The 140,508-nt window shown below is 53.1% G+C and overlaps 5 protein-coding genes, 1 non-coding gene and 3 pseudogenes across 6 annotated transcripts; 4 read left to right on the plus strand and 5 right to left on the minus strand.

Moving 5' to 3' along the window:
• The first annotated feature begins 4,978 nt into the window (after window positions 1-4,978).
• On the plus strand, window positions 4,979-8,364 carry LOC140645581 (olfactory receptor 14A16-like). The gene is made up of 2 exons (XM_072849044.1): window positions 4,979-5,895; window positions 8,289-8,364. Exons 1-2 carry the CDS (start codon window positions 4,979-4,981, stop codon window positions 8,362-8,364), a joined length of 993 nt encoding a protein of 330 aa, XP_072705145.1.
• A 23,794-nt stretch (window positions 8,365-32,158) lies between these two features.
• On the minus strand, window positions 32,159-33,079 carry LOC140645606 (olfactory receptor 14A16-like). The gene has a single exon (XM_072849061.1). The coding sequence runs from the start codon at window positions 33,077-33,079 to the stop codon at window positions 32,159-32,161; it is 921 nt and encodes a 306-aa protein (XP_072705162.1).
• Window positions 33,080-47,071: 13,992 nt separating this feature from the next.
• Window positions 47,072-49,583, plus strand: LOC140645582 (olfactory receptor 5AP2-like; annotated as a pseudogene).
• A 7,093-nt stretch (window positions 49,584-56,676) lies between these two features.
• Window positions 56,677-56,748, plus strand: TRNAA-CGC (transfer RNA alanine (anticodon CGC)). The gene has a single exon. It is a non-coding gene; the product is annotated as a tRNA-Ala (tRNA).
• A 3,024-nt stretch (window positions 56,749-59,772) lies between these two features.
• On the minus strand, window positions 59,773-80,673 carry LOC140645583 (scavenger receptor cysteine-rich type 1 protein M130-like; annotated as a pseudogene).
• A 94-nt stretch (window positions 80,674-80,767) lies between these two features.
• On the minus strand, window positions 80,768-81,703 carry LOC140645584 (olfactory receptor 14C36-like; annotated as a pseudogene).
• A 19,611-nt stretch (window positions 81,704-101,314) lies between these two features.
• Window positions 101,315-102,235, minus strand: LOC140645607 (olfactory receptor 14A16-like). The gene has a single exon (XM_072849062.1). The coding sequence runs from the start codon at window positions 102,233-102,235 to the stop codon at window positions 101,315-101,317; it is 921 nt and encodes a 306-aa protein (XP_072705163.1).
• Window positions 102,236-115,656: 13,421 nt separating this feature from the next.
• Window positions 115,657-121,604, plus strand: LOC140645585 (olfactory receptor 14A16-like). Its single transcript, XM_072849046.1, has 2 exons — window positions 115,657-116,552; window positions 121,556-121,604. The coding sequence occupies exons 1-2, from the start codon at window positions 115,657-115,659 to the stop codon at window positions 121,602-121,604; spliced, it is 945 nt and encodes a 314-aa protein (XP_072705147.1).
• A 14,112-nt stretch (window positions 121,605-135,716) lies between these two features.
• Window positions 135,717-136,685, minus strand: LOC140645609 (olfactory receptor 14A16-like). Its single transcript, XM_072849065.1, has one exon. The coding sequence runs from the start codon at window positions 136,683-136,685 to the stop codon at window positions 135,765-135,767; it is 921 nt and encodes a 306-aa protein (XP_072705166.1). The 3' UTR covers window positions 135,717-135,764.
• Window positions 136,686-140,508: the final 3,823 nt, after the last annotated feature.

Here is a 140,508-nt window from a genome sequence, read left to right on the forward strand (position 1 = left end):
ACATCCCCAGTTCCCTCAGCCACTCCTCATCAGACCCGTGCTCCAGACCCTTCACCAGTTTCACGGCCCATCTGTGGACACGCTCCAGCACCTCAATGTGTTTCTTGTAGTGAGGGGCCCAAAAGTGAACACAGTATTCGAGGTGCGGCCTCACCAGTGCCGAGCTCAGGGGAACAATCACTTCCCTCGTCCTGCTGGCCACGTTATTTTTGATACAAGCCAGGATGCCATTGGCCTTCTTGGCCATCTGGGCACACTGCTGGCTCATATTCAGCCAGCTGTCGACCAACACCCCTAGGTCCTTTTCTGCTGGGCAGCTTTCCAACCACTCTTCCCCATGCCTGGAGTGTTGCAGGGGGTGGCGTGAGCCAAGTGCAGGACCCAGCATTAGCCTTGTTGAAACTCATACAGCTGGCCTTGGCCCATCAATCCAGCCTGTCCAGATCCCTCTGTAGAACCTTCCTACCCTCAAGCAGATCAACACTCCTGCCCAACTTGGTGTTGTCTGCAAACTTACTGAGGGTGCACTCGATCCCCTCATCCAGATCATTGATAAAGATATTAAACAGAACTGGCCCCAGTCCTGAGCCCTGGGGGACACCACTGGTGACTGGCCACCAACTGGATTGAACTCCATTCACCACCACTCTTTGGGCCTGGCCATCCAGGCAGTTTTCTATGCAGCGAAGCTTATGCCCATCCAAGCCATGAACAGGCAGTTTCTCCAGGAGAATGCTGTGGGAAATGGTGTCCAAAGCGTCACTAAATTCCAGCTAGACAACATGCACAGCCTTTTCCCTCATCCACTAAGCGGGTCACCTTGTCATAGAAGATCAGGTTAGTCAAGCCGGACCTGCCTTTCATAAACCCATGCTGACTGGGCCTGATCACCTGGTTGTCCTCTACGTGCTGTGTGAATGCACTCAAGGTGATCTGCTGCATAACCCTCCCTGGCACCGAGGTCAGACTGACAGGCCTGTAGTTCCCTGAATCCTCCTCCTGTCCCTTCCTGTAGATGGGTGTCATATTTGCTAAGCTCCAGTCAACCGGGACCTTCCCGGTTAGCGAGGATTGCTGAGAAAGAAGTGAAAGTGGCTTGGTGAGCACTTCCACCAGCTCCATCTGTACCCTAGGGAGGATCCCATCTGGCCCCATAGACTTGTGTGTGCCTAAGTGGTGTAGCAGGTCACTAACCATTTCCCCTTGGATTATGGGGGCTTCATTCTGCTCCCTGTCCCTGTCTTCCAGCTCAGGGGGCTGGGTACCTGGAGAACAACTGGTCTTGCTATTGAAGACGGAGGCAACAGAAACCTCTTGAAGTTGTGAAACGAGTAGTGGCCAGTCCTGCAGGGAGGGGAGAATAACCCCATCCATCAGGACAGGCTGGGTCCTCACCAGCTGAGCAGGAACCCTGAGGAGAAGGGTCTGGACACTACAAGGGACGACATCTGAGCCAGTGGTGCATGCTCACCATGAACAAGGCCAGCTGCATACAGGGCTGCATTAGGAGGAGCATTGGCCACACAGACAACTTGAGTTCTCACCCCTCTTGTCTCAGCACTGGTGTGGCCACACACACAGAGGTGTGTCTCAGTGTGGGGCTCCCCATTTTGCAGAAGTAGGGAGGAATTGGAGAGTGTGCAGAGGAGGTCTGCCAAGGTGGTGTTTGGTGCACATGACCTGTGTGGGATGGTTGAAGGACATGGGCTTCTTTGGCCCAGAGCTGGGGAGGCTCTGGACAATATGGGAGTAGCCTGAGAGTGCTTGAAGGTTGCTTTCAGAGATGGCAGAGCTGTTCTTTGTAGTGGGAAACAGCATGAGAAAGAAATAATGCCACAAAGTGCAGCTTGGGACATCCAGAGTGGACATGAGGAGAAAGAAATGTCACTCCAAGGGCAGTGCTGTTGTGCAACAGGTCACCCTGGGTCAGCCCCAGGCTTTGTGTTTTAAGGAAGAGCCAGGGAGGCTGGAGAGATTCCAGTAAAGGCAGGAAGATGCTGAGGTGAGAGCAAGGTGCAGTAGCAGGGTGGGTGCCTACAGCCTGCAGGGAAAGAGGCAGAGGGGATGCAACACCATAGGACAGCCTGTGGGGGAGATGACAGCGGGATGTAGAAAGGCTGAAAGCCCCCAACAGAGAGGAGCTCTTTCTGCCGTTGGCAATGGCTGTTGTCTCTGCCACTGATGCCTCTGAGGAGACACCTTATCCTTTTAGCATTAGGGCCTCATTGCCTCCTTGTCCACATCCAGGAGCCTGGGAGGTGTCGCAGCAGAGTCCTGCCCTTGGCATCACACATCCCCACATCACACGGCCCCAGGAAGAGCCCTGAGCACCGTGTGAGGGACAAGATCTCCCTTCCCAGGGGCTGGGGGTCAGTTGGTTAATGGGGTCAGGGCTTGGTCCTTTGCCTTAATGGGACACATTAAGGTTTACTCAGCATCAGAGCCACCTTTACATTTCCTTTGCCTGTCATCTCTGCCTCCAGCTTTCTGCTCTAACCAGTCCCCAGGGAGGCTTTGTCAGTAATGTCCCTCAGTGGGACCCATTAAGGCTCAAAGAAACTTTGCAGTTTGCATTCGACTTCTTCAGAGGTTTCCTCATCTTCTTCTCAGTGTCTGAGCTTCATGGACTTGGCCCCAAACCCACCAGAGAGGTCATTACAACACCTTGGGCTGGTCCTCTGCTGTTGAGCTGTTCCAGGCTCCTGGGATGCAGGGAGTGCATGGCAAGCAGGAAGAGCTGCAGAGAGACAGCTCTGCCCAGGAGCAGCTCCTCTGCAAAGCACCGCAGGGCTGAGGGCACTGCCTGCAGGCACTGAGTGGAGACAAGCAGGGCAGAGAGAGGTTAAAGGCGGTCTGGGCTGGGTGGATGGCTGAGAGCTCACTGGAGGAGCAATCTTCACAGCCTCTCCACCGTAAGTCTCTCGCTGCACGGCAATGGACATGATCTTCCTGGAGGGGTGTGATAAATCTGTCACAGCCTACAGAGATCTCTCTCCAACGTAGAGGAGTAGGACCTGCTCCCGAGCAGGGCTTCCCTGCTGCACTGTCAGAGGGACAGGTAATGACAGTTGCCTTCTCCCGGGGATGGCTGCAGGGGTGTGAAGCCGGGTGTGCAGGCAGGGCTGCCCAGGGCTGACCTTCAGAGCAGGGTCCCTGCGCCCAGGGGGCTGTGTGCCAGGGCAGGGACTCTGACACTTGCCAGGGCCAGCACTCAGCCTGCCCGGGTGGCTCCGCACAGCGCTGCAGGGAGAAGGTGTGGGTGGAAGGAGCGGCCCCCGTCAGGGCACGGTCCCTCTGCTGTGGAGAGGCTGCTGCGTGGGTCAGGGCTGCTCACAGCTCCACATCACTTCAGGACATTGCCAGAGGCAGATTTTCAAGAAGCACCTCAAGGCAGGTGCTATGTGGAAGGAAAGGTGCTTTCTGAAGCCTGTGCTTTCTGTTTCCTGCTGAGTTTGTGGGGGAACATAGCAATGGAGCTGTGAGGTTTGCACAAGAGACTGAGACCTCTACAGCATTAGACTGAGAGGTCAGTAGGTCTGTGAGGAAGCTGATTCAGTCCCCTCACCAGTTCCTTTGCCTAATGAAAGCCCCATCACTTGTGTGGAATCCTCGTGGTTCATCTGACCTGCTCCTTCTCTGAGATGCTCCTGGGCAGTGTCCTGCTGCCAGGAGGGCTCTGCAGGGCAGACCTGAGCACAGAGCGGGTGGGATTTGGTCTGTGGGCACTGATAGGTAGCAGACATGGGGACAGAGAAGCAGCTCCTGGCAGGGACAGATCCAGGCAGCAGAGACACAGAGCGGGAGTGAGAGCAAAGTGCTGACAGCAAAGGCTGGGAGGGGGGAATTGGGCATCTCCCTGTCAGCCCTTCACTGAACATGTTTTTCCCCTACCAAGTCTGTCAGTCTCCTCTCCCACCCAGCAGAGCCTCTGCCCTCAAGGCGCTGGGGTCCAGGGCAGGAGCTGCCTCCTCTGCAGCCTGAGCTCCAGCAGAGGAGACTCTCCTGAGTGCCCATCTCTCCCTCCCTGGCCTTGCCTCACTTGGCAGAAGCCCTGGGGTATTTCTCCTGCTTTCTCCACCTGCCCCTGCTGCTGCTGTTTTCAGGCTCTCTAGGGATGGGCTTTGCAGCAGCAGCTCAGCAACTGCCCCTGCAGGTCTTGCCATGCAGCTGTGTCCATGGGAGCAAGGTGCCCAAGGCCTCTTCTAGCCTGGGGGGGTCTGGGCAATGCAGTCCATAGGGTGGGGATAAAGCTGGCTCTCTGTTCAGGACACCCCATCTTCAGGGCATCCAGAAGCTCACAGCCCTTCCCTGGGGAGGGGACTGTGGAGATCGTCTGCATTTTGCAAGTGGCTTATCCAGTTTCCTTTCCAGTATCCAGTTTCCTTTCAGGGCAAGAGCTGAGTGTGAGCATCCTGTGGCTCAGAGAGGTTTGAGCCAAGGGCAGCTGAGAGCAAGACTGAGGGACAGACCGTCTCTCCTCCCTATGCACTAAGGGTCCAGCCCTTTGCCTGCCAGGGCTCTCAGGGTAGCACTTGTAGTGTAGCAGAAAGGCCAAGGATGCCTGCCTTCCACAAACCCCCTCAGGTGGGACAAGGAACAGGAACAAAAGAAACCAAACCAAACCCCCACAGCTCTCCTCTGCAGTCAGGTGAGTTGGGAGGGACAATTGTGAAATGGCATTGATTTCTTGCGTGGATTTAAACAGAGATCACTCCTGGTTTCTCTCTGCCTGTTGGTGCACAGCAGGACTGACTCCTCTGGTGCCCACAGCAGAATCCCCTGCTCCCCATTGGGCCCTCAGCCAGCAGAAAAGAGAGTTGCAGCCAGGCAGCTGCATGAAGGTCTTTCTGGAAGGAGAGAGAGAGGCTGGCGGGGGGTGTTTCTGTGAGAAATGGAGCAGGATTTGCTGAGAGTTGTGTGTCCTAACTCTTCACTGCCTTTTCCTCCTTGGACAGGCCCCCATACCCAGAGGAAGCAAATGTCCAACAGCAGCTCCATAACCAAGTTTCTCCTCCTGGCATTCGCAGACACACGGGAGCTGCAGCTCCTGCACTTCTGGCTCTTCCTGGGCATCTACCTGGCTGCCCTCCTGGGCAACGGTCTCATCATCACCACCGTAGCCTGTGACCACCACCTCCACACCCCCATGTACTTCTTCCTTCTCAACCTCTCTGTCCTCGACCTGGGCTCCATCTCCACCACTGTCCCCAAAGCCATGGCCAATTCCCTGTGGGACACCAGGGCCATCTCCTACCAAGGCTGTGTGGCCCAGGTCTTTTTCTTTTTCTTTTTTATATCAGCTGAGTATTTTCTTCTCACTGTCATGGCCTACGACCGCTACATTGCCATCTGCAAACCCTTGCACTATGAGACCCTCGTGGGCAGCAGAGCTTGTGTCCACATGGCAGCAGCTGCCTGGGGCAGTGGTTTCCTCTATGCTGTGCTGCACACTGCCAATACATTTTCACTACCACTCTGCAAGGGCAATGCCGTGGAGCAGTTCTTCTGTGAAGTCCCCCAGATCCTCAAGCTCTCCTGCTCTGACACCTACCTCAGGGAAGCTGGGCTTCTTGTGGCTAGTTTCTGTTTTGCATTTGGGTGTTTTGTGTTCATTGTCGTGTCCTATGCTCAGATCTTGAGGGCCGTGCTGAAGATCCCCTCTGAGCAGGGACGGCACAAAGCCTTTTCTACGTGCCTCCCTCACCTGGCCATAGTCTCTCTGTTTATCAGCACTGGCATGGTTGCCTACCTGAAGCCCCCCTCCATCTCCTCCCCATCCCTGGACCTGGTGGTGTCAGTTCTGTACTCGGTGGTGCCTGCAGCAGTCAACCCCGTCATCTACAGCATGAGGAACAAGGAGCTCAAGGATGCCCTATGGAAACTGACCCAATGGACATAGCGTCACTGACAACAGCCTGCCTCCCAGCTCTTCACATTTCCCAGAGCTTCTCTAAGGCCAGCAGTCTGCTTTTTTCCCTGAAAGAATTCTACTTACATATAATTTTCTAGGTTGTTACTTCTAGTCTTGCAGCTTTACCTGTTGGGTCTGACCCTAGCACCACATTGTGTCAGCTGTGACCTGTCTAAGAGCAGCTCTTCAATAAAAGGGGATCTCCTGGGTGCAGTGCCTGAAGGTTGGGCTCTTCCTCCCAAGTGGCTGCCACTAAAATATCGAAGGAATTGGTCTTTTAAAAAGTCTTTTCTCCTTATGTTCTCCCTGTTTTGTGGGTTTAGCTCACAGTACCATTGGGTTCCACTGGACCAGAAGTTCTGGTTTAAAAGGCTCTCTTGTTGGTGTAAGATGGTGCATGAGCTCCCCATTCCCTCCTCAGGCTGCTTCACATATGTCAGGACTCATGGCATATAGCCGTCTTTATGGAAATAAATTTGGAGTGGTCAGGAGAGGACGAGGATTCATGACATGCCCTGGGGTGGGAGTGAATGGAGGCACACAAAGTGAAACACCCTCAAACACCCCAAAAGCAAAGCACGAAATCAAGGTATGCACAAAGAAGGACTCTGCAGTGCCATGGGAGTCAGTGTGGACCCAGTGGGCATGGCAAAGGGAGACTGGAGAGATGCGGCAGGTGCCTGAGGAGCCCCAGGGCCAGGACTCTTGTGCTGTCCTAGGGAGAGGGGCTGGTGGGGCAAGAGAAGGGTGCAAATGCAGTTGGGGTTAGGGACAACCTACAATATGAATGCAGCAGAGCTAGAGATTGACTGGCCTCTGTTTCCTCTTGCCCTTTTGGACAGCAGCAGCCCTGGGGCTGATGGGGAGGCTGACCCCCCTGTCTGACCTCCAGGAGCTGCTGTGCCCTTCAGAGCAGCCGGAGCTGTGGCTGAGTGCCCAGAGTGCTGCAGCCCCCTGTGGTGGGCACTGCCATGGGGCCAGGGGAGGTGTGGAGAGCTGGAGCTGGGGCTGGGCTGGAAAAGTCCTGGAAGAGGAAACACCAGTGTAGAGCTAAGCTGTGTGAGTGTGCAGGAGAAGGGCACACAGCAGGGTGCTCACAAGGCAGAGCCAGGTGACAAAATGAAGGAAGCAAGGCACCAAAGGTGCAGAAGAGAGGGGCTCGGTCTGTGCCATGCTCCCTGCACACCCCGGGGAAGCTGCCCATAGGAAAATTGTCCCAGACCGGTCCCACACACCAGCCGTTTCCATCTCTGGCCATACACCCCAGCCCTGAGAAGGGACCTTTGCTGTACGGTCACCTCCGTCCTCCTCCGAGGCTCAGTGATCCCCAACTCCACAGCCATGATTAATAAAGAGGAAACCAGTTTCCTACTGACACTCTTTACACACCAAGTCCCAGAGCTCTTGCCACAGCTGCTCTCTCAGCCAAGCCCATTCTCAGACAGCTCCAGCTAGAGCAGGTGCTCATGGCCTTGTCTTGACAAATACTGAAACTATCCAGTGATTCAGATCCCACCAGCTGGCCTGGGTCCTTGCCCCAGTGTTTGACTCTGAGGGATTTCTCAAAACCCCAGCTCTCTCTGCCTCTCCTTGTCCATAACGTGCTCCAGGCCCCAACCATCCTTCTGGCCTTTGCAGGACTTGCTCCAGTCTGTCAGGGTCTGTATCGTGCTGGGAAGCCCCATACTGGGTGCAGCAGTCCTGGGGTGGTCCTGTGGTGGGTTAACGTTGACCAGCAGCCAGACAGCCACCCAGCCGCTCACTCACTCCCCCAGCTCAACAGGACAAGGGGAGAAAATAAATCAGAAAAGCTCATTGGTCAAGGTGTGTGTGGGTTAAGAGGCCAGAAATGTTGGCACTGTGGTAGGTGTTCGGTTTGGTTTGACCCCAGCCAGCAGCTAAGCACCCACAAAGTCGTTTGCTCACTCTCCCCTACCCCCACCACCCCCAGTAGGTCGGGTGAGGGAATTGGAAGTGCAAAAGCAAGAAAACTCATGGGTCAAGACAAAGACATTTTAATAGGTGAAGCAAAAGCTGTGTCTACAAGCAAAGCAAAATGAGGAATTCATGCACTACGTCCCATCGGCAGGCAGATGTTTAGCCATTTCCAGGAAAGCAGGCCTTGGGAAGACAAATGCCTTGATCACAACTATCTCCCCTTTTTCCTTCTTCCGTTGAGTTTGGGTTTTTTGTTTTTTTTTTTTGGTGAGCCTTCCATCATTTACAATGGAATATCCCTTTGGACATTATAGGCTAGCTATCGCAGCTGTGCCCCTGCCAACTTCTTGTGTACCCCCAGCCTACTTGCTGCAGGGGCAGAGTGGGAAAAAGAGAAAGCCTTCATGCTCTGCAAGGACTGTGCAGCAATAGCCAAAACACTGTTGCGTTATCAGTGCTGTGTTCGTAACAAATCTAAAGCACATCACCCTGTGGGCTGCTATGAAGAACATTAACTCCATCCCAGCCATTTACAGGTCATACAGTCAGGGTGAGAAATGAACAATGTCTCAATTAAATGATCTGAGGAAATCAGTGGATCACAGGACCTGGCTCTTCTGGGGGACTCCATTTCCTCGGTATTCAGTGGTCAAGGGAGACAGCAGGATGCAAACCTTCCAGGAGGTTTCTTGTGCTGTTTGTGGAAACGTTCTTAGCAGAGCTGCCAAAGAGTCCCTTCAGTCTTCTGCTCACCTGGACCTGGCACTCCCAAAAGAGGAAGAGCTGGTCAGGCATGTGAATACCAGTGTCAGCCTTGGCTGTAGTGACCGTGAAATGCTGGTCTCCCAAGTCTCCAGGGAGGTGGGGAAGGAGGGTAGCAGAGCACAGAGCCTGGAGTTCAGGGCATGAGAAGTTGGCCTCTGGAGCGCACTGCAGGTGGGATCCCATGGGGGCAGTGTCAGGGCCCTGAGAGCATCCCTAGGCCTTCATGGACCCGACCAGCCTAACGTGGGGCCTGGACCCACAACTCTGTCCATGGGCCCAGGGGACCATTGAAGCCCAAGCCTGAGCTTCAGCCCCAGCTTGAGCTATGCTGTAGGTGTACTGGTTTCCAGACCAGCCATAGGCACAGCCTTGCCTGTCCATGAACCCTGTTGATTGGGGCTTGCAGTCTCACTTCCCAGCTTGGTTCTTTATGGGGTGTACAATGAAATGACACTGTGGCCCTCCAAGTGATTCACAGAGAATCTGTGAATCACCCCAGGTGATTCACAGAGGCCTAGGGTCTTCTGCTTCCTTTCTTCCCATCACTTGGTCATGTTTAGGGAGGAGAAGAAGGAAAAGCAGGTGAGCTTTCTGGGTGCCAGTGGATTAATGTGGGGAGCAGATCCTTCACAAGTGAAAAGATCAAAAGACTATATTACTTCAAAACTCTTATTTTGAGCTCCTTTCTCAGAGGCTGAAATCTTCAGCAGGAACCTGGAAGCCCTGAGATCCCTCCATCTCCCTCTCTTTCAGTAATTAATTTGATAGTACCCAAGCCAGAGGCTGTTTTCAATTCTATTTACAGCCTAAAGCACCCCTGCTCTGGAGATGTGCCAGGAAACTTGCAGAAGAATCATACTCTTCTGCACAAGAAGGTGGATGTTCCCAGGAATCTCAGGAGGCATGGCATAGTGACAGCTGTGTTCAGGGAGCTGGTCAAATGCCTCATCCCCATTTCTGTAAAGCTGGCTTAGATGCCTGGTTCATGTGTAAACTCCCTCTGCAAATGCTGACATTTACTACGCTACCTGTTCTGAGCCCAGAGCTGGCCTTGCTTGGAGCTGGGTGGGACTCGAGACTTCCTGAGCTCCCTTTTACCCTGAATTGTCCTGTAATGTAGGAACCCTCACCTCCAGCTTAGTCTCTTCTTGGAGGGCACATTGCAAGGCACAGGCTCATGCAAGGGTTGGTGGGGAAGAGACTGCTGGGGCTTTCTAGTCCAGCCTCCAGGCTGGCTGCAACTTTGTGGAGCTGAAACCTGAAGCGCTCCAAAGGTGGAGATCACAGCAATGCTTCTCCTAGGCCCTTATATTTTTCCTAAGGCTCAGCCTAGAGCTCCCAAGAGGCAGTTTGTGGCTGTTGCCTCTGTCATCTCATTGGCCACTGCAGAAGCGAGCTTGGCTCCATCATCTCTCCAGGTAGCTGTAGGCTCTCATTAGGTTGTCCTGTGCCTCCACTTAAGCAGGCTCTAACGAGGCCCACTTCCCTCAGACTCTCCTCACACCTCATAGTTTATGTCCCTAGGTCCATCTTGCTAGACCTCCTCAGGACCCGCACCTCTTTATTCTCCTTTGGAATTGTGAGACCCACTGGCTCCTATGGCATCCGCTACGGTGCCCAGGCCCTTCTCCGCAGGGAACTCCTTAGCCGGTCAGGTCCCTACCAGTGCTGCTGCATGAGTTGCTGTGCAGCTTGTGGGTTGAGATAAAAACAGTTTAACAGGCAAAAGAAAAAGATAGAACCAAACATAAACCAAAACCAACAGGCAACGCATGGGCAATCACTCACCACCTCTCACAGGCAGACTGATGCCCAGCCAGCCTCCCTTTAACAGACACCTTGAATGACAAAAACCACCTCCTTCTTCCTCTGCCCTGGCTCTTCTTGCTGAGCATGACATCATCTGGTATGGAACATCCCTTTGGTCAGTTGGGGTCAGCTTTCTGGGCTGTGCCCCCTGCAAACTCCTTGCCCGCTCCCAGCCTACTCACTGGGAGGGAGCAGAGTGTGAAACAGAGAAGACCTTGACACTCTGCAACCACTGCTCAGCAACAGCCAAAACACTGGTGTGTTATCAACGCTGTTTGAGGCACAAATGCAAACACATAGCACCATAGGGGCTGCTACGAAGGAAGTTAACACCATCCCAGCCAGACCCAGTACACTTGAACTGGGGGCCCAGAAGTGGACACAGGAGTGTCCAGGTGGTGTAATGAGTGATGAGCAGGGGCAGACGATGTCTTCCCTCACACTTTTGGTGAGGCTTCTCTTTATACACTCCAGGACACTGCTGGCTGCCTTTGTTACCAGGTCACACTGGGTTGTGTAGATCACTGCTGGATCCTGTTTTGCCCTCTGTTCCCCAGCTCCACCAGGGCCTTTTATGCAGAGCTGGTCCCTGGCCAGGCAGTCCCCAGCCCCTGCCACTGCAAGCCGTTAGTCTATACCAGGTGCAGGATCTGGCCTTTGTTCTTCTTCTAGTTCATGAAGTTCCTGGCAGGACAGTCCTCCTGCCTGTCTCGTTTCTCCTGAATGACATTCTTAAGGCACAGGAATGGTCCTTTCAGTGTAGTGTCATTGACAAATGTGGTGAGCGTTTCCTCCTCTGGGTCATGGACACACATGTTAAACTGCACAGGGCCCAGGAGTGTCCCTTGTGCTGCCCCACAATGCCCCAGGATGTGCCAGTGGTCTTCAGGTAGGCTATGACCCCTTCACCACTGCTCTCTCAGCCTCATCGTCCAACTGGTGTTTTACCCAGCCGTTTGTTGACCCGTCCAGGCTATAATGCCCTAACTTGGGTACAAGAATATTGGGGAGACCATGCCACAAATCTTGCTTAAGCTGAGGTGAACAACATCCACTGTTCTCCACTCACGCACAAAGGCAGTTACTTCGTGATGAAGGCAAGCAAGTTGACGAGGCATGATTGACCCTTTGGAAGTCCATGCCGACTGCTTGTGAAACATGCTTCTCTTTCAGGGTCCCAGACATGTCACCCAAGAGGACTCCAGCTGATGGCACACTCCTCACCAAACTGAGCTTGTACAGCCTGTGGTTCCCTGGGGTGCACTTTTGGCCTCTTTCAAAGGCGGGTGCAACATAGGCTTGTCCTCACTCACAAGAGACATCTACCAATCCCTTGGCCTTTCCAAAGGCACATTCCACAGAAATATCAATCTTCCCCTATAACTTCATTACCGCTATTCTGCCTGTTATACGGTGTATTCCATTTCTCTCATCTTTCATAGACTTTCACCTGCCCTGACACAAAGACCATTTCTAAAGTCATCTTTTCAGATGCAGACTGCCTCGACAAAGGCCCTTGCCATGATTCCCCAGCTTTCTCCTTGCCTTACTCTTTGTTCATTCAGATACCTCTCAGCTATGCTGCTGCTTTGAGGTTCAGGGACTAAAAACTTTCCTTTCTTTCAGTAGTCTAATTGTCCGCTTTAAGAACCAACTCTTTAATTATGTTTATATCTCCCTTTTTGTATCTATCCATCTACAACATTTCTCATAAGATTATGCCTTGTAGAAAGTCAACCTCATGAGAGGCAGCTTGTACTTAGCATATGGTTGAGGAGTGTGTTTTATTGTTCATGAAACTTCATCATGCTTTACTTTTCTTTGCTTGCAAAGAGGAAAATTCCTTCTGTGCCTGTGTGCATCCGGATCTCTAAGGAGATCAGGTGGGAGATGGTGCCATGGAGCTGTAACATTCAGCTCCCGGAGGTCAGTGAAGTCTGAGGTAAGGCAAAGTGAAGCAAGTCCCAGGTGGCCAATGACAGAAATGGTGAGGCTGGGGAGGTGAGGAGCAAGGTTGTCCATGCAGTGTCAGACCTCAAGGGGCTGCTTTTCCTGCCTGTCCAGACTTCCTGAGGAGACACTCTGCATCAATATCAATTGGAGAATGCTGCTATCACCTCTTCTTTAATCTGAATTTAATAAAATACCACATTAAAAAAAATATTTTTTATTTGGCACACTTTGAAATCTTCCTCTTAAACTACCCTATGAAATGTTTCCAATTAGCTGTACAAGTCTTGGAGACGTCAAGAAAATTACAGGAAGACAACTAGCTCATTAAAGCTTTCTGTATTTTAATGAGCCCCATGGTATATTTGTCCCTGGGTCTGTGAAGCTCAGATACTGAGAGGAGACTGAACAAACCTCTCAAGAAGTCAAAGCCAGAAGAAAAACCTTGAAGCATTGATTGGCCCCACTGAGGGCCATTACTGACAAAGCCTCCCCAAGGACTCGTTAGAGCAGATAACTGGAGGCTGTGATTGCAGGTAGGCAAAGGCAACCTGCAGGGGGCTGTAATGCTGAGAAAAGCCTTGGTTTGTTTTATGAAGCAGCAAGGCCAAGCCCTGACCCCGAGGCCCTGGGAAGGCAGATCGTGTCCCTCACGAGTGGCTCAGGGCTCTTCCTGGGGGCAGGGGGATGTGAGGATGAGCAATGCCAAGTGTCAAAAAACTGTGCAACACTTCCTGGCCTCCCCAAGAAGAGGCGAGGAAGAAACAAAATCCAGAGCCTCCAAAGACAGTTTCTCCTGGTAGGCCTCGGTAGCAGAGGCAACTGCCATAGCTAAGAGGGCAAAGACCTTGTCCCTGTTGGGCTTAGGGGGAGGGTTTGGTGTTCTGCTGAGCGTGTCTAGTTAGTGTGAGGGTATGATCTCGCTTGGTGGGCTAGGATTGTGTGTAGGGCTGGTGAGAGGGCTAGGGTCAAGGCTAGCAGTTTAATGTTTGGGCTAAAGGCTAGGAATTTGAGTGAGGAATAGGGTAAGAGTAGGAGTTTATGGTTTGGGGCTTTGGTTTAGAGGTCCGGTTTGAGGTTAGGGATTAGAGTAGTGGATTCGTGTCAGGGTGAAGGGTGCCATTTAGGGGTAGGGTTAGGGCTTAAGGTTACTGGTTAGAAACAGGGTAGATGCCCAACGTGAGTGTTTTCACAGTCAGTGTCACATTAGCATCAAAATTACCCGAACACATCTTTCCTCTTCAAAATCTTTCCTCTCTGTTGGCCAAACCTCTCCTCCCTCCCCCAAATCTTGTCCCAGCTACCCCTGACCTCCCCAAATCTCTCATCTTGTTGGGGACAGCATTGTAATGGCTTTCAAGACCTCAGAGTACCTGTCTCCCCACTGCTGGCTGGTCAGAAGTGACCTCACAGCCAGCATCCAAGGGGACACAATGTGCTGCTGTGCTGGAGAGGTTCTTGCTCAGCCTGCCCAGCAGTGCTGGAGGCAGGTGATGCCCTCCGCCACCCCTAAGGTACTCTGCCTGCCTACCAGCTCATGCTCCAGCAGTGCTCCCATATATCTCAGGACACATGGGTGCTTCAGCTACCCCAGGGCAGTGGCCACCTCTGTGTGGATCACTGAATCAAGCCCTGAATGTAGATTTTCAGAAAAACTTGTAAAAACTTCAGCATAAAACAGCTCAATATAATAGCTGAAAAACTCTTTGTTTCCAGCATTGCTAGTTTTTTAATGACTTTTTTTTTCATAGTTTTTTATTAACAGCACCAAGGGTCTGTATTAGCAAGCTGATTATGCCCTCTTGCTCTATGGAAATAGCTTTATGCAGACACTTACCACAGGAAATTTTGTTATCAATGTTTAAAATGGAGAAACATTGCTCAGTAGAACGACTGTACTTATATTGGCACATTTGATGTCTCTACTTCTGCCTCTCTGTCTTTTCTCCTTCCTCTGCCTATTCTGTCTTCAGTGAACTCTCCAAGGGAAGGACTCATTGCATGACAGAGTGACTCAGGTTGGAAGAGACTTGAACATTGTCTTGTCCAACTCTCCCGTTCAAGGCAGGGTGAAGTAGATGAGGTAGGTAAAAGTCTCCCCCCCACATTGCCATCATCCACAAAGAAGCTGAAGGTGAGCTCCATCCCGTCATACAGGGAGATAATAAAGATCTTCAACAGTGTCAGCCCAAGTGCTGGTCACTCAGGGATGTCGCTAGTGACTGGTTGCCAGGAAGACTATATACCACCAATGACATCTGGACCTGATCGTCCAGCTAAACTCCTCTAGCCTCTTCTTGTTGCCTCCTGTTGCCTCCTGTTGCCTCCTGTTGCTTCTTCACCTCCTCCTCCTGTTTCCTCATCCTCCTGTTGCCTCCTGTTGTCTCCATCTCTGGTGTCCTGTTTCCTCCTTTTGCCGCCTCCTCCTCTTTCCTCCTTCTCTTCCTCCTCCTCCTTTTGCCTCGTGTTGCCTCCTGTTGCCTTCTCCTCCCCTTCTTCTTGTTGCCTCCTGTTGTCTCTTCCTCCTCCTCCTTTTAATGCCTCCTGGTTTCTTCTGTTTCCTTCTTCTCCTGTTGCCTGCTTTTGCCTCCTGTTGCCTCCAGTTGTCTCCTCCTGATTCCTCCTGTTGCCTCTCCCTCAAGTTGCTTCCTGTTTCCTCTTGTTGGCTCTCCCTTCACCTCTCATTGCCTCCTCTTGCCTCTTTCTCCTCCTCCTGTTGCCTCCTGTTGCCTCCTCCTGATCTCCCTCCTCTTGGTTCCTCTTTCCTCCTCTTGCCTCCTTTTCCTCATCCTGCTGTTGCCTCCATTTCCCTCGTCCTCCTCTTTCGTCCTGTTTATGCCTCCTCTTGTTGCCTCTTACTGTCTTCTGTTTCCTCCTACTCTATTTGCATCCTCTTCTCTCCTTCTCCTCTTCCTCCTCCTCTTGCCTCCCGTTGACTAGTTTCCTCCTCTTGCCTCCTCATCCACATCCTCCTTTTGGTTTCTCTTGCCACTTGTTGATTCCTCGTTCTCTTGTGTCCTGTCCTTCTGTTGCCTCCTCCTCCTGTTGCTTCCTGTTATCGTCTCCTCCTGTTTCCTTCTGTTGCCTCCTCCTCATCATTGTCCTGTTGCCCTTTGTTGCCTCCTCCTCCTCCTGCTGTTCCCTCTTGTTGCCTGCTGCTGTCTCTTGTTCCTCCTCTTCCTTTTGCATCCTGTTGCCTCCTCCACCTCTTGACTCCTCCTCCTCCTTCTCCTCTTTTTTCCTCTTGCCTCCTCTTGCCTCCTCTTTTTCCTCCTCCTCTTGCCCTCTCTTGCCCCCTCCTCCTCCTGTCGCCTCCTGTTTCCTCCTGTTGCCTCCTGCTCCTTTTCCCTCCTCCTCCTCTCTTTGCCTCCTCCTCCTATTCCCTCGTGTGGACTCCTGTTTCCTCTTCCTCTTCCTCTTGCCTCTGGTTCCCTCTTGCTGACTTTTCCTCCTACTCATGTTGGCTCCTGTTTCTTCTGTTACCTCCTGTGACTTCCTCCTCATTTTGGCTCCTGTTTCTTCCTCTTGCATCCTATTCCTTGTTCTCCTCCTCTTGCCTCCTGTTACTCCTTGTGTCCTCCTTTTCCTCCTCTTTCTTCGTCTCCTGTTTCCTTCTGTTACATCCTCCTCCTATTGTTGCATCCTGATCTCCTGTGTCCTCCTCCTCCTGTTCTCTCCTGTTGCCCTTTCTTGACTCCTGTGGCCTCCTGTTTCCTACTCTTATTGCTGCCTCTGGTTGCCCCCGCCTCCACTTGCCTCCTGTTGCCTCCTGTTGCTTCATCCGCCTCCTGTTGTCTCCTGTTGCGTCCTGTTGCCACCTCTTCCTCTTCCTCCTCTTCATGTTCACTCCTCCTGCCTCCTGTTGCCTTCTCACCCTCCTCTTTCTTCTTCTTCCTCCTCCTCTTCCTCCTCCTGCTCTTCCATCTCTTACCCCATTCTCCTCCCCTTGTTGCCTCCTCCTCCTGTGCTTTCTCTTCCTCCTCCTCTTCCTGTTGCCTCCTTTTGCCTCCTGTTGCCTTCTCCTCTTCCTCCCCCTTCTCCTCCTGTTGCCTCCTCCTCCTCCTGTTCTATCTCGGATTGCTTCCATTCCTCCTCTTCCTCTTCCTCTTCTTGTTTCCTCTTCCTCCTCTTCCTCCTCTTCTTGTCTCTTGTTGCTTCCTCTTGCTTCCTGTTCCATCCTCTTCCTTTGGCCTGTTCTCATCATCCTCCTGAACCTCCTGTTGCCTTCTCCTCCTCCTCCTCCTCTTTCTCCTCTTCCTTTTGCCTCCTGTTTCCTCTTGTTGCCTCCCCCCTTTCCTGTTGCCACCTCTTGCCTCCTGTTTGGATGGTCCTCCTGTTACCTCGTGTTGCTTCCTGTTGCCTCCACTTGACTCTTGTTGCCTCTCCCTCTTGTTGCCTCCTCTTCCTTCTCCTCCTTTTCCTCCTGTTAACTCCTGTTGCCTCCTGTTCCTCATGTTGCCTTTATGTCCTCCTCCTCCTCCTGTTGCCACCTCTTGTCTTTTTTTCCCTCCTCCTGCTCTTCTTCCTCCTTCTCCTGTTGCCTCCTCTTTCTGTTGCCTTCTCCTCTTTCTCTTCCTTCTCCTCCTGCTACATCCTCCTCATTTTCTTCCTCTTCCTATTTCCTTCTCCTCCTCTTCTTATTGTTTCTTACTCCTGTCCTCTTCCTTTTGCCTTCTCTTCCTGTTGCTTACTTCACCTTCTTCTCCTTCTGTTTTCCTCTTCCTTCTCCTGTTCACGTTACTGATGTTGTTCCTCCTCCTCCTTTTCCTCTTGCTTAGAGACTTCCTCCTCCTCTTCTGGTTGTTTATGGTTTTCCTGTTGTTGTTCCTCCTCCTCTTATTTTTCTTTCTTTCTTTCTTTTTTTTTTTCCTCTCCATTCTTCTCTTTTTTTCTCCTCCTCCTTCATATTCTTCCTGGTCCTGTTCCTTCTCCTTCCTCCTCTTCCTTCTCTTTATACTTCTGCTGTCGCTGTTCTTGTTTGTCCACCTCCTTCTCCTCCTTTTACTCCTCCTTTTAATCCTTCTCAACTTTATCTTCGTTGCTCTTTTTCTTCTCCTCCTGTTCTTCTTTTTAATCCTGCCACGATTTCTCCTTTTCTTCCTTCTGATCACCCTCCTCTTCCACCATCTGTTTTTCCTCCTTCTCCTCCTCTTCCTCTTGTTTGTGGTTTTCTTCTTCCTCCTTTTCCTCTTCCTGTTTCTCTTTCTCCTCCTGCTTCTCACTCTCAGCCTCCTCTTTCTCTTGTTCTTCATGTTGCTACTCATCCTCTTCTCTTTCTCCTCCACTACTTTTTTCTCATTCTCTAACTTCTCCTGTATTTTTTATCTTTTATTATTTTTTATCGTCCTGTTGGTTTTCCTCCAATTGTTCCTCCACCTCCTCCTCCTCCTGTTCTTGTTCCTCAGAATCACAGAATGGATGAGGTTGGAATGGACCTCTGGAGTTCATCTGTTCCAAGCTCCATGCTCAAGCAGGGCCACCTAGAGCTGGTTTTCCAGGACCATGTCCAGACAGCATTTGAATCTCTCTAAGGGATGGAGACCCCTCAACTTCCCTGGCCAACCTGTGCCAGTGCTTAGTCACCCTCACAGTGAAAAAGTGTTTCCTGATGTTCAAAGGGTACCTCCTGTGTTTCAGTTTGTGCCCATTGTCTCTTTTCCTGTCACTGGGCACCACTGAAAGGAGGCTGCATCGTCTTTGCACCCTCCTTTCAGGTATTTATAGACATTATTAAGATCCCCTCTGAGCCTTCTCTTCTCCAGGCTAAACCGTCTCAGCTCTCTCAGCCTTTTCTCATAGGTGAGATGCTCCAGTCCCTTCATCAACTTTGTGGCCCTTTGCTGGACTCTCTACATTATGCCCATGCCTCTCTTGTACTGCAGAACCCAGAACTGGACACAGCACTCCAGGTGTGGACAGGACACAGCACTCCCTTGACCTGCTGGCAGTAATTTGCCTGATGCAGCCCAGGATACCATTTGCCTTTTTTGCAGCAAGGACATGGTGCTGGTTGATAGTCAACCTGCTGCCCACCAGGACCCCCAGGGCCTATTCTAGTGAGCTGCTTTCCAGCTGGGTGGCCCCCAGCATATTTGGGTGCAAGGGGTTTTCCCTCCCTGGGGCAGGGCATATCACTTGTCCTTGTCAAACTTCATGAGGTCCCTGCCAGCCCATTTCTCCAGCCTGTCAAGGTCCCTCTGGATGGCAGCATGACCATCTGCCATATTAGCCACTCTGCCCAGCTTGGTGTCATCTGCAAACTTGCTGAGGTACACGCTTCCTCATCATCCAGATCATTAGTGAAAATGTTAAACAGGACTGGACCCTCCTTTGAGAGTCCCTGGGGCACACCTCTAGGTACTGGCCTCCAGCTTGACTTTGCAATGCTGCTCACCAACCTCTGGGCCCAGCTACTCAGCCAGTTTTAGGTCCGGCCCGCTGTCTGCACATCCAGCCAGTACATCAACAGCTTCTCTATGAGGATCTTATGGGAGACTGTGTCAAAGATCTTACGGAAGTCCAGGTGGACAATAGCCCCTGCTCTCCCCTCAACTACCAGGCCAGTCATTTTGGCGCAGAAGTTTATCAAGTTGGTCAAGCATGACTTCCCCTTGGTGAACGCGTGCTGACTCCTCCTGATGATTTGTTGTCGTTCGTGTGCCTGGAAATGTTTTCTCCATCTTTCTCCAGTGATAGCTGCTCCATCGCTGTCCCAGGGATTGAGCTGAGGCTGACCGTCCTGTAGTTCCCTGGGTCCTCCTTCTTGCCTGTCTTGAAGATAGGAGTACCATGTGCTTTAGTGCATGCTTCGGGCACTTCTTCCACTACAATGGATCCAAGATTATCAAGAGTAGCCTCACAATGACATCAGACAGTTTCCTCAGCACTTGTGGGTGCATGCCATCAGGGCCCATGGACTTACCTATGTCCAGTTTGCTGAAGTATTCCCTGACCTGATCCTTTTCCACCAAAGGCAGGTCTTCCTTGCTCCAGAATTCCCCCTGGTCTCTGGGACCTGGCATTCCTGAAGGCCACTCTTGCTAGGAAAGACTGAGGCAAAGGCGGCCTTCAGTGTCTCAGCCTTTTCCATGTCCTGTGTAACCAGGCCCCCCGTCTCGTTGAGCAATGGGCCCACATTTTCCCTAGCCTGCCTTTTGTCTCCCGGGTACTTACAGAAGCCCTTTGTGCTGTCTTTGACATCCCTGGCCAGATTTCATTCCATTTGGGCTTTAGCTTTCCTAAGGTCATCCCATGATGCTCGGACAATGTTTCTGTATTTCTCCCAGGTTACCTGTCTTTGTTTCCACGGTCTGTAAGCTTCCTCTTTGTATTAGAGTTTGGCCAGGAGCTCCTTGTTCATCCACACAGGCCTCCTGGCATTTTTGTTTCACTTCGTATTCATTGGGATGGAGCTCTCTTGTGCTTGGAGGAGGTGATCTTTGAATATTAACCAGCTTTCATGGCCCCAGCCCCTTCCCTCTGGGGCCTTATCCCACAGGACACTTCCAAGCAGATCTTTGAAGAGGCCAAAGTCTACTCCCCTGAAGTCCAGGGCTGTGAGCTTGCTTTTCACCCTCCTCTCTGCCTTTGGGAACCTGAACTCCGCCATCTCATGGCCACTGCAGCCAAGGCTTTCTTTTCACCTTCACATCCCCAACGAGCCCTTCCTTGTGGGTGAAGAGGAGATCCAGCAGAGCACCTCTCCTCATTGACTCCTCTCTGTCTTGGGTGGAGGTGGGTCAGACCTTGCTTTACTACATGCCGAGAGAGTGGCTGAACAAAAGAACCTGACTCTGTCTGAGATGCCATCTGCGGTGCCAGTCACCCGCCCTCTCTGGACAGGGATGCCTCTCCTGTAGGTCCTGTGCTGTCCTGACCAGCCACATGCAGTTGTGCTGTGCAGCCCTGGCATCTTATGTAGCACTACAGGCCTGTGTTCGGCCATTGAGTAGCTGCCTTGGATTTAGTCAGGCACTGTAGGGATGTCCATGAGACAACTGCAATTACAGTCGATGGCAATCTAGTATATGCAGCTGATGGAGAAATAAAATTTTTAAAAAGGACTGAGATATCCCGATGGCACATGAGTCCATTTGACCAGCTGACTACCTTGATAGGCTGTCCTGACCATCATGAGTAGGGAAAAGCTTAGTTTTCCTAAATGCAGGCATCTGGTGCTGGCCAAAGGAATCCCCCACCAGCCTCCAAGGTGATGCCCCCACATGCTGTTCCTTCTCTATGAACCGCTCCGTTAGAGTTTGCCATTACCTGCACTTATCTTGGACCACCTCTGACACTTCCAGTGTCACCAGGTGTACGCATCTGAGAAGCTCACTCCTGGCCTCCATCTCCATTGATTTGCATGGGAGCCGAGACAAGTAGCTCACATGCAGATGCCTATTTTCTAAAATCATAGAAATGCACACATGAACTGAGGAAGAGGAATCCCATCTGCTGAAGGTTTGTGGCAGGCATGGGAGAGAGCTGAGGCCCTTTCTAGCCCCAGGACTACAGACCCCGGATGAGATGCCTCGACTGGCTTAGCTGAAACCTTTCCCTCACCAGGGTGAAGGAGATTCCTCTCCGCCACTGTCTGCATATGCTGCTAATGATGGGACATGGAAAGGTGAGTCTCATGCCCGGCTCTTTTCCTGATAGGAGAAAGGACCCTGCTGGAAAGAACCGTCTCTCCCAGCTGGGAGAGGGAATGAGAACATCAGTGATTCCTTCAGCTTGTTCCACAGTAGGTGCCCCTGGAGCCCCAGCCACAAATCAAGGGAGCCCAGAGGGGACAGAGAAAGTGGTGCCTTGGGCCGGTCCTCTGCTGCTGAGCTGGGCCAGGCTCCTGGCACAGAGGGAGCTCATGGCAAGTGGGCAGAGCTGCAGAGAGACAGCTCTGCCCAGGAGCAGCAGCTCTACAAAGCACAGCAGGGCTGAGGGCACTGCCTGCAGACACCGAGGGGAGAGGAGCAGGGCAGAGAGAGCTTAAAGGCAGACTGGGCTGTGAGGAAAGTTGAGAGCTCGCTGGGGGAGAAATCTTCACAGCCCTCTACGTGGTAAGTACCTGCATGAAAGGCAATGTATCTGCAGTTTGTGGAAGGATCTCTAAAAGCTGGCACAGCCCACAGTCAGGAGGACTTCCACAGTTTCTCTAGTGTAGAGGAGGACATGCTGCACAGCAGGGCTTCCCTGCTGCGCCATCAGAGGGACAGGGCATGACAGCTGCCTTCTCCCAGGGACAGCTGCAGGGCTGTGAATGTGTGTGTGCAGCCAAGGGTGCCCAGGGCTGTCCTTCAGAGCAGGGTTCCTGCAACCCTGGGGGCTGTGCACTGGGGCAGGGACTCTGCTGCCTCCTAGGGCCAGCACTCAGCCTTCCTGGGAGCTCCCAACGGTGTTGCAGGGAGAAGCTGTGGGTGGAAGGAGCAGCCCCTGTCAGAGCACGGTCCCTCTGCTGTCGAGACGGTGCTGCGTAGGTCAGGGCTGCTCACAGCTCCACATCACCCTCAGGACTCTTCAAGACAGACATCAAGGCAGGGGTTACCTGAACAGAAAGGTGTCTGCCCTTTGAGTTTTCTCCTCTTGGTTGGCTGAGTGGGCAGTGGCACATTGCGCAGGGGAGTTTTCAACTGGAAGGTAAAAGCAGGCATTACTGTAAAGTTAAGGAACTTTCCTGAATCTGTGTTTTCAGTTTCCAACTCTGGAGGCTACAGATAGCACCAGCATCACCTTTCAAGTTTCATCAGGGTTTTTCACCTGCTTTTTTAGTCCTTGCACTTCTGGAGAAGCTGCAGGGAAGAGATGGGAGCACAGGGGCTGGAGTGGGTTCTGTGAGCACTGACAGGGAGGAGACATGCGGACAAAGAGCTCCCAGCAGGGACTGCTCCAGGCAACAGAGACATGGGCAGGGAGGGAGGGAACTGCTAACAGGAACCCTGTTGCAGGGGAGCTATGGGCACCTCCTGGCCACCCCCTGCAGCACAGATGCCTTCCCTGAACAACCCTCCTCACCTCTCTTCTATCACTCAGCACAGCTCTTGGCCCTCACTGCTGTGGGGTCTAGGGTGGGAGTCTCCTCCATGCCCACTTGACCAGCAGAAGAGGTGACAGGCATCTCTCCTGCCACATGCCCATTTCCCACTGACGGTCAATTGGGCTGAGGGATACTGTCCTGCATTATCACGATCTGGGAGGTATTGTGCAGAGTTGCGGAAAGGGAAGATCTTTCCTGAGTGCCAGTCTGTCTCTCTCCTTGCCTCTCCTGGCTGCTCTTGGCATTGCTGTCAGGCTCTCTGGAAATGGGAGTTTCAGCTGCAGAGTCACTGATCTTGTGGGTCCTCCCATGCAGGTGTGTCCATGGGAACACGTGTCCCAGCTTTCCTCTAACCTGTGGGGCTGTGGGCAATGCAGCCAGTGGAGCTAGGGAATGAGCTGACTCTCCCTTAATCAGATGCCATGGTCAGGACATTTCTCTATCTCCTTGGGCTGTCCTTCCAAGCTGTGAGCTGCCCTCTAGAATGCAAATCTTTCTCATAGCATCTCTGGGTTAATTGAAAGACTCATGGGGAAGCGCAGAGATTCTACAATGGAGGAAATGCTGTTGGGTCGGTGAAATGAGCAGGAAAGTGTATCCTAGGCTCAAGTGGGGTGCTGATATCTTGAGAAAGGGTAAGACATTTGGCTGTCTGCAGTGGATCATTCTGCTCTCAGCAGTGCCTGCTTTTTTTCAGGGTAACATGGGAGTGTGATCCTCCTCCATCTCAGAAAGGTGCAATCCCAGAGAACCTGAGAACAAAACACAGAGACAGACCAAGTCCCCTCACTCTGCACTAAGGCACAGACAATGCTCTTGCCTCGCAGGGCTCACTCTGTTCTCCCTGAGTACGGCAGAAATGCTGAGGGTTTCTGACTTCCAAGAACATTCCACAGGTGAGATGGAGGAATGCTTTAAAAATAACCTCTCCAACTGCCTTTGGTCATACCCATTCCTTAGCACTGGGAGTGCAGACACTGACAAGCCCTTCTGTGTTAGGAGTAGTTTAACCTGAAAAATTTCAAACACCAGGATTGGCCCCTTGCCCCCGCTCTTCCCATGAACCCACTGCTGCAGAGCAGGGCTGACTCCTCGGCAGCCAGTGGGCAAAGGCCCTGCTCCCCACGGCACACTCAGCTGGCACCAACCAGAGCTCAAGCCAGAGAGCTGCAGGTCTCCTAGAAAATGGAAAGGGTGGGTGTGTAGCTGGGAGGGGTCCAAGAAAAATGGCTGTGATTTTGCTCTGAGAAGTCTACTCTAACTTGTCACTGTCTTTTCCTCCTTGGACAGTGCCCCGTGCCCAGAGAAAGCTAATGTCCAATGCCAGCTCCATCACAGAGTTCCTCCTCCTGGCATTGGCAGACACACGGGAGCTGCAGCTCTTGCACTTCTGGCTCTTCCTGGGCATCTACCTGGCTGCCCTCCTGGGCAACGTCCTCATCATCACTGTCGTACCCTGTGACCACCACCTCCACACCCCCATGTACTTCTTCCTCCTCAACCTCTCCCTCCTTGACCTGGGCTCCATCTCCACCACTGTCCCCAAAGCCATGGCCAATTCCCTGTGGGACACCAGGGCCATCTCCTACACAGGATGTGCTGCACAGGTCTTTTTCTTTCTGTTCTTGATGGTAGGGGAGTATTATGTTCTCACTCTCATGGCCTATGACCGCTACATTGCCATCTGCAAACCCCTGCACTACAGGACCCTCCTGGGCAGCAGAGCTTGTGTCCACATGGCAGCAGCTGCCTGGGGCAGTGGGTTTCTCTATGCTGTGCTGCACACGGCCAATACATTTTCAATACCTCTCTGTCAAGGCAATGAGATGAACCAGGCCTTCTGTGAAATCCCCCAGATCCTTAAAATCTACTGCTCGCACTCCTACCTCAGGAAAGCTGGACTTCTTCTGTTTGGATTTCATTAGCTTCAGGCTGTTTTGCTTTCATTGCGCTGTCTTATGTGCAGATCTTCAGGTCCGTGCTGAGGATCCCGTCTAAGCATGGACAGCACAAAGCGTTTTCCATGTGCCTTCCTATATGGCCATGGTATCCCTGTTTTTGATCACTGCCATGTTTGCCTACCTGAAGCCCCCCTGCATCTTGTCATCAGCTCTGGATTTATTGGTGGCAGTTCTGTACTCGGTGCTACCTCCTGCAGTGAACCCCCTCATCTACAGCATGAGGAACAAGGAGCTCAAAGAAGCTCTGAAGAAATTGATTCAATTATTTTTCTGTCAGCATAAATAAGCTACACCTGTCTCTTCACAAGTGATTTCCAATGTACCTCGGGAACCTCCTGTGCTTTGGGTATTTTATCTGTGATAACCAAGTTTATCCAGGAATGTCTGCATCCACAGCACTTCTCCAGGGCATGAACCCAGCCTGTCTGACCCAGAGGACTCTGTACATGTGTCTGGTACTACGGTACAGCTGGCCTCCCGTGTCACTTCTCTGCAATAAAAGGGTATTTCCTCAGTGCCGGTGTCTGGAGGTTGGACTCTTCTTGCAGAACTGAAGTGAGGGACAGGCTGAAGAAACTTCCACTTACAAAGCTGTGCTGCTGAGCTCAAGGTCTCCATGGGCTGAGGGGAGGAGGGCATAGGGCCATGTGTTAGGGAATGGGCCTGGGCTGAGCCTTCATGCCCAGTGCCCCAGGAGGTGCTGAATGATCAGCAGGGGTCTGCCTGGGATTGTCTCCTTGTGGGTTTCAGGCACCACCGCCCACTTGCCCTGCAGAGCAGCACAGAATCACAGAATCGTATAGGTGGTATAGAATCACAGAATCGTATAGGCCCTGAGCACAGCCAGCTCAGGGCCCTGCATGGAGCACAGGGATGGGAAGTATTGGCTGGCTAGGCCAGCAGGGACACGCTGCCTTGGGGAAACGTGCCCTGGGGATGGGGAAATCCCTAGAGAAGAACAAAGAAGCAACTCTGTGCTTATGGTGGGGTGAAATTACAAAGAGAAACTTATTTCTGCATGCAGCAGCTCGGGGCAGGCTGTTCTGTCGCAGGGGCAGCAGGAGTAGCCTGAGGAGCCTCTGGGCCAGCAGTCTTGTGCTGGGGAGAGTTTTCCTCCTCACCTTGCTTTTTGTTCCTTCAGATACTTCCCAACTACCAGGTTGTTGCTTTGAGCTTCAGGAAACTAGAAACTTGCCCCATCTTTCAGAAGCCAGATTAACTCCTTAATCAGCTCCTTAACTGTGATTATAGCTATCCCTTCCTATCTCTCTGTCTAAAACAGTTGTTGTTCAGATATCGTTGTCAGCCATCTCCGCCACAGGATGTCCTACACTGTCCCACGCCTGTGCCTGTTCCCTGCAGGCTGTAGACACACTATCCTCACTTCCCCACCTTGCTCTCACCCTCACATATTCCCACCTGTACTGATGTCTTTGAAACTCAAAGCCATTGGCTCATCACAGACACACACCCCTTACTGCCCTCGGTGACCAGTGGCACCACAGCACTACCCTTCAAGTGATATTTCACTTTCCATCATGCCCAGGATTAGACCCTTTTTCCTTTCTCATGCTGTTTCCTCTACAAAGAAAAACTTCATCCTCTCTGAAAGCATCCTTCGAGCAGCTGCAGGCTACTATGACATTGCCCTGAGTCTCTATGTCACAAGGCAAAAGAATGCCAAGCCCCTCAGTCTCTCCACACAAGTCATGTGTTCAGCCCCTTAACTCTACAGCTTCCCCCCACTCCTGCAGAACATGGAGCCCCACCCCAGCACAGATTCTTTCAGATGTGGCCACACCCCTGCTGAGTGAAGGGAGGAGGTAACTCCCCTTGCCTGGGTGGCCACACTCCTCCTAATTCAGCCCCACATGCAGCTGGCCTTAATTGTGGTCAGCATGCTGCACTGGCCTCTGTAGCATCCCTTGAAGTGACTATGGCCTTCTCCTCAGGGTCACTCCTCAGCCGGTCAGCTCCAAGCTTACCCTGATACATGGGGTTATTCTGTCCTGGATGCAGGAATGACCACTTCTCTTGTAAAACGTGGTGAGGTTTTAGTGAGGACAAGACTATGTTGCACCCATCTTTGAAAGAGGCCAAAAGTGCACCGCAGGGAACCACAGGCTGTACAAGCTCACTTTGGTGAGGAGTGTGCCATCAGCTGGAGTCCTCTTGGGTGACATGTCTGGGACCCTGAACGAGAAGAATGTGTCCACAAGCAGTCAGCATGGACTTCCAAAGGGGAAATCATGCCTCGTCAACTTGCTTGCCTTCATGATGAAGTAACTGCCTAACTGCCAAGTTAGGCCATTAGAGCCTGGACGGGTCAACAAACGGCTGGGTAAAACACCAGTTGGGTGATGAGGCTGAGGGAGCAGTGGTGAAGGGGTCATAGCCTACCTGAAGGCCACTGGCACATCCTGGGGCATTGTGGGTCAGCACAAGGGACTCTCCTGGGCCCTGTGCAGTTTAACATGTGTGTCCATGACCCAGAGGAGGAAACTCTCACCACATTTGTCAATGACACTACACTGGAAGGACCATTCCTGTGCCTTAGGAATGTCATTCAGGAGAAACGAGACAGGCAGGAGGACTGTCCTGTCAGGAACTTCATGAACTAGAGGAAGAACAAAGGCCAGATCCTGCACCTGGGATAGACTAACGGCTTGCAGTGGCAGGGGCTGGGGACTGCCTGGCCAGGGACCAGCTCTGCGTAAGAGGCCCTGGTGGAGCTGGGAAACAGAGGGCACAACACAACCCAGCAGTGATCTACACAGCCCAGTGTGACCTGGTAACAAAGGCAGCCAGCAGTGTCCTGGAGTGTATAAAGAGAAGCCTCACCAAAAGTGTGAGGGAAGAGATCGTCTGCCCCTGCTCATCACTCATTACACCACCTGGACACTCCTGTGTCCACTTCTGGGCCCCCAGTTCAAGTGTACTGGGTCTGGCTGGGATGGTGTTAACTTCCTTCGTAGCAGCCCGTATGATGCTATGTGTTTGCATTTGTGCCTCAAACAGCGTTGATAACACACCAGTGTTTTGGCTGTTGCTGAGCAGTGGTTGCAGAGTGTCAAGGTCTTCTCAGTTTCACACTCTGCTCCCTCCCAGTGAGTAGGCTGGGAGTGGGCAAGGAGTTGGCAGGGGGACACAGCCCAGAAAGCTGACCCCAACTGGCCAAAGGGATGTTCCATACCATATGATGTCATGCTCAGCAAGAAGAGCCAGGGCAGGGGAAGAAGGAGGTGGTTTTTGTCATTCAAGGTGTCTGTTAAAGGGAGGCTGGCTGGGCATCAGTCTGCTTGTGAGAGGTGGTGAGTGATTGCCCATGCGTTGCCTGTTGGTTTTGGTTTATGTTTGGTTCTATCTTTTTCTTTTGCCTGTTAAACTGTTTTTATCTCAACCCACAAGGTGCACAGCAACTCATGCAGCAGCACTGGTAGGGACCTGACCGGCTAAGGAGTTCCCTGTGGAGAAGGGCCTGGGCACCGTAGCGGATGCCATAGGAGCCAGTGGGTCTCACAATTCCAAAGGAGAATAAAGAGGTGCGGGTCCTGAGGAGGTCAAGCAAGATGGAGGTAGGGACATAGAGCATGAGGTGTGAGGAGAGTCTGAGGGAAGTGGGCCTCGCTAGAGCCTGCTGAAGTGGAGGCACAGGGCAACCTAATGGGACCCTACAGCTACCTGGAGAGATGATGGAGCCAAGCTCGCTTCTGCAGTGGCCAATGAGATGACAGAGGCAACAGCCACAAACTGCCTCTTGGGAGCTCTAGGCTGAGCCTTAGGAAAAATATAAGGGCCTAGGAGGAGCATTGCTGTGATCTCCACCTTTGGAGCGCTTCAGGTTTCAGCTCCACAAAGTCGCAGCCAGCCTGGAGGCTGGACTAGAGAGCCCCAGCAGTCTCTTCCCCACCAACCCTTGCATGAGCCTGTGCCTTGCAACGTGCCCTCCAAGAAGAAACTAAGCTGGAGTTGAGGGTCCCTACATCACAGGACAATTCAGAGTAAAAGGGAGCTCAGGAAGTCTTGAGTCCACCGCACAGCTCCAAGCAGGGCCAGCTCTGGGCTCAGAACAGGTAGCGCAGTAAATGTCAGCATTTGCAGAGGGAGTTTACACATGAACCAGGCATCTAAGGCACCGCTACAGAAATGGAGATGAGGCATTTGACCAGCTCCCTGAACACAGCTGTCACTATGCCATGCCTCCTGAGATTCCTGGGAACATCCACCTTCTTGTGCAGAAGACTACGATTCTTCTGCAAGTTTCCTGGCACATCTCCAGAGCAGGGGTGCTTTAGGCTGTAAATCAAATTGAAAAAAGCCTCTGACTTGGGTACTATCAAATTAATTTCTGAAAGAGAGGGAGATGGAGGGATCTCAGGGCTTCCAGGTTCCTGCTGAAGATTTCAGCCTCCAAGAAAGGAGCTCCAAGAAAGGAGTTTTGAACTAATATAGCCTTTTGATCATTTCACTTGTGATGGCTCTGCTTCCCACTTTCCACAAATGTCACCCAGAAATCTCACCTGCTTTTCCTTCCTCTCCTCCCCAGACATGACCAAGTGATGGGAGGAAAGGAAAAAGAAAGGCCCTAGTCCTCTGTGAATCACCTGGGGTGTGGCACTTGGAGGGCCACAGTGTCATTTCATTGTACACCCCATAAAGAACCAAGCTGGGAAGTGAGACTGCAAGCCCCAATCAACAGGGTTCATGGACAGGCAAGGCTGTGTCTATGGCTGGTCTGGAAACCAGTACACCTACAGCATAGCTCAAGCTGGGGCTGAAGCTCAGGCTTGGGCTTCAATGGTCCCCTGGGCCCATGGACAGAGTTGTGGGTCCAGGCCCCATGTTAGGCTGGTCGGGTCCATGAAGGCCTAGGGATGCTCTCAGGGCCCTGACACTGCCCCCATGGGATCCCACCTACCAGTGCCCTCCATAGGCCATCTTCTCATGCCCTGAACTCCAGGCTCTGTGCTCTGCTACCCTCCTTCCCCACCTCCCTGGAGATCTGGGAGACCAGCATTTCATGGTCACCACAGCCAAGGCTGACACTGGTATTCACATGCCTGACCAGCTCTTCCTCTTTTGGGAGTGCCAGGTCCAGGTGAGCAGAAGACTGAAGGGACTCTTTGGCAGCTCTGCTAAGAACGTTTCCACAAACAGCACAAGAAACCTCCTGGAAGGTTTGCATCCTGCTGTCTCCCTTGACCACTGAATACCGAGGAAACGGAGTCCCCCAGAAGAGCCAGGTCCTGTGATCCACTGATTTCCTCAGATCATTTAATTGAGACATTGTTCATTCCTCACCCTGATGTATGACCTGTAAATGGCTGGGATGGAGTTAATGTTCTTCATAGCAGCCCACAGGGTGATGTGCTTTGGATTTGTTACTAACACAGCACTGAGAACGCAACAGTGTTTTGGCTATTGCTGAAGAGTCCTTGCAGAGCATGAAGGCTTTCTCTTTTTGCCACTCTGCCCCTGCAGCAAGTAGGCTGGGGGGACACAAGAAGTTGGCAGGGGCAGAGCTGGGACAGCTGGCCCAGAATGACCAAAGGGATATTCCATTGCAAATGATGGCAGGCTCAGCAAAAAACAAAAAAACCCAAACTCAACAGAAGAAGGAAAAAGGGAGGATATTTGTGATCAAGGCATTTGTCTTCCCAAGGCCTGCTTTCCTGGAAATGGCTAAACATCTGCCTGCCGATGGGACGTAGTGCATGAATTCCTCATTTTGCTTTGCTTGTAGACACAGCTTTTGCTTCACCTATTAAACTGTCTTTGTCTTGATCCATGACTTTTCTTGCTTTTGCACTTCCAATTCCCTCCCCCGTCCTGCTGGGGGTGGTGGGGGTAGGGGAGAGTGAGCAAACGACTTTGTGGGTGCTTAGCTGCAGGCTGGGGTCAAACCAAACTGAGCACCTACCACAGTGCCAACTTTTCTGGCCTCTTTACCCACACACACCTTGACCAATGAGCTTTTCTGATTTATTTTCTCCCCTTGTCCTGTTGAGCTGGGGGAGTGAGTGAGCGGCTGGGTGGCTGTCTGGCTGCTGGTCAACTTTAACCCACCACAGGACCACCCCAGGACTGCTGCACCCAGTATGGGGCTTCCCAACACAATACAGACCCTGACAGACTGGAGCAAGTCCTGCAGAGGCCAGAAGGATGGTTGGGGCCTGGAGCACGTTATGGACAAGGAGAGGCAGAGAGAGCTGGGGTTTTGAGAAATCCCTCAGAGTCAAACACTGGGGCAAGGACCCAGGCCAGCTGGTGGGATCTGAATCACTGGACAGTTTCAGTATTTGTCAAGACAAGGCCATGAGCACCTGCTCTAGCTGGAGCTGTCTGAGAATGGGCTTGGCTGAGAGAGCAGCTGTGGCAAGAGCTCTGGGACTTGGTGTGTAAAGAGTGTCAGTAGGAAACTGGTTTCCTCTTTATTAATCATGGCTGTGGAGTTGGGGATCACTGAGCCTCAGAGGAGGACGGAGGTGACCGTACAGCAAAGGTCCCTTCTCAGGGCTGGGGTGTATGGCCAGAGATGGAAACGGCTGGTGTGTGGGACCGGTCTGGGACAATTCTCCTAGGGCAGCTTCCCCGGGGTGTCCAGGTAGCACAGCACAGACCGAGCCCCGCTCTTCTGCACCTTTGGCGCCTTGCTTCCTTCATTTTGACACCTGGCTCTGCCTTGTGAGCACCCTGCTGTGTGCCCTTCTCCTGCACACTCACACAGCTTAGCTCTACACTGGTGTTTCCTCTTCCAGGACGTTTCCACCCCAACCCCAGATCCAGCTCTCCACACCTCCCCTGGCCCCATGGCAGTGCCCACCACAGGGGGCTGCAGCACTCTGGGCACTCAGCCACAGCTCCGGCTGCTCTGAAGGGCACAGCAGCTCCTGGAGGTCAGACGGGGGGGTCAGCCTCCCCACCAGCCCCAGGGCTGCTGCTGGCCAAAAGGGCAAGCGGAAACAGAGGCCAGACAATCTCTAGCTCTGCTGCATTCATATTGTAGGTTGTCCCTACCTCCGACTGCATTTGCACCCTTCTCTTCCCCCACCAGCCCGTATCCCTAGGACAGCACAAGAGTCCTGGCCCTGGGGCTCCTCAGGCACCTCCCGCATCTCTCCAGTCTCCCTTTGCCATGCCCACTGGGTCCACACTGACTCCCATGGCACTGCAGAGTCCTTCCTTGTGCATACCTTGATTTAGTGCTTTGCTTTTGGGGTGTTTGAGGGTGTTTCACTTGGTGTGCCTCCATTCGTTCCCACCCCAGGGCATGTCATGAATCCTCGTCCCCTCCTGACTGCTCCAAATTTATTTCCATAAAGACGGCTATATGCCATGAGTCCTGACATATGTGAAGCAGCCTGAGGAGGGAATGGGGAGCTCATGCACCGTCTTACATGAACAAGAGAGCCTTTAAAACCAGAACTTCTGGTCCAGTGGAACCCAATGGTACTGTGCACTAAACCCCCAAAACAGGGAGAACATAAGGAGAAAAGACTTTTTAAAAGACCACTTCCTTGGACATTTTAGTGGCAGCCACTTGGGAGGAAGAGCCTAACCTTCAGGCACTGCAACCAGGAGATCCCCTTTTATTGAAGAGCTGCTCTTAGACAGGTCACAGCTGACACAATGTGGTGCTACGGTCAGACCCAACAGGTAAAGCTGCAAGACTAGAAGTAACAACCTAGAAAATTATATGTAAGTAGAATTCTTTCAGGGAAAAAAGCAGACTGCTGGCCTTAGAGAAGCTCTGGGAAATGTGAAGTGCTGGGAGGCAGGCTGTTGTCAGTGACGCTATGTCCATTGGGTCAGTTTCCATAGAGCATCCTTGAGCTCCTTGTTCCTCATGCTGTAGATGAGGGGGTTGACTGCTGCAGGCACCACCGAGTACAGAACTGACACCACCAGGTCCAGGGATGGGGAGGAGATGGAGGGGGGCTTCAGGTAGGCAACCATGCCAGTGCTGATAAACAGAGAGACTATGGCCAGGTGAGGGAGGCACGTAGAAAAGGCTTTGTGCCGTCCCTGCTCAGAGGGGATTTTCAGCACGGCCCTCAAGATCTGCACATAGGACACCACAATGAACACAACACATCCAAATACAAAATTGACACTAACCACAATAAGCCCAGATTCCCTGACATAGGAGTCTGAGCAGGAGAGCTTGAGGATCTGGGGGATTTCACAGAAGAACTGGTCCACGGCATTGCCCTTGCAGAGTGGTAGTGAAAATGTATTGGCAGTGTGCAGGACAGCATAGAGGAAACCACTGCCCCAGGCAGCTGCTGCCATGTGGACACAAGCTCTGCTGCCCACGAGGGTCTCATAGTGCAAGGGTTTGCAGATGGCAATGTAGCGGTTGTAGGCCATGACAGTGAGAAGAAAATACTCAGCTGATATAAAAAAGAAAAAGAAAAAGACCTGGGCCACACAGCCTTGGTAGGAGATGGCCCTGGTGTCCCACAGGGAATTGGCCATGGCTTTGGGGACAGTGGTGGAGATGGAGCCCAGGTCGAGGACAGAGAGGTTAAGAAGGAAGAAGTACATGGGGGTGTGGAGGTGGTGGTCACAGGCTACAATGGTGATGATGAGACCGTTGCCCAGGAGGGCAGCCAGGTAGATGCCCAGGAAGAGCCAGAAGTGCAAGAGCTGCAGCTCCCGTGTGTCTGCAAATGCCAGGAGGAGAAACTTGGTTATGGAGCTGCTGTTGGACATTTGCTTCCTCTGGGTATGGGGGCCTGTCCAAGGAGGAAAAGGCAGTGAAGGGTTAGGACACACAACTCTCAGCAAATCCTGCTCCATTTCTCACAGAAACACCCCCCGCCAGCCTCTCTCTCTCCTTCCAGAAAGACCTTCATGCAGCTGCCTGGCTGCAACTCTCTTTTCTGCTGGCTGAGGGCCCAATGGGGAGCAGGGGATTCTGCTGTGGGCACCGGAGGAGTCAGTCCTGCGGTGCACCAACAGGCAGAGAGAAACCAGGAGTGATCTCTGTTTAAATCCACGCAAGAAATCAATGCCATTTCACAATTGTCCCTCCCAACTCACCCGACTGCAGAGGAGAGCGGTGGGGGCTTGGTTTGGTTTCTTTTGTTCCTGTTCCTTGTCCCACCTGAGGGGGTTTGTGGAAGGCAGACATCCTTGGCCTTTCTGCTACACTACAAGTGCTACCCTGAGAGCCCTGGCAGGCAAAGGGCTGGACCCTTAGTGCATAGGGAGGAGAGATGGTCTGTCCCTCAGTCTTGCTCTCAGCTGCCCTTGGCTCACACCTCTCTGAGCCACAGGATGCTCACACTCAGCTCTTGCCCTGAAAGGAAACTGGATACTGGAAAGGAAACTGGATAAGCCACTTGCAAAATGCAGACGATCTCCACAGTCCCCTCCCAAGGGAAGGGCTGTGAGCTTCTGGATGCCCTGAAGATGGGGTGTCCTGAACAGAGAGCCAGCTTTATCCCCACCCTATGGACTGCATTGCCCAGACCCCCCCAGGCTAGAAGAGGCCTTGGGCACCTTGCTCCCATGGACACAGCTGCATGGCAAGACGTGCAGGGGCAGTTGCTGAGCTGCTGCTGCAAAGCCCATCCCTAGAGAGCCTGAAAACAGCAGCAGCAGGGGCAGGTGGAGAAAGCAGGAGAAATACCCCAGGGCTTCTGCCAAGTGAGGCAAGGCCAGGGAGGGAGAGATGGGCACTCAGGAGAGTCTCCTCTGCTGGAGCTCAGGCTGCAGAGGAGGCAGCTCCTGCCCTGGACCCCAGCACCTTGAGGGCAGAGGCTCTGCTGGGTGGGAGAGGAGACTGACAGACTTGGTAGGGGAAAAACATGTTCAGTGAAGGGCTGTCAGGGAGATGCCCAATTCCCCCCTCCCAGCCTTTGCTGTCAGCACTTTGCTCTCACTCCCGCTCTGTGGCTCTGCTGCCTGGATCTGTCCCTGCCAGGAGCTGCTTCTCTGTCCCCATGTCTGCTACCTATCAGTGCCCACAGACCAAATCCCTCCCGCTCTGTGCTCAGGTCTGCCCTGCAGAGCCCTCCTGGCAGCAGGACACTGCTAGGAGCATCTCAGAGAAGGAGCAGGTCAGATGAACCACGAGGATTCCACACAAGTGATGGGGCTTTAATTAGGCAAAGGAACTGGTGAGGGGACTGAATCAGCTTCCTCACAGACCTACTGACCTCTCAGTCTAATGCTGTAGAGGTCTCAGTCTCTTGTGCAAACCTCACAGCTCCATTGCTATGTTCCCCCACAAACTCAGCAGGAAACAGAAAGCACAGGCTTCAGAAAGCACCTTTCCTTCCACGTAGCACCTGCCTTGAGGTGCTTCTTGAAAATCTGCCTCTGGCAATGTCCTGAAGTGATGTGGAGCTGTGAGCAGCCCTGACCCACGCAGCAGCCTCTCCACAGCAGAGGGACCGTGCCCTGACGGGGGCCGCTCCTTCCACCCACAGCTTCTCCCTGCAGCGCTGTGCGGAGCCACCCGGGCAGGCTGAGTGCTGGCCCTGGCAAGTGTCAGAGTCCCTGCCCTGGCACACAGCCCCCTGGGCGCAGGGACCCTGCTCTGCAGGACAGCCCTGGGCAGCCCTGCCTGCACACCTGGCTTCACGTCCCTGCAGCCATCCCCGGGAGAAGGCAACTGTCATTACCTGTCCCTCTGACAGTGCAGCAGGGAAGCCCTGCTCGGGAGCAGGTCCTACTCCTCTACGTTGGAGAGAGATCTCTGTAGGCTGTGACAGATTTATCACGCCCCTCCAGGAAGCTCATGTCCATTGCCGTGCAGTGAGAGACTTACACTGGAGAGGCTGTGAAGATTGCTCCTCCAGTGAGCTCTCAGCCATCCACCCAGCCCAGACCGCCTTTAACCTCTCTCTGCCCTGCTTGTCTCCACTCAGTGCCTGCAGGCAGTGCCCTCAGCCCTGCGGTGCTTTGCAGAGGAGCTGCTCCTGGGCAGAGCTGTCTCTCCTTAGCTCTTCCTGCTTGCCATGCACTCCCTGCATCCCAGGAGCCTGGAACAGCTCAAAAGCAGAGGACCAGCCCAAGGTGTTGTAATGACCTCTCTGGTGGCTTTGGGGCCAAGTCCATGAAGCTCAGACACTGAGAAGAAGTTGAGGAAACCTCTGAAGAAGTCGGATGCAAACTGCAAAGTTTCTTTGAGCCTTAATAGGTCCCACTGAGGGACATTACTGACAAAGCCTCCCTGGGGACTGGCTAGAGCAGAAAACTGGAGGCAGAGATGACAGGCAAAGGAAATGTAAAGGTGGCTCTGATGCTGAGTAAACCTTAATGTGTCCCATTAAGCCAAAGGGCCGAGCCCTGACCCCATTAACCAACTGACCCCCAGCCCCTGGGAAGGGAGATCTTGTCCCTCACATGGTGCTCAGGGCTCTTGCTGGGGCCGTGTGATGTGGGGATGTGTGATGCCAAGGGCAGGACTCTGCTGCGACACCTCCCAGGCTCCTGGGTGTGGACAAGGAGGCAATGAGGCCCTAATGCTAAAAGGATAAGGTGTCTCCTCAGAGGCATCAGTGGCAGAGACAACAGCCATTGCCAACGGCAGAAAGAGCTCCTCTCTGTTGGGGGCTTTCAGCCTTTCTACATCCCGCTGTCATCTCCCCCACAGGCTGTCCTATGGTGTTGCATCTCCTCTGCCTCTTTCCCTGCAGGCTGTAGGCACCCACCCTGCTACTGCACCTTGCTCTCACCTCAGCATCTTCCTGCCTTTACTGGAATCTCTCCAGCCTCCCTGGCTCTTCCTTAAAACACAAAGCCTGGGGCTGACCCAGGGTGACCTGTTGCACAACAGCACTGCCCTTGGAGTGACATTTCTTTCTCCTCATGTCCACTCTGGATGTCCCAAGCTGCACTTTGTGGCATTATTTCTTTCTCATGCTGTTTCCCACTACAAAGAAGAGCTCTGCCATCTCTGAAAGCAACCTTCTGGCACTCTCAGGCTACTCCCATATTGTCCAGAGTCTCCACTATGCTGGGCCAAGGAAGCCCATGTCCCTCAGCCATTCCACACAGTCATGTGCACCAAACACACCAGTTGTTCTCCAGGTACCCAGCCCCCTGAGCTGGAAGACAGGGACAGGGAGCAGAATGAAGCCCCACAATCCAAGGGGAAATGTTTAGTGTCCTGCTACACCACTTAGGCACACACAGGTCTATGGGGCCAGATGGGATCCACCCAAGGGTACTGAGGGAGTTGTTGGAAGTGCTCACCAAGCTACTTTCAATCTTTTATCAGCAATCCTGGCTAAACCATGAAGGTCCCAGTTGACTGGTGGTTACCAAATGTGATGCCAATTTAAAGAAAGGGTGAGAATGGGGATCTGGGGAACTACATGCCTGTCAGTCTGACCTCGGTGCCAGGGAAGGTTATGGAGCAGATCATCTTGAGTGCCATCACGTGGCACATACAGGACAACCAGGTGATCAGGCCCAGTCAGCATGGGTTTATGAAAGGCAGGTCCTGCTTGACCAACCTGATCTCCTTCTATAACAAGATGGATGAGGGATGAGGGAAAGGCTGTGCATGTTGTCTACCTGGACTTTAGTGACGCCTTGGACACCATTTCCCACAGCACTGTCCTGGAGAAACTGCCTGTTCATGGCTTGGACGGGCGTATGCTTCGCTGCATAGAAAACTGGCTGGATGGCCAGGCCCAAAGAGTGGTGGTGAATGGAGTTCAATCCAGTTGGTGGCCGGTCACCAGTGGTGTCCCCCAGGGCTCAGTACTGGGGCCAGTTCTGTTTAATATCTTTATCAATGATCTGGATGAGGGGATTGAGTGCACCCTCGATTGAGTGCACCCTCAGTAAGTTTGCAGACGAAACCAAGTTAGGCAGGAGTGTTGATCTGCTTGAGGGTAGGAAGATTCTACAGAGGGATCTGGACAGGCTGGATTGATGGGCCAAGGCCAGCTGTATGAGTTTCAACAAGGCTAATGCTGGGTCCTGCACTTGGCTCACGCCACCCCCTGCAACACTCAAGGCATGGGGAAGAGTGGTTGGAAAGCTGCCCAGCAGAAAAGGACCTGGAGGTGTTGGTCGACAGCTGGCTGAATATGAGCCAGCAGTGTGCCCAGGTGGCCAAGAAGGCCAAGAGCATCCTGCTTTTATTAGAAATAGTGACATCAGCAGCACTAGGGAATTGATTTTCTCCCTGAGCTCGGCACTGGTGAGGCCGCACCTTGAATACTGTTTTCACTTTTGGGCCCCTCACTACAAGAAAGACATTGAGGTGCTGGAGCGTGTCCAGAGAAGGGCAACGAAGCTGGTGAACGGTCTAGAGCAGAAGTCTGATGAGGAGCGGCTGAGGGAACTGGGGATGTTTAGCCTGGAGAAAAGGAGGCTGAGGGGAAACCTTCTCGCTCTCTACAACTACCTGAGAGGAGGTTGTAGCGAGGTGGGGGTCGGTCTCTTCTCCCAGGTAACAAGTGATAGGATGAGAGGAAATGGCCTCAAGTTGCGCCAAGAGAGGTTTAGTTTGGATATTAGGAACAATTTCTTCACTGAAAGGGTTTTCAAGCATTGGAACAGGCTGCCCACGAAAGTGGTTGAGTCACCACCCCTGGAGGTATTGAAAAGCCGTGTAGATGTGGTGCTTAGGGACATGGTTTAGTTGTGATTTGGTAGTGTTAAGTTAACAGTTGGACTCAATGATCTTCAAGGTCTTTTCCCACCTAAATGATTCTATGATTCTATGACTAATTTTTAAGCATCTGTTCTACAGACTCACAGAGCTACTGCAATGGTCTCCTTCCAATTTCCCTTTAAACCTTCTCTTGACTTTGATGCCCACAGCAACCTCATCTCTCTATTACTTGTAATACTGAAATTAAGACACTCAGATAAGTTCCTGATGGTTGTAGTCATGTAAAAATCCTTTGGAAAAGTCTAAAGGAAAAGAGAATCCTTAACAAAGTTGTTGGGCAACAAAATGGAAAAACAGAGGGAAGGGAAGAAAGGGGCTGTCTGAGTGTAACCAGGTTGCTAGTCCGTACGCTTCTCTGATGGAGCCCTGCACTTGCTCACTGCCTTGTGCTCTCATCAGAGCCTATTTCCAACTACCTTCTGTGTAGGTGCACTCTCTGTTCTTAGTGGGCATGTGTGATTGGTAGTGAACTTCAAGCTGGAATCACCAGTGAGTAGGATAGGAGGTCTGTGTTCCAGCAACTGGAGCAGGGCTGCAGACATCCTGGACTCCAATGCCTGGGTGCATGCAATGGGGAGCCCATGAGGATGTGGGTCCAGGTGCTGGATAGAATGAGTGCCTAAGGCAGAGCTGGGTCTTCTCCTAGAGAGACTGATGGGCTGGAGAAGGCTTACTAGCTTCCTCCTTCCCACTGGCAGCACAAGACTCACGAGGTCCTGCTGACCATAGGCCTCAACGCTGCACGAGCTGAGGAACTCGTGGAGGAACAGCATGGAGCAACTTGGCAAAAAGGGCTCTAACTCCTTGCCGGGCCTGGCTCTCCAGACTGTACCTGCGTAAATTGATCAGGATACACTTCTTCAGCTGCCACCAGCATTGGGTAGGCACCAGTGAGGAGCCTCAGCTCCCTTCAGTCAGGGGAGCAGTCTCTGGAAGCAAGTCATGTTGTAGAGGAAAAAGGTGGCCAAGGTGTCTGGGAGTCACTATCAGAACCCAGGTGTGAAAGGAAAAATGCTCTTGTTTTTGACAGAAAGAACAGTTCATGTGGAGTCAAAGTGTGGGTCAGATCTTAACTAGAGCCAAAAGTGAGTGTGAATATCATCCAGGTTAGAAAATCCCTTCAGGTGCACTGGCTCAAAACAGATCACTCACAGAATCGCACAATCACACCAGTAGGGTTTGGGAGGGATCTCTGGAGACTGTCTTGTCCCACCCGTCTGCTAAATCCCCCTTCAGTTAATGTGCCCAAAGGATGGTGGGATCTACTGAGTGATGGCTGCTCATGGGTCCCTCATTCCCCTAGTCTGGCCTCATGCAGAAGGGGAGCCACCCACAGTTGGGGCACATCTGGAGCAGGACTCCAGGTGCACTCATAGATGGACCTGCAGAGACCCCCACCAGGAACAGCTGCAACCTTACAGTTATAAAAGGACTCTGCTTGTGAATAAACCATCACTCTCAGTGATGTATACGGTTTCACTCTTCCGATACAGGTGGATGTATGTAGTATGGACAATTACTCACGCTCTCCATGTTCTTCACGTCCCCCGATGAGAGCCCTTTACAAACAACGTGCTGTGGTCAAAATGGGTCTCGAGATGTGGGAAGAGTGGCTAAACATCTCTGTGTGACAGCTCATCACAAAGTGATACGTTGGCTGGAAGTGCAAAGACATGAGTACATTGTTCCAGGGAGACTTGTGAGGAAATGGAGAGAGCAGTGGGTTCAATCCTGCTCTACACCTGCTGCGTGCACTGGGAAATGAAGAAATGGGTTGAAATGAGAAGGGATTTGGGGCCCAGCTTAGACAAGTGCAGGGTCATCCAGTCCACTGAGAACTCGGGCGATCAGGAAGAGGCTGATGGGCAGAGGCTTGTGCTCTGCCAAACAGTGCCAGAGGACGGGGCTGGGCTGCCCACACTGAGTGCAAAGGAGGTCCTACTTTCATGAGCTCTGTGGAGAAAGGTGGACTAAGAGCCTGCCTGTACTCAGGGAGAGGGAATGTCTTCTTCAATGTCATCAAGGAGGAGACTCCCCGTGCCTTGAAGAATGAGACTCCTCTCTCTTACCTTTAGAGGAACAATTCCATCATGAAAACAGAGGCACCTTGCCTTATTTTAGATGCAGCTCAGATAGGCAGAGAGGCCTTCACAATGTTGACAGTTTTAACGCGGAAGCCTCAGGACATCTGCTTCCTGTTGGAGCGGAAGGAGACAGGCCTTGGACAACAATGTCTAACCTCTGCAAATCTCCCAGAGGGCTGCAATGCAGAAGCTTGATGTCAATTTGTCCCTCAGGGCTCCCCTTGCAAGTGCAAGTGCATCTCTGTTGAGCCTCTTGGTCTTTAGGAAATGGCTGAAAATAGGTGGAACACAATAAAGAGAACAATAATGGCTTTATTTCTCTACCAAGTGGCACTTACATCTCCATTAACTTCCTGCTGAGAACAAACACATGCCTGAAATTAAGTCCAGTTTAACTGTCTCAAAGTACCCCTCTTCTAATTTGCTACAAAATCTAGAATACTGGTCAGAAAAGTAGTTTTGAGTAACAATGCCCTTGTCTCTGGATCACCTGTGGTGAAATAAATGTCCAGGCCTTGACACAATGCTCTCAGACCCAATACTGCAGCTAATCTAGCAATTCAGTGGAATTAGCTTATTCAAACATAGGCTTTTGTATCTTTAGTGTCTGAAAAGATGAGCTCATTGCCTGGCCTCCTTTGATAGTGGGGAGGAATCAGCACTCCAGAGGGTGATATCATCCCCTCCTATAGTGGTCTTCAGGAGAACTGTACTTAGCATAGACTTGGCAGCTTAACTTGGCAGCTTAATTTTTCAATCTCTAGTTCCAGGTGCACTGAGCCACATGCTGGGCAACATGTGGTAATTTGCACAAGCGAAGGACTCTTGCTCAGCAGGGACCATCCTTTGAAGACATGAGGATTACAGCTGTACCTTAAGGTCTCTCCAAAACTAAACAGAAACACCTCCTCTTCTCTAATTCTTGTCAAATTGTTGCCATTTAGTAATTTTCCTGGCTTACTTTTCACTCGTGGCTTGCAAGACAAAGACGCTCTTTTGGAAAGAGAATCAAAACCAGGATTTGCTCATTCATGTAAATGAGAAGATGGGATTGTCATTCCATGTGAGACATTTGGTTTTGCCTTTGATCTGAGAGAGTTTTCTTGTGTTGTTTAAATAACTTCCCTCTCAAGCCATGGACACAGGGAAATACATAGGTTGTTACATCAAGCTGGCACACATGTTACTAAGCCAGAAAAATAAGATGGATGAGTGTAGTCTTAAATGCCAAAGTTAGTGGGATGAATCCTATCCCATCCAAGCTGGCAGAGTGCCACCAATGCTTCTTCACTGAAGAGATTTTGGAATCACAGGTGGACATTTAGCTTAGCTGTCTTAGGCATGTTATTGTGATACATCCTACCCAAAGTCATATGTGCACTAATGGCTCTCACATTTTTAGGTAGATAGCTTCGGTTTGATGGACTCTCCACTCGTGCCGCTATGCAGCAAATATGGGAGGTCCTTGCGTTGCTCTAAGGGCATGTTCTCCAGACTGTTCACCTTCTTCACCTCATTCACACAAGGGAAATGTCCGGCTGCAGCTGTGGGCATAGCTCATTCAGGAATGCGCTCCTTAAAGTTAAGGCGCAGATCACTCCACGAGATGCTCCTTATAAGGCCTAGGAACAAGATCGTGCCAGCTGCTGCTTCCTCTACTCTATGCAGAAGCCAAACTGTATTTCATGCCATACATGCATACAGAACCTCCTTACTGTCAGCCTACAAAACAAAACAAAGCACACATTACAGCCCTCACTTGTTTCATGTCCTCTGAGTGGAAGAATCACAGAAATATAGGACTATGTCTCTGGGCTGCAGAGAATGATAGAATCATAGAATCATTCCGCTTGGAAAGACCTTTAAGATCATCAAGTCCAACTGATGATCTATTCTGATCCAGTTCAAACCAATTCTTTCTTTTGTACAGCCGGGAGGCTAGTGCATGTTCTGTGGGTTGCCAGTGAACCAAAGACAAAACCCCTTTCAGTCAGCCCAGACAAATTTTACCTTGAAAGGACATCCTTCTTTGGATTTATGAGACTGACTCATTGCAAATGGCTTCTGTGGAGACATTTACAACTATCTGAGATGAACCCCTCCCAGATCACCTTTTCTGAGACACTCCTCTTGCTTCCCTCTGCTACCCATGGGAAGAGAAAAATTTCCCTTTTGTGATTCATCACGTCCTAAGGTGGGTGACTAAATGCTCACCACTTAACGGATCTCTCTCCACTGACCACAGAAAAGGGCCTCACATCACATGCTGAATTTAGAGACCAGATGTGAGCTTACATCTTAATATAGAGTGAGTTCAGACCTGAGATTTTTAACTTAATTCAGACTATTGCTTTCAGATTCATCTGATAAGTGACCTGCTTTCTAATCTTTTTCCATTGGCCAAGAGGACCATGTGTTCATCTGGAGGAAGAAAGATGATCCCTGGAGAGAAACATATGATTGGAGAGTGATTGCAGCTGTCCACATGAAGTGGGATGAGTTATACTTCCTGAATAGCTTTGGGGGTATTGTGGGGGTATTTTCTTCCTGCTGAATCAGAAGTGAGGCTAGATGATGAGGCCAGGAGCAGGTGTTGTAATAAAGATGTCTGTAACTGGACAGAAGAGAACTCCTCTGTCAGGCAGCAGCAAGAGCGGCGCTGCTCCCTACAGGAAGGGGAGCTGGAAGCTGAGGGAGACACCATGGCTGTCAGCACAGGTGCCTCTCCAGCCAGGCCCCAGCCCCACAGTATCTGAGCAAGGCAAGCAGGACAGGCCTGGGGATGGTGGCCTGCAGTGAAGCCAGGAAGTCAATCCATTGATTAGGATGAGGTTCAGGTCCAGCGATGGCCAAGCAGGCCCATAGTGATAAGGCAGTGCCAAGATCAAGCCAGGAAGTCGGTCTGCAGTGGAGGTCCAGATCAAAGGGCTCTGTGGCCAGACAAGAGCATGGGCATGGGCATGGGCATGGGCATGGGCATGGGCATGGGCATGGGAGAGTCAGAGGCTGATCTGGAGACCAGCACTCCTACAGCACAGGGTAGGGTAGGGACTTAAGGCCTAGAGCTCCTAGGCCATGACTGTGGATGAAGGCATCAGCTGAGGCTGATCAGGGTCACTGAGGTTAATTAATTCCCTCAGGCCTCTGACAACCCCCAAACTTCAAGAGCTGTTGAACTGAGTTCATGAAGCCAAGCAGAGAAGTAGGCCTGGGGGGAGATAAAAGAGAAGGATTTCCTGATGTTTGTTTTGCTGAAGACTTGGAAGAAGACAAGCCACTTTTGACCCCCTGAGTAGCCAGTGTCAGCTCAGTCTGCAGGCCTGGAGAAAGAGTCTCTCTGAGCATTCTGGTCCTCAGAAGTCCTTGTCTCCAACCTGGGACATTATGGCCTGGATGGTATACAAGACTGGATGAAAACCTGGCTGGATTAGTGGTCCCAAAGGGTAATGGGGAATAGTCCACACTCTACCCGAAGGCCAGCTACAAACAGAACTCTCTGGGAGTCTGCTCTGAGACCTCTCCTGGTTACTAGCTTTACCTATGACCTGAGAAGGATTCAGGATGGACCTCGTCAAGTTTTTGGATGACACAAAACTGGAGGGATGCAGTCACTGTGTTCAACAGGCAGACTGCCATTTCCAGGGAGCTAGACAGCAATGCCAATCCCTTTGGCACTGGAGGACTAGACCAAAAGAAATCTCCCCATCCATCCTGACAGAAGGAAACATGGCACAGACTAACGCTCTAGAATGGTGACAGATAGAGCAGATGGACTGACTGGGTAGCAACTCTGCTGACAAAGATCTGCAGACCTTGGTGAACAGTAGGTCAGCCTGGATTCAGCAGTGAGTCCTGACAGCACGGAAGGCTAACAGCACTTGGTGTTGTATCAACAGGAGAGTAGGCAATAGACAGGCTCATTAGACCAGCACTCATCCGATCACATCTGGAATACTGCACCCAGCACCCCACCACCCTGTACAAGACAGACACATAGAAGCTTTCATGAACTCAGCAGAGACCACTAGATGGTCAGGGGCATAGTGCACCTGAGCTGTGAGGACAAGCTGAGGCAAGTGGCTCTTGTTTAGCTTGATGAAGAGGCAGCTTGAAGAGAATGTACCAGCAGCCTTCCAGAACCTAAGAGGAGGTTACTGAAAAGGCAGAGCTGCTGGGCTCTTTACAGAGGTGCATGGCAGAAAGACAAAAGACATGGTCATAACCTGAAAGAGGGGAGATGCTGACCTGGAACAGGAAGAACATTGACCGTGAGGACAGACAGACCTTGGACCAGGTTGCCCAGGCAGGCTATGGAATGTCCATGCTTTGAGGTTTTCAAGAACCCACTGGACACAGCACTCACCACCAAGTCTGACTTCACTGGATACCATGCTCTAGGCAGTTGCTTACCCCAGATGACGTCCCAGGGTCCCTCTCTCCCTTTGCATTCAGTGGAGAGACCCGGAAGTCTACGTGTCATGAGGTGCAAGTCAACAGAGCTGAGAGGTATCATGGCCTCTTGCTCCCCTTGCCCTAAAGCCAGAGCAAAGGAGAACCCTGTGCAGCATTCCTTTAAGAGGGTGGAATCCTAACTGGCAGTCTAGATCAGTAGCTGAGCTCCCTTTAGCCCCCAGCAAGTTAGGCACCTTTGCCCCTGGGAGAGGTTTGGCTTTCCTCTCTCCTCAACGGGCAGAGCCTGGCACCCCTGAGGGTGATTCATCCTGTCCCACATTGCCAGTCTCTTCAGCTTGGAGGAAATGCCTCCTTTCTCCCCACTGGCCATTCCTGGAGTCTGGAAGGAGCAGCTGTGGCACATATCTCATTGGAGTTCTGCTCCATGAGTGTGAAGAGCTCATGGCTCATTCCCCTGGCTCATTTCCTCTCTTCCATAGAGCACAGAGGTCCAGGGAGGGTAGCTCAGGGCTTCCATCCCCACAGGGCTTCAGTTGCACAATGCTCACTTTCTGCGACACAAAGAGAACTCTGAGCTGCAGCAGGAACCTTCAGGAGACTCTTCTCTAAACCCAGCAGGCACTGCAGAGCTGGTGACATTCAGGTGCTGCTGAAGACTCACAGAAGGAGATGCTGACAGTGTGTGAGGGCAGAGCAATGGCCGAGTCACGGGTCAGGGGCTGCAGCAGACTTGGAAAGGGGAGGATGGAATGGGGAAGAGGCAGAGGATGGCACCCAGCCCTTGCCTTTCATCCTCCATTTCCCTCCAAGGAAAGGTTATCACATCATGCTGGGGATTACAGGTAGGTGCTGGATTTGCTGAGGCAGGTGGGCTTAACGTGCCAGTGGCTCTTTGCACAGTGGCAACTATGAAGCGAGACCATGTGGCTTGGTACAGTCCTGTCCTGCATGTCTTCTCATTCCAGCTCACTCTTTCCTCTAGAGACCCTCCCTGTGTCCTTGACACTGCTGAACAGAGATACCGGCAGCGTGGTTGTCACTACAGTCAGAGCTGTGGGGCATAAGCTAGTGGGCACTCACACACCTCAGTGGACGTGAAGAGGTTGGGGCAGAGTGTATGGGGCCAGTGTGCCAATACATGTCCCTTATTTTCTCAGCTCTCTGAATCTCTCTCTGTCCCTTTCTCCATCTTCTTGTATCGTAGGGATCAATCTCAATCCCCCAGCTATCTCACAGTTGTCTCTCAGCCATCAACGTGGCATGTGATTTGCAGAGAGCAGTGAATCTGAGGCACCCTGCCCATGGAAGCACCTTCAGGAACAAGGCATCCCAGTGTAGGTTGGGTGGATCACTCAGTAAAAGGGCTCCTCCATCCCAGGAACTCTCTGGGCTGCCTAGGTGCCTGCCTTGGCCATCTCCATGTCGCTATAAAAGGTATCCAGTTTGAGACAGGGAATCATCGGGACAGTGTTTTGTCTGAGCCGACCGTTATTAATACCCAAAGAGGAGGCGTGGGCAAAGCGCTCTCTCTTTCAGCCACAGATGTTTCTTGGGCAGGCAAGCAGGCATGTATCAGGCATTTACTGGAAACCTGTGCTTGATCATGATCCTGCCCTGCCTCAGCCCCCACTCCCCCTCGGGACACAACTCTGTCTTCATTGCAGTGCTGAATAGGGAGCCCTGAGAACTCAGATGGGAATACTGAGGTCCAGGTGCTGTGCTGCTGCAGGGAGGCAGCCCAAATGCATTCAGAAACTGAAGGAGAGGAGGAAAAGATGTTCAGCCAGCGGTCATCACCCCTGTCCTTTTCGCCTCCTCCTCATGCAACATCGCCTTTCCTCATCTGGCTTAGACAGCTCAGGTAGCTCTTCTCTGGAATTCACTTTTCCCTGCCCTTCTCTCCCAAGTCTTCACATCTGCTTGTAAGTCTCCTGTCTAACAGATCCTTTGCAGTGCCTTCAACTACCAAGCTAGTAACTCCTGGCCACTCTTGCTCAGTGGAAAGAGATGCACTGTCCAGGGACAGAACGGGCTCATCAGAAAGCAAATGCTTCAGGGAGTTGAGACCACTAATCCTGTTTCGTGTCCATTCTTCCTCAGTGTGAAGAAAGAGTCTATGGCACGATGCGTTCCCCTAAAGGCTTTTTTGCATGATGGGGCTTTTCCTGTCTGGCCCATCTTTCTGCTGCTTGAAACCAGGACTTGGCTAACGCCTATGCTGGGTACTACTGGGAAGAACTTCAAGCGTCATAATGTAATGTGAGCAAATGAACCTTCTCTTTCATTCCACAGAAATAGGCACCTCATTGCGGCAAATAATCGCTCTAATCAGAGGAGGTTCTTCTAAGAAGAGTACTTTGGCCCTCTTGAAGAACCTGTTCCTGCCCTTTCATGAGGAATGGAGCCCCTAAACCAAGTGTGAATTCAGGCAGATGAGGGAAAACCTCCATGTTGTCTCTGGCAGTCACTGCTTCCCAGTTCCTTTTTGCAACAAACACAGAAGCGCATGCCCTGCCTCAGGTTCCTTTCCTGCCAAGAGGGGAAAAGAAAGTCCTACAGTGCTTCATGGAGAAAGAGGAATGGGGCAACCGGACATCACCAGTGGAGTTCCTCCTGCTGGCACTGCGTAATGTCCCCAAGCTTCAGATGTCTCTCTCCTCTCTCTCATCATCTACATGGTGATCATGTTTGTTAACATCCTCATTGTTGTGCTGGTGGTGGCAGATCAGCACCTTCACACTCCCATGTCGGTCTTCCTGGGGAATTTCTCCAGTGAGGAAATGTGCTATACCTCCAGAATCCTGCCCAGGCTGCTGGCCAGCTTCCTAAGCAGGGACAGAGCCCTTTCTGCCCAAGGCTGCATGACACAGTTCTTTTCTTTGGCAGTTTTGCAGGTACCGAGTGTTATCTGCTGGCCACCACGTCCTGTGATCGGTACTTGGCCATATGTCAACCCCTGCTCTATGCAAGCCTCATGAACTGGAAGCTCTGTCTCCAGCTGGTGGCTGGCTCTTGGCTAGCAGGATTACTGATGTCTCCCATAGTCACCGGGCTATTTTTCAAGTTACAGTGCTGTGGTCCCAATGTAATTGATCATTTCTTCTGTGATTTTGCCCCATTGCTAGAGCTTGCCTGCAGTGACACCACTGTGCTGACAGTGGTTCCTTTCATCGTCTGCTTTCTGGATGTAGTCTTCCCATTTGTATTCACATTGGCATCCTGTATCTGCATCATAGCTGCGATCCTGAGGATCCCAGCCACCATGGGGAGGCAGAAGGCCTTCTCCACCTGCTCCTCTCACCTCATTGTGGTGACTCTTGTCTATGGTACCCTCATTGTTGTCTATATGATACCCAGAACAGCCTCACTGAGGCAGGTCAAGAAGACCTCTCCTTTTTCTACACCATCCTCACACTCATGGTCAATCCACTCCTCTACAGCCTGTGGAACAGGGAAGTCAAGGGGCTCTTGGAAATGCACTCAGAAAAACTGTGGCCTGCATCGAGAGCTCATACTAGTTGTGATCCACCAGGAATAAACAGGTTGTGGTTGTGTCAAGTGAGGACAACTCGTAAGTGCATATTTTGTGTGCCAGGCATATCTTTACAAGTGCAGAATCTTGGGAGTGTTTGGGGAATGAGAAGTGGGAGAAGAGCATTTGTGTCTTAAAGAAGTATAGGTCCGGTGTTGAAGAGTGTAAAAACATTCCCGGCCTTTCTTCTTTCTTTCAAGTAGACACAACTGGGATGCTGCAAGTGGGAGCTGTTGAAATGCCACACCTGCCCAGGAGTGGGAGAAAACTTACTCTAGACATGCTGATTTCTCTTCCGTTACCCAGCCAAGCTGAGGGGTGGGATTGTTGCATGTCTGGGATTCCTTAGGGCATCTCCAGATTGGCAGTGCGAAGTGGGCAGCTGACTCAAGCCCTTCCACTGGCCATGTCTAAATGCGAGTAGATGAATCCCATTCCTCGTGTTCTCTGGCCTTTCTAGCAGAGGAGAACTGTGAAAGCTAGTCTGATAGGGTCAGCCCCTCTGAACCAAAAGTAGATCCTTCCTCAGAAGAAAGACACACAAGCTGGGTCTCAGTTTCCCCATTTTTTAAACATAGACATCATTACTTCCCCATTCTTTCCTTCTCATAATCTCACCCCCCCTCCAACAATGTAATTACTTATTTGTTTCCCACTGGCTGACTTAGATATTGCAAACTGAGTCCTCCTATTTTCTTCTTTCTTGCAAAAGAGAGCAAGGCCAGCTCATGGGGCATGACTGAGCACATCCAGCCCAAGCAGCGGGGTTTCCCCATTTCCTCGGCTGAGGCATGTGCACAAGATGGAAATGTTTCCATCATCCTTGATTTGTGCAAGGGCCCTGACATACTCCCACAACACACTTATTCCTCCTCCACCCACACACATCAAGTCCTTCCCACTTCCAGGCTCAAATCATGGTTGCAAGAATTTGCTGCACTTCAGAAAAGGCCTTGAGCTTCGTGAATCTTCCTAGTGCTTATGGGAATCTTCCTGGCTCCCTCCAGATCTGATGGGGAGACTTCCTTCCTGTAAGAAGGGCTTTATGACAAACTTTTATGAAATGTCTGTCTTTCTGTGATTCTGATGTGTGGACAGAGTAGACAGAGAAAAGAAGGATGTACACCAAAACGGACGCTGAGTGAAGTGCCAGTAAGAACCAGGTGAGATACCCCCATGGCTGTGGGTACCTGGCAAGAAGTCTGTACCGAGAAGGGATCCAAGCTCTGCCACTGTGGAGTGGGGAATCAGCAGTGTCCATGCCACCTGGGGATGCAACCAGTGACTTTTCAGAGACCACCCTTCATCTGAACTGCTTTAGAGTTGCCCTTGAGGATGGGGTATGAGGGCTTACATTGCAACTACTGAGTGAACTGGCATTGCCCAGAGTGGCTATCACAGATGCAAACTTCTATGTTGCAGCTATTGAGATTTAGGCAGATTCATGTTGGTGGGTTGTTTGTAGGCTGTTTTGTGTTGCTTTTTCTTCTTCTTTAGATACTGATCATCTTAGGAAAATCACCCAAGCACCTGAAGGATTGTTGAAGGTTTACTGCCAGAAGCTCCAGCCAAGTTGCATCTCAACAAATGAGATGCCAGAGGCCAAGGGGAGGATGGTTTGGGCACTGTCCTGGGATGTGGAAAACGGAAATGTGCTCCCCTCTCCCTGACCCCTTGGCCCCAGTGAGGGCTGTGAGGAACTCTGCCAACTAGAGATCCTCTGAAGTCACAGGGGTGTCAGGTAACTTACATCTAACTGCAGCCAATGTGGTCCTGACAGCTCAGCATTTGAGTTTCCATTTGAGTCCAAGTCATTCCAATTCACTCTTCCTCCAGCTTCACTCTGACACTGGCTGTTGTGTGAAACAAGTGTCCTGGCTCTCCAGGCAGCATGGGCAAAAGCTTCATACCTGAACTGGAACTTTTCCCTTGGCTGGAAAAGTGAATGCAGCAGGCTCGAGCCAAGAGGCCCAAGGAACAAAACTTCCCATAGGGCCAGCTACTGAAAACATCCCACAGGCTGTGGGACTTCACTGACAGAGAATTTGTGAGTCTAGACAATACAGCTTCCCTAGTTTCCCCTCTCTCTTGGCTCACGGCATTTATGTATTGAATCTGCTTTGCCACTTGGAAACTGTGTCTTTGAAAAACTAGCTCAGAATATATTTTAATTTCTTTCTTAGCCCAAAGGAATATGCAGCACTGAAGTGTGTTTCCATATGTGGAGCAGCTTTGCACAATGTCTGCTCAAAGAGGAGAAATATCTCAGCCTGCAATTGGAAAGGGGTGAAGCTGTGGGGGATTAATGTGTTGCTTCAGATGATATTTGGTATGCATACAATACAAAAAGGTTGTGAAGGTGAATGAGCATGAGAGAAAGAGGAAAACTGCCCATCCAATGGAGCTCTGCAGAAGGAGGATGGAGCCGTACATAGCATGAGGTGATACAAGTGGGATCAGCATGAAGAGAAGGCTTTTGTAGGAAAGGCGCTGCAAGGGAGTGCCTTGATTTCACCCAGCTAAAAAACAGAGATTGGGCGGTGTGCTGAAGTGCCGGGCAGAAGTGCTAAAAGGCTACAAGACCTTCGCTGAGAAAAGGTTGGAGGGATTTGGGTTGCAGAGATTTGAGGTAGTCCTTTCAAGGTGTAAGCAGGCTGAGCTTTGGAGACAAGGAAAAAGAAAGAAGCTCTCAAGGAAATTTTGGCATTAGTTGTACCCTCTCTTCTCCTTGTTATCAGGTGAAGATTACAATATTGTCCTTAAGTCATCTATGCTCCATATCTATTTACCCTCCTTTTTTGAGGAGGGGGAGGTGGAATAGAGGAGTAGTTTCTTTTTGAAGCAAAGGTGGCCAAAAGACAGATCCTGGGTTAGTGAGAAGGCACGTGGAGGAGGAGGAGGTGAGGTAGGAGGCAAGAGGAGGCAAGAGCAGAAATCTGGAGGAGGTGTAGGAGGAGGCATCAGGAGACAAGAGGCAAGAGGAGGCAAGAAGAGGAGGAAGCAACAGGATGCAACAGTAGGAGTAAAAGGAAGAGGAGGCAAGAGGAAAAAAAGGGAGCACAGGAGGCAACAGGAGGCAAGAAGAGGAGCAGCAGGAGGGGAAGAGGCAAAAGGAGGCCACAGGAGGAGGAGGAGGCAACAGGAGTCACCTCTTGTTTTCTTGGCCTCCTTTTGCCTCCTGTTGTCTCCTCCTACTCCTCTTGCCTCATATTGTCTCCTCCTTCTGGTACCTCCTGTTGCTTCCTCCTGCTCCTCCTCCTCCTCAACCCCCTGTCGCCTCCTCTTCCTCCTTCTGTTGCCTTCCCTTGCCTCCTCTTGCCTTCTTTTCCGCATCCTCTTCCTGTTGCCTATTGTTGCCCCTTGTTGCATCCTAGGCCTCTTTCTCCTTTTGGCTCCTCATGCCTCCTGTTGCCTCCTCCTCCTTCTCCTACTCTTCCTCTCCTCTTCTTCCTCCTCCTTTTCTTCCTCCTCCACCTCCTCCTCCTCCTCCTCCTCCTTCTCTTCTCCTCCTCTTCCTTTTCCCCTTCCTCCTCTTAGGCTTCCTTCTCTTACTGTTGCCTCCTCTTGCCTCTTTTTGCCTCCTCCTCCTTCTCTTCCTACTCTTGTGGCCTCCTGTTGCCCCACCATCCTCTTGCCTCCTGCTGCCTCCTCCTTCTCCTCCTCTTCTTGCCTTTTCCTCCTCATCATCCTTTTCCTCTTGCCTCCTCTTTCCTCCACTTCTTCCTCCTCCTCTTCCCTGCTTTGCCTCCTTTTATCTCCCTCTCTTTCTCCTGCTGTTGCATCCTGTTGCCTCCAGCAGCCTCCTTTTCCTCCTCTTGCTCTTACCTCCTGTTGCTCATTGTTGACTCCTCCTCTCCTCCTCCTCCTCCTCCTCCTCCTGCTCCTCCTCCTCCTCCTCCACATTCTCCTCCTCATCCTATTGTCTCCTCTTGCCACCTGCTTTGACCTTTCCTAATTCTCTTCCTCTTCTTCCTCCTCCGCCTGTTACCTTCTGTGTCTTCCTCCTCCTCCTTTTGCCTCCTATTGCTTCTTCCTTCTTTTCCTCCTCTTCTTGGTTCCTTCCGTTGCCTGTAGTTGCCTGCTTATTTTCTTGCCTCCTCCTCCTGTATCCTCCTGCTACCACCTGTTGCCTCCTCCTTCCCTTCCTTCTCCTCTTCCTATTGCCTCCTCCCTCCCCTTTTGCCTTCTGTTGCCTCCTCTTCCTCCTCTTGCCTCCTGTTTCCTTTTGTTGCTTCCTCCTCTTCTCCTGCTCCTGGTGCCTCCTCTTGCCTCTTCCTCCTCCCCCTCCCCTTGTCTTCTCCTGTTCTCTCCATCTCCTTCTCCTCCTGCTTTTCCCTCCTCTTTTGTCCTCTTGCCATCTCCTCTTCCTCCTGTTGCCTTCTGTTTCCTTTTCCTCCTGTTGCATCTGGGTACCTTCTCTTTTTCCTCCTCTTGCCTCAAGTGGCCGCCTCTTGCCTCCTTTTGCTTCCACCTCCTCCTCTTAAGTCCTGTTGCGTCTTCCTCCTACTCCTCTTTCCTCCTCTTGCGTCCTTTACATCCTGTTATGTCCATCTCCTTTTCCCTCCTCTTGCTTCCTTTTGACCGCTCTTGCCTCTTATTGCCTCATTCTCCATTTGCGTCCCATTGCCTCCTCTTCCTGTTGACTCCTCCTCCTCCTTTGCTTGTGGCCTCTGTTGCCTCCTCCTCCTCCTGGTGCCCCCTCTTGCCTCCTCTTTTTAATCCTGTTGCTTCTGTTGCATCCTTGTCCTCCTCTTGCCTCCTCCTTCTCCTGCTGCCTCCTGTTGCCTCGTCCTTCTTTTGGAAGAGGCTGAGGTACTGAAGGCCTTCTTCACCTCCTCTTTTACTAGTAAGACCAGCCTTCAGGAATACCAGGTGCCAGAGATGAGGGGGGCAAGTCTGGAACCAGGCAGACATAGCAGCCCTGCTGGAAGAGGATCAGGTCAGGGAATTCTTACGCAAACTGGACATACAGAAGTCCACGGGCCTTGATGGGATGTACCCATGAGCGCTGAGGGAGCTGGCAGATGTCATTGCGACGACACTCCCAAGAATCTTTTACCGAGCATTGAGATGGGGATGTGCCCAAAGACTGGAAGAAATCAAATGTCACTGCTATTTTCAAGGGCAATAACGAGGACCTGGGGAACAAGAGATGAGTCAGCCTCTCCTCGAGCCCTGGGAAGGTGATAGAGCAGCTAATCCTGGGAAATATTTCCAGGTAGATTGTGCTGGTTTTGGCTGGGATGGAGTTAATTTTCTGCATAGCAGCCCGTATGGTGCACTGTTTGGAATTTGTGACCAACGCAGTGTTGATGACACACCAGTGTTGTAGCTATTTGTGGAAGAGTGCTTTCACAGCATCAAGGTCTTCTCTGTTGCTGTCTCTTCCTCCCCAGAAACTAGGCTTGATCTCTCGAAGAGGGAGGACCAGGGGACGTCATTTAGCAAGGCAAAGATTTACATTGTGCATTCGTGTCCATGTCCAGGTTTTGATAGCGAGGAGTCTGCATGTGTGGCCTCTGTGAGAGAAGACCAAAGGCTGCCTCCATGCCAGACAGGGCTGGGTCCAGCCAGCTCCAAAAGGGACCCACCGCTGGCCAAAACTGAGCCCAGCAACAAAGCTGGTGGAACTTGTGTGAAAATGCATTTAAGAAGGGGCACAACTGCTAGAATGGGATAGGAGTTAGGGGGAAAAAAAGTGTGAGAAACAGCCCTGCAAACACCATGGTCGGTGAAGAAGGAGGAGGAGGAGGTGCTCCAGGCACCAGAGCAGATATTCCCCTGCAGTCCATGGAGAATACCACAGCACAGCAGGTATTTTCCTGCAGCCTATGGAGAAGAGCATGGCGGAGAAGGTAAGCCCTGCAGTCCGTGGAGGACCCAATGCTGGACATATCAGATGATAATTCCTGAAAGAACTGTGGCCTGTGGAGAGCCCAGAGTGGAGCAGGTTCATCTTGAAGGACTGTAGCCTGTAGGAGGGACCCCATGGGAAAAGTGTGAGAAGGAAGGAGCAGCAGGCAAGAAGTGTTCTGGACTGACCACAACCCCCATTCCCCATGGCCTAGCGCTGCTCAGAGGGGAGGAGGTAGAAGAGTTGGGAATAAAGGAGTGAAGTTGAGCTGGGGAAAAAAGGGTGGGGAGGAGGCCTTCCATGGGGAAGGAGATAAGGTCTTCCAACAGCCCCATACTTCTTCCACCCTCAGCCTTTGCCGTTACACGTGCCTGGCCGGCCCACCTGCTTTGCCACTGTCACGTTTGGACTGAAATCCCACACGTATTTTGGCACGCCCAGTGTAAGCTGGCCTCCACCCAAATCTGGAGCCCACCTCGCCATGGAGGCAGGGACAGGACGGGTCCCTCTGCCCAGGGCTGAGAATGGCTCTTCCCTGGGAACCTCCCCGAGGAATGCTCCTCATGTGTGTCAGCCTGTGGCCTGGCAGGGGTGGAATTGGGACAATGGCTGAAGCAGCTCAGCTGGCAGAGCATTAGACTGAAGATCTAAAGGTCCCTGGTTCAGCCCTGGGCTTCTAAAGTAGTGTCCTCCCTTAGTCTTTTGCAGAGCCTGTCTGCCTTCTTCCAGCCGACCCTGGCCCTCCTTGCTCCTTCACCTCTTGCCAGAGCACTGCCCCTGCACTGTAGCTGCAGATCTGCAGGTTGGAAGGAGCCTTCCTCTTGAACCACAAGTCCCCAGCCTTCCCCTCAACAGGACTCTCCATTCAGTGCTTCTTTGGGGTGGTCTCCATCTGTCCCTCCTTCCCTGCTCCACAGCAATTGGGACCTTTCCTTTTTGGGGTCTCTGCAAAGACCTTGTCTCTCTCCTCTGTCATTCTTCATGGTGCACAGACTGCTCCCCTCCTCACACACATCCTTCACCTGGACCTCAGCTTCCAGACCAGAGCATACTGACCATGGGGGAGGCCACTGTCCCCCCAGTCCCAGGGAGAGGCACTCCCTGGAGCTGAGGCCTGAATGGCAGCATCCTCCCTCCAGAGGTCTGTCACAGCGAGACCTCTGATGTGCCAAGGTCAGCTGACAAAGCCATGCCCAAATAGACTCACCCACCAGACTGCACTGTCTAGACCAGCTGCAGCCCCTCACAGCCATCAGTCCCTGCACAGAGGAAGAAAGACCTGCTCATGAGCTCCAACAAGCTGCTGGGCTTCCCTCTTGAAACCTCTTGCTGCTACAGAACCCTGCTCGCCCCTCAGGAACACAGTGACAGCTGTGACCCAGGACATCTCCCTCTGTCTCCAGTCTCAGCCTCTCCCCAGTCAGGCCAAGGAATGGCACATACTGGACTACCGTCGCACAGCAACGTGCATCTTCTAAACCTGTGCAGTTCTACTGCCTCATCACTGGCTCCTGTTGAGGTATGCACCTGCAAAGAAGTTTGGCTTTTGTTGTGACTGAGCACAAGTGAGAGGTGGTGAGAGGGAGAGACTGTCTGTCCAAGCACAGTTACTGTCTTGTTAGCTCTGAGCACGAGCTTGAACATGCTTGGCTGCAGGGCTAGTGCCTGCAGGATTATCACTGCTCCAGAAGAGTCCTTCTAGGTCTTTCTTGAGCAAGAATGGGAGAGTGAATGCTGAGAATGGGCTTTGGTGCCACATGTTACGTGGCATGGTTTAGTTAGTGTTAGTTTTATGGTTGGACTCGATGATCTTAAAGGTCTTTTCCAACCTATACAGTTCTGTGATTCTGTGATTCTCCGTGCAAAGCAGAAGAGGTGAGCAGTCCATCCCCTTAACTCCACTCAACCACTCCAGAAGTTCACAGGGACTGTGGTCTGGTGTTGCTTCCCCCAAACCCTCTCTGCCAGGCAGAGGCTCAGCAGGGAAAAATCTATGGCATTGGGCAACACAATTGTCCCAGCTGTGCCACCATGAGGACACCATCCCTGCATGTGGTCAAACCATCAGCCTTTGAGTTAGCAGCTGAACACACTCACCCACCCTGCCACAGAGACCCCAGCCAGGGCTGTCCCAGGGCACTGCTTTGCTGCCAGGACAGTCATCAGTGCTGAAGGAATGGGAAGGTCCCTGAGCCCAACCCACATGCCCAGCCCCATGGAGATGGAAGCCTGCTCTTCAAGTCACTCCAGGGATGCTGGGGAACAGAGGGCTGCAGGGGGAGGCCTGTGCCTGGAGAAGGGGATATAAGATTTCTGCCACCACGTCCCCTCCACAGCATGCCCTGGGATGCCATCGGAGCCTGCGGGCACCTCACCCCAGGCAGGGCATTTCCCTCACCCTGTTGCACTGCTCCTGCTGTGGAGTTGGGGACAGATGTGGCACAGAGGGGTGTTGCCCTGGGTGGCAGAGGAGGCTCCGGGGAAGGGGGTTTCTCCTCTCCATCGACCCATCCCGGAGTAGGCCAGAGCGTGGGAGCAGCACCTGCAGCAAGAGCCTCCTTCTGCCCCATTGCCCTGCAGAGGCGTTGAAGGGGCAGCACTCTGCAGTGCAGCCCTGTGCCAGGATCAGGCCCCAGCACAGAGGCAGTCCCAGCTTCCCCATCTCAGAAAGGTTCAAGTGCTGTTTTCTGCAGAGGGTCCCTGGGCAGGCACGGGGACAACAGGACCGTGCTTGTCATAGACACATCATGGGAGGAGAGTGTCTCTCCTGCTGGCAGGTGCCAAGGGGATGTAGCTCAGTGGCAGAGCGCCTGCTTCGCATGTGGGAGGTCCTGGGTTCAATGCCCAGCATCTCCAGGGGTGCTTTTGCCCTGACTCCCCAGCCTCAGTCAGGTGCGGGCTGGAGCTCAGGCACTGGTCCTCTGCAGGGCTTGGCTGTGAGGTGAGGAGGGCCGTGGGAGGGCTGTGCGCAATGCCTCTGCTGAGCCCCTCTTGGAGGAGAAGCAGGCAGCTGTGCTGGACCTGAGCTCAGGTCCCTGCCCTGCACCACAGACCCACCCCACCCACCGCCCAGGGACAATGCTTGGCACCAGAGTGTGCCTGTGGGGAGACCTCAGGGAGGGGACAGGCGTCACCAGCACCCTAGGAATCATTTCTGTCTGCACTGAGAGATGTGGTGTGAGGGTGCAGGTCCAGCCCAGGTGTCCTTTGGGACCAAGAACACACTGCCCTGGTGGCTTTCGTGGGGTCAGTGTCTGAGATTGTCCTGTCTCCAGGTGGAGATCCCATACCACGTGGGAAGCACGCCTCTGTGCCAGCAGGTAGGGCTGTCTGAGGTGGATGAGCCTGGGCAGGGCTGTGGGACTCCCAGCTGGAGGAATGCCACTTCTTACCCTGACCCTGTCTCCAGGTCCTTTTCCTTCCACCATCAGCACTGGCTTGAGCAGAGCCTCAGCTCAGGGCCTCTGGAAGTGCTGAGGCCAGGCACAGCCCTGCAGAGGTGGGACTGGTGGGGCCAGTGCCCCCCTCTTGTTCCTGGGGTGTTTGGTGCCTCTGTCAATGCTGTGCTGGTGGGATCAGGGAGGCACAGGCCTGTCCACAGCCGTGCACAGGTGGGGAGGGCCGGATGGTGCCTCGGCTGCTCTGCCAGCAAAAACACCCGCAACCAAACTGGAGTGTGGGACATGGCCTTTCACTGCAGGGTGCCCAGCCCCCAGGTGAGCCCAAACTAAGGGCAATGAGCAGCAGCCCTCTCCTGTGGGCTTTCCACAGCCATGCTCTGCCAACCATGGGGCAGCACTGCTGAGAGTTGGGGGCCTCCTTGTGACCCCCCCTGCGGCAGGTCCTCAGGAGCTGCAGGAGCAACCACAGATGTGGGGCATGGTGACAATGCTGCTTTGCTGCAGAGAATGGACGCAGCCTGCAGGGTCAGACTGTTCAGGTCCCCAGATGCCATGAAACGGGCTCTCTCTGCTCAGCTGTGCTGCCCCCTCAAGCACAGCCAGGCCTGTGGCTGATCTCCCCAAGGAGGAGGAGGCAAACCCCTGCCAGGTGCCAGAGCAAGGGAGAAATATTACACCTGTGGGAGGGCAGAGCTGGTGGGGAGGTGGCATGGGACAGGCCCTGGGCTCTTCTCCCTGCTCCCCACTTGGGGCACCTTGAGTCTGCGGGTCAGTGGCCAGACTGCCCATAGGCCCCCACCATCCTGTGTTCAGAAGATAACACTCCCCTCTTCTTCTTTACTTCTCTTTTCTACCTCATTTCTCTGAGATGCAGGGCTGGAGCTTTCTCCCCAGTGGGAGTTTTCCAGGACAGCAGGAAGGCTGCAGGATGTGGAGCAGAGGGATGTGTGAGCTTGGCCATCCTCCCCATCCCCCCAGGGTCACCCATGGGGTGGAGGAGCTCCCAGCAGGGAATGGGGCCCCGCTGAAGTGGGAGAGGAAGTTTGGCAAGAGCTGCCTCCTCCCCTCTTCTCCTCTTGGGCCAGAACCTGCTGTTTGCAGCAGTACTGAGCTGCAGCAAGTCCCCACAGGGAGCCAACACGCCTTCCAGCCTGCAGCAGAGGAGCCTTTCAGGGAAGGTCCAGAGGGATGTAGAGACCCACCAGTGGGAGCAGGGAGGGCAGTTTGGGCTCCAGGTCCTGCCCAAGTGTCAAACCCTTCTTGCTGCCTGGCTCCTGTGTAAGAGGTTTTTCTGCCCATGGCCCCTGGGGCTTGTGAAAAGCCCTGGCCAAGGGAGAGGGACCAGGGCTCAGCTCCCGGTAACACCTCTTTTGTGAGGGACACAAAATCTCCTGTGCCATGGAAATGTACCCACATGAGCATCCTCCTGGATGGGTCCTTCTCCAGGCCATGGCTTTTGGCTGCAGCACACGTCTCATGGGGCTTCTATCTCCATCCCCCTGGCCCTCCAAAAGCACTGAGGGAAAGGTGCCCTCATCCCCCCTGCTCCTATCCCTCCTGTACCTCACACTGCCCTGACACATACCCAAATTGAGAGCCCTGGGGAGACAGCAGGAGGGCAGGGCTGGGGGCTGGGGGGGAGCACGAGGAGGGGGTCCCAGGGCTGCCTTGGGGCCTTACAGCCCCTGCTGAGGAAGAAGGCAGCTCTGTGGCTGTGACAAGAATGCTCAGGGTCTGCGAAGGCCCAAGGCAGTGGGAACAGCCCATGGAGACTGGGGTCCTGGCAGAGCATGAGGACAGGGAATCTCAGCCCGTGTGTCCCAGAAAGTGGCTCTGCACCCTGTGCTGGCGCAGGGGGGGGCAGAGCTGCATCCTAACCATTGTGGGAGGTAATCCGTGGGCCATGATCCCCCCTGGGGATGGCTGGGGTGTTCAGGGGACTCAGCCACCTTAGGGCTCACTTCTGTGCCTTCACAGCCCAGGGCTGACCCTGACATAGCAGCTCTGGCATTGGCCTCTGCACTGGGGGACCAGCGTGGCCCAGGCAGGGCATGGGAGAAAGAGCAGCTGGAAACCCGAGGGTGAGGAAATGGATGTTCCCGCTGGGGTGCACCACGACACCTACCAGAGCGCCATTTTGACTAGAAACTGCCCATGGCCAGCAGCTCGGAAATGTCTCTGTCAGCAGGATTATATCCCAGGGACCATGGGCTCTCACAGCCCCACAGCCTGACCCCGAGCATGCTGTCCCTGAGATGCGCCCCTTGCCTACCACTGTGTCATCGTTCTCTGTGCCCTGTGATCAGCCTCAGGGAGGTGACCCAACACCTGGGCAGGCAAGACCCAGCTCTGGGTCAAAGCCCTCAGAGTCTTTTAATAAGAACCAATATGGACACACAGTGTAAAAGTGGGAATAAAAACAGATGAAACTCCAGGCGGTTTCTGCTGCCGGTGGTAAAGGGAGATGTTTCCCTGGTGCTCACAGCTCTCCCAGCTGCACAGAGCTCTTCTCCCTCCTGGCTGCACCCAGCTGCACAGCAGGGATGGGCTCTCCTGGCCTGGGGCTCAGGGACTGTTGTGCACCAAGCTGCGGTGTCACAGCCTTTGTGTCCTCATGGGGATGTGCCACAGACACCTCTTCAGCATCATCATAGCCCATGCTCCCCAGGGACAGGGACGAGGTGTCTCCTTCAGCTCCAGGGACCCCAGCACTTCTCTCGGAGTGCAGGCTACTCCCTGCAAGCAGCAAGGCAGGACATTGCAGTTCACCCCATGGGGTCTGTACATCACCTTCCTCCCTGCTCCTCACCACATTCAGCTCCTTATCCTACCCACAGTCCCTCCAAGGAAAACTCCCGTGGCAGGTTCCCCCTTCCCAGGAGGTTTGGGTGTCAGGACGGTAGCGACATCGGTGGCACGAGGGATGGCACCCCAGGAACCAGCAGCGCTATCTTTCCCTCTCACCTCCTAGTGCATCCCTGGACCCTGCTCCCTCCTCTGGCACCCTGGGCATTTCCCAAGCTCCCTGCTCAGGAGCAGCATCCTCCTCAAAGTCAGGAACCTCCTTGGCATCATCATAGCCATCTGCTGGGTCGCCTCCAGGCACAACAAGGACATCTGAAAGGAGAGGGGAGCTGGTGACAGTGAGAAGTTATGTCCTGCAGAGCAGAGGATGGGACAATGCACATGGAAACACAGGGCTGAGACACTGGTGTTGGCAGCACCACAGGAGACCCCCATGTCCTCCCCATCTCTGATGGTGACACTCACTGACACCTCTGTCCATCACATGTCTACAGGGAGATCAACCCCTTCCTGCCTCCATTACCTGGTGCTGATCCCAGACCATCCTCCTCCTCGGTGTCCCCATGGTAGGGCTGCAGCTGGGTCAGGGACTCCTCTGCATAGGAGCCTGGAGAGATGCACAGCAGGTGTTATGGAGCGAGCCCCACTGACCTGTCTCATGGCCAGCACTGCTGGGGAAGGGGGACCCACAGAGCTGGGGCTGCATGAGGAGGAGGGCGGGGAATTTACTCGGCTCCCCCAGGACAAACACTGTCTCAAAGGTGCTCCCCGAGCTGTGCTAGGACAGCCCCTTCCCTCACTCCTCAGGTGTCACATGGGGTGCAGGGGCAGGAAGAGAGGGGCTGTGCAGCTGGGACGGGCAAAGCTGGTGGGGAGAAAGCTCCTCTTCTGCACCCAAGGCGTGGATGCTCTCCCCACAGACCACACAACAGCAGTGCTGCAGGGACCACAGTGGGCAGGGCTCCAGTGGTTAAGCTCTGTGTTGAGGCCAGGGGAAAGGGTCCTGCAGATGTGCCTCCAGGGAGGACCCACACCCACCTGAGCGACCAAACCTTGCCTGCTTCTCCCACACTGGGCTGTAACCGATCTCCTCATACACGGCCTCGGGAAAGAGCTCCTGACCTCTCCGGGAGCCTGGGGACAGAGGCAGGGCTGGCCCAGGGAGAGGCAGAGGGGTGATGGGATCCCACTGTGCTCCCCCAGACCTGTTGCTTGGGCCAGTCCAGGACTGCTCTGACAGCACAGCCCCACTGCACTCTCCAGACACGACTGCCACATCCGCAGTGAGGGCAACGTTGCTGCGGAGATTATCTGGGGCAGCGTCACACTCGCATCATCCTTTCGGAGACATTGCTCATGCTCCGCGGGTCCCTGGGTCTTGTTTCCCTTATCTGACCCTGGAGCAGCTCCCATGTTTCCTCTCCACCTGGAGCTGCTCCCTATCTGCCCCATGGGTCTACAGAAGGGCCCCTGCCCTGCCATGGGGTGGGCAGGGCTGGGCAGAGCGACAGGATGGGGACCTGACACCACGGAGATGGACCCTACTGCCCCACACACCTCCTGTCATCTGTGTTATCCCAGAGCCCCTTCCAGCACTACCCAGAGCACTGACAGCCTTGGCCATCCGCAGTCTACCATTTCTCTCCTTGCCCCAGTGCAAGCCCCCCATGCCTCTGAGCTCTCTCTAACCCTTGCTGCTGGTGCCCCACGGCCAGGCAGTCAATGGGGCGGTGGATAAGACAGGTGGCAGCAAACAGTCTCATCCCCTCCAGCTCTGCCTGTGCCCCTCACTGACACCCCACAGCACCCCACAGCCCTTCCAGGAGGCATCTCCCCCTGGGACTGCTGTGGAAGGACCCACCTCTGCGTCCCGACCTGGCCCTTAGCAATTGCCCAGCCAGGAGGGCCAGGAGCAGGCAGAGGAGGGCCCCCAGGATGATGCAGATGATGACAGGCATAGAGAGTCTCCCGCTGCTGGTCAAATGGCCCCGCGTGGGACCTGTATGGGCAAGAACATGGCAGGGGCAGCACCAGGCCTGGGAGAGGAGGGGGCAGCACCAGCCCTGACTCCCATCACACAAGGCAGCAGGGGGTGGAGGGCCCCAGGGGGGACTCATGGGCAAGCTTCCACCCTGGTGAGTACATTCCAACCCTCCCCGACCCCACCACCACCTCCCCAGTGCCTCCTCCTGGGAGTTTCCCACCTCAGCAAGGAGCCCCTTCCATCCAGCTGTGGGTCACAGCCTGGCCCCAGGGATACCCAGCCTCAGGCAGGAGGACAAGTTACCTGCTCGGGTTGGGGATGCTGCTGTCCTGGGAGTAGCTGCAGAGGAGGAAAAGGAGAGCTGGGCTGAGAGGGTGGGTGTGCAGGTATCGGGGAGCCTCCTCCCCAACACACCGCGTGTGTGTCTGTAGATGTCCCTGACACATCCCACCCAAAGTGCTCCTCCAGTAGTGCCAGAAAGGGAGGCCGGGACAGGGCCCAGGGCCTCTGCTCTGGGCGGTAGGCAGCCCATGTAGGACAGGCAGCCCAGGGAATAGCCCTGGGGCTGCAGGGCCCCATGGGCAGTGCCCAGAGGACACCCAGTTCCACCGAGGCTGCTCCCTGCCTGGCACCAGGCTCCTGCACTCTGCAGGAACAGTCTTGCTCTCAGGAGGTCAGGGGCCATGCCAGGACCAAGGCGGTGAAAGGCCTTCCCCAGCTCCCTGCCAATACTCCAGCAAGGCGTCCCAGCCCTGCCACTCACCTGAGCAGCGCACGGCAGCGTCTTCCTTATGCCGGCAAGCACCGCCATCCCCGGGCCGGGCCCAGCAGTCCTGCAGGGATGGCTCCGTCCCGCGGCACTCCACCTGCTCCAGCCAGATGGGGCCTTGCCCCATCCCAAATGCAGCCTCATTCAGGGCAGACACCGCAGGACCACAGCCCAGCTGCCTGCACGCCACCTCGGCAGCCCGCATGTCCCAGGAGTCGTCGCACACCGTCCCCCAGGAGCCACGGTGCCACACCTCCACTCTGCCCGAGCACCCGTCCTCGCCTCCCACGGCACGAATCTTCTCCCTGTCTGGAGAAGGCAAAGACCTCCCATGGCACTGAGACAGCAGGCAGAGCCCTGCCAGACAAGAAGGGTACACAGAGGAGCAGCTCAATACCTGTGCAGCTCGTGGAGTTGGGGCATGGGGCCAATGGCTCCGGGGACATTTCTGGGCGTGCCCCTGAAGAAAGAAACACTGAAGTGAAGGGGCTGCTGTGTGGGATCGTGCAGAAGAGAGTGAGGCTGAGCTCTACTTGTGCCTCCCTGTACCATCTCAGTCATGGCCGCACCTGAAGCCCGGTCATTCAGGGGACATGCGCAGGACTGGGGGGACCCTGATTGCTCCGCCCCTAAAGGTCCCTGGTTCACAGAGCAGCAGTAGCGTGTCTGTGGAGGGGAGTCTCTTCTGAAACCTGTGTGGTCTCTTCTGAGACCTCCCCTGGAGATGCCTCTGCCTCCCCCAGGTGCTGCTGGCAACCTGGGTGACAACTGCTGCTGGACTTGTGTGGCTGTGGTCACGTTTGTGCCACCGGCAGCAGAAGGGTCTGACACAGAAAGGAAAAGGCCCTCTGTGTTTGGATGTGCATAGAGGGGAGCAGGAGCTGGGGTGACACTGTGCCCCAGTGGCTCAGAGTTACCATCGCAGGTGATGTGGATCTCCTCTCGCAGGTCTTCACATGACTGTGGGTCCCAGGGAGTGGAGGGACACTGCCAGAAGGAGCTGGTTTTCTCCCCACACTGCACATTATCCAGCCACGCAGGGCCAGACACCCTGCCATAGGGCAGGCGTGTTTCCAGGGATCCTCCGTCCCCACAGCCCAGCTCCTTGCATGCCAGCGACACAGTGTCAAGAGTCATCAAATTGGAGCAAATGCTTCCCCACGTCCCGTTGTAGAAAACCTGCAGGCGCCCGGAGCAGCCGTCGCTGTTCTGCAGCCTCAGGGCCAGGAACTCTGGGAGGAAAGGCAGGAAGGGGGAAGAGGCTGGTCTGGGGCTGTGGGAGCCAGGACACCTCTGCACTCCCCAGGCCCTCAGCCAGGCAGGGGCAGGGCCAGCACGTGCCCCTTGCACCCAGGGGCACAGAGAAGTCCCTGATGCACAGACACCCCTGCCCTTCCTGCTAACACTTGGGGATGGCTGAGCTCCCCAGGGACCCCCAGTGGGACTGAGGGTGCCCGTGCATGGGTGTCTACAGGCTCATGCCAGGACTCAGTGGCAGCCAGAGACAGCCTTGGCCATGCCTGGCTGTCCCCACGTCCTGGCCTCCCCAGCAGCAGGCTCACACCACAGCTGCCAGCACAGACCTGAGCAGATGACTCCCGCATCCTCTTTGTGCCCGCAGTCGTGCTGCCCCCAGGGCCTGGCAGGGCAGTCCCAGAGAGCAGCTTCGTCCCCAGAGCAGGTCACGCCATCCAGCCAGATCTGCCCGGAGCCTTCCCCAAACTTAGCAGAGCTGGCCGCCTCCACCGCCCCTCCACAGCCCAGCTGGTGGCAAACAACAGCAGCATCAGACAGGTCCCAGCCATCGTCGCAGACGGTCCCCCAGCTGCCCTGGTAGTAGATCTCCACTCTCCCGGCGCAGCGCCCAGACCCGTTCACCAGACGGACCCGCCGGCTCCCTGCAGTGGAGAGAAACCCCAGTGGCTGTCAGGGGCTGGCTGCCCACCCATCATCTGGGGGGCCCATGCAGTGCTGCTCACCCCAGCAAATGACTCCCACATCCTCTGCAACCCCTGCCACCAGTGCACTCTCGGGCAGGGAGGTGTTGCAGAGGGTCAGCTTGGTCTCATGCCCTGCACACCGGACCCCTCGCAGCCCTACGGGGCCCGTCCCTCGCTCAGGCTTTGGGGGGTTGTAGGCTGCCTCTGCCTGTCCGCACTGCAGCTGCCGGCACACCACGCTGGCCTCCTGCACGTCCCACTGGTCATCCAGGACTCTGCCCCATGTCCCGCGCTGCAAGATCTCCACTCGCCCGTCGCACCGGCTCCCTCCGCCCACCAGGCGCAGGGATGCAAAGCTGGCTGAGCCTGGGAAGAGCAGAGATGCCACACCCGTGGGTGGCACTGGGGAGCATGGCACCCTTCAGGGAGGAGGGCAAGGGGCAATTTTCCCACCAAACAGGACAAGTCTGAGCCTTGTGCTGACAAGAAGAGAGGCCGAAGCCTGTGCCTGCTCTGCAGCTCACACCCAGCTCTGCTGCTGCTGGGGGCACCCAGGCAGCTCCTGCCTGGGTGGTGGGATGAGGCTCTGCAGGGCTCTCTGTGGGGATGGCACGCAGGTGTCTGCAGCCAGAGGGATGGAGCAGAGCTCCGCAGCCCTGTCCTGAGCTCATCCCACAGGAGAAAAACACAGGAGCCCAGGCCTGGCAGTGGCGTGGGGGCCCAATCTCCTGCCCTGAGGGCAGATGCCTTTCTCCGTTCAGTCCCCAGCTGTCCCATGGTAGAGCAGCAGCCTGAGCAGGAAAAGCCCTCCAGAAGCCTCCTGGGAAAGCAAGGCTTCCTCCAGGGAGAAATTCAGGCTAACTATCATGGGACGCCTGCTTTGGGTGGCCACGTCACACACAAGGCGCAAAGGGAGTTAATGCTACATTTTTCCGGCACTCACCTGAGCAAATGACAGCAGCATTGTTCCCATGGGAGCACGGTGAGGCCCCCAGGGTGGTCACTGGGCACTGTCCCAGGTGGACTTCAGTCCCATCACAGTGGAATGAGTCTCTCCAGACTGGTCCGATTCCTCTCCCAAAATGCCCTCCTCCAGGAATGGACTCAGCAAACCCGCAGTTGAGTTGACGACAGAGAACGTGGGCATCCGAGAGATCCCAACGGGAGGCACAGAGGGTTCCCCAGGTCCCCAGCACCTGGACCTCCACCCATCCCGCACACGCTGTGCTGCCGTTCACCAGCCTGAACCCTGTGTACTCTAGAGAGAGAGGAGGAGGCTCTTTGGAGGAGGAGGAGGAGGTGGATTGGTGCTCCTGTACCCTCAGAAGCTGGTGGAGAGGTCAGAGGCACAGCATGCCTTTCTTCTCCCTCTGCACTATTTTCATGCTGCAGACAACCCATCCGCCCTCCTGTCCTCACGCCCAGTCCAGCACGGACCTTACTCTCTTTTCCGACACCCGGCTCAGCCCTGGTGTTCAACACCCCACCCTGGGTCCTTACGTGTGCAGGTGACAGCAGCGCTGTTCATGTGGGTGCAGGGCTGGTCCCTGCGGGACCCCCTGGGGCAGGAGATGAGGAGGGATTCATTCCCCACACACTGCAGCTCTCCATCCCAGGTGGGACCAACCCCTTCTCCGAAGTGAGCTGCCCCAGCAACAGGCAGGGCCACCCCACACTGCAGCTCCCTGCAGACCACATCGGCAGCTTTGGGACTAAAGTGGGAATCACAGACAGTTTTCCACTGGTCCCCATCATGGATCTCCACACGTCCTGAGCAGTGGCTCTTCCCTTCTACAAGACGGACAAATCCTGGAAAAAAACAAAGTAAGTGGGATTTCCCAGAGTCCTCTGACAGATACAGGACCACATCCTGCATCACCTCCAATCAAGCCGTGACCAAATAGCCCATTGCACATCCCAGAGGAAACTCTTGGGGGAGTATTGTTCACACAAACACATCCAGGCCCCCCTGCACACCTTCTCTACACCATAACAGCACTCAAGGTTATGTGTCTGTTGCAGCACCAGCACAGCTCGGACAATCTGCTGCTCCATAAGGTGCCCTGTGCTGCCTGGCAGCGTCCCACCAGCACTGCAGTGTGGTGTGCACAGTTTGGGTCCGGGAGAACTGTCCCAGATGATAATGACTGCTGCAGCCTGCTCAGCCCCTGCAGAGCTTGCAAACAGGCAGGACCAGCACCTTGATGCAGCCAGAAATGCACCCTGCTCCCAGGGGTGTTCTGGGGTGTTGGGAGGTTGCTGTAAGGGGGAGATGTCACAGAGCACAGAAATGGTGCAGCTGTTACCATGGCTGGTGCCTGTCCAGCCCTCTCTGATTCCTGCTCGGAGGGGGTGTCCTCAGTCAGGCACACAGTGCTCTGTCCATAGGGGCACAGGTCCCAAGGCAACATCCAGGCAGAGGGACAGGAGACCTGCATGCCCCCCTGGACTCAGTGCTGGCTCAGAGGGTGACAGCAGGCACAGAGGAAAGTCAGAAAGTGCTGCCAAAGCCTCTGTTTCATGGGGCAGTGTGGGGAACCATGGGCAGGCAGGAGAGGCTGGGCAGCAGGTCAGCGCTGCCTGCATGGGGCCATGTCTCCGTGGGGCTGTCACAGCCCCAGGGACGTCCCAGTACCAGCCTGTGCATGCAGTGATGCAGAAGGGAACAGGCAGAGTCAAGCAGCTGCCAAGCTCCCAAGCCTTGCAGGAGCTGGCTGGACCACACAGCCGAGCCCTGGGGACAGGCAGTGAAAGGGCTGTGTGCCACCCTGCTCCTCTCCCAGGGCCCAGCACTCATGCTCTCGGAAAAGCCCTTTTGATTCAGTTGAGGTACTCATGCCTGTGAAGGGCAATGACCCAGGGGACCAGCCATCCCATGCCCTTCCTCCGAGGTGTGCAGTACCAAGGAAGTCCCCCTGGTTTCTCCAGCACAGGGACCCACAGCACTGTTGTCTGGGAGCTGCCAGAATGGCTCTAGAGCAGTGGAGATCAGTGGAAACCCCATAGCACGGATGGAGGATTCATCTGCAGCCCAAGACACTGACTGAAGAGGGGCTGAGACACTGTGGCAGAGTTAGTTCAGCCTGCGCTAAGCTCCCTCTAGGCTTTTCCCAGGCACTGAGAACACCAGCAATGACAGTCCCACCTCAGCAGTGTGACTGGCCACATTGGGCAGTGCTGCGGTGCCCACTTATTGCTCCCTGAGGACACATGCAAGGTCTCTTCCCCCGTCACATGCCCAGAGGTGGGGAATAGGCTGTTCCCTTACCTGAACACATCACCCCAGCATCACCAGAATGAAGGCAGTTATTTTCACCCCATCCTCCGTGTGGGCAGTCAGACAGGGCCGACTCGGTGCCATTACAGCCAACATCATCCAGCCAAATGGGGCCAGATCCTGGCCCAAAGCCTCCGTATTTAGGAGCTCCAACAGCAGACCCACACTCCAGCTGCTTACAAACCACTGCAGCATCCTGCATGTCCCAGTCGTCACCACACACGGTCCCCCACTGGCCCTGTTGTTTCACCTCCACTCTCCCAGCACAGCGCCTGCCGCCGTCCATCAGCCTCACGTCCACAGCCCCTTCAAACACTGACACAGGACCAGTCAGGACAGTGCCGAGCCCCAGCACTGTGGGTCTGGGGGAGCCCCTGCCCTGGTGGAGCCAGGGATGCCAGGGTGGGAGACCACTCCCCTCCAGGCTGTCCCCAGGGCAGTGCAGGGGTCCCTTGTATCCCCACAGGCTATGCAAGGCTGGGGATGCCCAGCTCCAGCCGCACTGGGTCACTTGTGGCCCCACAGACTTTGGCACTTCCTTCCACCCCAATGGCCCCCTGCAACCTGGCCCCATCCCATGCCCACCCAGGGCACCTGCTCCTCCCCAGCCAGCACCCTGAGAAGAGACCTGCCCCCACCATGGCTCCCCAAGCACACACTGCTTCTGCCCAGGTCCTGACCTCTCCTGGACCACAGCCTGCCCTGGGCATCTCCCAGCTCATCCTCCACCCTCACGCCTTTCTCTGTCCCCTGTGGTGCAATACGATGATCCCAGTGAGACCTCCCAATCCATGCCCCCTCCTTGTCCTCGGACATCAGCCCAGCCCTGCCCTTGTCTAGGATGCCCCAGGAAGGTCACCTCTCTGCCAGCCTGTGGGAACAGGTACCCCAGTTCCCTTGTCTCCACAGGCACAACCTGACCCCCGCAGGCTGGAGCTCACCCAGTGTTCACCACCCCACCCTGAGTCCTTACATGTGCAGGTGACAGCAGCGCTGTTCATGTGGGTGCAGGGCTGGTCCCTGCGGGACCCCCTGGGGCAGGAAATGAGGAGGGATTCATTCCCCACACACTGCAGCTCTCCATCCCAGGTGGGACCAACCCCTTCTCCAAAGTGAGCTGCCCCAGTGACAGGCAGGGCCACCCCACACTGCAGCTCCCTGCAGACCACATCGGCAGCTTTGGGACTAAAGTGGGAGTCACAGACAGTTTTCCACTGGTCCCCCTCATGGATCTCCACACGTCCTGAGCAGCGGCTATTCCCTTCTACCAGCTGGACAAAACCTGGAATAAAGAAAGTAAGTGGGAGTTCCCAGAGTCCTCTGACAGATACAGGACCACATCCTGCATCACCTCCAATCAAGTCATGAGCATATAGCCCCTTGCACATCCCAGAGGAAGCTGTTCGTGCAGTCTTGGTGACACAAACACATTCAGGTCCCCCTGCACACCTTCTCTACACCATAACAGCACTCAAGGTTATGTGTCTGTTGCAGCACCAGCACAGCTCGGACAATCTGCTGCTCCATAAGGTGCCCTGTGCTGCCTGGCAGCGTCCCACCAGCACTGCAGTGTGGTGTGCGCAGTTTGGGTCCGGGAGAACTGTCCCAGATGATAATGACTGCTGCAGCCTGCTCAGCCCCTGCAGAGCTTGTGACCAGGCAGGACCAGCACCTTGACGCAGCCAGAAATGCACCCTGCTCCCAGGGGTGTTCTGGGGTGTTGGGAGGTTGCTGTTAGGGGGAGATGTCACAGAGCACAGAAATGGTGCAGCTGTTACCATGGCTGGTGCCTGTCCAGCCCTCTCCGATGCCTGCTCGGAGGGGGTGTCCTCAGCCAGGCACACAGTGCTCTGTCCAGAGGTGCACAGGTCCCAAGGCAACATCCAGGCACAGGGACAGGAGACCTGTATGCCCCCCTGGACTCAGTGCTGGCTCAGAGGGTGACAGCAGGCACAGACGAGAGTCAGAAAGTGCTGCCAAAGCCTCTGTTTCATGGGGCAGTGTGGGGAACCATGGGCAGGCAGGAGAGGCTGGGCAGCAGGTCAGCGCTGCCTGCATGGGGCAGTGTGGGGAACCATGGGCAGGCAGGAGAGGCTGGGCAGCAGGGAAGTGCTGCCTGCATGGGGCTATGTCCCCATGGGGCTGTCACAGCCCCAGGAACGTCCCAGTATCAACCCATGCATGCAGTGATGCAGAAGGGAACAGCCAGAGTCAAGCAGCTGCCAAGCTCCCAAGCCTTGCAGGAGCTGGCTGGACCACCCAAGCCGCGCCCTGGGGACAGGCAGTGACAGGGCTGTGTGCCACCCTGCTCCTCTCCCAGGGCCCAGCACTCATGCTCTCGGAAAAGCCCTTTTGATTCAGTTGAGGTACTCTTGCCTGTGAAGGGCAATGACCCAGGGGACCAGCCATCTCATGCCCTTCCTCCAAGGTGTGCAGTGCCAAGCAAGTCCCTCTGGTTTCTCCAGCACAGGGACCCTCAGCACTGTTGTCTGGGAGCTGGCAGAATGGGTAGAGACCAGTGGAGATCAGTGGACACCCCAGGGCAGGGATGGAGGATTCATCTGCAGCCCAAGACGCTGACTGAAGAGGGGCTGAGAGACTGCAGCAGGGTTAGTTCAGCCTGGGCTAGGCTCCCTCTGGGCTTTTCCCAGGCACTGGGAACACCAGCAATGACAGTCCCACCTCAGCAGTGTGACTGACCACATTGGGCAGTGCTGCGGTGCCCACTTATTGCTCCCTGAGGGCACACCCAAGGTCTCTTCCCCCGTCACATGCCCAGAGGTGGGGAATAGGCTGTCCCTTACCTGAAGACATCACTCCAGCATCACCCACATGAATTCAATTATTTTCCCCTCATCTTCTGTGTGGGCAGTCAGACAGGGTAGATTTGGTGCCATTACAGGCAATACCATCCAGCCAAATGGGGCCAGATACTGGCCTGTTGCATCCTGAAGGCACAGCCAGGTCCCTTGTCCCCTGTCCCAGACCCAAAGGTGGAGAACAGGCTGTCCCCTTACCTGAACACATCACTCCAGCGTCGAACCTGTGATCGCAGTCATGTTCACCCCATCCTCTGTGTGTGCAGTCAGACAGGGCCAACTCGGTGCCATTACAGCCAACATCATCCAGCCAAATGGGGCCAGATCCTTGCCCAAAATGTCCATATTGAGGAGCTCCAACAGCAGACCCACAGTCCAGCTGCTTACAAACCACTGCCGCATCATTCATGCTCCAGTAGTCACCACATGCAGTCCCCCACTGGCCCTGATGTTTCACCTCCACTCTCCCAGCACAGTCGTTGTCGCCATTCACCAGCCTTACCTCTGCAGCCCCTTCAAACACCAACATGGCACCGGTCAGGAGAGCTCCAAGCCACAGCACTGCAGGTCTGGGGGAAGCCCCTGCCCAGGCCATGTCAGAGGTGCCAGGGTGGGAGCCCACTCCCCTCCAGGCTGTCCCCAGTGTGGTGTGGGGATCCGTTCAATCCCCACGGGCTGCGCAAGGCTGGGGGTGAGCAGGTCTGGCCCTGCTGGGTTATTCGCCATCCAACTGCACAAGGCACCTTTTCCCACCCCAACGGCCACCTGCCCCCTGCCCACGCACACCTGCACACTGTGCCCAGCCCTGCACAGGGCACCCGCTCTTCCCCAGCCCAGCACCCCCTGAACAGCCTCCTGTACACAGCCCTGGAGCTTCCCATGCAAACCACCTGCCCTGGCACCATCCAAACCCAGCCCCACCCCCAGGGCTTTCCCTGTTCCCACTGAGACCATTCCAATGATCCCCACACCCACATCCCCTCCTCACCCCTGGTGTCAGCCCAGCCCCTGCACTGGGACAGGCCCCCCAGCAAGGATGTCCCTCGACACAGGTGCCCCCATCCCCTTCTCTCTGCAGGGCACAAACTGCCCTCATGGGCTCAGGGCTGCCCTGGAACAAGGGGGCCGAGAGCAGCACACAAAGCCTCTGGGGTACCCCAGAGGTTGGCAGTGCCCTGGGGATCTCTGCCTGCTGCCATCCCCAGCTAGGCCACCACCGGCTCCAGAGGCACAGTGCTGGGGAACAGGGGTCCCCAAAGGCTACCCCAGGACAGGGTGTCTATGCATCCAGCCAGGCACAGGCTGCCCCAAACACCGGAGCCCTGGAAAAGGACATGCTCTCTCCCACCCAGACAGGCAGGCACAGGCTCCATGGACCTGAGCACCTTCTGACCCTCACCTCAGTAGCACCTGCAAAGAAACCCCATTCCCGGACAGATCCCGATGGCCATGCTGGTACTGCTGGGCCTGGGCTGTGGGACAATGGAACTGGCACTTACCGCTGCACAGCTGTACCCAGAGGAGCAGCCCCAGCATCCGAGGGGACAGGACTCCCTCTGTGCCCATCCTGAGCCTCCTGCCCTGCCAGCACATCCCTGCGCTGCCACACTCCCTGCCACGGCTCCTGGGGACAATGACGACAGGAGGGCAAGATATCTCTGCAGATGCCAGCCTAGCTACAGGATGAGCCAATCAAAGCAGCAGGGCCTTTTTCGACATTATCGGGAGCTATCTCCCCTCCGACACAGCCCAGCCCTCCAATGAACTTCTCCAGCGCCATTCATGACCATATATGAGAGACGGCTCTGCTACAGGTGTCACGTCACTGTGGTGGGGGGCCATCACAGGACAGGGCTGCGTGTGTGGGGGTAAATGGATTTTTCACCCCCTGAACCCTGCTGTGTCGACCAGGAGCACTGAGCATCTCCTATGCCAGGCACACCCAAGAGCCCAAGGGGAGAGTGTGCAGCCACCCTCGTGCTGTGGGAAGCACAGGGCTGGGACTGCGCCGGAGGCTGTGTCAGGAAGGGAAGGAAACAGCCCCTGCCCCTGCTACAGACCCCGCTGTGCTGGGAGCAGCAGCTGGGAAAGGGCCTTAGCCCAGGCCAGAGCCCCGTCCCAGGAGTGCTGGCTCACCCATCCTTCCCTGGAGACCCCATGGAAGGTCCCTCGCAGGAGCCGGAGCTGGGACATGTCCCTGCCCTGGCAGCAGACATGCAGCCCAGAGGCTCAGACAGATCCCTGACTGTCAGCGTGTCACCGAGGGGCCGTTATTCCCCGCGGGCGCATCAGGAGCTCCAGCCTGCAGGTGCACCAACCACAGCCCACGTGGCCTCGCAGCACTCCCCACGCTCCCCCCGCAGCGCCCAGGCAGGAAGTCTGTGGTTTCCTCCTGGCGCCGTGCCCAGGCACATCCCTGCGGTGTCCCCAAGCCCCCCCCACCCCGACTGCTCCAGCCAGGGCTGCAGGGGCTGCTCCTTCGGCCTCGCAGGCACGGGGCCGGGCAGCTCCCGTCCTCCGTGAAGCCCTTGTGACAGCACACGGCCGCTCTGCACCAAGCCCCACAGCCATGGGGTGCCATCGGTGACATCAGCACTGCCACTGCTGTGTGCTCATGGGTTATCCTGACGGTGACCTCACACCCTCCTACTGCTGGCACTGTCTGTGCATGAGTTACAGTGGCATACACGTGTGTGCGGTGTATGGACTTCTGCTGATGATGGTTCTTCCAAAAAGCTGTATTTGGGCGTGGTTGAAATATTGTTTTGGTGACATCAGAAGCACCTACAGAATCTATGGGCCTGCTCCTGCCCTACCAGCTCCTCAGGCAGCACTGACATTAGAAGAAGCACCTACACATGCCATGGGCCTACTCCAGGCCTATGAGCTATTCAGACATGACGTAAGACACATCAAAGACCAGAGACGACCATCCGCAACTCCAAAACCTTGATGTTCCTCAAGGACTCTAGATGATTATCCCCAAACTCCAAGACCTAGACATTCCCCAAGGACTGGAGATGATTGTTCCCAAACCCCAAGACCTTGGTGTCACTTAAGGACCATTGATGACCAACCCTAGACTCCTAGACCTTGATGTTCCTCACGGACCATCAATGACCACCTCCAACACCAAGACCTTGATGTCCCTCAAACCCCATGACTTTGGTGTCCCTCAAAGAGCAGCAATTATTTTCCCCATCCCCCTGACTCCCTCAGACATTTTGGGGGTGGTGGTGGCCACCTCAGCACCCTGTTTCTCCAGGACCCCCCACCCCAGAGGACCACGGGCCATCCCACCCCTGGAGGGGGGGTTATTTCACCCTGGGGTTTAATTGCCCTTGCCTGAAAAACCCCATCAGCAAGAAGACCTGGGAAAGCAAGATCAAACGTTGGGCCCAGTGACTGCGGCAGCCCCTGTCCACTGTGGGGGATCCCCGCAGCCAGGTAGGGTGGGGTATCCCCCATTTGTACACCCTTGTTTGTACCCCCGTTTATAGCCCCCACATTTATAGCCCTTCCATTTATCAGCCCCATTTTATACCCTCCTAATTTATACCCCCTGTTTATGCTACCCATATACCCACCATGTATTACCCTCCCCATATATATATCCCCCTATATACCCCCTATATACCTCTCCCTGTATATACTCCCATATACACTCCTCCCCATTATACCCCTCCCAATATACACCCTTCCCTATATGTACCCCCCATTTATACCCCGATTTATACCCGCCTTTTTAACCATTTTAGAACCCCATTTACACCCCTCCTTATATATACCCCCTATATACCCCTCCCCATTTATAGCCCCCATTTATACCCCCTTTTTATAGCCCCTCATTTATAACCCTATTTACACCCCTCCTCATATATATGCCCCTTATACACTGCCATATATATACTCTCCGTATATACCCCCATATATACCCCTCGCCATATATAATCTCCATATATATCCCCATATATACAGTTTCCATATATACCCCTCCCCATATATAACCCTCCCCATAGCTACCCCCTATATATTCCCACCCTTTACTCCTGCTCCTGTCCCACATGCAGGACCTTGGGGACCCCCCCCATCGGGGGTACTCCCAGGTGAGTGTTTTGGGGGGGTTCCCCCGGGGGGGGGGGGGGGGGCACTCCCTTGAACCCCCCACGTTGCTCTGTGGAGCCCCCAAACTGCCCCGAAATTACCCCAGGGGCCCCCAGACTACCCCCAGGGACCCCAAAACTACCCCAGAGGCCCCCAGATTATCCCCAGGGAAGCTGAATTACACCCAGGGACCCCCAAAACTGCCTCAGGGACCCTAAATTGCCCCCAGGCACCTCCAAACTGCCCCAGTGATGACAATACTGTCCCAGGGATCCCCAGACTACCCCAGGGACCCCTCAACCTATACCAGGGACCCCACAATTAGCCCCAGTGACCCCAAACTGCTCCTGGGTCCCCCAGCTTCCCCAAGGACCCCAACTTCCCCAGGAACCCCTAAAACTTCCCCCAACGACCTCCAACATCCCTAGGGACCCCAAACTGCACCCAGGGACCTCCAACTGATTCCAAACTGCACCAGGGACCCCCAAACTGCCCCTAAAATTCCTTGAATTATCCCCAGGGACCCCAAAACTACCCCAGGGATGCCTAAAACTGCTCCTGGGTCCCCCCAGCTTCCCCAAACTACCCCAACTTCTCCAGGAACCCCTAAAACTACACCCAAGGACGTCCAACATCCCTAGGGACCCCCAAACTGCACCCAGGGACCTCCAACTGATTCCAAACTGCACCAGGGACCCCCAAACTGCCCCTAAAATTCCTTGAATTATCCCCAGGGACCGCCAAAACTACTCCAGGGATGCCTAAAACTGCCCCCAGGGTCCCCCAAACTACCACTAAGACCAGTTGAATTGCTTCGAGGGACCCCAAATTACCTCAGGGACCCCAAAAACTATCCCTACGGACCCTCAACCTACCCCAGGGACTCTGCAACTGGCCCAGGACTCCCCAGCTGTCCCAGGGACGTCAAAGCTCCCCCGGGGCCCCCGAACATCCTAGCGACGCCCAACATCTCCAGGGACACACAGATTAACCCAGGGACACCAAGATTATCCAGGGACCCCCATACTACCCAAGCAACCCCGCAAACTACGCCCAAGGACTCACAAATTACTCCCAGCAACCCCCAAAACTACACCAGAGACCCCTAACATCCTCACTGACCCCAAAACCACCCCCCATGGGACCCCAAACTGCCACCATGGACCCAGAATTGCCCTCAGGGAGCCCAGGCCTGCCCCCAGGGACCACCAACTGATGCCCAACTGCCCCAGGGACCCTCAAAACTACCCCACGGATGCCCCAAATACCCCCCATCACGCCCCAGCGCCTAGTGCCCCTATATCCCCTCCCTCTTCCAGCCGTCAACACACCCCAAATCAATCGACCCTCCAAAACCAAAAGCGCTTGGGAGGACCCCAGTTCAGAAAGAGAAACTCGAGGGGGTGGGGGGTGTGGAGGGCCCCCATCTGCCAGGAGCCCCCTTCAACCCCCCAGATCCCCATTGTCCCCCATGAGCAATGATGGGGAGACGGACCACAACGATGAAGATTTATGGGTGGAGCTGCAAAGGGTGCGGGAAAAGTAAGTTGGGGGAGTCATGGGGTTTGGGGTGTCTTCCCAATACTGGACAAACTCCGTCTTCTTGCTGGGCTCAGTGCCCGCACTGGGGAATCATCCAGACCTGCATGGGCTCACACATGCCCAGACCCTGGCAGACCCCAGAGCAGGGCTGTCTGCAAATCCTCAAGGGGGCCATGGTCAAGGCAGGGAAGGGGTCGGGTGCTGGGGTGGGCAGTCAAAGCTGGACGGCTGCAGGGGAATGAGGCACTGAGGTCTGTTGTGAGAACTGTGCCGGGAGGATGTTTCCCCAACCCTGAATGCACCCTGTCCCAAGTGGTGCTTGCACAGCAGAGGTCTCGGGCCACATGTGGGGATGCAGGTGTGGGCCAGCCCAGGGACAGGGACAGGGATCTGAACAAAAGCCATGATGCTCCAAGAACCTCCCACACTGATGGAAACCCTAAATTCCCCTCAATCCCCAGCCAGACAGGGCTGTCACCCCAGTTAGTGCAATTGCTGTGCAGACCCAAGAGACATGCTGGGCTGGGAGGTGCAGGGCAGCCAGGACTGACCCCAGCACTCCCAGTAACCTCTCTGCAGCTACAGCAGCTCTCCACAGTTGGGACAAGACTCGCTGAGGCTCTCTCCATGGTCAGGGGTCTCTTGAGGCTGTAGCCACTGGCACTGCCTGCTGGGAACCCCAGACCTAGTTCTGAGCCCCAGTGCCTTGCCACAGCTCTTAGTACCTCCCCTCCCATGCCACCATCCTCTCTCAGGAGCAACACCAAGTGCATTACTCCCTGACCACGTATGCAGAGGAGCTGCTGGAGGTCTTCTCTGCTCACCCATTCTGCCCCAAATGCTGCTTTGGTGTCAGCCCACAGGCACCACCACATTCCCTCTGTGTTAGGTGCTGGGTGTCTCCACATGCCCTCCTCTGAGCCCAGGCAGGGACCCCCAGGGTGTCTCTCTGATCGGAGCTGGCCACAATGCCTGGCTGTGCAGTCACAGGGGATCTTGCTGTTGCCACACTTGGAGAGAAGTTTGTGGCTGTCCTTGCTCACAGTAGGCATGAGGATGGGTCTGGCAGTCAGGAAGGAAAGACAAGGACAAGAGACAATGTGGACAAGAAGCAGGAAGGGAAATTTCACATGAGGTTTAAGGAAAAAAGTACACCTTTATAGTTGATTAGTACTGGGTCCAGGGCCCAGACATTCTCAAAACTCAAATGGAGAAAGCACTCACCAACCTGACCAAACGGACAAGCTCTCCCTGCTCAGAGCAGAGTGTAGCACTAGACACCTCCACTGGTTCCTTCTGACTCTTCTTCGCAGCACCTCTGGAGATGGCCTCGTCTAGTCTAGAGCGGGATGCCCAATACAGGGTCCAGCTGGGTTTTGAATATCTCCATGCATGGAGACTCCACAACCCCTCTGGACAACCTGTTCCAGTGTTCAATCACCCTCACCATAGAAAAGTGTTTTCTTTACGTTGTGAAGGAAGTTCCTGTGCTTCCCTTGCTCCCCAATGTCTGTCACTGGGCACCATGGAGAAAAGCCTGGCTCCCTCTTCTTCATTCCCTCCCGTCAGGTATTGATACACATGGACAAGATCCCCATCAGCCTTCCCTTCTCCAGGCTAAAAAGTCCCAGCTCTCTCAGCCTCTCCTCCTGAAGGATGCTTGTGTGCCTTCCTCATCTTTGTGGCCCTTTGCTGGACTCGCTCCAGTAAGTCCATGTCTCTCTTGTACTGGGCAGCCCAGCGCTGGACACAGCACTCCACACGTGGCTTCAGCAGTGCTGACTAGAGGGGAAGGATCACCTCTCGACCTGCTGGAAAACCTCTCCTGAACGCAGCCCAGGAGGCTGTCGGCCTGCTTTGCCACACAGCCGCACTGCTGGCTCGTGGCCACCTTGTTAGCCACCAAGACACCCTGATCCTTCTCTAGAAACCTGCTTTCCAGGCAGTCAGCCCCCAGCCCCCAGTACTGGTCCATGGCGTTCTGCCTGCCCAGGGGCAGGGCTTTGTGTTTCCCTTTGTTGAACTTGATGAGCTTCCTCTCTGCCCACTTCTCCAGCCTGCCCACGTCCTTCTGAGCCGCAGTGCAATCAGCCACTGTACCAGCCTCTCCTCCCCGTTCTGTATCATCCAGAAACTTGCTCAGGATGCCGTCAGTCCCATCCTCCAGGACTCTAAGGAAAGGCTGAATAGAACGGGACCCATATCAAGCCCTGGGCTACACCCCTGGTGATTATCCTCCAGCTGGACTTTGTGCCACTGGACACAGCCCTCTGGGATTCAGGCACTTTTCAGTCCATCTCATTAGACTAGGACCTCCTTTTATTATCCGTCATGTCCTCATGCTGTCATCTTGTTAGAGGCACCAGAGGACAGGGTGAGACACCTACACACACACATTAACAGCTGACACAATCAAGATTCAGTTCATGGGGACTTTGAGAAACTCTGGGATTCGTCCAACAGAACCTCACCACGTTTTACAAGAGAAGTGGTCATTCCTGCATCCAGGACAGAATAACCCCATGTATCAGGGTAAGCTTGGAGCTGACTGGCTGAGGAGTGACCCTGAGGAGAAGGCCATAGTCACTTCAAGGGATGCTACAGAGGCCAGTGCAGCATGCTGACCACGAATAAGGCCAGCTGCATGTGGGGCTGAATTAGGAGGAGTGTGGCCACCCAGGCAAGGGGAGTTACCTCCTCCCTTCACTCAGCAGGGGTGTGGCCACATCTGAAATAATCTGTGCTGGGGTGGGGCTCCATGTTCTGCAGGAGTGGGGGGAAGCTGTAGAGTTAAGGGGCTGAACACATGACTTGTGTGGAGAGACTGAGGGGCTTGGCATTCTTTTGCCTTGTGACATAGAGACTCAGGGCAATGTCATAGTAGCCTGCAGCTGCTCGAAGGATGCTTTCAGAGAGGATGAAGTTTTTCTTTGTAGAGCAAACAGCATGAGAAAGGAAAAAGTTAGAGTCTGAGCCTGGGCATGATGGAAAGTGAAATGTCACTTGAAGGGTAGTGCTGTGGTGCCACTGGTCACCGAGGGCAGTAAGGGGTGTGTGTCTGTGATGAGCCAATGGCTTTGTGTTTCAAAGACATCAGTACAGGTGGGAATATGTGAGGGTGAGAGCAAGGTGGGGAAGTGAGGATAGTGTGTCTACAGCCTGCAGGGAACAGGCACAGGCGTGGGACAGTGTAGGACATCCTGTGGCAGAGATGGCTGACAACGATATCTGAACAAGAACTGTTTTAGACAGAGAGATAGGAAGGGATAGCTATAATCACAGTTAAGGAGCTGATTAAGGAGTTAATCTGGCTTCTGAAAGATGGGGCAAGTTTCTAGTTTCCTGAAGCTCAAAGCAACAACCTGGTAGTTGGGAAGTATCTGAAGGAACAAAAAGCAAGGCGAGGAGGAAAACTCCCCAGCACAAGACTGCTGGCCCAGAGGCTCCTCAGGCTACTCCTGCTGCCCCTGCGACACAACAGCCTGCCCCGAGCTGCTGCATGCAGAAATAAGTTTCTCTTTGTAATTTCACCCCACCATAAGCACAGAGTTCCTTCTTTGTTCTTATCTAGGGATTTCCCCATCCCCAAGGCACGTTTCCCCAAGGCAGCGTGTCCATGCTGGCCTAGCCAGCCAATACTTCCCATCCCTGTGCTCCATGCAGGGCCCTGAGCTGGCTGTGCTCAGGGCCTATACGATTCTGTGATTCTATACCACCTATACGATTCTGTGATTCTGTGCTGCTCCGCAGGGCAAGTGGGCGGTGGTGCCTGAAACCCACAAGGAGACAATCCCAGGCAGACCCCTGCTGATCATTCAGCACCTCCTGGGGCACTGGGCATGAAGGCTCAGCCCAGGCCCATTCCCTAACACATGGCCCTATGCCCTCCTCCCCTCAGCCCATGGAGACCTTGAGCACAGCAGCACAGCTTTGTAAGTGGAAGTTTCTTCAGCCTGTCCCTCACTTCAGTTCTGCAAGAAGAGTCCAACCTCCAGACACCGGCACTGAGGAAATACCCTTTTATTGCAGAGAAGTGACACAGGAGGCCAGCTGTACCGTAGTACCAGACACACGTACAGAGTCCTCTGGGTCAGACAGGCTGGGTTCATTGCCCTGGAGAAGTGCTGTGGATGCAGACATTCCTGGATAAACTTGGTTATCACAGATAAAATATGCAAAGCACAGGAGGTTCCCGAGGTACATTGGAAATCACTTGTGAAGAGACAGGTGTAGCTTATTGCTGCTGACCAAAAATTAATTGAATCAATTTCTTCAGAGCGTCTTTGAGCTCCTTGTTCCTCATGCTGTAGATGAGGGGGTTCACTGCTGGAGGTAGCACTGAGTACAGAACTGCCACCAACAGGTCCAGAGCTGATGACAAGATGGAGGGGGGCTTCAGGTAGGCAAACATGGCAGTGATCAAAAACAGGGAGACCACGGCCATGTGAGGAAGGCACATGGAAAACGCTTTGTGCCGTCCATGCTTAGATGGGATCCTCAGCATGGACCTGAAGGTCTGCACATAAGACAGCGCAATGAAAGCAAAACAGCCTGAAGCTCAAGAAAAACCAAACAGAAGAAGTCCAGTTTTCCTGAGGTAGGAGTGCGAGCAGGAGATCTTGAGGATCTGGGGGATTTCACAGAAGAACTGGTTCACCTCATTGCCTTGGCAGAGTGGTATTGAAAATGTATTGGCAGTGTGCAGCACAGCATAGAGAAACCCACTGCCCCAGGCAGCTGCTGCCATGTGGACACAAGCTCTGCTGCCCACGAGGGTCTCATAGTGCAAGGGTTTGCAGATGGCAATGTAGCGGTCATAGGCCATGAGAGTGAGAAGACAATACTCCCCTACCATCAAGAACAGAAAGAAAAAGACCTGTACAGCACATCCTGTGTAGGAGATAGCCCTGGTGTCCCACAGGGAATTGGCCATGGCTTTGGGGACAGTGGTGGAGATGGAGCCCAGGTCAAGGAGGGAGAGGTTGAGGAGGAAGAAGTACATGGGGGTGTGGAGGTGGTGGTCGCAGGCTGCAGTGGTGATGATGAGGCTGTTGCCCAGGAGGGCAGCCAGGTAGATGCCCAGGAAGAGCCAGAAGTGCAAGAGCTGCAGCTCCCATGTTTCTGCCAATGCCAGGAGGAGGAACTCTGTGATGGAGCTGGCATTGGACATTAGCTTTCTCTGGGCACGGGGCACTGTCTAAGGAGGAAAAGACAGTGACAAGTTAGAGTAGACTTCTCAGAGCAAAATCACAGCCATTTTTCTTGGACCCCTCCCAGCTACACACACCCACCCTTTCCATTTTCTAGGAGACCTGCAGCTCTCTGGCTTGAGCTCTGGTTGGTGCCAGCTGAGTGTGCCGTGGGGAGCAGGGCCTTTGCCCACTGGATGCCGAGGAGTCAGCCCTGCTCTGCAGCAGTGCGTTCATGGGAAGAGTGGGGCCAGGGGCCAATCCTGGTGTTTGAAATTTTTCAGGTTAAACTACTCCTAACACAGAAGGGCTTGTCGTTATCTGCACTCCCAGTGCTAAGGAATGGGTATGACGGAAGGCAGTTGGAGAGGTTATTTTTAAAGCATTCCTCCATCTCACCTGTGGAATGTTCTTGGAAGTCAGAAACCCTCAGCATTTCTGCCGTACTCAGGGAGAACAGAGTGAGCCCTGCGAGGCAAGAGCATTGTCTGTGCCTTAGTGCAGAGTGAGGGGAGTTGGTCTGTCTCTGTCTTTTGTTCTCAGGTTCTCTGGGATTGCACCTTTCTGAGATGGAGGAGGATCACACTCCCATGTTACCCTGAAAAAAAGCAGGCACTGCTGAGAGCAGAATGATCCACTGCAGACAGCCAAATGTCTTAACCTTTCTCAAGATATCAGCACCCCACTTGAGCCTAGGATACACTTTCCTGCCCATTTCACCGACCCAACAGCATTTCCTCCATTGTAGAACCTCTGCGCTTCCCCATGAGTCTTTCAATTAACCCAAAGATGCTATGAGAAAGATTTGCATTCTAGAGGGCAGCTCACAGCTTGGAAGGACAGCCCAAGGAGATAGAGAAATGTCCTGACCATGGCATCTGATTAAGGGAGAGTCAGCTCATTCCCTAGCTCCACTGGCTGCATTGTCCGCAGCCCCACAGGCTAGAGGAAAGCTGGGACACGTGTTCCCATGGACACACCTGCATGGGAGGACCCAAGATCAGAGCCTGAAAGCAATGCCAAGAGCAGCCAGGAGAGGCAAGGAGAGAGACAGACTGGCACTCAGGAAAGATCTTCCCTTTCCGCAACTCTGCACAATACCTCCCAGATGGTGATAATGCAGGACAGTATCCCTCAGCCCAATTGACCGTCAGTGGGAAATGGGCATGTGGCAGGAGAGATGCCTGTCACCTCTTCTGCTGGTCAAGTGGGCATGGAGGAGACTCCCACCCTAGACCCCACAGCAGTGAGGGCCAAGAGCTGTGCTGAGTGACAGAAGAGAGGTGAGGGGGTTTGCTCAGGGAAGGCATCTGTGCTGCAGGGGGTGGCCAGGAGGTGCCCATAGCTCCCCTGCAACAGGGTTCCCGTTAGCAGTTCCCTCCCTCCCTGCCCATGTCTCTGCTGCCTGGAGCAGTCCCTGCTGGGAGCTCTTTGTCCGCATGTCTCCCCCCTGTCGGTGCTCACAGAACCCACTCCAGCCCCTGTGCTCCCATCTCTTCCCTGCAGCTTCTCCAGAAGTGCAAGGACTAAAAAAGCAGGTGAAAAACCCTGATGAAACTTGAAAGGTGATGCTGGTGCTATCTGTAGCCTCCAGAGTTGGAAACTGAAAACACAGATTCAGGAAAGTTCCTTAACTTTACAGTAATGCCTGCTTTTACCTTCCAGTTGAAAACTCCCCTGCAAAATGTCCCACTGCCCACTCAGCCAACCAAGAGGAGAAAACTCAAAGGGCAGACACCTTTCTGTTCAGGTAACCCCTGCCTTGATGTCTGTCTTGAAGAGTCCTGAGGGTGATGTGGAGCTGTGAGCAGCCCTGACCTACGCAGCACCGTCTCGACAGCAGAGGGACCGTGCTCTGACGGGGGCTGCTCCTTCCACCCACAGCTTCTCCCTGCAACACTGTTGGGATCTCCCAGGAAGGCTGAGTGCTGGCCCTAGGAGGCAGCAGAGTCCCTGCCCCAGTGCACAGCCCCCAGGGTTGCAGGAACCCTGCTCTGAAGGACAGCCCTGGGCACCCTGGGCTGCACACACACACATTCACAGCCCTGCAGCTGTCCCTGGGAGAAGGCAGCTGTCATGCCCTGTCCCTCTGATGGCGCAGCAGGGAAGCCCTGCTGTGCAGCATGTCCTCCTCTACACTAGAGAAACTGTGGAAGTCCTCCTGACTGTGGGCTGTGCCAGCTTTTAGAGATCCTTCCACAAACTGCAGATACATTGCCTTTCATGCAGGTACTTACCACGTACAGGGCTGTGAAGATTTCTCCCCCAGCAAGCTCTCAACTTTCCTCACAGCCCAGACTGCCTTTAAGCTCTCTCTGCCCTGCTCCTCTCCCCTCGGTGTCTGCAGGCAGTGCCCTCAGCCCTGCTGTGCTTTGTAGAGCTGCTGCTCCTGGGCAGAGCTGTCTCTCTGCAGCTCTGCCCACTTGCCATGAGCTCCCTCTGTGCCAGGAGCCTGGCCCAGCTCAGCAGCAGAGGACCAGCCCAAGGCACCACTTTCTCTGCCCCCTCCGGGCTCCCTTGATTTGTGGCTGGGGCTCCAGGGGCACCTACTGTGGAACAAGCTGAAGGAATCACTGATGTTCTCATTCCCTCTCCCAGCTGGGAGAGACGCTTCTTTCCAGCAGGGGCCTTTCTCCTATCAGGAAAAGAGCTGGGCATGAGACTCACCTTTCCATGTTCCATCATTTGCAGCATACGCAGACAGTGGCAGAGAGGAATCTCCTTCACCCTGGTGAGGAAAGGTTTCAGCTAAGCCAGTCGAGGCATCTCATCCGGGGTCTGTAGTCCTGGGGCTAGAAAGGGCCTCAGCTCTCTCCCATGCCTGCCACAAACCTTCAGCAGATGGGATTCCTCTTCCTCAGTTCATGTGTGCATTTCTATGATTTTAGAAAATAGGCATCTGCATGTGAGCTACTTGTCTCGGCTGCCATGCAAATCAATGGAGATGGAGGCCAGGAGTGAGCTTCTCAGATGCGTACACCTGGTGACACTGGAAGTGTCAGAGGTGGTCCAAGATAAGTGCAGGTAATGGCAAACTCTAACGGAGCGGTTCATAGAGAAGGAACAGCATCTGGGGGCATCACCTTGGAGGCTGGTGGGGGATTCCTTTGGCCAGCACCAGATGCCCACATTTAGGAAAACTGAGCTTTTCCCTACTCATGATGGTCAGGACAGCCTATCAAGGTAGTCAGCTGGTCAAATGGACTCATGTGCCATCGGGATATCTCAGTCCCTTTTAAAACTTTTATTTCTCCATCAGCTGTATATACTAGATTGCCATCGACTGTAATTGCAGTTGTCTCATGGACATCCCTACAGTGCCTGACTAAATCCAAGGCAGCTACTCAATGGCCGAACACAGGCCTGTAGTGCTACATAAGATGCCAGGGCTGCACAGCACAACTGCATGTGGCTGGTCAGGACAGCACAGGACCTACAGGAGAGGCATCCCTGTCCAGAGAGGGCGGGTGACTGGCACCGCAGATGGCATCTGAGACAGAGTCAAGTTCTTTTGTTCAGCCACTCTCTTGGCACTGTAGTAAGGCAAGGTCTGACCCACCTCCATCCAGAAGATGCAGGGCAGTTCAGGAACAGGAAGGACATCACATCAGGATCTCCACTCGTTTGCCTGCTCTTCAACTCTGCTGGTTCTTCTTTCAACTGTCCTTTACTCACCCTCTTGATGATACAATCAAGGAACAGTCCAAGGATTGTCACAGTGTTCCTGGAGCACAGGATGTCCACACTCAAGGACATTTTCAGCAGCATCTGTCCTTCCTTGAGATCAGCTTCACATCCACCACAGGCCCTCCTCAGGGGCTGCAGAGACCCCACAGACAGCAAAGCCCTCTCCTGCCAGGGCTGCAGAGCCCTGGCCAGTTTCTCTCTGGCCTTGGGGATACAGCATCTCCTCTTGCTGTGCCATTACTTTGCCATCTGCCATCCACTCCAGCATGGCTCTGCCTCAAGCAAAGCATTTTCACACATGGGGTCTTAGGCACTTGGTCCTGTGTTGGCCTTGTCTAAGCTTGTCCCCAGTTCCATAGCTGAGGTGATGCGGCCCAAGCGTGCACCAATGCCCTCAGCCTGGGTCACAGAGAGGAGGAGTTGGAGTCCCCTGTGCTATCATAGTTTTGAATTCAATGGAAGAAATGGCAAGGAGTGGTGGGACAGCTCACACTGCTAGCGGTGCTGCAATGGTACATACGGGCTTCTCAGGAGAGACAGGCTGGAATGATCAGGAGGGGAATGTCCTATGTGTGCAGGAGCTTGTCATACGTATGGAGCTTCTCTATGGGATGTGGAATAGGTTGGGTGAGCCCTTGTGGGTGAGGGTCAGAGAAGAGACCTGCTAGTGTGATATCATGGTGGGAGACAAAGAAACTGCAATCAAGGTAAGGAATTGGACAAAGCCTTGTTTAAGCAACCCAAGGAAGTCTCCAGATCCATGACCTCAGGTCTTACTAGGGAATTGAATGACCCTGACATTCACTGGAAGGGAAGCAAAGCAGGATGCATGCTGTCCAGCAGGTGTCTGGGGTCTCTTGGTAAAACCTCTTTGCGCAGATGCCAGGTAGGCAACCAAAGGTGATGCTCACTTCAGTCTGGTCTTTGCAAAAGAGGGAGCGCTGATCAGGGACGTGAAAACCAGTGTCAGCCTTGGCTGTAGTGACCAGGAGCTGCCTACAAAGCACCGTGATGGGGAAATCCCCCAAACCCTCTCTGGGAGCTCAACATGCTGGCGTGCCTCTCTAAAGTGCTTGCACGCTAATGCAGACAGTACGGAGAATAAACATGAGGAGTTATGCATCTGTGTGCAGTGGCAGGGTTACGATCCTGGCGGGGTGGCTCCCATGACTGGAATGTTGCAAAGGAGGGATAAGGGCTCTCTAGGAAGGAGAAGATGGGAAGGGGAGGGGGCAGAGTTGCCCTTCATGTGAGAGAGCAGCTGAAGTGCATGGAGCTCTGCCTGGGGGTGCAGAGGCAGCCGATGGAGAGCTTATGGGTGAGGACTAAAGAGAGGAAAGGTAAGGCTGACGCTATAGTGGGTGTCTGCTATAGGCTACCTGACCAGGAAGAATAAGTGGACCAGGCCCTCTGCCGACAGATAGGAACAGCCTCACGTTTGCAGGCCCTGTTCCTCCTGGGGGATTTCAACCACCCCGATATCTGCTGGAGGGACAACACAGCAGGACTTAAGCAGTCCAGGAGGTTCCTGCAGTGCCCTGTTGATAACCTCCTCATCCAAGAGAGAGAGGAGCCAATGAGGAGAGGTGCTCTGCTGGATCTCCTCTTCACCCACAAGGAAGGGCTCATTGGGGATGTGAAGGTGGAAAGAAAGCCTTGGCTGCAGTGGCCATGAGATGGCGGAGTTCAGGTTCCCAAAGGCAGACAGAAGGGTGAACAGCAAGCTCACAACCCTGGACTTCAGGGGAGTAGACTTTGGCCTCTTCAAAGATCTGCTTGGAAGAGTCCCGTGGGATAAGGCCCCAGAGGGAAGGGGCTGGGGCCATGAAAACTGGTTAATATTCAAGGATCACCTCCTCCAAGCACAAGAGAGCTCCATCCCAATGAATACAAAGTGAAACAAAAATGCCAGGAGGCCTGTGTGGATGAACAAGGAGCTCCTGGCCAAACTCTGATACAAAGAGGAAGCTTACAGACCGTGGAAACAAAGACAGGTAACCTAGGAGAAATACAGAAACCTTGTCCGAGCATCATGGGATGACCTTAGGAAAGCTAAAGCCCAAATGGAATGAAATCTGGCCAGGGATGTCAAAGACAGCACAAAGGGCTTCTGTAAGTACCCGGGAGACAAAAGGCAGGCTAGGGAAAATGTGGGCCCATTGCTCAACGAGACGGGGGGCCTGGTTACACAGGACATGGAAAAGGCTGAGACACTGAAGGCCGCCTTTGCCTCAGTCTTTCCTAGCAAGAGTGGCCTTCAGGAATGCCAGGTCCCAGAGACCAGGGGGAATTCTGGAGCAAGGAAGACCTGCCTTTGGTGGAAAAGGATCAGGTCAGGGAATACTTCAGCAAACTGGACATAGGTAAGTCCATGGGCCCTGATGGCATGCACCCACAAGTGCAGAGGAAACTGTCTGATGTCATTGTGAGGCTACTCTTGATAATCTTGGATCCATTGTAGTGGAAGAAGTGCCCGAAGCATGCACTAAAGCACATGGTACTCCTGTCTTCAAGACAGGCAAGAAGGAGGACCCAGGGAACTACAGGTCGGTCAGCCTCAGCTCGATCCCTGGGACAGTGATGGAGCAGCTATCACTGGAGAAAGATGGAGAAAACATTTCCAGGCACATGAACGACAACAAATCATCAGGAGGAGACAGCACGCATTCACCGAGGGGAAGTCATGGTTGACCAACTTGATAAACTTCTACGCCAAAATGACTGGCCTGGTAGATGAGGGGAGAGCAGGGGCTATTGTCCACCTGGACTTCCGTAAGATCTTTGACACAGTCTCCCATAAGATCCTCATAGAGAAGCTGTTGATGTACTGGCTGGATGTGCAGACAGTGGGCCGGACCTGAAACTAGCTGAGTAGCTGGGCCCAGAGGTTGGTGAGCAGCATTGCAAAGTCAAGCTGGAGGCCAGTACCTAGAGGTGTGCCCCAGGGACCCGCAAAGGAGGGTCCAGTCCTGTTTAACATTTTCACTAATGATCTGGATGATGAGGAAGCGTGTACCTCGGCAAGTTTGCAGATGACACCAAGCTGGGCAGAGTGGCTAATATGGCAGATGGTCATGCTGCCATCCAGAGGGACCTTGACAGGCTGGAGAAATGGGCTGGCAGGGACCTCATGAAGTTTGACAAGGACAAGTGATATGCCCTGCCCCAGGGAGGGAAAACGCCATGCACTCCAATATGCTGGGGGCCACCCAGCTGGAAAGCAGCTCACTAGAATAGGCCCTGGGGGTCCTGGTGGGCAGCAGGTTGACTATCAACCAGCACCGTGTCCTTGCTGCAAAAAAGGTGAATGGTATCCTGGGCTGCATCAGGCAAATTACTGCCAGCAGGTCAAGGGAGTGCTGTGTCCTGTCCACACCTGGAGTGCTGTGTCCAGTTCTGGGTTCTGCAGTACAAGAGAGGCATGGGCATAATGTAGAGAGTCCAGCAAAGGGCCACAAAGTTGATGATGGGACTGAAGCATCTCACCTATGAGAAAAGGCTGAGAGAGCTGAGACGGTTTAGCCTGGAGAAGAGAAGGCTCAGAGGGGATCTTAATAATGTCTATAAATACCTGAAAGGAGGGTGGCAAAGACGATGCAGCCTCCTTTCAGTGGTGCCCAGTGACAGGAAAAGAGACAATGGGCACAAACTGAAACACAGGAGGTACCCTTTGAACATCAGGAAACACTTTTTCACTGTGAGGGTGACTAAGCACTGGCACAGGTTGGCCAGGGAAGTTGAGGGGTCTCCATCCCTTAGAGAGATTCCAAAGCTGTCTGGACATGGTCCTGGAAAACCAGCTCTAGGTGGCCCTGCTTGAGCATGGAGCTTGGAATAGATGAACTCCAGAGGTCCATTGCAACCTCATCCATTCTGTGATTCTGAGGAACAAGAACAGGAAGAGGAGGAGGAGGTGGAGGAACAATTGGAGGAAAACCAAAAGGGACGATAAAAAACAAAACAAAACAAACAAAAAAAAAGAGAGAGATGGTAGAGAATGAGAAAAAAGTAGTGGAGGAGAAAGAGAAGAGGATGAGTAGCAACATGATGAACAACAGAGGAGGTTGAGAGTGAGAAGCAGGAGGAGAAAGAGAAACAGGAAGAGGAAGAGGAGGAAGAAGAAAACCACAAACAAGAGGAACAGGAGGAGAAGGAGGAAAAACAGATGGTGGAAGAGGAGGGTGATCAGAAGGAAGAAAAGGAGAAATCGTGGCAGGATTAAAAAGAAGAACAGGAGGAGAAGAAAAAGAGCAATGCAGATAAAGTTGAGAAGGATTAAAAGGAGGAGTAAAAGGAGAAGAAGGAGGTGGATGAACAAGAACAGTGACAGCAGAAGTATAAACAGAAGGAAGAGGAGTAAAAAGCAGGAACAGGACCAGGAAGAAAATGAAGGAGGAGGACAAAAAAGAGAAGAATGGAGAGGGGAAAAAAAAAAAAAAAGAAGAAAGAAAAAGAAGAGGAGGAGGAACAAAGATAGAAAAACCATAAACAACCAGAAGAGGAGGAGGAAGACTCTAAGAAAGAGGAAAAGGAGGAGGAGGAGTAACATCAGTAACATGAATAGGAGAAGGAAGAGGAAAACGGAAGGAGAAGAAGGTGAAGTAAGCAACAGGAAGAGAAGGCAAAAGGAAGAGGACAGGAGAAGGAAACAATACGAAGAGGAGGAGAAGGAAACAGGAAGAGGAAGAAAATGAGGAGGATGTAACAGGAGGAGAAGGAAGAGAAAGAGAAGAAGGCAAGAGAAAGAGGAGGCAACAGGAGGAAGAGGAAGAAGAGCAGGAGGAGGAAAAAAAAGACAACAGGAGGCAATAGGAGGAGGAGGAGGACATAAAGGCATCATCAGGAACAGGAGGCAACAGGAGTTAACAGGAGGAAAATGAGGAGAAGGAACAGGAGGCAACAAGAGGGAGAGGCAACAGGAGTCAAGTGGAGGCAACAGGAAGCAACACGAGGTAACATCCAGAGGAGGCAAGAGGTGGCAACAGGAAAGGGGGGAGGCAACAGGAGGAAACAGGAGGAAACAGCATGCAACAGGAAGAGGAGAAAGAGGAGGAGGAGAAGAAGGCAACAGGAGATAACAGGAGGATGATGAGAACAGGCAAAAGGAAGAGGATGGAACAGGAAGCAAGAGGAGGCAACAAGAGACAAGAGGAGGAGGAAGAGGAGGAAGAGGAAACAGGAAGATGAAGAGGAAGAACATAAGCAATCCGAGATAGAACAGGAGGAGGAGGCAACAGGAGGAGAAGGGGGAGAAAGTGAAGGCAACAGGAGGCAACGGGAGGCAACAAGAGACAAGAGGAGGAGGAAAAGGAGAAAGAGGAAACTGGAAGAGGAAGACGAGGAACATAAGCAATCCGAGATAGAAGAGGAGGAGGAGGAGGAAGAGGAGAAGGCAACAGGAGGAGGAGGAGGAGGAGGCAATGGGAGGCAATGGGAGGCAACAGGAAGAGGAGGAGGAAGAGAAGGCACAGGAGGAGGAGGCAACAAGGGGAGGAGAATGAGGTAAGAGAAGGAAGAGCAGGAGGAGGAAGAGGAGGAGGAGGAAGAAGAAGGAGGAGGGTGAGGAGGCAACAGGAGGCAGGAAGAGTGAACATGAAGAGGAGGAAAAGGAGGAGGTGGCAACAGGATGCAACGGGAGACAACAGGAGGCGGATGAAGCAACAGGAGGCAACAGGAGGCAAGTGGAGGAGGGGGCAACCAGAGGCAGCAATAAGAGGAGGAAACAGGAGGCAACAGGAGGCAAGAAAGGGCAACAGGAGAGAACAGGAGGAGGAGGACACAGGAGATCAGGATGCAACAGGAGGAGGAGGATGCAAGAGAAGGAAACAGGAGAAGGAGAAAGAGGAGGAAAAGGAGGACACAAGGAGTAACAGGAGGCAAGAGGAGGAGGAGAAAAAGGAATAGGATGCAAGAGGAAGAAACAGGAGCCAAAATGAGGAGGAGGAGGAAGAAGCCACAGGAGGTAACAGAAGAAACAGGAGCCAACATGAGTAGGAGGAAAAGGCAACAACAGAGAACCAGAGGCAAGAGGAAGAGGAGGAGGAAACAGGAGTCCACACGAGGGAATAGGAGGAGGAGGCAAAGAGAACAGGAGGAGGCAAAAGGAGCAGGAGGCAACAGGAGGAAACAGGAGGTGACAGGTGGAGGAGGGGGCAAGAGGAGGCAAGAGGAGGAGGGGGCAAGTGGAGACAAGAGGAAAAAACAGGAGAAGGAGGAGGAGGAGTCAAGAGGTGGAGGAGGCAACAGGATGCAAAAGGAGGAGGAGGAACAAGAGACACCAGCAGGCAACAAGAGGGAACAGGAGGAGGAGGAAGAGGCAACAAAGGGCAACAGGAGAATGATGAGGAGGAGGCAACAGAAGGAAACAGGAGGAGGAGACAACAGGAAGAAACAGTAGGAGGAGGCAACAGGAGGCAACAGGAGGATGAGCCAACAGAAAGACAGGAGACAACAAGAGAAGGAGGAGACAAGAGAAAGAGGAAACAACAAGTGGCAAGAGAAACCAACAGGAGGAGGTGATGAGGAGGCAAGAGGAGGAAACTAGTCAATGGGAGGCAAGAGGAGGAGGAAGAGGAGGAGGAGAGAAGAGGATGCAAATGGAGCAGGAGGCAACAGAAGACAGTAAGAGGCAACAAGAGGAGCCATAAACAGGAGGCAAGAGGAGGAGGAGGGAAATGGAGGCAACAGCAGGATGAGGAAAAGGAGGCAAGAGGAGGAAAGAGGAACCAAGAGGAGGGAGAGGAGGAAGAGGCAAGACTAGGCAACAGGAGGAGGAGAAAGAGGCAAGAGGAGGCAATGAGAGGTGAAGGGAGAGCCAACAAGAGGAAACAGGAAGCAACTTGAGGGAGAGGCAACCGGAGGAATCAGGAGGAGACAACTGGAGGCAACAGGAGGCAAAAGCAGGCAACAGGAGAAGAAGACAACAGAAGGAACCAGGAGGCAATAAAAGGAGGAGGAGGAAGAGACATCAGGAGGCAACAGGAGGCAACAAGAAGAAGGGGAGGAGAAGGCAACAGGAGGTGATGAGAGGCAAAAGGAAGAGGAGGAAGAGAAAGAGGAAAGAGGAGGAGGTGGCAAAAGGAGGAAACAGGACACCAGAGAAGGAGACAACAGGAGGCAAAAGGAGGATGAGGAAACAACAGGAGGAGGTGAAGAAGCAACAGGAGGCAACAGGAGGCAACAGGAGGCAACAAGAAGAGGCTAGAGGAGTTTATCTGGACGATCCGGTCCAGATGTCATCGGTGGTATGGAGTCTTCCTGGCAACCAGTCACTAGCGACATCCCTGAGTGACCAGCACTTGGGCCGACACTGTTGAAGATCTTTATTATCTCCCTGTATGACGGGATGGAGGTCACCTTCAGCTCCTTTGTGGATGATGGCAATGTGGGGGGGAGACTTTTACCTACCTCACCTACTTCACCCTGCCTTGAACGGGAGAGTTGGACAAGACAATGTTCGAGTCTCTTCCAACCTGAGTTACTCTGTCATGCAATGAGTGCTTCCCTTGGAGAGTTCACTGAAGATAGAATAGGCAGAGGAAGGAGAAAAGACAGAGAGGCAGAAGTAGAGACATCAAATGTGCCAATATAAGTACAGTCGTTCTTCTGAGCAATGTTTCTGAATTTGAACCATTGATAAACAAAATTTCCTGTGGTAAGTGTCTGCATAAAGCTATTTCCATAGAGCAAGAGGGCATAATCAGCTTGCTAGTACAGACCCTTGGTGCTGTTAATACAAATTTTTTTAAAAAAAAGTAATTAAAAAACTAGCAATGCTGGAAACAAAGAGTTTTTCAGCTATTATCTTGAGTTCTTTTATGCTGAAGTTACAAGTTTTTCTGAAAATCTACATTCCGGGCTTGATTCAGTGATCCACACAGAGGTGGCCACTGCCCTGGGGTAGCTGAAGCACCCATGTGTTCGAGTTATATGGGAGCACTGCTGGAGCATGAGCTGGAGGGCAGGCAGAGTACCTTAGGGGTGGCGGAGGGCATCACCTGCCTCCAGCACTGCTGGGCAGGCTGAGCAAGAACCTCTCCAGCACAGCAGCACATTGTGTCCCCTTGGATGCTGGCTGTGAGGTCACTTCTGACCAGCCAGCAGTGGGGAGGCAGGTACTCTGAGGTCTTGAAAGCCATTACAATGCTGTCCCCAACAAGATGAGAGATTTGGGGAGGTCAGGGGTAGCTGGGACAAGATTTGGGGGAGGGAAGAGAGGTTTGGCCAACAGAGAGGAAAGACTTTGAAGGGGAAAGAGGTGTTCGGGTAATTTTGATGCTAATGGGACAGTGACTGTGAAAACACTCATGTTGGGCATCTACCCTGTTTCTAACCAGTAACCTTAAGCCCTAACCCTACCCCTAAATGGCACCCTTCACCCTGACACGAATCCACTACTCTAATCCCTAACCTCTAACTGGACCTCTAAACCAAAGCCCCAAACCATAAACTCCTACTCTTACCCTATTCCTCACTCAAATTCCCAGCCTTTACCCAAACATTAAACTGCTAGCCTTGACCCTAGCCCTCTCACCAGCTCTACACACAACCCTAACCCACAAAGTGAGCCAATATCCTCACACTAACTAGACACCCTCAGCAGAACACCAAACCCTCCCCGTAAGCCCAACAGGGACGAGGTCTTTGCCCTCTTGGCTATGGCAGTTGCCTCTGCTACCGAGGCCTACCAGGAGAAACCAGGAGTCTTTGGAGGCTCTGGATTTTGTTTCTTCCTCGCCTCTTCTTGGGGAGGCCGGGAAGTGTTGCACAGTTTTTTGACACTTGGCATTGCTCATCCTCACATCCCCCTGCCCCCAGGAAGAGCCCTGAGCCACTCGTGAGGGACAAGATCTGCCTTCCCAGGGCCTCGGGGTCAGGGCTTGGCCTTGCTGCTTCATAAAACAAACCAAGGCTTTTCTCAGCATTACAGCCCCCTGCAGATTGCCTTTGCCTACCTGCAATCAGAGCCTCCAGTTATCTGCTCTAACGAGTCCTTGGGGAGGCTTTGTCAGTAATGGCCCTCAGTGGGGCCAATCAATGCTTCAAGGTTTTTCTTCTGGCTTTGACTTCTTGAGAGGTTTGTTCAGTCTCCTCTCAGTATCTGAGCTTCACAGACCCAGGGACAAATACACCATGGGGCTCATACAGAAACCCCTAATGAGCTAGTTGCCTTCCTGTACTTTTCTTCACGTCTTCAAGACTTGTACAGCTAATTGGAAACATTTCATAGGGTAGTTTAAGAGGAAGATTTCAAAGTGCACCTAATAAAAACTATTTTTTTTAACGTGGTATTTTATTAAATTCAGTTTAAAGAAGAGGTGATAGCAGCATTCTCCAATTGATATTGATGCAGAGTGTCTCCTCAGGAATTCTGGACAGGCAGGAGAAGCAGTCCCTTGAGGTCTGACACTGTATGGACAACCTTGCTCCTCACCTCCCCAGCCTCACCATTTCTGTCATTGGCCACCTGGGACTCGCTTCACTTTGCCTTACCTCAGACTTCACTGACCTCTGGGAGCTGAATGTTACAGCTCCATGGCACCATCTCCCACCTGATCTCCTTAGAGAACCGGCTGCACACAGGCACAGAAGGAATATGATGAAGTTTCATGAACAATAAAACACACTCCTCAACCATATGCTAAGTACAAACTGCCTCTCATGAGGCTGACTTTCTACAAGGCATAATCTTATGAGAAATGTTGTAGATCAATAGATACAAAAAGAGAGACATAAACATAATTAAAGAGTTGGCTCGTAAAAAGGGACAACTACACTACTGAAAGACAGGCAAGCTTATAGTCCATAAAGCTCAAAGCAGCAGCATAGGTGAGAGGTATCCGAATGAACAAAGAGTAAGGGAAGGAGTAAAGTGGAGAATAATGGCAAGGGCCTTTGTCGAGGCAGTCTGCATCTGAAAAGATGACTTTAGAAATGGTCTTTGTGTCAGGGCAGGTGAAAGTATATGAAAGATGAGAGAAATTAAATACAATGTATAACAGACAGAATAGCGGTAAGGAAGTTATAGGGGAAGATTGATATTTCTGTGGAATGTGCCTTTGGAAAGGCCAAGGGATTGGTAGAGGTCTCTTGTGAGTGAGGACAAGCCTATGTTGCACCCGCCTTTGAAAGAGGCCAAAAGTGCACCCCAGGGAACCACAGGCTGTACAAGCTCACTTTGGTGAGGAGTGTGCCATCAGCTGGAGTCCTCTTGGGTGACATGTCTGGGACACTGAAAGAGAAGAATGTGTCCACAAGCAGTCAGCATGGACTTCCAAAGGGTAAATCATGCCTCGTCAACTTGCTTGCCTTCATGACGAAGTAACTGCATTTGTGCGTGAGGGGACAACAGTGGATGTTGTTCACCTCAGCTTAAGCAAGGCTTGTGGCATGGTCTCCCTCATTATTCTTGTACCCAAGTTAGGGCATTAGAGCCTGGACGGGTCAACAAACAGCTGGGTAAAACACCAGTTGGACGATGAGGCTGAGAGCAGTGGTGAAGGGGTCATAGCCTACCTGAAGGCCACTGGCACATCCTGGGGCATTGTGGGGCAGCACAAGGGACTCTGCTGGACCCTGTGCAGTTTAACATGTGCATCCATGACCCAGAGGAGGAAACTCTCACCACATTTATCAATGACACTACACTGGAAGGACCATTCCTGTGCCTTAAGATTGTCATTCAGGAGAAACCGGACAGGCAGGAGGACTGTCCTGCCAGGAACTTCATGAACTAGAAGAAGAACAAAGGCCAGATCCTGCACCTGGGATAGACTAACGGCTTGCAGTGGCAGGGGCTGGGGACTGCCTGGCCAGGGACCAGCTCTGCGTAAATGGCCCTGGTGGAGCGGGGGTACAGAGAGCACAACACGACCCAGCAGTGATCTACACAGCCCAGTGCGACCTGGAAACAAAGGCAGCCAGCAGTATCCTTGAGTGTATAAAGAAGAGCCTCACCAAAAGTGTGAGGGGAGAGATCGTCTCCCCCTGCTCATCACTCGTTAGACCACCTGGACACTCCTGTGTCCACTTCTGGGCCCCCAGGTTCAAGTGTACTGGGTCTGGCTGGGATGGTGTTAACTTCCTTCGTAGCAGCCCCTATGGTGCTATGTGTTTGCATTTGTGCCTCAAACAGCGTTGATAACACACCAGTGTTTTGGCTGTTGCTGAGCAGTGGTTGCAGAGTGTCAAGGTCTTCTCAGTTTCACACTCTGCTCCCTCCCAGTGAGTAGGCTGGGAGCGGGCAAGGAGTTGGCAGGGGGACACAGCCCAGAAAGCTGACCCCAGCTGACCAAAGGGATGTTCCATACCAGATGATGTCATGCTCAGCAAGAAGAGCCAGGGCAGAGGAAGAAGGAGGTGGTTTTTGTCATTCAAGGTGTCTGTTAAAGGGAGGCTGGCTGGGCATCAGTCTGCTTGTGAGAGGTGGTGAGTGATTGCCCATGCGTTGCCTGTTGGTTTTGGTTTATGTTTGGTTCTATCTTTTTCTTTTGCCTGTTAAACTGTTTTTATCTCAACCCACAAGCTGCACAGCAACTCATGCAGCAGCACTGGTAGGGACCTGACCGGCTAAGGAGTTCCCTGCGGAGAAGGGCCTGGGCACCGTAGCAGATGCCATAGGAGCCAGTGGGTCTCACAATTCCAAAGGAGAATAAAGAGGTGCGGGTCCAGGAGAGGTCAAGCAAGATGGAGGTAGGGACATAGAGCATGAGGTGTGAGGAGAGTCTGAGGGAAGTGGGCCTCGCTAGAGCCTGCTGAAGTGGAGGCACAGGGCAACCTAATGAGAGCCTACAGCTACCTGGAGAGATGATGGAGCCAATGAGTGTCTCTTCTGCAGTGGCCAATGAGATGACAGAGGCAACAGCCACAAACTGCCTCTTGGGAGCTCTAGGCTGAGCCTTAGGAAAAATATAAGGGCCTAGGAGGAGCGTTGCTGTGATCTCCACCTTTGGAGCGCTTCAGGTTTCAGCTCCACAAAGTCGCAGCCAGCCTGGAGGCTGGAGTAGAGAGCCCCAGCAGTCTCTTCCCCACCAACCCTTGCATGAGCCTGTGCCTTGCAACGTGCCCTCCAAGAAGACACTAAGCTGCAGGTGAGGGTCCCTACATCACAGGACAATTCAGGGTAAAAGGGAGCTCAGGAAGTCTCAACTCCAACGCCCAGCTCCAAGCAGGGCCAGCTCTGGGCTCAGAACAGGTAGCGCAGTAAATGTCAGCATTTGCAGAGAGAGTTTACACATGAACCAGGCATCTAAGGCACCGTTACAGAAATGGAGATGAGGCATTTGACCAGCTCCCTGAACACAGCTGTCACTATGCCATGCCTCCTGAGACTCCTGGGAACATCCACTTTCTTGTGCAGAAGAGTATGATTCTTCTGCAAGTTTCCTGGCACATCTCCAGAGCAGGGGTGCTTTAGGCTGTAAAAAGAATTGAAAAAAGCCTCTGACTTGGGTACTATCAACTTAATTACTAAAGAGAGGGAGGTGGAGGGATCTCAGGGCTTCCAGGTTCCTGCTGAAGATTTCAGCCTCCAAGAAAGGATCTCCAAGAAAGGAGTTTTCAACTAATAGAGCCTTTTGATCATTTCACTTGTGATGGCTCTGCTGCCCACTTTCCACAATTGGCACCCAGAAAGTTCACCTGCTTTTCCTTCCTCTCCTCCGCAGACATGACCAAGTGATGGGAAGAAAGGAAACAGAAAGGCCCTAGGCCTCTGTGAATCACCTGGGGTGTGGCCCTTGGAGGGCCACAATGTCACTTCATTGTACACCCCATAAAGAACCAAGCTGGGAAGTGAGACTGCAAGCCCCAGTCAACAGGGTTCATGGACAGGCAAGGCTGTGTCTATGGCTGGTCTGGAAACCAGTACACCTACAGCATAGCTCCAGCTGGGGCTGAAGCTCAGGCTTGGGCTTCAATGGTCCCCTGGGCCCATGGACAGAGTTGTGGGTCCAGGCCCCACGTTAGGCTGGTCGGGTCCATGAAGGCCTAGGGATGCTCTCAGGGCCCTGACACTGCCCCCATGGGATCCCACCTGCCAGTGCCCTCCAGAGGCCAACTTCTCGTGCCCTGAACTCCAGGCTCTGTGCTCTGCTACCCTCCTTCCCCACCTCCCTTCTGGGAGACCAGCATTTCATGGTCACCACAGCCAAGGCTGACACTGGTATTCACATGCCTGACCAGCTCTTCCTCTTTTGGGAGTGCCAGGTCCAGGTGAGCAGAAGACTGAAGGGACTCTTTGTCAGCTCCGCTAAGAACGTTTCCACAAACAGCACAAGAAACCTCCTGGAAGGTTTGCATCCTGTGTCTCCCTTGATCACTGAATACCGAGGAAACGGAGTCCCCCAGAAGAGCCAGGTCCTGTGATCCACTGATTTCCTCAGATCATTTAATCGAGACATTGTTCATTCCTCACCCTGATGTATGACCTGTAAATGGCTGGGATGGAGATAATGTTCTTCATAGCAGCCCACAGGGTGATGTGCTTTGGATTTGTTACTAACACAGCACTGATAACGCAACAGTGTTTTGGCTATTGCTGCACAGTCCTTGCAGAGCATGAAGGCTTTCTCTTTTTCCCACTCTGGCCCTGCAGCAAGTAGGCTGGGGGGACACAAGAAGTTGGCAGGGGCACAGCTGGGACAGCTGACCCAGAATGACCAAAGGGATATTCCATTGCAACTGATGGCAGGCTCAGAAAAAAAAAAACAAAACGTCCAAACTCAACGGAAGAATGAAAAAGGGGAGATATTTGTGATCAAGGCATTTGTCTTCCCAAGGCCTGCTTTCCTGGAAATGGCTAAACATCTGCCTGCCGATGGGACGTAGTGCATGAATTCCTCATTTTGCTTTGCTTGTAGACACAGCTTTTGCTTCACCTATTAAAATGTCTTTGTCTTGACCCATGAGTTTTCTTGCTTTTGCACTTCCAATTCCCTCCCCCGTCCTGCTGGGGGTGGTGGGGGTAGGGGAGAGTGAGCAAACAACTTTGTGGGTGCTTAGCTGCTGCCTGGGGTCAAACCAAACTGAACACCTACCACAGTGCCAACATTTCTGGCCTCTTTACCCACACACACCTTGACCAATGAGCTTTTCTGATTTATTTTCTCCCCTTGTCCTGTTGAGCTGGGGGAGTGAGCAAGCGGCTGGGTGGCTGTCTGGCTGCTGGTCAACGTTAACCCACCACAGGAGCACGCCAGGACTGCTGCACCCAGTATGGGGCTTCCCAGCACAATACAGACCCTGACAGACTGGAGCAAGTCCTGCAGAGGCCAGAAGGATGGTTGGGGCCTGGAGCACGTTATGGACAAGGAGAGGCAGAGAGAGCTGGGGTTTTGAGAAATCCCTCAGAGTCAAACACTGGGGCAAGGACCCAGGCCAGCTGGTGGGATCTGAATCACTGGACAGTTTCAGTATTTGTCAAGACAAGGCCATGAGCACCTACTCTAGCTGGATCTGTCTGAGAATGGGCTTGGCTGAGAGAGCAGCTGTGACAAGAGCTCTGGGACTTGGTGTGTAGAGTGTCAGTAGGAAACTGGTTTCCTCTTTATTAATCATGACTGTGGAGTTGGGTATCTCTAAGCCTCGGAGGAGGACGGAGGTGACCATACAGCAAAGGTCCCTTCTCACGGCTGGGGTGTATGGCCAGAGATGGAAATGGCTGGTGTGTGGGACCAGTCTGGGACAATTTTCCTAGGGCAGCTTCCCCGGGGTGTCCAGGGAACATGGCACAGACCGAGCCCCTCTCTTCTGCACCTTTGGTGCCTTGCTTCCTTCATTTTGTCACCTGGCTCTGCCTTGTGAGCACCCTGCTGTGTGCCCTTCTCCTGCACACACACACAGCTTAGCTCTACACTGGTGTTTCCTCTTCCAGGACTTTTCCAGCCCAGCCCCAGCTCCAGCTCTCCACACCTCCCTGGCCCCATGGCAGTGCCCACCACAGGGGGCTGCAGCACTCTGGGCACTCAGCCACAGCTCCGGCTGCTCTGAAGGGCACAGCAGCTCCTGGAGGTCAGACAGGGGGGTCAGCCTCCCCACCAGCCCCAGGGCTGCTGCTGGACAAAAGGGCAAGCGGAAACAGAGGCCAGTCAATCTCTAGCTCTGCTGCATTCATATTGTAGGTTGGCCCTCCCCCTGACTGCATTTGCACCCTGCTCTTCCCCACCAGCACCTCTCCCTAGGACAGGGCGAGTGTCCTGGCCCTGGGGCTCCTCGAGCACCTCCTGCATCTCTCCAGTCTCCCTTTGCCATGCCCACTGGGTCCACACTGACTCCCATGGCACTGCAGAGTCCTTCTTTGTGCATACCTTGATTTCGTGCTTTGCTTTTGGGGTGTTTGAGGGTGTTTCACTTTGTGTGCCTCCATTCACTCCCAGACCCAGGGCACATCTTGAGCGCTTGTCCTCTCCTGACCGCTCTAAATTCATTTCCATAAAGACGGCTATAAGCCATGAGTCCTGACATATGTGAAACAGCCTGAGGAGGGAATGGGGAGCTCATGCACCATCTTACACCAACAAGAAAGCCTTTAAAACCAGAACTTCTGGTCCAGTGGAACCCAATGGTATTGTGAGCTAAACCACAAACACAGTGAGAACATATGTAGAAAAGAATTTTAAAAGACCAATTCCTTGGACATTTTAGTGGCAGCCACTTGGGAGGAAGAGCCCAACCTTCAGGCACTGCAACCAGGAGATCCCCTTTTATTGAAGAGCTGCTCTTAGGCAGTCACATCTGACACAGTATGGTGCTAGGGTGAGACCCAACAGGTAAAGCTGCAAGACTAGAAGTAACAACCTAGAAAATTATATGTAAGTAGACTTCTTTCAGGGAAAAAAGCAGACTGGTGGCCTTAGAGAAGCTCCGGGAAATGTGAAGTGCTGGGAGGCAGGCTGTTGTCAGTGACGCTATGTCCATTGGGTCAGTTTCCATAGGGCATCCTTGAGCTCCTTGTTCCTCATGCTGTAGATGAGGGGGTTGACTGCTGCAGGCACCACCGAGTATAGAACTGACACCACCAGGTCCAGGGATGGGGAGGAGATGGAGGGGGGCTTCAGGTAGGCAACCATGCCAGTGCTGATAAACAGAGAGACTATGGCCAGGTGAGGGAGGCATGTAGAAAAGGCTTTGTGCCGTCCCTGCTCAGAGGGGATCTTCAGCACGGCGCTCAAGATCTGCGCATAGGACACCACAATGAACACAAAACATCCGAATACAAAACAGACACTAGCCACAAGAAGTCCAGCTTCCCTGAGGTAGGTGTCTGAGCAGAACAGCTTGAGGATCTGGGGGACTTCACAGAAGAACTGGTCCATGGCATTGCCCTTGCAGAGTGGTAGTGAAAATGTATTGGCAGTGTGCAGCACGGCATTGAGAAACCCACTGCCCCAGGCAGCTGCTGCCATGTGGACACAAGCTCTGCTGCCCACGAGGGTCTCATAGTGCAGGGGTTTGCAGATGGCAATGTAGCGGTCGTAGGCCATGACAGTGAGAAGAAAATACTCAGCTGATATAAAAAAGAAAAAGAAAAAGACCTGGGCCACACACCCTTGGTAGGAGATGGCCCTGGTGTCCCACAGGGAATTGGCCATGGCTTTGGGGACAGTGGTGGAGATGGAGCCCAGGTCGAGGACAGAGAGGTTGAGAAGGAAGAAGTACATGGGGGTGTGGAGGTGGTGGTCACAGGCTACGGTGGTGATGATGAGGCCGTTGCCCAGGAGGGCAGCCAGGTAGATGCCCAGGAAGAGCCAGAAGTGCAGGAGCTGCAGCTCCCGTGTGTCTGCGAATGCCAGGAGGAGAAACTTGGTTATGGAGCTGCTGTTGTACATTTGCTTCCTCTGGCTATGGGGGCCTGTCCAAGGAGGAAAAGGCAGTGAAGAGTTAGGACACACAACTCTCAGCAAAACCTGCTCCATTTCTCACAGAATCACCCCCGCCAGCCTCTCTCTCTCCTTCCAGTAAGACCTTCATGCAGCTGCCTGGCTGCAACTCTCTTTCTTGCTGGCTGAGGGCCCAATGGGGAGCAGGGGATTCTGCTGTGGGCACCGGAGGAGTCAGTCCTGCGGTGCACCAACAGGAAGAGAGAAACCAGGAGTGATCTCTGTTTAAATCCCCTCAAGAAATCAATGCCATTTCACAATAATTCTTTTCCACTGAGGTAATATATCAGATAAGAGCCATTGGTTAGTTCCCAATGCTAATAGAGAAGACCGTAATGGGTGTTCTAATTTGTTTAAATCACTTGTTGTTGTGCTCAGTTTGTTTACGAGTACTTCGGCATCGATACTATTTAAGACTCCCAATCCTGTCCCTATGATACCGGTCACATCTCTCCTTGTTCGTCTTGGAGAGGTGAGGGTTCGCCCATGTAACCATGCTAACCATCCTGCATAGGACGTACCTAGGAATGGTGAACAGGTCGGTTTGATTGCAGAGATATTAATTTGCATCAGTAGTTCTACTCGTTTAAGAGACCATGATGGATTAAATAACACTTGTTGTTGGCCTGTATTTTTGATCACATATGGTCCAACTTCAGAAACCTGTGGGGATAGAATTGTCTCATCCTTTACAGTCAGGGCGGATGTTGTGCTAGGCTTAATAATGTCTATTTTAAATTTAAAGGATAATCCCACACGATGGTGAGCCCAGAGGCAGACTACAAAAACAGGTTGTACTAAGGTAAAATTGTACCAACAGTCCAGTTTTTCAAAGGCGCAAAGTTTCGTATCTTTGGCTATTGGTTTTGATGTAATGTGGTACACAGAAATCTGAGATGCCTTCTCATGGGTAGACCCATTGATCATCCGGCATCCTATTTTAATTTCTTTCCCTGCTGTTCCTCGGAGCAGGGGAACTTTATCATCAGCTTCATCTTTATCCCAACTCCATTCATTTTCTAAGTATGTTTCAGTTCCGTGCATGACCACGGTGGAAAGCTTTAAATCCCCTTACTAGAATGTATTCCCATACTTCCAGTGTACTTAACACGAGCTTGGGACCATGGCCATTCTAGGGTTCTTTGACCACAGGCTAAGAAGAGCAGCATTGTTAGGGTTTGGAATAGCAACATGAACACAGCATTTCCGTCTGCCATCCTGTGGGGTGCTGTAAGAGAAAATAGAGACTTGTTTCGGTGGGGAGAGTCCGAACAGGTTACCCCATTAAGAAGAAGGAAAAATCCATCGTGAACTAATTCTGTGTTTTGCACCACTGCTATCAGTAGCTTCCCAGGCAAGTGGGCCACGAGGTTTAGTTAAAGTCATAGGCACAGTACCGATGGATGGCAAATTGACCTTCACAGGCTGTCCTGGCTGTAATGTCATTGGATATTCTCTTTTCCTGGTAGGTGGAGCACTAAGCTCAGTTTTTACAAAGAATGCTCGGCTTACAGGGCTTCCAGTAGGCCCATACCGATTGTTTAATTGATGGAGTACTTTGGGAAGTCTCGTATCCCATTGAGCTTCCTGTGGTTTGAGACTCCTTTTCAACAAGCCATTAGCTCTTTCTACCATCCCATTTGATTGAGGGTAGTATGGGGTGTGGAATACCCATCTAATTCCCTCTTGTTTTGCCCAATCTTGCACTTCCTTACAAGAAAAGTGTGAGCCATTATCCCTCTGGATAACATCAGGAGTAGGTAGATTTGAGAACCAAAATGATAGCCCTCGCACTGTATTTCGCCCATCGGCTTTCTGACATTTAGTCGCCATAAGCAAGCCGGAGACTACTTCCACTCCTGTAAGGATGTATCGATATCCTGCAGAGGATTTGAATGGTCCGATATAATCAATTTGCCATGTAGACCATAAAGTTTTCCCTTCATTGATATGTAAAGGTGGTGCTTTAGCAGGATGATCTGCTTGTAATTTCAATCTACACTGAGGACATTGTGTAAGAATAGTTTCACAAGTTTTTCTATTTATAGGCCAGCCTTTACTCTGTGCAGCAAAGTGCAGTGTTTCTTTACCTGTGTGGCCTAGGTTTTGATGTAACCATTCTCCCAGTCGATACCACTCAGGGTTTAAGGTGATTTTCCTAATTTTAGTTAGCTCATCTACCTTTTGATTCCACTTTGTGGCTGGTTGATTATCTTTAGCATGAGCTTTTACCCATCCCATCTTGAAAGGTGTTTTCCTGGCTATATCTAGTAATAATTGCCAATCTTTGTTTCTCCAAACTGGGGATCTATTTACTTCCCAATTCAAGGTTTCCTATTGACAGAGCCACTGTGTGGCACCGGCCCACACAGCATAGGAGTCTACATATATGATTTTTGCTCCATTCTGTGCTGCTAAAACAACTGCTCTTATTTCTCCTACTTGTGCACTGCCTTCACCTTCTTCTACTACTTGTTTGCCAGTGGTAATGTCTAATGCAACAGCCTTATATTGCCATTTACCATTTACCCTTTTTGCTGAAGCATCTGTAAACCAAATGTTTTCTGTTGGTGTACCCTCAGTGAGGGGTGGTGCATCCAGAATGGGTGAAGGTTTAAAAGGTTGCTGTAAAGCTAAAGGGTCTGTGTTTATGGGCATCTGCAATTTGGAAACCTTAGTGTGTCCTTCAGTTAGTTGCATATTTCTGCAACTCCTGTTAGGTAGGCATACCATTTTTGGACAGTGGGTTTTTGTGCAACTCCTTCTGGGGGAGCAGTCCCTTTTAGGATTGCTTCTAGTAAATTAAATGGTCCTCTAGTTTGCACAGGTTGTCCCTGATGTATTTTCTCAACTTGTTTAACTGCTCGGACTAAAGATAAAAGTCCCTTTTCCCATTCAGAGTATCGTTGTTCTGTTTCTTTAAATGCAGTTGAGCTAAACAATAAAGGTCTTTTTGGCCCATCGGGCCCAGTTTGGAACAGGTTACAGTAAGTAGCATGTTCGGCGAAACCCCATTCAGCTATAATAGGGTCGTGGGGGTGCACTGGTCCCAGTGACTGATATGTTTTTAACTCTTCAGTTAGAGTTTTGACTGCCTCTTTATGTTCTAATTTCCACTCCCAGGGTTTGCCTTTCCGTAAGAGTGAGTATAAGGGACGGGAAATGATAGAAAATCCAGGCACATGTTTCCTCCAATATCCTAAAGTTCCCATTAATTGTTGTAACTCCTTCCTTGATTGGGGCATTTGCAGCTCTTCAATTTTTCTTAAGGTATCTGGAGGAATCACTGCACCGCCTGCTATCCACCAAGGACCTAAACATTTTACTTCTTTACTTGGTCCCTGACATTTTCCAGGTGGAATCTCAATTTCTGCTTTATTTAGTGCTTGCCATACTGCTGCTGCTGCTTCCCCAACCTTTTCAGGGCAAGTTCCTCCAATCAGAATATCATCTATATATTGGTACAGTTTCACTTCTTGGGGGAGTGAGACTGTCTGTAAAAGTTCAGCAAGCGCAGCATGAGCAATCGTGGGTGAATGTTTATACCCCTGTGGGAGTCTGTTAAAGGTATATTGTATTCCCTCCCAAGTGAAAGCAAACTTCTCTTTATCCTCCTCCTTTAAGGGAACCATAAAGAACATATCCTTTACATCTAGCGCTGCCATCCACGGATGTGCAGCTGCTTGCAAAGTAGCTGTTAAATTGGCAATGTTTGGCACAGCAGCTGTGAGCAGGGCTGTATTGGCGTTCAGGCGCCGATAATCGACAGTTAAACGCCACCTCCCATCTGGTTTCCGGACGGGCCAGACAGGTGAGTTATATGGGCAGTGGGTTCTGGAGATAATTTGTCGTTTCTCCAAATCAGCTATGACTTCAGAAATGCCATTTCGTGCCGCAGCAGAAATGGGATATTGCAGTACGTTAGTGATTTTTGACTCGGGAGCGCAGGGGCTGCGCGCAGTGCCCGCACTGCAGCCTCCCGGCTTCTGCTGGGGTTGGGATCGATGTTCGAGCCGAAGGACCACGCGCTGCCGTTCGGCAGGCGCCAGGTTCGTCCGTTTAAAACATCGAAACCTAAAATATTTTCATGGTGATCTTTAATTGCAAAGCGAGTACTCGACATGCGCTTCTCGCCCGGGAGCCATAAATTGACCTTGGCAGTTTGGCACTGAACACTCACTCCGTTCACGCCGGTAATTTTAACTCTTTGCCGTCTGGGTCGTACACCCAGCTTCTCGGCATCTTGTTGTGTTAATAGTGAAATTTGTGCTCCTGTATCTATTAAAAACTTTACCAATTGTCCTTGAGGACCAACTGGAATTAAAATGTATGGGCCGTTATCACTTATCCACTGATAAGCCTCCACTTTCCGGACAGGCAGGCCCAATTGCCTTCCGGACACTACTCGTTTTTTGACTTCATGTCCTGCAGTTCCTCCCTAAGGGGGAGGAAGGGGTTATCTCCCCTTCTGGGGTCTGGCGCAGGAGGAGTTGAAATACGGTCCTTCCTTTCACCATTATCTCGTTTCTGGAATGCTTCAATTAGACTTAAAATAATGCCAGTAGGTTGACCTTGAATCGCAGCTCTGGGAATGCCTAAAGCTAATGCATTCCTCCACAACTCATTCCTCTGTTCTCAAGATTCTGTTTGGGGGTCTTTAAATTTGTTTCCCTTCGATCTCGTTTCTGTTCCCTGTTTTATGGGTCTTACTTTGTGATCTCCTCCCCGGGGCTTCAGGTTTTGTTTTTCAGCTGGTGCATCGTCCCAGCCCATCTCACGGCTGTAGTTAACAATGCCATGCATCAGTTCTGCCCAGGTAGGGAGCTGCTTGTGGGCATTTTGAGTGTTGTCACCTAGTCCCTCATTGTGTTCTGTATCTTTCTTGATCTCATCTCGTTTTGCAACTAAATGGGATTTAAGAATTGCCGGGGCTCCTCTAATCAGTGGTTTTAACATTGCGAAATCTACTGTAGCAGACAGTGGGACATCATGGGACCCTCGTTTGTGCATGGCTTGTATACAGGCGGCTTTTGTGATGGCTGTAGAGAGCTCACTTAAAGATTTAATGGGAATTATGGAGGGTTCACCTCGCTCCATGCTGTCTATTCCTCCAGCCCAATAAGCTACTCGGCTGGTGATAGAATGAGGTGTATTTGTCGGGTCAGGCCCTAAATTTAAGAAAACTCCTGGACCCCAATAGCCGCTTGCTTCGTCCTCACTCAACATTATTCGGTCACCGCCACTGAGGCATACTCGCCACAAGTATTCCGTTTCAGTTTCACCTGGTTTTCTGCTATATCTCTCTTGCAAATTTGTCAATTGCAACGGATCCCAGGGGATGGTTCGCGTAGTATGTCGCGGATGACCACCCCGAGGACCCACAGTTCTTTCTGTTTTAACAATGGGTCTGGCTTCGTACTCAGGAGGATTTGTGGGGAACAAAGGGTTGTCATCTTCTGGCTCGCTATCATCGGGATCACCCCAGATGTCTCCATCCCAGTCTTCAGGGGATACTATTAGTTCCCTAATCTGTACGATGTCGGGGGGGCGGGGAGCCTGTATAAGCATCATCTCGACCTTTTCTCCCAACTTTTGTCTTTTTTCCTTTTCCTTCTGTAACTGTTTCTGCAGTTGTTCAATTTTAAAAGATAGTAACAACTCAGTTGCCTTTCTACCTTCTATTTCCTTCTCTAGGTCCTGCTCCTTTTTATTTCTGTTGTCTCTTTCCTGATGTGCAGCTTCTAAACAGGCACCTAGCATCTTGCGGATACTTCCTTTCCCTTTTCCATCTTTTGTGTGGCCTCTAGTTACTTGTAGGTGTTCTTCAATGGCTTCCCAATTATGCCAATTGTCACGAGTCCATTCTGCTGAGAATTTGGGACTCGGATTCACTCCATGCCTCCGTAAATAATCAGTGATACTACTTGCCATCCTGCCGACTACGCCAATTTGTCGCAGATGGAGTGAGAGTGCACTTCACTCGTAAGAGAGAAGTAAAAATAGAGTTTATTGATACAGAATAGGGAGTTAATAAAGTTCAATGCGACAGTGTTTTAACAAGATTCGATGGCGAGGCACACTTGATTATTTACTGCATAGAGGACAGGGTCAGACAGAACTGTCAGGGAGACCCTCCCGTTGAGTCCTGAGGTTCGGAAAGGATCCCCTTGCTTTCTAAACTCCTTCTCAGAGAGGAGTCTAGGTGCGGCTAGATCCAGTCCTAGTCCCAGACTTGGTCAACGGTTTATGTCTAAAGGATTATATATACGCAATCAATCCTTTATATCACTTAGCTAAGATTTCAAAGTTTAGCATGCTATTAGTCACTTACCGAGGATCTGTTGCGGCAAGGAATCTCTCAACCTCGAGGAGTAACCTTGAGAGGCGTCCCTGCTCAAGGGGAGATCCTGGCGTGCAGCCCGCTGCCGTGCAGGAGAGCTCAAAGGGCCCTGGGCTGTCCAATATTGAAGGAGTAAGATGATTGACTTATGGTCATATTTGCATATCAGCAAGAGGTTTAGATCCTTGCGTCAGGCAGCCCTTGGCTACTTTGTTGCCATTTGTCCTCAAGGTCCAGGATAAGCTGGATGCAGCTATCAGGATGACTCGCACTGATGGTTACTGCTTGTGCAGGGAGCTGAGGGGGGGGGGGGGAGCACACCGCCACACACAGGGATGATTTCGTTACTGCTGAGCAGTGCTTACACACAGTCAAGGCCTTTTCTGCTTCTCACCCCACCCCACCAGCGAGTGGGCTGGGGGTGCACAAGAAGCTGGGAGGGGACACAGCTGGGACAGCTGTCTTCTACTGACCAAAGGGCTATTCCACACCAAATGACATCATGCTCAGCAATATAAAGCTGGGGAAGAAGAAGGAAGGGGGGGACATTCAGAGTGATGGCGTTTGTCTTCCCAAGTAACCATTACACATGATTGAGCCCTGCTTTCCTGGAGATGAACCCCTGCCTGCCCATGGGAAGGAGTGAATCAATTCCTTGCTTTGCTTTGCTTGTGTGCGTGGCTTTTGCTTTCCCTATTGAACTGTCTTTGTCTCAACCCACGCATTTTCTCCCTTCAAGCTTTATGATTCTCTCCCCCATCCCACCAGGGGGGAGTGAGCGAGCCATCAGCCATCACTGACATCACAAGGAGCTGCAGAAGCCGGTGGCATTGTCCTGCCCTGTCAGCTACTGAGCCATCAGTGACACCATGAGGAGCTGCACAGGGCAGGGGCCTGCTCCTAAACCATCATCTACTTGGGATCAGGGGACATCAGAAGCAACTGCTCAAGCCTGGGGCCAGCTCCTGCCCTATCACGTACTCATGCACCTATGACATCACAAGCACCTCCACAAGCCAGGTGCCTCCTCCTGCCCTATCACATATGCAGGTCAATATGACATCACAAGCACCTGCACAAGCCCCATGTGCTTTCATTACCAATCAGATACTCAGACAACAGGTACCTCAAAAGCACCTGCACAAGCCAGGGGCCTGCTTCTGCCCTGCCACCTGATCAGTCATCAGTGACATCACAGGCACCTGCCCAAGCCAGGGGCCTGCTCCTGCCCTAACTCCTACTCAGGCACCTGGGACACCACAAGCAGCTGCACTGGGAAGGTTCCTGCTCTGGCCCTGTCACCTACTCACGGACATGTGACATCAAAAGCACATTGAACAAGCCAAGTGCCTCCTTCTACCCTGTCACCTTCTAATACAGCTATGACATCACAAGCAACTGCACAACCCAGGGGCCTACTCCTACCCTATCACCTACTAATATCGTTATGACATCACAAGCAGCTGCACAACCCAGGAGCTTGCTTCTGCCCTAATAGCTACTATAACCTAGATGACATCACAAGCACCTGTATGAGCCAGCTGCATGCTCCTGCCCTAAAATCTACTCAACCACCATGGACTTTGCAAGCACCTGCACAACCCATCTTCAGACTCTTGCCCTAGCAACTACTCAGCCATCAGTGACAACACAGAGTCATGGAATCATAAAATCACAGAATCTTTTAGGTGGGAAAATACTTTTAAGATTATCAAGTCAAACTGTCAACGTAACACTGCCAGGTCCACCACTAAACCATGTCCCTAAGCACCACATCTACACGGCTTTTCAATACCTCCAGGGATGGTGACTCCACCACTTTCCTGGGTAGCCTGTTCCAATGCTTGACAACCCTTTTGGGGAAGAAATTGTTCCTAATGCCCAATCAAAACCTCCCCTGGTGCAACTTGAGACCATTTCCTCTCGTCCTATCACTTGCTACTTTGGAGAAGAGACCGACCCCCACCTCGCTACAACCTCCTCTCAGGTAGTTGTAGAAAGCAAGAAGGTCTCCCCTCAGCCTCCTTTTCTCCAGGCTAAACATCCCCAGTTCCCTCAGCCACTCCTCATCAGACCCATGCTCCAGACCCTTCACCAGTTTCACTGCCTATCTGTGGACACGCTCCAGCACCTCAATGTCTTTCTTGTAGTGAGGGGCCCAAAAGTGAACACAGTGTTCGAGGTGCGGCCTCACCAGTGCCGAGTTCAGGGGAAAAATCACTTCCCTCGTCCTGCTGGCCACACTATTTTTGATACAAGCCAGGATGCCATTGGCCTTCTTGGCCACCTGGGCACACTGCTGGCTCATATTCAGCCAGCTGTCGACCAACACCCCTAGGTCCTTTTCTGCTGGGCAGCTTTCCAACTTTCCCCAAGCCTGGGGCATTGCAGGGGGGGGCGTGAGCCAAGTGCAGGACCCAGCATTAGCCTTGTTGAAACTCATACAGCTGGCCTTGGCCCATCAATCCAGCCTGTCCAGATCCCTCTGTAGAACCTTCCTTCCCTCAAGCAGATCAACACCCCTGCCCAGCTTGGTGTTGTCTGCAAACTTACTGAGGGTGCACTCAATCGAGGGTGCACTCGATCCCCTCATCCAGATCATTGAGAAAGATATTAAAAAGAACTGGCCCCAACACAGAGCCCTGGGGGACACCACTGGTGACCGGCCACCAACTGGATTGAACTCCATTCACCACCACTCCTTGGGCCTGGCCATCCAGCCAGTTTTCAATGCAGCGAAGCATATGCCCATCCAAGCCATGAGCAGCCAGTTTCTCCAGGACAGTGCTGTGGGAAATGGTGTCCGAGGCATCACTAAATTCCAGGTAGACAACATGCACAGCCTTTCCCTCATCCACTAAGTGGATTCTCTTGTCACAGAAGGAGATCAGGTTAGTCAAGCCGGACCTGCCTTTCATAAACCCATGCTGACTGGGCCTGATCACCTGGTTGTCCTGTACGTGCTGTGTGAATGCACTCAAGGTGATCTGCTGCATAACCCTCTGCGGCATCGAGGTCAGACTGAGAGGACTGTAGCTCCCTGAATCCTCCTTCTGTCCCTTCCTGTAGATGGGTGTCATATTTGCTAAGCTCCAGTCAACCGGGACCTTCCCGGTTAGCGAGGATTGCTGATAAAGAATTGCAAGTGTCTTGGTGAGCACTTCCACCAGCTCCATCCGTACCCTTGGGAGGATCCCATCTGGCCACATAGACCTGTGTGTGTCTAAGTGGTGTAGCAGGTCACTAACCATTTCCCCTTGGATTATGGGAGCTTCATTCTGCTCCCTGTCCCTGTCTTACAGCTCAGGGGGCTGGGTACCTGGAGGACAACTGGTCTTGCTATTGAAGACGGAGGCAACAGAAACCTCTTGAAGTTGTGAAACGAGTAGTGGCCAGTCCTGCAGGGAGGGGAGAATAACCCCATCCATCAGGACAGGCTGGATCCTCACCAGCTGAGCAGGAACCATGAGGAGAAGGGTCTGGACACTACAAGGGACAACATCTGAGCCAGTGGTGCATGCTCACCATGAACAAAGCCAGCTGCATACGGGGCTGCATTAGGAGGAGAATTGGCCACACAGACAACTTGAGTTCTCACCCCTCTTGTCTCAGCACTGGTGTGAGCACACACACAGAGGTGTATCTCAGTGTGGGGCTCCCCATTTTGCAGAAGTAAGGAGGAATTGGAGAGTGTGCAGAGGAGGTCTGCCAAGGTGGTGTTTGGTGCACATGACCTGTGTGGGATGGCTGAGGGACATGAGCTTCTTTGGCCCAGAGCTAGGGAGGCTCTGGACAATATGGGAGTAGCCTGAGAGTGCTTGAAGGTTGCTTTCAGAGATGGCAGAGCTCTTCTTTGTAGTGGGAAACAGCATGAGAAAGAAATAATGCCACAAAGTGCAGCTTGGGACATCCAGAGTGGACATGAGGAGAAAGAAATGTCACTCCAAGGGCAGTGCTGTTGTGCAACAGGTCACCCTGGGTCAGCCCCAGGCTTTGTGTTTTAAGGAAGAGCCAGGGAGGCTGGAGAGATTCCAGTAAAGGCAGGAAGATGCTGAGGTGAGAGCAATGTGCAGTAGCAGGGTGGGTGCCTACAGCCTGCAGGGAAAGAGGCAGAGGGGATGCAACACCATAGGACAGCCTGTGGGGGAGATGAGAGCGGGATGCAGAAAGGCTGAAAGCCCCCAACAGAGAGGAGCTCTTTCTGCCGTTGGCAATGGCTGTTGTGTCTGCCACTGATGCCTCTGAGGAGACACCTTATCCTTTTAGCATTAGGGCCTCATTGCCTCCTTGTCCACATCCAGGAGCCTGGGAGGTGTCGCAGCAGAGTCCTGCCCTTGGCATCACACATCCCCACATCACACGGCCCCAGCAAGAGCCCTGAGCACCATGTGAGGGACAAGATCTCCCTTCCCAGGGGCTGGGGGTCAGTTGCTTAATGGGGTCAGGGCTTGGTCCTTTGGCTTAATGGGACACATTAAAGTTTACTCTGCATCAGAGCCACCTTTACATTTCCTTTGCCTGTCATCTCTGCCTCCAGCTTTCTCCTCTAACCAGTCCCCAGGGAGGCTTTGTCAGTAATGTCCCTCAGTGGGACCCATTAAGGCTCAAAGAAACTTTGCAGTTTGCATCCGACTTCTTCAGAGGTTTCCTCAACTTCTTCTCAGTGTCTGAGCTTCATGGACTTGGCCCCAAACCCACCAGAGAGGTCATTAAAAAACCTTGGGCTGGTCCTCTGCTGTTGAGCTGTTCCAGGCTCCTGGGATGCAGGGAGTGCATGGCAAGCAGGAAGAGCTAAGAAGAGACAGTTCTGCCCAGGAGCAGCTCCTCTGCAAATCACCGCAGGGCTGAGGGCACTGCCTGCAGGCACTGAGTGGAGACAAGCAGGGCAGAGAGAGGCTAAAGGCGGTCTGGGCTGGGTGGATGGCTGAGAGCTCACTGGAGGAGCAATCTTCACAGCCTCTCCACTGTAAGTCTCTCACTGCACGGCAATGGACATGATCTTCCTGGAGGGGTATGATAAATCTGTCACAGCCTACAGAGATCTCTCTCCAACGTAGAGGAGTAGGACCTGCTCCCGAGCAGGGCTTCCCTGCTGCACTGTCAGAGGGACAGGTAATGACAGTTGCCTTCTCCCGGGGATGGCTGCAAGGGTGTGAAGCCGGGTGTGCAGGCAGGGCTGCCCAGGGCTGTCCTGCAGAGCAGGGTCCCTGCGCCCAGGGGGCTGTGTGCCAGGGCAGGGACTCTGACACTTGCCAGGGCCAGCACTAAGCCTGCCCGGGTGGCTCCGCACAGCGCTGCAGGGAGAAGGTGTGGGTGGAAGGAGCGGCCCCCGTCAGGGCACGGTCCCTCTGCTGTGGAGAGGGTGCTGCATGGGTCAGGGCTGCTCACAGTTCCACATCACTTCAGGACATTTTCAGAGGCAGATTTTCAAGAATCACCTCAAGGCAGGTGCTACGTGGAAGGAAAGGTGCTTTCTGAAGCCTGTGCTTTCCGTTTCCTGCTGAGTTTGTTGGGGAACATAGCAATGGAGCTGTGAGGTTTGCACAGAGACTGAGACCTCTACAGCATTACACTGAGAGGTCAGTAGGTCTGTGAGGAAGCTGATTCAGTCCCCTCACCAGTTCCTTTGCCTAATGAAAGCCCCATCACTTGTGTGGAATCCTCGTGGTTTATCTGACCTGCTCCTTCTCTGAGATGCTCCTGGGCAGTGTCCTGCTGCCAGGAGGGCTCTGCAGGGCAGAGCTGAGCACAGAGCGGGTGGGATTTGGTCTGTGGGCACTGATAGGTAGCAGACATGGGGACAGAGAAGCAGCTCCTGGCAGGGACAGATCCAGGCAGCAGAGACACAGAGCGGGAGTGAGAGCAAAGTGCTGACAGCAAAGGCTGGGAGGGGGGAATTGGGCATCTCCCTGTCAGCCCTTCACTGAACATGTTTTTCCCCTACCAAGTCTGTCAGTCTCCTCTCCCACCCAGCAGAGCCTCTGCCCTCAAGGCGCTGGGGTCCAGGGCAGGAGCTGCCTCCTCTGCAGCCTGAGCTCCAGCAGAGGAGACTCTCCTGAGTGCCCATCTCTCCCTCCCTGGCCTTGCCTCACTTGGCAGAAGCCCTGGGGTCTTTCTCGTGCTTTCTCCACCTGCCCCTGCTGCTGCTGTTTTCAGGCTCTCTAGGGATGGGCTTTGCAGCAGCAGCTCAGCAACTGCCCCTGCACGTCTTGCCGTGCAGCTGTGTCCATGGGAGCAAGGTGCCCAAGGCCTCTTCTAGCCTGGGGGGTCTAGGCAATGGAGTCCATAGGGTGGGGATAAAGCTGGCTCTCTGTTCAGGACACCCCATCTTCAGGGCATCCAGAAGCTCACAGCTCTTCCCTGGGGAGGGGACTGTGGAGATTGTCTGCATTTTGCAACTGGCTTATCCAGTTTCCTTTCCAGTATCCAGTTTCCCGTCAGGGCAAGAGCTGAGTGTGAGCATCCTGTGGCTCAGAGAGGTGTGAGCCAAGGGCAGCTGAGAGCAAGACTGAGGGACAGACCATCTCTCCTCCCTATGCACTAAGGGTCCAGCCCTTTGCCTGCCAGGGCTCTCAGGGTAGCACTTGTAGTGTAGCGGAAAGGCCAAGGATGTCTGCCTTCCACAAACCCCCTCAGGTGGGACAAGGAACAGGAACAAAAGAAAACAAAACAAACCCCCACAGCTCTCCTCTGCATTCGGGTGAGTTGGGAGGGACAATTTTGAAATGGCATTGATTTCTTGAGTGGATTTAAACAGAGATCACTCCTGGTTTCTCTCTGCCTGTTGGTGCAGAGCAGGACTGACTCCTCTGGTGCCCACAGCAGAATCCCCTGCTCCCCATTGGGCCCTCAGCCAGCAGAAAAGAGAGTTGCAGCCAGGCAGCTGCATGAAGGTCTTTCTGGACGGAGAGAGAGAGGCTGGCGGGGGGTGTTTCTGTGAGAAATGGAGCAGGATTTGCTGAGAGTTGTGTGTCCTAACTCTTCACTGCCTTTTCCTCCTTGGACAGGCCCCCATACCCAGACAAAGGAAATGTCCAACAGCAGCTCCATAACCAAGTTTCTCCTCCTGGCATTCGCAGACACACGGGAGCTGCAGCTCTTGCACTTCTGGCTCTTCCTGGGCATCTACCTGGCTGCCCTCCTGGGCAACGGCCTCATCATCACCACCGTAGCCTGTGACCACCACCTCCACACCCCCATGTACTTCTTCCTTCTCAACCTCTCTGTCCTCGACCTGGGCTCCATCTCCACCACTGTCCCCAAAGCCATGGCCAATTCCCTGTGGGACACCAGGGCCATCTCCTACCAAGGCTGTGTGGCTCAGGTATTTTTCTTTTTTTTTTTTATGTCAGCTGAGTATTTTCTTCTCACTGTCATGGCCTATGACCGCTATATTGCCATCTGGAAACCATTGCACTATGAGACCCTTGTGGGCAGCAGAGCTTGTGTCCACATGGCAGCAGCTGCCTGGGGCAGTGGGTTTCTCTATGCTGTGCTGCACACTGCCAATACATTTTCATTACCACTCTGCAAGGGTAATGCCGTGGACCAGTTCTTCTGTGAAATCCCCCAGATCCTCAAGCTCTCCTGCTCAGACTCCTACCTCAGGGAAGCTGGGCTTCTTGTGGCTAGTCTCTGTTTTGCATTTGGGTGTTTTGTGTTCATTGTGGTGTCCTATGTGCAGATCTTGAGGGCCGTGCTCAAGATCCCCTCTGAGCAGGGACGGCACAAAGCCTTTTCTACGTGCCTCCCTCACCTGGCCATAGTCTCTCTGTTTATCAGCACTGGCATGGTTGCCTACCTGAAGCCCCCCTCCATCTCCTCCCCATCCCTGGACCTGGTGGTGTCAGTTCTGTACTCGGTGGTGCCTGCAGCAGTCAACCCCCTCATCTACAGCATGAGGAACAAGGAGCTCAAGGATGCCCTATGGAAACTGACCCAATGGACATAGCGTCACTGACAACAGCCTGCCTCCCAGCACTTCACATTTCCCGGCGCTTATTTTGGCCAGGAGTCTGCTTTTTTTCCCCTGTAATACTTCTACTTCTGTATAATTTTCTAGGTTGATACTTCTTCTCTTGAGTCTTTATCCTGTTTGATCTGACCCTTACACCATACTGAGTCAGATGTGACCTGTCTAAGAGCAGCTCTTCAATAAAAGGGGATCTCCTGGGTGCAGTGCCTGAAGGTTGGGCTCTTCCTCCCAAGTGGCTGCCACTAAAATGTCCAAGGAATTGGTGTTTTAAAAAGTCTTTTCTCCTTATGTTCCCCCTGTGTTTGTGGTTTAGCTCACATTACAGTTGGGTTCCACTTGACCAGAAGTTCTGGTTTTAAAGGCTTTCTTGTTCATGTAAGATGGTGCATGAGCTCCCCATTCCCTCCTCAGGGTGCTTCAGATATGTCAGGACTCATGGCGTTTAGCTGTCTTTATGGAAATGAATTTGGAGCAATCAGGAGAGGACAAGGGCTCAAGACGTGCCCTGGGGTGGGAGTGAATGGAGGCACACAAAGTGAAACCCCCTCAAACACCCCAAAAGCAAAGCACTACATCAAGGTATGCACAAAGAAGGACTCTGCAGTGCCATGGGAGTCAGTGTGGACCCAGTGGGCATGGCAAAGGGAGACTGGAGAGATGCGGCAGGTGCCTGAGGAGCCCCAGGGCCAGGACTCTTGTGCTGTCCTAGGGAGAGGGGCTGGTGGGGCAAGAGAAGGGTGCAAATGCAGTTGGGGTTAGGGACAACCTGCAATATGAATGCAGCAGAGCTAGAGATTGACTGGCCTCTGTTTCCTCTTGCCCTTTTGGTCAGCAGCAGCCCTGGGGCTGATGGGGAGGCTGACCCCCCTGTCTGACCTCCAGGAGCTGCTGTGCCCTTCAGAGCAGCCGGAGCTGTGGCTGAGTGGTCGGAGTGCTGCAGCCCCCTGTGGTGGGCACTGCCATGGGGCCAGGGGAGGTGTGGAGAGCTGGAGCTGGGGCTGGGCTGTAAACGTCCTGGAAGAGGAAACACCAGTGTAGAGCTAAGCTGTGTGAGTGTGCAGGAGAAGGGCACACAGCAGGGTGCTCACAAGGCAGAGCCAGGTGACAAAATGAAGGAAGCAAGGCGCCAAAGGTGCAGAAGAGAGGGGCTCGGTCTGTGCCATGCTCCCTGGACACCCTGGGGAAGCTGCCCTAGGAGAATTGTCCCAGACCGGTCCCAAACACCATCCGTTTCCATCTCTGGCCATACACCCCAGCCGTGAGAAGGGACCTTTGCTGTACGGTCACCTCCGTCCTCTTCCGAGGCTCAGTGATACCCAACTCCACAGCCATGATTAATAAAGAGGAAACCAGTTTCCTACTGACACTCTTTACACACCAAGTCCCAGAGCTCTTGCCACAGCTGCTCTCTCAGCCAAGCCCATTCTCAGACAGCTCCAGCTAGAGCAGGTGCTCATGGCCTTGTCTTGACAAATACTGAAACTGTCCAGTGATTCAGATCCCACCAGCTGGCCTGGGTCCTTGCCCCAGTGTTTGACTCTGAGGGATTTATCAAAACCCCAGCTCTCTCTGCCTCTCCTTGTCCATAACGTGCTCCAGGCCCCAACCATCCTTCTGGCCTCTGCAGGACTTGCTCCAGTCTGTCAGGGTCTGTATTGTGTTGGGAAGCCCCATACTGGGTGCAGCAGTCCTGGGGTGGTCCTGTGGTGGGTTAACGTTGACCAGCAGCCAGACAGCCACCCAGCCGCTTGATCACTCCCCCAGCTCAACAGGACAAGGGGAGAAAATAAATCAGAAAAGCACATTGGTCAAGGTGTGTGTGGGTCAAGAGGCCAGAAATGTTGGCACTGTGGTAGGTGTTTGGTTTGGTTTGACCCCAGGCAGCAGCTAAGCACCCACAAAGTCATTTGCTAACTCTCCCCTACCCCCACCACCCCCAGCAGGATGGGGGAGGGAATTGGAAGTGCAAAAGCAAGAAAACTCATGGGTCAAGACAAAGACAGTTTAATAGGTGAAGCAAAAGCTGTATCTACAAGCAAAGCAAAATGAGGAATTCATGCACTACGTCCCATCGGCAGGCAGATGTTTAGCCATTTCCAGGAAAGCAGGCCTTGGGAAGACAAATGCCTTGATCACAACTATCTCCCCTTTTTCCTTCTTCCGTTGAGTTTGGGTGTTTTGTTTTTTTTTGCTGAGCCTGCCATCATTTGCAATGGAATATCCCTTTGGTCATTCTGGGCCAGCTGTCCCAGCTGTGCCCCTGCCAACTTCTTGTGTCCCCCCAGCCTACTTGCTGCAGGGGCAGAGTGGCAAAAAGAGAAAGCCTTCATGCTCTGCAAGGACTCTTCAGCAATAGCCAAAACACTGTTGCGTTATCAGTGCTGTGTTAGTAACAAATCCAAAGCACATCACCCTGTGGGCTGCTATGAAGAACATTAACTCCATCCCAGCCATTTACAGGTCATACATCAGGGTGAGGAATGAACAATGTCTCAATTAAATGATCTGAGGAAATCAGTGGATCACAGGACCTGGCTCTTCTGGGGGACTCCGTTTCCTCGGTATTCAGTGGTCAAGGGAGACAGCAGGATGCAAACCTTCCAGGAGGTTTCTTGTGCTGTTTGTGGAAACGTTCTTAGCAGAGCTGCCAAAGAGTCCCTTCAGTCTTCTGCTCACCTGGACCTGGCACTCCCAAAAGAGGAAGAGCTGGTCAGGCATGTGAATACCAGTGTCAGCCTTGGCTGTGGTGACCATGAAATGCTGATCTCCCGGATCTCCAGGGAGGTGGGGAAGGAGGGTAGCAGAGCACAGAGCCTGGACTTCAGGGCATGAGAAGATGCCCTATGGAGGGCACTGGTAGGTGGGATCCCATGGGGGCAGTGTCAGGGCCCTGAGAGCATCCATAGGCCTTCATGACTTTGACCAGCCTAACATGGGGCCTGGACCCACAACTCTGTCCATGGGCCCAGGGGCCCATTGAAGCCCAAGCCTGAGCTTCAGCCCCAGCTTGAGCTATGCTGTAGGTGTACTGGTTTCCAGACCAGCCATAGACACAGCCTTGCCTGTCCATGAACCCTGTTGATTGGGGCTTGCAGTCTCACTTCCCAGCTTGGTTCTTTATGGGGTGTACAATGAAATGACACTGTGGCCTTCCAAGGGCCACACCCCAGGTGATTCACAGAGGCCTAGGGTCCTCTGCTTCCTTTCTTCCCATCACTTGGTCATGTCTGGAGAGGAGAGGAAGGATAAGCAGATGAGATTTCTGGGTGCCAATTGTGGAAAGTGGGCAGCAGAGCCATCACAAGTGAAATGACCAAAAGGCTCTATTAGTTCAAAACCCCTTTCTTGGAGCTCCTTTCTTGGAGGCTGAAATCTTCAGCAGGAACCTGGAAGCCCTGAGATCCCTCCATCTCCCTCTCTTTCAGTAATTAATTTGATAGTACCCAAGTCAGAGGCTTTTTTCAATTTGATTTACAGCCTAAAGCACCCCTGCTCTGGAGATGTGCCAGGAAACTTGCAGAAGAATCATACTCTTCTGCACAAGAAGGTGGATGTTCCCAGGAATCTCAGGAGGCATGGCATAGTGACAGCTGTGTTCAGGGAGCTGGTCAAATGCCTCATCTCCATTTCTGTAGCGGTGCCTTAGATGCCTGGTTCATGTGTAAACTCCCTCTGCAAATGCTGACATTTACTGCGCTACCTGTTCTGAGCCCAGAGCTGGCCCTGCTTGGAGCTGTGCGGTGGACTCAAGACTTCCTGAGCTCCCTTTTACTCTGAATTGTCCTGTGATGTAGGGACCCTCACCTCCAGCTTAGTCTCTTCTTGGAGGGCACGTTGCAAGGCACAGGCTCATGCAAGGGTTGGTGGGGAAGAGACTGCTGGGGCTCTCTAGTCCAGCCTCCAGGCTGGCTGCGACTTTGTAGAGCTGAAACCTGAAGCGCTCCAAAGGTGGAAATCACAGCAATGCTCCTCCTAGGCCCTTATATTTTTCCTAAGGCTCAGCCTAGAGCTCCCAAGAGGCAGTTTGTGGCTGTTGCCTCTGTCATCTCATTGGCCACTGCAGAAGCAAGCTTGGCTCCATCATCTCTCCAGGTAGCTGTAGGCTCCCATTAGGTTGCCCTGTGCCTCCACTTCAGCAGGCTCTAGCGAGGCCCACTTCCCTCAGACTCTCCTCACACCTCATAGTTTATGTCCTTAGCTCCATCTTGCTGGGCCTCCTCAGGACCCGCACCTCTTTATTCTCCTTTGGAATTGTGAGACCCACTGGCTCCTATGGCATCCGCTACGGTGCCCAGGCCCTTCTCCGCAGGGAACTCCTTAGCCGGTCAGGTCCCTACCAGTGCTGCTGCATGAGTTGCTGTGCAGCTTGTGGGTTGAGATAAAAACAGTTTAACAGGCAAAAGAAAAAGATAGAACCAAACATAAACCAAAACCAACAGGCAACGCATGGGCAATCACTCACCACCTCTCACAAGCAGACTGATGCCCAGCCAGCCTCCCTTTAACAGACACCTTGAATGACAAAAACCACCTCCTTCTTCCCCTTCCCCGGCTCTTCTTGCTGAGCATGACATCATATGGTATGGAACATCCCTTTGGTCAGCTGGGGTCAGCTTTCTGGGCTGTGTCCCCTGCAAACTCCTTGCCCGCTCCCAGCCTACTCACTGGGAGGGAGCAGAGTGTGAAACTGAGAAGACCTTGACACTCTGCAACCACTGCTCAGCAACAGCCAAAACACTGGTGTGTTATCAATGCTGTTTGAGGCACAAATGCAAACACATAGCACCATAGGGGCTGCTACGAAGGAAGTTAACACCATCCCAGCCAGACCCAGTATACTTGAACTGGGGGCCCAGAAGTGGACACTGGAGTGTCCAGGTGGTCTAACGAGTGATGAGCAGGGGGAGACGATCTCTTCCCTCACACTTTTGGTGAGGCTTCTCTTTATACACTCCAGGACACTGCTGGCTGCCTTTGTTACCAGGTCACACTGGGCTGTGTAGATCACTGCTGGATCCTGTTTTGCCCTCTGTTTCCCAGCTCCACCAGGGCCTTTTACGCAGAGCTGGTCCCTGGCCAGGCAGTCCCCAGCCCCTGCCACTGCAAGCCGTTAGTCTATCCCAGGTGCAGGATCTGGCCTTTGTTCTTCCTCTAGTTCATGAAGTTCCTGACAGGACAGTCCTCCTGCCTGTCTCGTTTCTCCTGAATGACATTCTTAAGGCACAGGAATGGTCCTTCCAATGTAGTGTCATTGACAAATGTGGTGAGAGTATCCTCCTCTGGGTCATGGACACACATGTTAAACTGCACAGGGCCCAGGAGAGTCCCTTGTGCTGCCCCACAATGCCCCAGGATGTGCCAGTGGCCTTCAGGTAGGCTATGACCCCTTCACCACTGCTCCCTCAGCCTCATCACCCAACTGGTGTTTTACCCAGCCGTTTGTTGACCCGTCCAGGCTCTAATGGCCTAACTTGGCAGTTAGGCAGTTACTTCATCATGAAGGCAAGCAAGTTGACGAGGCATGATTTACCCTTTGGAAGTCCATGCTGACTGCTTGTGGACACATTCTTCTCGTTCAGGGTCCCAGACATGTCACCCAAGAGGACTCCAGCTGATGCCACACTCCTCACCAAAGTGAGCTTGTACAGCCTGTGATTCCCTGCGGTGCACTTTTGGCCTCTTTCAAAGATGGGTGCAACATAGGCTTGTCCTCACTAAAACCTCACCACATTTTATAAGAGAAGTGGTCATTCCTGCATCCAGGACAGAATAACCCCATGTATCAGGGTAAGCTTGGAGCTGACCGGCTGAGGAGTGACCCTGAGGAGAAGGCCATAGTCACTTCAAGGGATGCTACAGAGGCCAGTGCAGCATGCTGACCACAATAAAGGCCAGCTGCATGTGGGGCTGAATTAGGAGGAGTGTGGCCACCCAGGCAAGGGGAGTTACCTCCTCCCTTGACTCAGCAGGGGTGTAGCCACATCTGAAAGAATCTGTGCTGGGGTGGGGCTCCATGTTCTGCAGGAGTGGGGGGAAGCTGTAGAGTTAAGGGGCTGAACACATGACTTGTGTGGAGAGACTGAGGGGCTTGGCATTCTTTTGCCTTGTGACATAGAGACTCAGGGCAATGTCATAGTAGCCTGCAGCTGCTTGAAGGGTGCTTTCAGAGAGGATGAAGTTTTTCTTTGTAGAGCATACAGCATGAGAAAGGAAAAAGTTAGAGTCTGAGCCTGGGCATGATGAAAAGTGAAATGTCACTTGAAGGGTAGTGCTGTGGTGCCACTGGTCACCGAGGGCAGTAAGGGGTGTGTGTCTGTGATGAGCCAATGGCTTTGTGTTTCAAAGACATCAGTACAGGTAGGAATATGTGAGGGTGAGAGCAAGGTGGGGAAGTGAGGATAGTGTGTCTACAGCCTGCAGGGAACAGGCACAGGCGTGGGACAGTGTAGGACATCCTGTGGCGGAGATGGCTGACAACGATATCTGAACAAGAACTGTTTTAGACAGAGAGATAGGAAGGGATAGCTATAATCACAGTTAAGGAGCTGACTACGGAGTTAATCTGACTTCTGAAAGATGGGGCAAGTTTCTAGTTTCCTGAAGCTCAAAGCAACAACCGGGTAGTTGGGAAGTATCTGAAGGAACAAAAAGCAAGGCGAGGAGGAAAACTCTCCCCAGCACAAGACTGCTGGCCCAGAGGCTCCTCAGGCTACTCCTGCTGCCCCTGCGACACAACAGCCTGCCCCGAGCTGCTGCATGCAGAAATAAGTTTCTCTTTGTAATTTCACCCCACCATAAGCACAGAGTTGCTTCTTTGTTCTTCTCTAGGGATTTCCCCATCCCCAAGGCACGTTTCCCCAAGACAGTGTGTCCATGCTGGCCTAGCCAGCCAATACTTCCCATCCCTGTGCTCCATGCAGGGCCCTGAGCTGGCTGTGCTCAGGGCCTATACGATTCTGTGATTCTATACCACCTATACGATTCTGTGATTCTGTGCTGCTCCGCAGGGCAAGTGGGCGGTGGTGCCTGAAACCCACAAGGAGACAATCCCAGGCAGACCCCTGCTGATCATTCAGCACCTCCTGGGGCACTGGGCATGAAGGCTCAGCCCAGGCCCATTCCCTAACACATGGCCCTATGCCCTCCTCCCCTCAGCCCATGGAGACCTTGAGCACAGCAGCACAGCTTTGTAAGTGGAAGTTTCTTCAGCCTGTCCCTCACTTCAGTTCTGCAAGAAGAGTCCAACCTCCAGACACCGGCACTGAGGAAATACCCTTTTATTGCAGAGAAGTGACACAGGAGGCCAGCTGTACCGTAGTACCAGACACACGCACAGAGTCCTCTGGGTCAGACAGGCTGGGTTCATTGCCCTGGAGAAGTGCTGTGGATGCAGACATTCCTGGATAAACTTGGTTATCACAGATAAAATACCCAAAGCACAGGAGGTTCCCGAGGTACATGGGAAATCACTTGTGAAGAGACAGGTGTAGCTTATTGCTGCTGACCAAAAATTAATTGAATCAATTTTTTCAGAGTGTCTTTGAGCTCCTTGTTCCTCATGCTGTAGATGAGGGGGTTCACTGCAGGAGGTAGCACCGAGTACAGAACTGCCACCAATAAATCCAGAGCTGATGACAAGATGGAAGGGGGCTTCAGGTAGGCAAACATGGCAGTGATCAAAAACAGGGAGACCACAGCCATGTGAGGAAGGCACATGGAAAACGCTTTGTGCCGTCCATGCTTAGACGGGATCCTCAGCACGGACCTGAATGTCTGCACATAAGACAGCGCAATGAAAGCAAAACAGTCTGAAGCTCAAGAAAAACCAAACAGAAGAAGTCCAGCTTTCCTGAGGTAGGAGTGCGAGCAGGAGATCTTGAGGATCTGGGGGATTTCACAGAAGAACTGGTTCACCTCATTGCCTTGGCAGAGTGGTATTGAAAATGTATTGGCCGTGTGCAGCACAGCATAGAGAAACCCACTGCCCCAGGCAGCTGCTGCCATGTGGACACAAGCTCTGCTGCCCACGAGGGTCTCATAGTGCAAGGGTTTGCAGATGGCAATGTAGCGGTCATAGGCCATGAGAGTGAGAAGACAATACTCCCCTACCATCAAGAACAGAAAGAAAAAGACCTGTACAGCACATCCTGTGTAGGAGATGGCCCTGGTGTCCCACAGGGAATTGGCCATGGCTTTGGGGACAGTGGTGGAGATGGAGCCCAGGTCAAGGAGGGAGAGGTTGAGGAGGAAGAAGTACATGGGGGTGTGGAGGTGGTGGTTGCAGGCTACAACGGTGATGATGAGGCCGTTGCCCAGGAGGGCAGCCAGGTAGATGCCCAGGAAGAGCCAGAAGTGCAAGAGCTGCAGCTCCCGTGTGTCTGCGAATGCCAGGAGGAGGAACTCTGTGATGGAGCTGGCATTGGACATTAGCTTTCTCTGGGCACGGGGCACTGTCTAAGGAGGAAAAGACAGTGACAAGTTAGAGTAGACTTCTCAGAGCAAAATCACAGCCATTTTTCTTGGACCCCTCCCAGCTACACACCCACCCTTTCCATTTTCTAGGAGACCTGCAGCTCTCTGGCTTGAGCTCTGGTTGGTGCCAGCTGAGTGTGCCGTGGGGAGCAGGGCCTTTGCCCACTGGATGCCGAGGAGTCAGCCCTGCTCTGCAGCAGTGCGTTCATGGGAAGAGTGGGGGCAAGGGGCCAATCCTGGTGTTTGAAATTTTTCAGGTTAAACTACTCCTAACACAGAAGGGCTTGTCGTTATCTGCACTCCCAGTGCTAAGGAATGGGTATGACCGAAGGCAGTTGGAGAGGTTATTTTTAAAGCATTCCTCCATCTCACCTGTGGAATGTTCTTGGAAGTCAGAAACCCTCAGCATTTCTGCCGTACTCAGGGAGAACAGAGTGAGCCCTGCGAGGCAAGAGCATTGTCTGTGCCTTAGTGCAGAGTGAGGGGAGTTGGTCTGTCTCTGTCTTTTGTTCTCAGGTTCTCTGGGATTGCACCTTTCTGAGATGGAGGAGGATCACACTCCCATGTTACCCTGAAAAATATCAGGCACTGCTGAGAGCAGAATGATCCACTGCAGATAGCCAAATGTCTTACCCTTTCTCAAGATATCAGCACCCCACTTGAGCCTAGGATACACTTTCCTGCTCCTTTCACCAACCCAACAGCATTTCCTCCATTGTAGAATCTCTGCGCTTCCCCATGAGTCTTTCAATTAACCCAGAGATGCTATGAGAAAGATTTGCATTCTAGAGGGCAGCTCACAGCTTGGAAGGACAGCCCAAGGAGATAGAGAAATGTCCTGACCATGGCATCTGATTAAGGGAGAGTCAGCTCATTCCCTAGCTCCACTGGCTGCATTGCCCACAGCCCCACAGGCTAGAGGAAAGCTGGGACACGTGTTCCCATGGACACACCTGCATGGGAGGACCCAAGATCAGAGCCTGACAGCAATGCCAAGAGCAGCCAGGAGAGGCAAGGAGAGAGACAGACTGGCACTCAGGAAAGATCTTCCCTTTCCGCAACTCTGCACAATACGTCCCAGATGGTGATAATGCAGGACAGTATCCCTCAGCCCAATTGACCGTCAGTGGGAAATGGGCATGTGGCAGGAGAGATGCCTGTCACCTCTTCTGCTGGTCAAGTGGGCATGGAGGAGACTCCCACCCTAGACCCCACAGCAGTGAGGGCCAAGAGCTGTGCTGGTTGATAGAAGAGAGGTGAGGGGGTTTGCTCAGGGAAGGCATCTGTGCTGCAGGGGGTGGCCAGGAGGTGCCCATAGCTCCCCTGCAACAGGGTTCCCGTTAGCAGTTCCCTCCCTCCCTGCCCATGTCTCTGCTGCCTGGAGCAGTCCCTGCTGGGAGCTCTTTGTCCGCATGTCTCCTCCCTGTCAGTGCTCACAGAACCCACTCCAGCCCCTGTGCTCCCATCTCTTCCCTGCAGCTTCTCCAGAAGTGCAAGGACTAAAAAAGCAGGTGAAAAACCCTGATGAAACTTGAAAGGTGATGCTGGTGCTATCTGTAGCCTCCAGAGCTGGAAACTGAGAACACAGATTCAAGAAAGTTCCTTAACTTTACAGTAATGCCTGCTTTTACCTTCCAGTTGAAAACTCCCCTGCGAAATGTCCCACTGCCCACTCAGCCAACCAAGGGGAGAAAACTCAAAGGGCAGACACCTTTCTGTTCAGGTAACCCCTGCCTTGATGTCTGTCTTGAAGAGTCCTGAGGGTGATGTGGAGCTGTGAGCAGCCCTGACCTACGCAGCACCGTCTCGACAGCAGAGGGACCGTGCTCTGACGGGGGCTGCTCCTTCCACCCACAGCTTCTCCCTGCAACACTGTTGGGATATCAGCTGTATATACTAGATCGCCATCGACTGTAATTGCAGTTGTCTCATGGACATCCCTACAGTGCCTGACTAAATCCAAGGCAGCTACTCAATGGCCGAACACAGGCCTGTAGTGCTACATAAGATGCCAGGGCTGCACAGCACAACTGCATGTGGCTGGTCAGGACAGCACAGGACCTACAGGAGAGGCATCCCTGTCCAGAGAGGGCGGGTGACTGGCACCGCAGATGGCATCTCAGACAGAGCTAGGTTCTTTTGTTCAGCCACTCTCTCGGCACTGTAGTGAGGCAAGGTCTGACCCAGCTCCATCCAGAAGATGCAGGGCAGTTCAGGAACAGGAAGGACATCACATCAGGATCTCCACTCGTTTGCCTGCTCTTAAACTCTGCTGGTTCTTCTTTCAACTGTCCTTTACTCACCCTCTTGATGATACAATCAAGGAACAGTCCAAGGATTGTCACAGTGTTCCTGGAGCACAGGATGTCCACACTCAAGGACATTTTCAGCAGCATCTGTCCTTCCTTGAGATCAGCTTCACATCCACCACAGGCCCTCCTCAGAGGCTGCAGAGACCCCACATAGAGCAAAGCCCTCTCCTACCAGGGCTGCAGAGCCCTGGCCAGTTTCTCTCTGGCCTTGGGGATGCAGCATCTCCTCTTGCTGTGCTGTTACTTTGCCATCTGCCATCCACTCCAGCATGGCTCTGTCTCAAGCAAAGCATTTTCACACGTGGGGTCTTAGGCACTTGGTCCTGTGTTGGCCTTGTCTAAGCTTGTCCCCAGTTCCATAGCTGAGGTGATGCAGACAAGCGTGCACCAATGCCCTCAGTCTGGGTCACAGAGAGGAGGAGTTGGAGTCCCCTGTGCCATCATAGAGTTTTGACTTCAGTGGAAGAACTGTCAAGGAGTGGTGGGACAGCTCACACTGCTAGTGCTGCTACAATGGTACATATGGGCTTCTCAGGAGAGACAGGCTGGAATGATCAGGAGGGGAATGTCCTATGCGTGCAAGAGCTTGTCATACGTATGGACCTTCTCTATGGGATGTGGAATAAGTTGGGTGAGCCCTTGTGGGTAAGGGTCAGAGAAGAGACCTGCTAGTGTGATATCATGGTGGGAGACAAAGAAACTGCAATCAAGGTAAGGAATTGGACAAAGCCCTTGTTTAAACAACCCAAGGAAGTCTCCAGTTCCATGACCCCTGGTCTTACTAGGGACTTGAATGACCCTGACATTCACTGGAAGGGAAGCAAAGCAGGATGCATGCTGTCCAGCAGGTGTCTGGGGTCTCTTGGTAAAACCTCTTTGCGCAGATGCCAGGTAGGCAACCAAAGGTGATGCTCACTTCAGTCTGGTCTTTGCAAAAGAGGGAGCACTGATCAGGGACGTGAAAACCAGTGTCAGCCTTGGCTGTAGTGACCAGGAGCTGCCTACAAAGCACCGTGATGGGGAAATCCCCCAAACCCTCTCTGGGAGCTCAACGTGCTGGCATGCCTTTCTAAAGTGCTTGCACGTTAATGCAGACAGTACGGAGAATAAACATGAGGAGTTATGCATCTGGGTGCAGTTGCAGGGTTACGATCCTGGCAGGGTGGCTCCCATGACTGGAATGTTGCAAAGGAGGGATAAGGGCTCTCTAGGAAGGAGAAGATGGGAAGGGGAGGGGGCAGAGTTGCCCTTCATGTGAGAGAGCAGCTGAAGTGCATGGAGCTCTGCCTGGGGGTGCAGAGGCAGCCGATGGAGAGCTTATGAGTGAGGACTAAAGAGAGGAAAGGTAAGACTGACGCTATAGTGGGTGTCTGCTATAGGCTACCTGACCAGGAAGAATAAGTGGACCAGGCCCTCTGCCGACAGATAGGAACAGCCTCACGTTTGCAGGCCCTGTTCCTCCTGGGGGATTTCAACCACCCTGATATCTGCTGGAGGGACAACACAGCAGGACTTAAGCAGTCCAGGAGGTTCCTGCAGTGCCCTGTTGATAACCTCCTCATCCAAGAGAGAGAGGAGCCAATGAGGAGAGGTGCTCTGCTGGATCTCCTCTTCACCCACAAGGAAGGGCTCGTTGGGGATGTGAAGGTGAAAAGAAAGCCTTGGCTGCAGTGACCATGAGATGGCAGAGTTCAGGTTCCCAAAGGCAGAGAGGAGGGTGAAAAGCAAGCTCACAGCCCTGGACTTCAGGGGAGTAGACTTTGGCCTCTTCAAAGATCTGCTTGGAAGAGTCCCGTGGGATAAGGCCCCAGAGGGAAGGGGCTGGGGCCATGAAAACTGGTTAATATTCAAGGATCACCTCCTCCAAGCACAAGAGAGCTCCATCCCAATGAATACAAAGTGAAACAAAAATGCCAGGAGGCCTGTGTGGATGAACAAGGATCTCCTGGCCAAACTCTAATACAAAGAGGAAGCTTACAGACCGTGGAAACAGAGACAGGTAACCTGGGAGAAATACAGAAACCTTGTCCGAGCATCATGGGATGACCTTAGGAAAGCTAAAGCCCAAATGGAATGAAATCTGTCCAGGGATGTCAAAGACAGCACAAAGGGCTTCTGTAAGTACCCGGGAGACAAAAGGCAGGCTAGGGAAAATGTGGGCCCATTGCTCAACGAGACGGGGGGCCTGGTTACACAGGACATGGAAAAGGCTGAGACACTGAAGGCCGCCTTTGCCTCAGTCTTTCCTAGCAAGAGTGGCCTTCAGGAATGCCAGGTCCCAGAGACCAGGGGGAATTCTGGAGCAAGGAAGACCTGCCTTTGGTGGAAAAGGATCAGGTCAGGGAATACTTAAACAAACTGGACATACGTAAGTCCATGGGCCCTGAAGGCGTGCACCCACAAGTGCAGAGGAAACTGTGTGATGTCATTGTGAGGCTACTCTTGATAATCTTGGATCCATTGTAGTGGAAGAAGTGCCCGAAGCATGCACTAAAGCACATGGTACTCCTGTCTCCAAGATAGGTGTCCTGGTTTCGGCTGGGATAGAGTTCATCTTCTTCCTAGTAGCTGGTATAGTGCTGTGCTTTGGATTTTAGTATGAGAATAATATTGATGACACGCTGATGTTTCAGCTGTCGCCAAGCGGTATTTACATTGGTCAAAGGAATTTTTTTTTTTTTTTTCCCTTCAGCTCCCCATGCTCTGCCAGGTGCCCAAGAAATGGGAGGGGGCACAGCCAGGATAGTTGATCCCAACTGACCAAAGGTCAATTCCATACCATATGATGTCATGCCCAGTATATAAAGTAGGGGAGTTGGCCGGGGGGTAGCGATCGCTGCTCGGGGACTGGCTGGGTGTCGGTCGGCGGGTGGCGAGCGGTTGTATAATTTTTTTTTTTTATTGGGCATGGTCTCCCCCAATATTCTTGTACCCAGGTTAGGCCATTAGAGCCTGGACGGGTCAACAAACAGCTGGGTAAAACACCACTTGAACGATGAGGTTGAGAGAGCAGTGGTGAAGGGGTCATAGCCTACCTGAAGGCCACTGGCACATCCTGGGGCATTGTGGGGCAGCACAAGGGACTCTCCTGGGCCCTGTGCAGTTTACCATGTGTATCCATGACCCAGAGGAGGAAACTCTCACCACATTTATCAATGACACTACACTGGAAGCACCATTCCTGTGCCTTAGGGATGTCATTCAGGAGAAACGAGACAGGCAGGAGGACTGTCCTGTCAGGAACTTCATGAACTAGAAGAACAAAGGCCAGATCCTGCACCTGGGATAGACTAATGGCTTGCAGTGGCAGGGGCTGGGGAGTGCCTAGCCAGGGACCAGCTCTGCGTAAATGGCCCTGGTGGAGCTGGGGTACAGAGGGCAAAACACGACCCAGCAGTGATCTACACAACCCAGTGTGACCTGGTAACAAAGGCAGCCAGCAGTGTCCTGGAGTGTATAAAGAGAAGCCTCACCAAAAGTGTGAGGGAAGACATCGTCTGCCCCTGCTCATCACTCGTTAGATCACCTGGACACTACTGTGTCCACTTCTGGGCCCCCAGTTCAAGTGTACTGGGTCTGGCTGGGATGGTGTTAACTTCCTTCGTAGCAGCCCCTATGGTGCTATGTGTTTGCATTTGTGCCTCAAACAGCGTTGATAACACACCAGTGTTTTGGCTGTTGCTGAGCAGTGGTTGCAGAGTGTCAAGGTCTTCTCTGTTTCACACTCTGCTCCCTCCCAGTGAGTAGGCTGGGAGCGGGCAAGGAGTTGGCAGGGGGATACAGCCCAGGAAGCTGACCCCAACTGACCAAAGGGATGTTCCATACCATATGATGTCAGTCTCAGCAAGAAGAGCCGGGGCAGAGGAAGAAGAAGGTGGTTTTTGTCATTCAAGGTGTGTGTTAAAGGGAGGCTGGCTGGGCATCAGTCTGCTTGTGAGAGGTGGTGAGTGATTGCCCATGCGTTGCCTGTTGGTTTTGGTTTATGTTTGGTTCTATCTTTTTCTTTTGCCTGTTAAACTGGTTTTATCTCAACCCACAAGCTGCACAGCAACTCGCGCAGCAGCACTGGTAGGGACCTGACCGGCTAAGGAGTTCCCTGCGGAGAAGGGCCTGGGCACCGTAGCGGATGCCATAGGAGCCAGTGGGTCTCACAATTCCAAAGGAGAATAAAGAGGTGCGGGTCCTGAGGAGGTCTAGCAAGATGGAGCTAGGGGCATAGAGCATGAGGTGTGAGGAGAGTCTGAGGGAAGTGGGCCTCGTTAGAGCCTGCTGAAGTGGAGGCACAGGGCAACCTAATGAGAGCCTACAGCTACCTGGAGAGATGATGGAGCCAAGCTCGCTTCTGCAGTGGCCAATGAGATGACAGAGGCAACAGCCACAAACTGCCTCTTGGGAGCTCTAGGCTGAGCCTTAGGAAAAATATAAGGGCCTAGGAGGAGCATTGCTGTGATCTCCACCTTTGGAGCGCTTCAGGTTTCAGCTCTACAAAGTCGCAGCCAGGCTGGAGGCTGGACTAGAGAGCCCCAGCAGTCTCTTCCCCACCAACCCTTGCATGAGCCTGTGCCTTGCAACGTGCCCTCCAAGAAGACACTAAGCTAGAGGTGAGGGTCCCTACATCACAGGACAATTCAGGGTAAAAGGGAGCTCAGGAAGTGTCGAGTCCAATGCCCAGCTCCAAGCAGGGCCAGCTCTGGGCTCAGAACAGGTAGCGCAGTAAATGTCAGCATTTGCAGAGAGAGTTTACACATGAACCAGGCATCTAAGGCACCGCTACAGAAATGGAGATGCGGCATTTGACCAGCTCCCTGAACACAGCTGTCACTATGCCATGCCTCCTGAGATTCCTGGGAACATCCACCTTCTTGTGCAGAAGAGTATGATTCTTCTGCAAGTTTCCTGGCACATCTCCAGAGCAGGGGTGCTTTAGGCTGTAAAAAGAATTGAAAAAAGCCTCTGACTTGGATACTATCAACTTAATTACTAAAGAGAGGGAGATGGAGGGATCTCAGGGCTTCCAGGTTCCTGCTGAAGATTTCAGCCTCCAAGAAAGGAGCTCCAAGAAAGGAGTTTTCAACTAATAGAGCCTTTCGATCATTTCACTTGGATGGCTCTGCTGCCCACTTTCCACAATTGGCACCCAGAAAGCTCACCTGCTTTTCCTTCCTCTCCTCCCCAAACATGACCAAGCGATGGGAAGAAAGGAAGCAGAAGACCCTAGGCCTCTGTGAATCACCTGGGGTGTGGCACTTGGAGGGCCACAGTGTCATTTCATTGTACACCCCATAAAGAACCGAGCTGGGAAGTGAGACTGCAAGCCCCAATCAACAGGGTTCATGGACAGGCAAGGCTGTGTCTATGGCTGGTCTGGAAACCAGTACACCTACAGCATAGCTCAAGCTGGGGCTGAAGCTCAGGCTTGGGCTTCAATGGTCCCCTGGGCCCATGGACAGAGTTGTGGGTCCAGGCCCCACGTTAGGCTGGTCGGGTCCATGAAGGCCTAGGGATGCTCTCAGGGCACTGACACTGCCCCCATGGGATCCCACCTGCCAGTGCCCTCCATAGTTCTTCCCCACGTCCTTGGAGATCTAGGAGACCAGCATTTCATGGTCACTACAGCCAAGGCTGACACTGGTATTCACATGCCTGACCAGCTCTTCCTCTTTTGGGAGTGCCAGGTCCAGGTGAGCAGAAGACTGAAGGGACTCTTTGGCAGCTCTCCTAAGAACGTTTCCACAAACAGCACAAGAAACCTCCTGGAAGGTTTGCATCCTGCTGTCTCACTTGACAAGTGAACACTGAGGAAACTGAGTCCCCCACAAGAGCCAGGTCCTGTGATCCACTGATTTCCTCAGATCATTTAATCGAGACATTGTTCATTCCTCACCCTGACTGTATGACCTGTAAATGGATGCGATGGAGTTAATGTTCTTCATAGCAGCCCACAGGGTGATGTGCTTTGGATTTGTTACTAATACAGCACTGAGAACGCAACAGTGTTTTGGCTATTGCTGAAGAGTCCTTGCAGAGCATGAAGGCTTTCACTTTTTCCCACTCTGCCCCTGCAGCAAGTAGGCTGGGGGGACACAAGAAGTTGGCAGGGGCACAGCTGGGACAGCTGGCCCACAATGACCAAAGGGATATTCCATTGCCTATGATGGCAGGCTCAGGAAAAAAAACAAAACAACACAAGCTCAACGGAAGAAGGAAAAAGGGGAGATATTTGTGATCAAGGCATTTGTCTTCCCAAGGCCTGCTTTCCTGGAAATGGCTAAACATCTGCCTGCCGATGGGACGTAGTGCATAAATTCCTCATTTTGCTTTGCTTGTAGATACAGCTTTTGCTTCACCTATTAAAATGTCTTTGTCTTGACCCATGATTTTTCTTGCTTTTGCACTTCCAATTCCCTCCCCCATCCTGCTGGGGGTGGTGGGGGTAGGGGAGAGTGAGCAAATGACTTTGTGGGTGCTTAGCTGCTGCCTGGGGTCAAACCAAACCAAACACCTACCACAGTGCCAACATTTCTGGCCTCTTTACCCACACACACCTTGACCAATGAGCTTTTCTGATTTATTTTCTCCCCTTGACCTGTTCAGCTGGGGGAGTGAGTGAGCGGCTGGGTGGCTGTCTGGCTGCTGGTCAATGTTAACCCAGCACAGGACCACCCCAGGACTGCTGCACCCAGTATGGGGCTTCCCAACACAATACAGACCCTGACAGACTGGAGCAAGTCCTGCAGAGGCCAGAAGGATGGTTGGGGCCTGGAGCACATTATGGACAAGGAGAGGCAGAGAGAGCTGGGGTTTTGAGAAATCCCTCAGAGTCAAACACTGGGGCAAGGACCCAGGCCAGCTGGTGGGATCTGAATCACTGGACAGTTTCAGTATTTGTCAAGACAAGGCCATGAGCACCTGCTCTAGCTGGAGCTGTCTGAGAATGGGCTTGGCTGAGAGAGCAGCTGTGGCAAGAGCTCTGGGACTTGGTGTGTAAAGAGTGTCAGTAAGAAACTGGTTTCCTCTTTATTAATAATGGCTGTGGAATTGGGTATCACTGAGCCTCAGAGGAGGACAGAGGTGATCGTACAGCAAAGGTCCCTTCTCAGGCCTGGGGTGTATGGCCAGAGATGGAAACGGCTGGTGTGTGGGACCGGTCTGGGACAATTTTCCTAGGGCAGCTTCCCCAGGGTGTGCAGGGAACATGGCACAGACCGAGCCCCTCTCTTCTGCACCTTTGGCGCCTTGCTTCCTTCATTTTGTCACCTGGCTCTGCCTTGTGAGCACCCTGCTGTGTGCCCTTCTCCTGCACACTCACACAGCTTAGCTCTGCACTGGTGTTTCCTCTTCCAGGACTTTTCCAGCCCAGCCCCAGCTCCAGCTCTCCACACCTCCCCTGGCCCCATGGCAGTGCCCACCACAGGGGGCTGCAGCACTCTGGGCACTCAGCCACAGCTCCGGCTGCTCTGAAGGGCACAGCAGCTCCTGGAGGTCAGACAGGGGGGTCAGCCTCCCCACCAGCCCCAGAGCTGCTGCTGGCCAAAAGGGCAAGCAGAAACAGAGGCCAGTCAATCTCTAGCTCTGCTGCATTCATATTGCAGGTTGTCCCTAACCCCGACTGCATTTGCACTCTTCTCTTCCCCAACCAGCCCCTCTCCCTAAGACAGCACAAGAGTCCTGGCCCTGGGGCTCCTCAGGCACCTGCCGCATCTCTCCAGTCTCCCTTTGCCATGCCCACTGGGCCACACTGACTCCCATGGCACTGCAGAGTCCTTCTTTGTGCATACCTTGATGTAGTGCTTTGCTTTTGGGATGTTTGAGGGTGTTTCACTTGGTGTGCCTCCATTCACTCCCACCCCAGGGCACGTCTTGAGCCCTTGTCCTCTCCTGACTGCTCCAAATTCATTTCCATAAAGACGGCTATATGCCATGAGTCCTGACATATGTGAAGCAGCCTGAGGAGGGAATGGGGAGCTCATGCACCATCTTAGGCCAAGAAGAGAGCCTTTAAAACCAGAACTTCTGGTCCAGTGGAACCCAACTGTACTGTGAGCTAAAGCAGAAACACAGGGAGAACATAAGGAGAAAAGAATTTTAAAACACCAATTCCTTGGACATTTTAGTGGCAGCCACTTGGGAGGAAGAGCCCAACCTTCAGGCACTGCACCCAGGAGATCCCCTTTTATTGAAGAGCTGCTCTTAGACAGGTCACAGCTGACACAATGTGGTGCTAGGGTCACACCCAACGGGATAAAGCCTCAAGACTAGAAGTAACAACCTAGAAAATTATATGTAAGTAGAATTCTTTCAGGGAAAAAAGCAGACTGCTGGCCTTAGAGAAGCTCCGGGAAATGTGAAGTGCTCGGAGGCAGGCTGTTGTCAGTGACGCTATGTCCATTGGGTCAGTTTCCACAGGGCATCCTTGAGCTCCTTGTTCCTCATGCTGTAGATGAGGGGGTTGACTCCTGGAGGCACCACCGAGTATAGAACTGACACCACCAGGTCCAGGGATGGGGAGGAGATGGAGGGAGGCTTCAGGTAGGCAACCATGCCAGTGCTGATAAACAGAGAGACTATGGCCAGGTGAGGGAGGCACATAGAAAAGGCTTTGTGTCGTCCCTGCTCAGAGGGGATCTTGAGCACGGCCCTCAAGATCTGCACATAGGACACCACAATGAACACAAACCACCCAAATGCAAAACAGACACTAGCCATAAGAAGCCCAGCTTCCCTGAGGTAGGTATCTGAGCAGGAGAGCTTGAGGATCTGGGGGACTTCACAGAAGAACTGGTCCAGGGCATTGCCCTTGCAGAGTGGTAGTGAAAATGTATTGACAGTGTGCAGCACAGCATAGAAAAACCCACTGCCCCAGGCAGCTGCTGCCATGTGGACACAAGCTCTGCTGCCCACGAGGGTCTCATAGTGCAAGGGTTTGCAGATGGCAATGTAGCGGTCGTAGGCCATGACAGTGAGAAGAATATACTCAGCTGTTATAAAAAAGAAAAAGAAAAAGACCTGGGCCACACACCCTTGGTAGGAGATGGCCCTGGTGTCCCACAGGGAATTGGCCATGGCTTTGGGGACAGTGGTGGAGATGGAGCCCAGGTCGAGGACAGAGAGGTTGAGAAGGAAGAAGTACATGGGGGTGTGGAGGTGGTGGTCACAGGCTACAGTGGTGATGATGAGACCGTTGCCCAGCAGGGCAGCCAGGTAGATGCCCAGGAAGAGCCAGAAGTGCAAGAGCTGCAGCTCCCGTGTGTCTGCAAATGCCAGGAGGAGAAACTTGGTTATGGAGCTGCTGTTGGACATTTGCTTCCTCTGGGTATGGGAGCCTGTCCAAGGAGGAAAAGGCAGTGAAGAGTTAGGACACACAACTCTCAGCAAAACCTGCTCCATTTCTCACAGAAACACCCTCCGCCAGCCTCTCTCTCTCCTTCCAGAAAGACCTTCATGCAGCTGCCTGGCTGCAACTCTCTTTTCTGCTGGCTGAGGGCCCAATGGGGAGCAGGGGATTCTGCTGTGGGCACCGGAGGAGTCAGTCCTGCTGTGCACCAACAGGCAGAGAGAAACCAGGAGTGATCTCTGTTTAAATCCCCTCAAGAAATCAATGCCATTTCACAATTGTCCCTCCCAACTCACCCGACTGCAGAGGAGAGCTGTGGGTTTTGGTTTTGTTTCTTTTGTTCCTGTTCCTTGTCCCACCTGAGGGGGTTTGTGGAAGGCAGGCATCCTTGGCCTTTCTGCTACACTACAAGTGCTACCCTGAGAGCCCTGGCAGGCAAAGGGCTGGACCCTTAGTGCATAGGGAGGAGAGATGGTCTGTCCCTCAGTCTTGCTCTCAGCTGCCCTTGGCTCACACCTCTCTGAGCCACAGGATGGTCACACTCAGCTCTTGCCCTGACAGGAAACTGGATACTGGAAAGGAAACTGGATAAGCCACTTGCAAAATGCAGACGATCTCCACAGTCCCCTCCCCAGGGAAGAGCTGTGAGCTTCTGGATGCCCTGAAGATGGGGTGTCCTGAACAGAGAGCCAGCTTTATCCCCACCCTATGGACTGCATTGCCCAGACCCCCCCAGGCTAGAAGAGGCCTTGGGCACCTTGCTCCCATGGACACAGCTGCATGGCAGGACGTGCAGGGGCAGTTGCTGAGCTGCTGCTGCAAAGCCCATCCCTAGAGAGCCTGAAAACAGCAGCAGCAGGGGCAGGTGGAGAAAGCAGGAGAAAGACCCCAGGGCTTCTGCCAAGTGAGGCAAGGCCAGGGAGGGAGAGATGGGCACTCAGGAGAGTCTCCTCTGCTGGAGCTCAGGCTGCAGAGGAGGCAGCTCCTGCCCTGGACCCCAGCGCCTTGAGGGCAGAGGCTCTGCTGGGTGGGAGAGGAGACTGACAGACTTGGTAGGGGAAAAACATGTTCAGTGAAGGGCTGACAGGGAGATGCCCAATTCCCCCCTCCCAGCCTTTGCTGTCAGCACTTTGCTCTCACTCCTCATCTGTGTCTCTGCTGCCTGGATCTGTCCCTGCCAGGAGCTGCTTCTCTCTCCCCATGTCTGCTACCTATCAGTGCCCACAGACTACATCCCACCTGTTCTGTGCTCAGGGCTGCCCTGCAGAGCCCTCCTGGCAGCAGGACACTGCCCAGGAGCATCTCAGAGAAGGAGCAGGTCAGATAAACCACGAGGATTCCACACAAGTGATGGGGCTTTCATTAGGCAAAGGAACTGGTGAGGGGACTGAACCAGCTTCCTCACAGACCTACTGACCTCTCAGTCTAATGCTGTAGAGGTCTCAGTCTCTTGTGCAAACCTCACAGCTCCATTGCTATGTTCCCCCACAAACTCAGCAGGAAACGGAAAGCACAGGCTTCAGAAAGCACCTTTCCTTCCACATAGCACCTGCCTTGAGGTGCTTCTTGAAAATCTGCCTCTGGCAATGTCCTCAAGTGATGTGGAACTGTGAGCAGCCCTGACCCACGCAGCAGCCTCTCCACAGCAGAGGGACCGTGCCCTGACGGGGGCCGCTCCTTCCACCCACACCTTCTCCCTGCAGCGCTGTGCGGAGCCACCCGGGCAGGCTGAGTGCTGGCCCTGGCAAGTGTCAGAGTCCCTGCCCTGGCACACAGCCCCCTGGGCGCAGGGACCCTGCTCTGCAGGACAGCCCTGGGCAGCCCTGCCTGCACACTCGGCTTCACACCCCTGCAGCCATCCCCGGGAGAAGGCAACTGTCATTACCTGTCCCTCTGACAGTGCAGCAGGGAAGCCCTGCTCGGGAGCAGGTCCTACTCCTCTACGTTGGAGAGAGATCTCTGTAGGCTGTGACAGATTTATCATACCCCTCCAGGAAGATCATGTCCATTGCCGTGCAGTGAGAGACTTACAGTGGAGAGGCTGTGAAGATTGCTCCTCCAGTGAGCTCTCAGCCATCCACCCAGCCCAGACCGCCTTTAACCTCTCTCTGCCCTGCTTGTCTCCACTCAGTGCCTGCAGGCAGTGCCCTCAGCCCTGCGGTGCTTTGCAGAGGAGCTGCTCCTGGGCAGAGCTGTCTCTCTGCAGCTCTTCCTGCTTGCCATGCACTCCCTCCATCCCAGGAGCCTGGAACAGCTCAACAGCAGAGGACCAGTCCAAGGTGTTGTAATGACCTCTCTGGTGGGTTTGGGGCCAAGTCCATGAAGCTCAGACACTGAGAAGAAGATGAGGAAATCTCTGAAGAAGTCAGATGCAAACTGCAAAATTTCTTTGAGCCCTAATGGGTCCCACTGAGGGACATTACTGACAAAGCCTCCCCGGGGACTGGTTAGAGCAGAAAACTGGAGGCAGAGATGACAGGCAAAGGAAATGTAAAGGTGGCTCTGATGCTGAGTAAACTTTAATGTGTCCCATTAAGCCAAAGGACCAAGCCCTGACCCCATTAACCAACTGACCCCCAGCCCCTGGGAAGGGAGATCTTGTCCCTCACACGGTGCTCAGGGCTCTTGCTGGGGCCGTGTGATGTGGGGATGTGTGATGCCAAGGGCAGGACTCTGCTGCGACACCTCCCAGGCTCCTGGATGTGGACAAGGAGGCAATGAGGCCCTAATGCTAAAAGGATAAGGTGTCTCCTCAGAGGCATCAGTGGCAGAGACAACAGCCATTGCCAACGGCAGAAAGAGCTCCTCTCTGTTGGGGGCTTTCAGCATTTCTACATCCCGCTCTCATCTCCCCCACAGGCTGTCCTATGGTGTTGCATCCCCTCTGCCTCTTTCCCTGCAGGCTGTAGGCACCCACCCTGCTACTGCACCTTGCTCTCACCTCAGCATCTTCCTGCCTTTACTGGAATCTCTCCAGCCTCCCTGGCTCTTCCTTAAAACACAAAGCCTTGGGCTGACCCAGGGTGACCTGTTGCACAACAGCACTGCCCTTGGAGTGACATTTCTTTCTCCTCATGTCCACTCTGGATGTCCCAAGCTGCACTTTGTGGCATTATTTCTTTCTCATGCTGTTTCCCACTACAAAGAAGAGCTCTGCCATCTCTGAAAGCAACCTTCTGGCACTCTCAGGCTACTCCCATATTGTCCAGAGCCTCCAGAACGCTGGTCCAAAGAAGCACATGTGCCTCAGCCATTCTACACAGGTCATGTGCACCAAACACCACCTTGGCAGACCTCCTCTGGACACTCTCCAATTCCTCCTTACTTCTGCAAAATGGGGAGCCCCACACTGAGACACTCCTCTGTGTGTGTGGCCATAGCAGTGGTGAGACAAATGGGGCGAGAACTCAAGATGTCTGTGTGGCCAATGGTCTTCCTAATGCAGCCGCTGGCCTTGTTCATGGTGAGCATGCACCACTGGCTCATATGTCGTCCCCTGTAGTGCCCACACCCTTCCTCCTCATGGTCCGTCCTCAGCTGGTCAGGTCCCAGCCTGTCCTGATGGATGGGGTTATTCTCCCCTCCCTGCAGGACTGACCACTACTCGTTTTACAACTGCAAAGGCTTTCTGTTGCCTCAGTCTTCAATAGCAAGACCAGTTGTTGTCCAGGTACCCAGCCCCCTGAGCTGGAAGACAGCGACGGGGAGCAGAATGAAGCCCCACAATCCAATGGGAAATGTTTAGTGACCTGCTACACCACTTAGACACACACAGGTCTATGGGGCCAG

This window comes from Ciconia boyciana, chromosome 35 (genome assembly GCF_034638445.1).
Source record: "Ciconia boyciana chromosome 35, ASM3463844v1, whole genome shotgun sequence".
NCBI classification, from domain to species: domain Eukaryota; kingdom Metazoa; phylum Chordata; class Aves; order Ciconiiformes; family Ciconiidae; genus Ciconia; species Ciconia boyciana.

Coding starts and splice junctions, on each gene's coding strand:
- LOC140645581 (XM_072849044.1), top strand. CDS start 4,979: ATGTCCAACAGCAGCTCCATAACCAAGTTTCTCCTCCTGGCATTCGCA. Junction 5,896..8,288: donor TGGAAACTGACCCAATGGAC/ATAGCGTCACTG, acceptor AATAGCCAAAAC/ACTGTTGCGTTATCAGTGCT.
- LOC140645606 (XM_072849061.1), bottom strand. CDS start 33,079: ATGTCCAACAGCAGCTCCATAACCAAGTTTCTCCTCCTGGCATTTGCA.
- LOC140645607 (XM_072849062.1), bottom strand. CDS start 102,235: ATGTACAACAGCAGCTCCATAACCAAGTTTCTCCTCCTGGCATTCGCA.
- LOC140645585 (XM_072849046.1), top strand. CDS start 115,657: ATGTCCAACAGCAGCTCCATAACCAAGTTTCTCCTCCTGGCATTCGCA. Junction 116,553..121,555: donor AAGGAGCTCAAGGATGCCCT/ATGGAAACTGAC, acceptor CTTTATACACTC/CAGGACACTGCTGGCTGCCT.
- LOC140645609 (XM_072849065.1), bottom strand. CDS start 136,685: ATGTCCAACAGCAGCTCCATAACCAAGTTTCTCCTCCTGGCATTTGCA.